Source organism: Ochotona princeps, chromosome 31 (assembly GCF_030435755.1).
Source record: "Ochotona princeps isolate mOchPri1 chromosome 31, mOchPri1.hap1, whole genome shotgun sequence".
NCBI lineage: Eukaryota > Metazoa > Chordata > Mammalia > Lagomorpha > Ochotonidae > Ochotona > Ochotona princeps.
Genome location: NC_080862.1, coordinates 6276640 through 6420818, shown reverse-complemented (window position 1 = coordinate 6420818; position 144179 = coordinate 6276640).

Genomic DNA, 144179 nt, shown 5'->3' with positions numbered 1-144179 from the left:
ATATATAGAGAGGAGGAGAGACAGGAAGATCTTCTGTTTTCTGATTCACTCCCCATGTGGAAGCAATGGCCGGAGCTGAGCCAATCTGAAGCCAGGAACCCGGAGCCTCTTCTGGGTCTCCCACTAGGGTTCCAGGGAACAAGGCTTTGGGCTGTCCTCAACAGCTTTTCCAGGCCACAAGCAGGGAGCTGGATGGAAAATGGGGCTGCCAGGATATGAACTGGAGCCCATATGGGATCCCAGGGCATGCAAGGTGAGGACTTTAGCCACTAGGCTATCATGCCAGGCCTGAGTTGTCAACAATTTTTGTGGCTTCTTTGTGAATTAGCATGTACTCTATGGCTGCTTGTGAGTCCTGCTGGCAAGCTTTCATCTTGCCAAATTTCCTTTATTTCCTTGAAATTTTTGTCCAGTGAGGCGCCATAGGGGTCTAGTCCCTTATTCTTGGGTGTGTGGCAGGATGGAGTTGTTGAATAAGAAGCTGTTTTGGCAAAGACAGCTGCAAACTATTTGGATCATCTTTGTAGTTACTGTTGCTCTGTCTCAGTCACAACCACACCTTTGCATGGTCAGAAGTTCATGACGTAACAGCTGGACTGCATGATATGTCTGAGACATGGAGGGACTGATAATGTGGTGGCCACTCACTGACCCTCCTTTCATGTGTAATAAAGGATTCCAGAAATTCTTCCCATCCGGTGAATTTATGAAGCAGATCATCAATGTCATTATTTACTTAAAAATGTTTTTAATAAAGCATATGGCAAAGTCTAGAAGACTACATTGACAACACCTGTATTCCTTCCACCCAGAATTAACTGTTAATGTCTCATTTAGCCACCAATTCTTGTGTATTTCTCTTCCCAGTCCCTCTAAAAGCACTATCAATACTTTGGTGCATGTCATTAAATTGCGTTGTAAGAATTCTATCCTGTTCTCTTTCTTCATGATCAATATGTAGTATTATTTTGTAAGTGCTTTTTGAAAAGTGCACGAGTGATCTTGAGCCACATCGTTGTGTTTGAGCCTATCTCCTTATTTTTCATATTACACTTTTAAGATCCAGCCACGTTGACAGACCCAGTTCATTTCTTTTTATTAGGGATCTAATCAATTTCACTTAACGGTGGTAGCATCTTCAGTCTTGGAAACAGACCACATTTTGTTCCTCTCCTTTTAGGATTTGAAGGTTTTGGCTAATATCTAGCTCTCATTAAGTGTACCAGCATTTCAGCTCCTGACCTAATGGGCTATTGATTTAATCAATGTCTACCGTCTTCATTAGAGATTAGTACATTAATTGAGACAGCACTATCCCTCCTGGTAAAGTGATGAATTTTTGATTATATTGTATTCTCTGGTACTTAGAGCTGAGAGGTGATGATGGTACCATCTTGTGAGATTAGAAACAAGAACATCTAACAGGTCTTGAATAAGAACACGGTAATCCACTGAAACATCCATCCTCTAATTTGTTAGCTATTCTTAGACACAGGCTAAGGAATACATGTCCTCCCTATTTGCTCAGAGCTAGGCTCTGGGTTTTACAGCTTGCTTCTCTCTGCAGGGCCTGAAGAAAGCATCTTCTGTGGCTTGTGTCCATCAAAGGTAACGTGTTTACCCTCATTAGCAAAGCCAACAGAGTAACGACATGAAGGTCTTTGAGTTCATCCTCATCCTACATGGAATGAAGCAGTTATTTCAGTGGGAATCTTAACCTTCATATGAATTGTATTTTGTCATTCCCTCAAGACTCCTCAATTTCTGGTACCCTTTTATTAGAAATCTGTTCCACATTGTCAAATACAAACGCAGTTTGTAAAATCTTTTATATTGGCATGGAATATACTATAAAGCAATTAATGGCCCTGGAAGTTGAATTAGGTTCTAACTTTGGAAGAAACAGAAGAGTAGGTGTGTGTTTGAGTGAGTAGGCCCTGCGTTTGGCTGACGGTGTCTACACATGCATTTTGAAGAAGCTATGGTCATTCATGTTTCAATTTTTATTTCAATAAAATTTTTCTACCTACTGCTAAAATACAGTTATCTGGTTAAAAAGTCCTTTGTGCATTGCAAATTCTATAGTTTATCCTCCTCATGTTACCTTTAGACTATTGGGCACACTGGATTCCTGCCTCTGAAAAATTTTCTTCATGTCGATTCTTGTGAAAGCATTTTCCTATTGATTTTCTACTTTTTCAATCTCTTCTATGATAAATCCTTCCCCTTTCCAGATCTCTTAGTATCAGTGCACCCAGATTCAGCCCTTCTGTTTCTTTACTTTTTTCTAACTAGATCATGCCCCATACGTTCCATGTATAAAGCAACCAGTTCCATGTTTGCATCTCTAATCCAGATCTTTTCCTTAACCCCCCAACATTTAAGCCCAACTTGGTTACTTGGCAGCTCCTTTTTAGAACGTAAATTGGCAGCTCAACTCTGATCTAAAAAGGGTAAGACTAAAACCTTGAATTCCATGCCCCGAAAGAGCAACTCCAGTGTTCTTCATTTCAACAAATGGAATCCCCGCTTATCTGATGACTCAGACTACAAATTCTGATTCCTTGTCCCTTTACAAGCTGTGCATTTTTGGATCAGCAATTTGTTCTGTTTTTTTTTCTTTCATGACATGTATTTATTGGAGAGAGAGAGAGAGAGAGAGAGAGAGAGAGAGAGAGAGAGAGAGGAGAGGAGGGAGAGAGATGACAGAGAAAGATTTCCCATCCATGTGAAGGGCAGGAACGCAAACACTTGAGTCACCACCACCTCTCAGGATGACATTAGCAGAAAGCTGGATTAGCAGTGTGACAGCTGGAACTTGAAGCAGGTACTCACAGATGAGGTGTGAGTGTCCCAACCTGCAGCCACTGTTCTCTTTGTCACCATTTTTCACCATCTTCTCTGCTAACACTCTCATCCAAACGCTGTCTCTAAAAGGAGCCCTCTGGGCTGCCAGAGTCGTCTTTCAAAAACAAAATCATGGGAAAGAAAGATGGCATAGTGAGAAATTAGACTAATTTGATGTTAAAAAAGAACCATAAAAAAACCCCTATCTGTACAGGCAAAGAAAGGAGGGGAAAATGCTAAATATCATCTTCATGTCAGCAAAAATATTAGTCCTCAAATCAGATAAACTCTGATGAGGCCTCTTGCAGGGACACCCCAAGAGACGGAGCAGTGGTTCTCAGTCATGACCCCGGGAGGGAATGACTGAAGTAGATTTGGGTACTTTTTTTGATTTTGGCTGAAGGTATACCCCCTGGACTTCCACCCTGGATTTCCCCCATATATTACAAATTCCTATTGTTTTTATCACTCCCCCAAACAGAGATAGCGAGTGGTGCAGATCTCAGGGCACTGCTTGGGATGCCTGCTTCCCAGCTCGGAGTCTGTGAGCATCCCATCCAATGGATCACTCAACAAAGGCTTCGGGTCACAACGGTTGGGGACCAAAGCTGGGAAACAGGAACTGAGTCTACATCTCCCAAGTGTGTGGCAGGCACTAAATTCTCGAGTCATCACTACTGCCTCCCTGGATCTGCATTAACAGACAGGTGGAATTAGTAACTGGTACCTGGTATTGAACTCTGATGTGCGAAGCTGGTCTTCTCATCAGAGCCTTAAGTGCTGGACCGAAGGCCTACACCTCTTTCTTATTGCATGCACATATTTTACCATGCTACTCAGGCGCCTCTGAATCTTGCTTTTAAACTTATCAGTATGTTTTAGGAATTGTTTTATGATAGTGCGCGCAGAGCTGCCTGAGCTTTTTCGATGGTGTCATAGTATTTCATGATCCTGATGTACTTATAATGCTTTAAAGCACAGTTCTCTTTTATTGACTCTTTGGATCATTTCCAGTATGCAAATATGGCCTTTCTGGGGGAGTGCTCCAAATAAATTTCTTGTATATATGTCTCCGTATGCATCTATAAATATATTTGTAGCACAATTTCCTGAAAGTGCAATTGCTGGGTCAAGGGTATGTGAATATTTTAATTTGGAAAGATACTGCCCCATCATTTTCTGCTAAGAACATGCCAGTTTATGCTTCCACTAACAATACCCAGTGGTGGCTGTGTCCTCATTTACTTTGCCAGTGTGGATGTACCATGTTTGTTGATCTTTGCCAATATGTTGCCTAAACTACAAACTCTTGCTATAGTTTTTTTAAAAAAATAATATTGATGGTTTTTGATGTCTTTTCAAATGTCTAAAGCTGTTACTTCTTTCTCTTTGAACTATCTTTCCATGTCTTGTGTTTGTGTGTTTTTTCCCTGAAATGATTAGGTGAATTAAAGGCTTATCTAGTTTATCTGTTCTTTCGAAGAACCAGAGAATTGTTAGTAGTGCCACTTTTCCTGATTTTCAAATCATTGCTTTTTGTTATTGTTCTTCATTTGATTTGGTTGATTTTAAACACTAAATGAAGTAACATACTATTCTCTGTCCATGTGAAGTTGGTAGCGAATCCTGATTGGGGGAAAGGAGAGTGAGCACGTGCTAGGCTAGAGGAAGCGAAAGCTGGCCGGTGGGGCAGAGCCAGGAGAGAGAGAGGCCTCGCACTTGCTGCTACCTTTCCAGAAAGCCTCTGTCACAGACTGGATTGCCTCAAGGATAAATCACCGCTTCTCTGGAGTGCAGGAAAATAAGACCATGAATAATAGCTAGACATGCCACGTGGCTTGTGGGATGGCTGGATATTGAAGCAAGAACAGAAGAGAATGTCCAGGCTGGGGGCAGGACAAGTTGAACAATGCTTGCTGAGAGTGGTGGAAAAAAAATTAAAGCAGAATTGTGTAGCTAATTCTTTTTTTTTAATACTCCTTCCTGACCTCTGACTACTCAGCCTGTACTCTCTATGACAAGCGGACAAAGACTAATACTCTTGAACTCCTGGTGGGTAGTACGTTCTAAATAGCTGTGGACTGGGGTGTTCATAGAAATCTGGAAGGCTAATATCCAGGGCCTGGGTGTACTTTCTAAACCTCTCCCCACGAACTGTCTTTCTTTGGGTTGGAACCCTAAGTACTACCATTCGAAAGCCTCTTTTGTAAGTTTTTACTTCATTATGTTGCAATTTTAACAGCTCATGTGTTTGGCACTTAAAGCATTTTTATAATGGTCTTGAGTTTATTTTTGGCTCCATTTTATAGCTCTCTGCCAGCCTCTAGCTTCTGCTATGTGGCTGACCCAAAACAGTTTCAAAGGCTCAGATGCAACTCGATATCAAAATCTCCACTTGTTTTAAAGTTAGCTCTGTAAATGCTGACGGCCTTGCAAGTTGCCCCGAGTAGTTCTTGGACTCACAGGACGTATTGTACCTTTGGTTTGTGAGACACGAAAATTAAATATCTGTGTCTCGGGCAGGCATGCCCCAAGGAAAGATAGCTCTGCAGTGAGGTGCTTTCCGCAAGGCCGTAAAAGTTCCAGATGTGTAAACATCGGCCTGGCATTTGGGAGTCCTGTGGGAGTCCTAAGCAGGCTCAGCGGCTAGCCCAGGGTATGGGACGTCCTTGTGATCTTCACTCCATTCCTCATGACTCTGCATGCAGAAACTTGAAAGACCTCATGGAAAATGACATGAAAATATATTTTGGAAAAGGCATATTTCTGAGATTTGTGCGTAGCTTTTTCTGAATGTGTTTTCTATGAACCTTTGAAGGACATTTTGTATCACGAATTCCACTTTCACCAGCGAAAGGCTGGGATTATTTTTCTCTCATCGCTAGTACCTGGTCGAGCCTTTTACGTTCTGTGATCTTGTCGCAGTACCACATTCACAGTACTTAACTGGTACTGGATATTAGGGAACCTGTGATTTAGAACCATGGTTCCCAAATATTTGCAGAATCTCCTGGTTGGGGGGTGCTTAAAAAATCCCAAAGCCTCAACAGCCACCCATACCCATTCTATCCAAATGCCTGGGTGTGAAAACAGGTATTAACACTTTAAAAAATTGCTTAAGGACAAAGGCAGGTGATACTAATACGCAGCCATGTTTGCTAGCTATTGGCTTAGAGGGTTATGAGATGGACTCAGGAGCACCCAGCCATCAGATGGCAAAACTAAGGGGCCCTTTGAGTCTGTGTCTAAACCTTGTACTTTTTCTATCATATTGGGCTGCCTTTCATTCTTCTTCTGGGGAAAAAAATACAAAGTAGAATCTATGGATCTTGCCTTCAAGGGATTTATATCCTGAGGATGAAATACGCTTAAGAAAATGCCAAGTCCATGTTAAACTATATGGCGTTGGTAACAGACTCAGTAAAGTTGGGGAGCTGTTGAGTTAGCTAAGCTCATGAATCTAGTTGCATTTGGTGTCTTCAGTTGAAGAGAAAACTGAAAAATAAAATCCAGCCTCACTCACAGAGGTTGAGGGGATAGATGGTAATCACAGAGACTGAAGAACCTGCTGCTGTTGACCTTGGCACCAGACAAACTGGATCTTATGATCTATGTATTCGTTGCCCAAATAATAACTTAAGAATTCTTACATGCAGGGTGCATTAGACATAGTGACTTTTCAGAGAGATCCAGAGAGGTGTCATCATCTTATTTTATAGTCTGAGAAACTGGAACAAAGTGAAGATAGCAACTTTATCTGACGACTGTCAGACCTGGTACCTCTCATCTGGATTTATCCAGGTCATATAAATAAACTCCTTATTATGTGCGAAGGAGAGAGATGGATGTTGGGGATATAGTGTTGATCAAGCTCATAGTTCTTGACCTCATTGACCTTCAAGTTAGGAAGACAGACATCATCCAGACTTTCATGCAAACACGCACAAGTACAAATATATTTGGTGTTCAGGGGAAGATGCGTAGTTGTTAAGTGTTGTTGAGGAAATTAAGGGAAGGATGCAGTAAAGGAACGGTTGATGAGATGAAAGGGGATCACGGCCATCAGATGGGGCTGAAAGAAATCCCAGGACACCAACACAGGTGAGGGTCAATGTCACCTTGACAGGCTGAGATTGGAGAAGTGGCCAACACTGGTTTTTACTAGTGGGTGACAGTATGACAAGTGATATTAATGTTGTGTATTGAAAGAAGCGCTCTGGTTGCATTGTAAAGAATCTCTTGTGGAGGAGCCGAAAGGAATTGTATCAGTGGCTATCAAATGTTTTGAATAGGCGAGGCCTTATAAAATCATGTTTTACATTGTGACCAAGCATTTACACATATACGCACCCGAAATCAACGTGTGAATAGATTTGCCTTTCTTATGGATGGTGCATGCTCTGTTCTCTGCTTGTTCTGTGTTGTATAGGGTCTTGTGTTTTCTGTGGGGGAGGGTAAGTCTGCATAGAAGGTCCGTTCTTCCTCTGGTCCGTTCTGTTTGGGGAAGTGGTTTTGTGCACATGGGCCATTTCCAACAAAGGGCTTTCTTTCTAAGCATTTACTCGCTTCACCTTGGCATTCCTTACCCACCCACAGCTTGCTGTCACTCACCAAATCTGTGGTCTTTTCCATCATGAGTAGATATTAATCTCAGCCACAGAAACTATAAAAAGTAACAAAGAGAATAAATCAATAGGAAATAATAACATAGAGATATTCATTAGGCACTAGGTCGTATGTTGACATAAAGGGAAATTTTGTTTTCTCATCCCTTCCCTATTCGTATGGCCAGGGTCTGTTCTTGGGAGTTTTAAAGATTACCTCATTCAAACTCTTAGAAAGGCTACGTCTTAGAATGCCAACTAAATATCAGATATTACACACTTACATTACCAAATCCTCACAAACAGACCTATCAAGTTGTGTTTTGTGTTTATTTCACAAACGAGGAAACACAGTGGGGCAGTTTCTCTGTTCCCTTGACACTGAGTTGGCCCTGGTGACTGAGCTGATCCACAGCACGTGCTGGGAGTGCCAGCGCAACTTCTGGGTCTAGTGTTTAACAGGCTTAGTACATTTTACTTTTGCTTCAGCAGCTGTGTGAAGAAGTTCAAGTAGCCGGAGACTTCCATGCTTTGAGGATACCCAAGACCACATGGAGTGGCTAGCTGGGGAGAACAGAATAAGGGAAGAGAGAGAGAGAGAGAGAGAGAGAGAGAAAGAGAGAAAGAGAGAGATGACCAGGACTATCTTGTCTTCCTGTATTAGCCCCTACATCATCTTGAACAGATTCCAGCTTTCCAGCTGCCAGCCAAAACCCGGGCCCCGAACACACCAGACTTGGGGCAGGCTTTTGTGCTGCCTTTGGGGAGCCACAGAGAATGTGGGGTGGAGACCATCTGTAGCTGCTCTGAGTTGCCCTCATTCCAAACCCACAAAACTGCGACTCTGGGAAGATGGTTGATGTTTAAACCACCGAGTTTTGGGCCATCTTGTTATGTAGCAATAAGCGACTTAAACAGTGTTTCATTAAGCAATTCTGCCTGATGAGAGAGAAAGGCGGAGAGTCTGGATTCAATCTTACATCTGTCTGATTATAGAACGGGCTACTTTGTGTGGTTTCTTCTCCTGGGACTTCCAGATTGGTGTTTAATTTTCCACTAGGTCACCTGCTAAATTTCTCTTACTTTAAATTCCAAACACATCAGGAGGGGAAAGAAGTGTTTATGCCCTTCAGCAACACAGGAAAAGGCAAATGACAGACCAACAAGTGCTGACGTCTGCCTGTGAAGCTGAAACTTGGTGAGAAAACCCAAAGAAGCTTCAGAAGGCCAACTGTACCTGATCTTAAAGTGTGATGGCATTTTTCCTACTTTTTGATTTTTTTAGGCTAAAAACATAAAACATGATGAAGATACTTCTGCTAGGGAGAGACTGGAACAGTAACTGTGCAAAACAAATGCATTGTCCCCTGTTACAAAAGACCCCCGTGTAAGACTCCATGAAGTCGTTGTGGGATCTCAGGGAAATGATAGAATTTCAGCTGCAGGGGACAATGCTGCAGAATCCACTGTGCGTTTCTGTGGGAGCAAATATAACATGTCATGAGAGCTCTGTGAATAGCTATGTTTATCAAATTCCAAAGTAAATACTCCAGTGAAGTGCCACATAAAAGGCCAGGCCACAGGAAGGAGGTTCCCCCATGGCAATGGCACGCTGGCCAGAAAGCCTGCGGTTTGGCAGGGTACACATGTGTGTGTGTGTTTTAGGACCGTACAGCGTGTGTGCACACACCCATTTCTACTAACGGCTGCATACAGCCAGCTTGCTGGCCTGCTCCTTAGCAAGTGTTCTAATTTCTCATTGGTGCCTTGTATTTTGTTATGCCGACAACTTCCCTCTTCATAGAAGTATTGTGTTAGCTAGAATCAATCTCTGGAATATTAGGCAAGGAAAGTTGAAATCCGGGAAATGCTGACTGCATAAGGAGTGGGGCTGGCATGTATATAGTTGTGATATCTTAGATCACCATTCAACTATTATTGGTCCCTTATGTTTCCCCTACTTCACTGTTGTGGACTTGACATTGTGATTTGTGGCTCATGGAATTTGAATACATGACAATGTGTGAATGCTAAGGTGCTTTGATAGTGTTCACATGACCCTGTGGAAACTCCTAATTCTTCTCTGAATAGAAGCCGTTGTCCACTTAGCCACAGACCTGAGATAGCACTTGTGGAATCGTATTGTGCCTTGATTTGTATCTAGGACTGATCACTGGATTCTGGGTTGATTTGTCACTCAGCAGGAAGTGGCAGGTGCTGTTTGATACAATACATGGATGAAGATTTTTCTGTAAGTTTTTACCTCCTGAGCATGTGCATGTGGTAACCAGTTGAAATTGCTTTTAAGGTGGAAAATTGGGCAAAACCCTTAGAACCTCATTAAAAAATGGGCCGTGGACATTTATATTCAGTGTGGTGGGGATGAATTTTGTTGAGAAAATATGGCTGTGTATTTAGAAAGACCAGGGCAACTGTGTGTAAAATTTCATCAGGGCTATAGATAACTGGGTAACTGGACACACAGTATAGAGAGGATGGGGCAGCAGTTTCATCACCGGTTTAGGGTTGCTGTTTGAACCAGGGAAGGGCCTGACCAAGCATGAGCTATTGACGATGAGCCCTGTGGTGGGCCTGGGGTACGAGAATGGAGTTGTTTACCTCCCTGTGAAGTTTCAGTCCTGCTGTTCTTGGTAGCTCGTGTGATTGAAGAGAGCTGGTTTTCCTTTGAAGGGGTTGGATTCACCCGCTTTATGAGGCACTGGATGACTCACTTGCCCTTCAAACTGGACCCAATAGAGTGCAGTGTCTTCTGGGACGCCAATATTTTTCCTGGATCACAAGAGACTATCAGAGAGGAAGAATGGTTTGGGTGGATATCCAACTGTGGCCACATCACAATTCTTTTATTTCCAGATCGGATCTTCTGCAGGGAAGCTGGCAAGCCTCCTTTTCTTCTAGTCTGGACACATCAGCGTCATAAGATACACACCCAGCATTCACTCACCAATTCATCCTCATAGCCTCTGGCTGTAACAGGTGCCCTTACTTGAGCTGAGTACACATGACAATGTGCATTGGTCTTGTAGCGCTTTCTTTTGGAAGTATAACCATGCTCCTAAATCTGTATAAATGAAGTACATACAGTTTGTTCACCTTATATAAGAAGAACAATTCAAATTAAAGAATGAAAAAAAATGAGCTGGTCTTTATAGAATGACCAAGTCTCCATCCAGGGTTGATGTCTGAAGGGGTTTCCTTCATGTTCGTTTCATGCAAACACTCCATGAAGTCAGAATTATTGCAGTCATTTCACAAATGAGGAGAATGAAGCAGGCAGAGCTTGTTAACTGCCTCCCGTTCACACAGCTTATTGGCAGAGCTCTCTCGCTCACATAGGTCATTTGGTTCTCAACCCAGTTCTCCTCCTATTACGTTTGGAAGAAATTGAACTTTTGCCTTTGAAGACAAACCTGGGTAGAGAGATGGTGGTGGTTGACTTTGTTACTAATAAACTGGAGGATGCCAGCAAAGCTGGAGTGAGCTGCCTTATGGATGGAGAACAAAACACCAATGGAGCCCTGCTTCAACCCTCAGCCTCAGCCTCGCTCCAGGGCTCCAGGGCCTGGACACTGAGTCAGAGTGCATGCTGTAGTGGGCAGAGAGTGGGCACAGGACTCCAGGAGCCTCTGGGGTTTTCTTGGTCACCACTTATGCAGACTGTTGGTTTGCAGCCCTTGGTGACTTCTCTGTGTTGCTAATTCTGCTATGAAGGCCAATGCTGAGTGTGGATTGTGTTTTCTGTAGGTATCCTTGCCGGTTTCTCAGTCGTGAATGATGAAACAGTGAAGCAGGAATCAGAATCGGCTGTATTATGAGTGTTGCTATTCGATCATGAGCAAATTATTAACATCATTTTTCAACTCTTTCTGTTATATGAAAGAATTGCATGATATCAGCTATTTTTATCCTTTTTTTTTTACAGTAAAAAAAGTTGTTATAATGTAATCTGACATGGACTCCTAACATATAGCATAGGTTAAAATCCTTTGGATAAAAGCAGGATTGAAATAGGGACTTCCTGGTGGCATTAGAATATGGGTGGGTCTTGGGGGAGTGGCATAAATGAAACCAATTCTGTGAGAGTTGAATACGATTCAGACATTGCAAGTAGTTAATGTCTTAATTCTCTTGTAACTTATAGACTTAGTGCCATACACATGTAATTTTTCATCGCAACTTACTTCTGAAAACCCTGAATCATTTGTGCTTTAAAGTATTCCACATTCTTTTACTTGCCTCCTCAAACTACTATTTAACGAGATCATTGTGCTCCTATATACTTATTAGAAACTAAAGGTTAGAACTATAAGATTCTACAAGATGCAGGTGGTAGTATCTAGTTTTAGTCAGAGACACATAACCGGTTATCTCTTTTGGTAATAGTAGAAATAAATAATGATCACTTATTTTGCCCTCATTGTTTTATCAGGACTTGTAAACTAGATGATGATGTAGCTGAATAATGTGTTCCTATTTTATAATTTTGAATATTTCTATGAAGAATTACTTTCTCCTATGAATGATTTTGCTTGCAAGAATGGTTAGTTTAGAGAAAGTAAAGTTGCTTTACCTTTCTGTTTGCTGCTTTGTTTATCAGTTTCCAGAATATTAAATTAAATCCTGCTTCAAAAATAGTCACTGAGCCATTACTATTTTAACAGCATAGCAATCTAGTGCATTCAACACACGTGATGTGTTTTAATTAATTACAGTTATTATATTAATGATTTGGTTGTTCACTATCGGGCAATGATTACTTTTCAAATTGGCTCCTGAAGCCTTTCAATTTTTTAGAATTTGATTTTATCTATTTAAAAGCAAAGGACATGGGAAAGAAGTGGAAGGGAGAGAGAGAGAGAGAGAGTAAGTGGTGTCTTCTATCTGTTGTTCAGTCTCCAAGTAACTGTCCTAACACACTATAATCAAAACTTTAGCTGGATCAACCATGTGGGCAGTAGAGACCAAGTACTTGAGTCATCAGCGTTGCCTTATAAGCTGTGTGGTAGCCATCAGCCAGATGACTAGGGTGGGGAGGGTTGAGATGTGGAGGAAGGTGGGTGGAACAAATGTTTCAGTTATTTTATATTTTCTGCTGTGGTGTCTTTTGAGGTGGAAGGGAAAGTGGCCACTCCTCACTGTCAAACTATGTCAGCATCTGGGGTTGGGGGACAATCATTTGATGACATCTTAGAGACCCTGATGTGGAGGAAGAATGTACTGAGTGGTTTTGATGGTTCTAAGAAAATCTTTCCAAGGAGTGTTGGCTGACCAAGTCCATTTTAGTGCATCCCCAGACCCAGACACTTGCTGCAAAGCTTGACCAGGAGAGTTGTCCAACCTACTCTGCTTTCCATCCTCTTACATGGCACTGGATGTCCTCTGTTGGTTTGGATAAGCTGGATGTCACATCCCTTGTGTGCCTCTGGGTATGCTGTTCATCATGTAGGCATCAGCAACTGAGGAGGCCCAGCCCTGATGCATGCACTCTAAGGTTGTACCACATATGTTGTGATTTCCCTGTGGCTAGGGTTTGAGTCCAGTAATCAGCTGGGGAGTCGCCCAAGAAATCTTGGCTGGGTTGGCTCAGTATTGACTGGGTTATTTCCTCCATTCCCCTCTGTGGTGGCATGTAGAGTTCCTGGCATAGCTTAAAAAAAATAGAATAGGTAACTATGCTGGCCGATTTAACACAGATTTGACATTAACCAGGCCTAGAGTGCTTGACAGCTATGGGCTACTTTTCTAATCCCTACGCTTATGGAACTATAATAAAATAAGTAAATAAATGCATTTCAAAAGCTCCCATAAAATTCTGAAAATCTGTTTTTATTGAATTTTGTCTTATTTTGCATACCGATGTTTTTCAGAATTAGATATTACTCTGTTGGTCTCAAAATTAGCCAGAGAAGGCTCTGGCAACTAACAAATATATAAAATGGGAAAACAGAATGGTAAGAACACAGCAGAGAGAAACAGATCGATAGGTGGGAGTCGATAGACATAAGGAGAGATTATAGGGAAAGAGAAGAGGAGAAAGAGCAACATATTGGAGTTTCCAAAGACATGTAATTTTACTTAGTATCAAGAATAACATTGTTGCATTGTTTTCTTATGACATTAAAACAATGACAAACACACGCTTCTTGCATAAAGCACAGAAACACATAAGAAGATAAAGTGGCCATATAAAATTTGTAAGTCTCTTATCCTAAAGCAATTTCTTCCAAGATGCTATCAAATGATATTCCACTCAACACTTACTCTCTTTTTAAAAAAAAGTTTTTTTTTAAATTAAAAAGAACATCTCTCGTGTGTTTTAAAGATACAATTCTAAGGAATGATCATACCTCCAGAACCCCCGCCCTCCTTGCTTGCTTTCTGTTTCATTTTTGTGGAAACATACTTTCAAGCTACTTTATAATCACAGGCATAATATAAATGTAGTGCTCAACAAAAAGTAGAAAGACCACTGGTACACAGGACTGTTGTCAAGAGTTATAAACAATAATCAAATCTCAAGACGTCCATTTCACTCATATGGGTATTTTGTACTCTGTAATATTAGCTGCTATAAATCAGAGAAAACATTTTATATTCCACTCAACACATTCTCCAAACAGATTTGCTGAACGTCTACCTACAGAATTCTCTAAATTTCCTTTTGCTTATCTCTGATTACATGCATACCATCAAAGAACTTCCAAGGCTGAATGTCATTTTTAATACTGGAGCTGACATTAGGGGATGTCAAGCAGTGGATTTAAACGTTTCTTTTTCCCTCTTTCAGTTTTTCTCATTGCTCCCCACATCCGGTTTCTACAGATCGTCTCCTGGACTCAGTGTTTTTTTCTGTACAAACCATTCTACTCTTTTTTTTTTTTCTGTCTTAACTACTACCTCAAAATTGAACTTAACTATTGCTTATCCCATTCTTCGTGGCTCTTGAGCAGTCAAATCCATCCTGTTGTGTTGGGATGCTTAATGAGGGATTGCCGCAGTGGATTTGAGGCTAGGATGAGTTTCAGGGTTACCTAGAAGGACTTATCCCTGGTGTCACCTCCCAAATCACACGTTCTGGACTGGGAGACTGAATATGTGCACTTGGTCGATTCTGTTGCACATTTCTATTTGAGAATTGATGGATAAATGCATGGCCGGTATTATGGAAAATTTAATTGGATATGCGGAGAATCGTCTTGTATTCTAAAAGTTAGGGTACTGAAGCAGTCAGCTAGGGCAAGTACTTTGGAATTTTGAGAGAGAGGACTGAGGTTTGAGATGCCTGAACGTTCACTGTATGAGGAGCTGGTGTCAACAGGACTGATTCATGTTGATTTCAGAGATACACGTTGTTGTTGAAAGTAAGCTGCTCCCACTTGAGAAGCAGGTCCTTGAACGCTGCAGAACTAGCAAAGGGACATAACACGTTAATTGGAAAATGCTTTGAGTAAACTAACTTAGAGTGCTGAAAAATAGTTCCTGAAGTATGCTTCAAGAAGAGGGAGCCAAGTGGAAATTGACAGCTTTAAGAAACAAGAAAAGCTGTGTATTCCAGACTCTTCCACTCGTATGCCAGTTGACATGGCTGGGGAGTGCAGGAATTGGCTGAGAGATGGATAAAGTGTTCGTTGCTAACTTTCAAAACATGAGACGAAAGTCTGCAGTCTGTTATTCAAAGACTTTTGATTATTTGACGTTACTTGGTTTCTGTATTTGTTGCACATAAGTACATTCATTATTATTTTTTCATTCTTTAATATTGAAAACCTTTACTCCAAGTGACTCTGTAATCAAGAAACAAAGACAGCAAACCATCAGTTAGTACTCAAAATGTATAATAGCAACAAGGTGGCAAGCAAAACACAAAATAAAAATTGGATGAACGACATGGTCTCAGAAATCGCCTGTGGTATCTCCTGAACATCCTGAGCATCACCTAGCTAGCACTTCTCAAACGGGAAGCCGCTCTAAAAGACATGCGTGCTATGGATCGAAACGGTCCATAGATACACAGGACAATGCTGTGCAGCACTTTGAGAAAAATAACGTGTGTACTAAAAACACAGAGACGCAACATAGACTATATTCTACTTCCAGGAGAGTAGTGGCTTGAGTGGAAGGAAGAAGTGGATGAGATGGAAAAGGTAACAAAAGCAAGCTCCAAATGTAACCAACACTTCCATTTAAACAGGTGAGGTAGCTCTGAAAAAACCATGGCCCAATGCTAATATGTGGGAGATCTGCAGAGTAGGGAGAAGATGGGTCTTCTTTGAACCATTCACCTTTCCTGTATTTTGGAAACATGTTTAAAACTAATAAATTCCATGACATGGAAATAAAATCTACTTGTGATAGGTTCTCTTTCGCACATGTCAAAACTTGCAATTTCTAGCATATATAAGAAAAATGTTTTTCTAATGCTGAAATAGGATTCACACCACATGTGTGATCTTTACATAAAAAACTGAATTAAGTATCAAGGCCTAAATAAGGTAAACAAAGTCTTTTCTTGACTTATTTATTCGTCTGCCTTCACAGCCCCATTGTGGAACTTCCGCATGCATATTTCCACATCACAACAAGTTAAAATGCCATGCCAAGGTACAGGAGTTATATATAGCAGGGACCTCTTTGATGTAGTAATATACAGAAAAACAAAATGCCTCACTAAGGCCCAATGATATAAATCACATCTTTTAAATCTCATGTATTGACAATAAATTAAGAATGACTACACCAACAACTTTGAAAGGAAGATTAGAGAAACATGAATTTTTTTGATAAGACACTTTAAAGGAAGTTGTGCCCACTAACTCACACACATACAGCATTTACATGAGTGAAATGTGCCTTTTTAGACAACTTTTCATGTTCTGAAGACTTTTGTTTACAAGAACCAAATTATTTATCATGTATTAAAAAAAACTTATCAACATTCAAATCCTCGTAAAACAGAATTTACAATTCATACTTTTTGAAAAGAGAAACAGTTATCACCTTCGTGCTACAAACAGGAAGGGGAGGGTGTTTGATTTAGTGAGTAACAGCCAATGAGAATGCAGTGTCCCACTCTTAGTCATTGAGTTCCACTCACAGCTTTGGCTCCCGAGGTCAGCTTCCTGCTAATTTGAACCCGAAGAGGTAGCAGGTGATGGCTCAAAATGACAAGTCCCTGCCACCCACATGAGAGACCTTGATTACCTTTCTGCCTCCTAACAATGGCCTTTGTGTAACCCTAGTATTGCACGCATGTGGGGAGTTACATGAGATCTCTCTCTGTCTGTAAACAGCAATTATGTTGTCAACTCTTAACAAACATCGACTGAGTGTTGTGCCATGTTGTTTTAGGTACCAGTGGGCAACTTGAGCTTTCAAAGGTTTAGGACCTTCTTTGAAGATGTCCTACCAAGTTTCAAGAAAATGTGCATTTCTTGTACATTTGAAAGCCGGCTCTTCCGCTGGAGCTGGTCCTGCAAATGCAGCCTCTGAAAGTATGCTTCATTGAGAATTGCGTTTCTGTGCTCTGCAGATGATCCCTCTGCCTGGGAAACAGTGGAAGAGGCTAAAGACCCTAGGAGGGAGCTGGCAGGGGTGCCCAGCAAAGCACCAAGACCTGGTGAGCCCTGGGGGCTGACCACTTGTGTTCCAAACCCACAGGCTCCACCTCCTTGTCCACTGTCTGCTTCACATCACTAAGGATGTGCAATAATTCTTTCTGTTTTTAATGCTTATCTGTGCAAACACATGGATGTAACATTTCCCCTTGTTTTTTTCCTACCCTAAAACTTGTCATTCTCAAGCTATCACACATCTCCCTGCCTGCTGGGAGCACTGATGGTGGGGCTCTGCCTTTGCAAGGAGAAAAACTTAATGATGGTGATAATCTGTAGTGTCTTAAAGCTTCAGGCACGACGTCCCGACCCTTGCTGCCTTTGAGTCCCCTTCTCCACAGTAACACCACTTACAAGATAATGGCTTGGATATCTCGCGGGGACATTTTGTGGTTGACTTAGCTAATATTTGCAAATCTTGGGGGAAATCATGTATTAGCTTGTTGCGATATGAGCAACAAGAGAAAAGTCTCAATTGTGCTTCCTGTGAACACGTGTCAGGAACAGTACTAAAGATAATGAATGTCATTCAGGGTATTGGTCAGTTGTTGCTCAGTTGATATCCTCAGTTGGGAAAACAGGTGTGTTAGGCTGACGCTCACGCCACACTTAAACATGACCTGAGAGATGAATAGCGGTGCTAACTACAGTTTGCAGAACTGGGAGCTGGTTGATGTTAGGGAGAATCCAGCTAAACTTTACTCCAGACTAGCTACGCTAAAAATAATATAATCCCAGTGGTGACTGATATGCTGTTTGCCTGCTGAGCAAATGCATGCTACTACATTCTTGGACTCAACTTTAATTAAAATTGGGGAACAATGAGAACAACTGAATACTATTGAAGAACTTTTCTCTGTAATGCACATTTTCAAAATCCACATTCAGTTGTTTTGCAGTCCAGAAATTAGTTCAACAAAAAGGTACCAAATAAAAAAAACCTGTCTAGTGAATAGATTAATTAGGAAGTTTATAGCTTGAAAAGTGAGCAGGCTGAACTTTTAGACTAAGAGGTACTGCGGTATCCTCTTTGCTTTGAGAGCTTAAGCATGCAGTCAACATATCCATGGAAGAAAGCCATCAAGCCCAAGCTGATGTTTGAGAGCCGTTTTGCAAGCAAGAGGAATAGATGAGCCCACGTCAATGAAAAAGACATCACTGATTCTCCTCCCCTTCCTCATCGAATTAGCTTCTAACATGTTAGGATAATGAGACTTAGGTTTATGCAAATATAACTGGGTATAAGCTTGTTGTGCTTTACAGGGAGTAAGTTATAAAATAAAACCAGATTTACTAATTAAATATCAAGAAAATCACTATAGTGATACAGCTCCAAATTCGACCTGATTTAAGAAAACTTAGATGTTGCTGGCAATGTGCCTCTGTGTATTTAGTTCTGTGTAGCTTTGGTATCATGAACTTAATCTCCCCTTTTCTTTGGTCAGTTCGTTAGGAAATTATTCCTGTAGCTCGCTAGATTTTATTTGACCTCCAGCTGGCACAAGAGCGCCATTTTTACCTAAGTTCCTCTCTGCTTTGGCCACCTAACCTGTTTAACAGTGGCCTTTGGTTCTAGGGCAATAGAGAAATGAAAGAAAAGTCAAAAACCAGAAAATTTTCAAATAGGAGGTGGCGATCTGTGTAGCCTGAAATATGCTTCTACATCTTTTTGAGATCATAGTTAAGAAGCAAGAGGAAGACTGAAAAATTCCATTCTAGGGAATTTGAGATTGCTCTCCACCTCTCTGCAATTTGAAGCAGTTCATCCTGTTTTCTTCATTTCACAAGTTGAGCCTAATACTTTGGCTTCAGCACCCACTTCTGGTCTGTTTGGTTAAGGAACTTTCTAAAATTTTCTTCTAGCAGTTGGACTGCTGAAACCTTTTGTGGATTTTTTTTCTTTATTCTGGGCAGAAAGGGATTAGAAAAGAGGCTGAGTGAGAAGTGGTGCTGAAACCCCTCACCAACGTTCAGCCTGCCCTTCATTCCCTGTGGTCTGTTAGGAGGTCATGCGTCATCCCTTAGGAGAAGTTCATCAACTGTGTATCTTCTGTCTTGCTTCTCTCTTCCATCCTCTGCCATATCATTTCCAACTGCCTGACCAAGTGTGCTTCGCTCACTCCTTCTCAATTGCCTTGCAAGAGTTTGCATTTGTTTTTAACTGTGCCTTCATGCTCTTAACAGTTTAACCACAGCTTACCTACTGCATCTCCCAAGCACCACCACCACCACCCCTCCTGTCCACTTTAGTGGACTTACGTCCAGTCAAACGGAGTCATTGCTTGTTCTGTGTGTTTTGACTTCTATTCTTGTGTATGCCATTCTGTCTGCTGGGAATGTTTCACTCTGCCCATCTGTGCCATCTGAAATCTGACTCAAGGCTCACTGGCATCTCAAATGCCTCTTCCTTTACACTGAAAGCATCATTTGACCCTCACCACTACCAGTGAGTCAGTCTCTCTCTCTCTCTCTCTCTCTCTCTCTCTCTCTCTCTCTCTCTCTCTTTCAGGACTGTGTCAGATTCCTGGGGGCTAGAACCAGGTCTAATTCACGTATTCACTTTCCTGACCATCTAGCCCCAGTGCTTTTGGCATAGAAGAAACAGAGTGGTATTTTCTGCATAAATAGAAAATGGAAAAAAAATCACAATTCTAGAACAGGTGTAAGTCCTTGAATATACCTCTAAGTGATAGATGGTATTTTACTTACAAAAACAGAAAGTCAATTACTAGAGTCTAATATGTGTTTTCCAGTTTTCAGGCCAGATAGTTATTTTCATGCATGATCAATAACCAATTCAGTAATTTTTTTCAAAGGTAAAAACTGGTCGTTATGGAGAATAGGCAGGCATCCAAGTCTCACTCACTAAAATGAGAAGAGACATTTTCTGCATATGCAGGAGACCTAATGGGAAGGCAGAGCAATGGCCCAAGACTCTGCTTCAAGGACATGTTATTAACCATCTATTGAAGGTTTGTTTTAGTAAACAGCTGACTTTGGGAATCTGTGAGTCCCCGCCCTTTCTGGCCCGTCAGTGTTGCTGCCAACTCTACAACCTGCATAAGTAATTCACATTAGTTCATTGAATTCCCTGACTTTATTTTTACTTATTCATTTTCTCTCAGCAGAGCATATATTCATGGGAAGACGAAAATACATAGAGATACCTTGTTTCACTCAATGCTAACACACAACTGACGTCAAACTCATCACCAGGAGTTCATGTTTTGGTTTTAAAATAAATAATCTTCTACCAGCACGGTTAGTATAAATACCTTTATGAATGGACACATTTTTCTTTACCATGACGTTCATTTTCAGTCTTGGGAAAATACGTCGCTTTCTCCACATTACATCACTATTGGGTGCCAAAGTTATAATAATAATACATTTATCAATAGGAGGTGCCTACCAAACAGACTTGCTTGGTTATAGGGATAGGAAAGTGGGGTCGCCATGAGGGCCACTGCATGGAGCTGGTGTGTGATAACCCTCTGACACCATGGATTCTGTGTCCGTGGAGATGGCCTGGTGTGTGATAAGCCTCCTGACACCGTGGATTCTGTGTCCGTGGAGACGGCCTGGTGTGTGATAAGCCTCCTGACACCAGGGATTCTGTGTCCGTGGAGATGGCTACTGTTGACCTGGAATCTGATCGTTGTCAGACACAGGTGGCAGCAGTCATGTGTATATGTGGCCAGACATGGGATGCTCAATTACCTAGGGATAACCAAGGAAGCAGACTGGCTGTTCTTCCTGAGAACTGCATGGGAAGAGGACATCCTTGTAGGACAGTTTGGTTCAGTATTCTGGGTCCTTTGGTACAGCCCAGGGTGGGCTTACTTCAGATATGGAGATAGATCCAAATGACCGCAGCTCAGGCACTTTAGATCCTGTGGGTAAGATCACGTTTACTTGGAGCCATAGGCATCCGCTGATGCCATTTGCTTTTAGAAGAGCTCTTTGGTTGAGAGAAAGTTCTGGTCCTCCTTTGAATACTCCTCATGTTTTGTCATGCACTGGTACGTGGTTGGCAGTTATTTTGGTTGCCTCTTTCTTTCAATGCTTAGCACTAGTCTAATAGATATTTCTTAATACTTTTCGTAGTTATCAGGTATCCAGTGGCAAGAGACACACAGAAATCATAAGCTAGAGCCAATTGTAGATTTATAGAGCCAATATAATCAATAAGATCTACTAGAGAGATGTGTTTATATAGCTGGTAGGCATTCAAGTGTGAAAAACTGGCTGTCAGATTTTCCACTGAAATGTTGAATATTCATGCATATTCTTGTCTATCCATCTGTTTAATGTTTGTATTTGCAAAATAATTACCAATATACATTTTATTTTGATCCTTAAGACAGTTCCATGAGCTAGGAAGGTAGTTTTAAAAATAATCTTTTTTTTTACTTTATACTTAGTAATTATTCATTTTTTAGGTGGTACAGTGAGACAATCAACGGTGTCAAAATTGTGCAATGATCAAGTCAGAATAATTAGAAGGTTGTTATTATTGTTATCCTGTTCAGGTGATCCGCATTTGATTTATGATAAAACTGAGTTTCTAAGAGGTTAAGTGGCTTGCCTAATATGAATAATGCTGCTGATGATAAGTGGAAAGCCCTTTCCATGGATTTGTAGACATACGTATTTAACTGTTTATTTGATATAGCTTCTTGGATGTCTCTTAAACTCCTTAATTTGTCCAAAATGAATTATTGGCTTGGTTCCAAAGCTTTTCCTGCTTATTTTCCAGTCTTTGGAAGCAAATGGCAGGGTTGGCATTTGGCGTAGTATTGGAAACACTATTTAGCATGCCTGGATCCAAGTCCCCATTCTTCTTCTAGTTCCAGCTTTCAGCCAGCGCACATCCTGGCAGGCAGCAGGTGACAGCCCACGGCCTTGGACCCCTGTTACCTAGGTTGGACATCCAGACTGAGTTCTGGGATCCTGGGCTGCAGCCTGTTGCAGCCCTGGGTATTGCAAGCATTTGGGGAACAAGGCAACGATTGGGAACTCGTCTATCTCTACCTGTCAGATAAATAAATGCACATAAGTAATAACCTGTATGACATCAACATCAAGTCGTGATCATATAGTCAACACATTAGATATGCTAACACTTAAAATAGAAAATTAAAAAAAAACCCTGGGCCTCTGCTGTTTCTTGCGGTGCTACATCATTGCCTCACTCTTGGCCTCCTTTAGTCAGTCCTTATACTGCAGCCAGGGTTATCCAAGATGTGGACTGGATTATGCTGAACACCGTGCAGCGCTTCTCCTGCTTCTTAGGGTAAAGGTCTGATCTTTACCTTCCCACCCAGTCCGGTTCTGTCCAGCCTTGTTTTGTGTCTCGGTGTCCCTCTCTGAGAAGGCTCCCTCTCCCTTCATTTTTCTTCCAGATTTTTCAACATGGCAAGTTCAATCCCCCTTCAGACACTTGGGGGGCACAGTCTATTTCTCATACCTCATCGCTTTTTTTTCCCTTCAGAGTGTTTATTATAAGACTTTCAAAATTTTGTGTGTTGTTTCTCTTCATTGCTTGATCATGACCTCCACTGGGCAGTGGCTATCTCCCTTGCTCTCTCTCTTTCTGCTCTTCTGCTGTGATGACACGGCCTTGCACACAGTAGGTGTTCTGCAGATGTTTGTTGACTCCATGAATTATTCAATTCAAGTCCCTTATAGCAACATTAGGTAATTAAGGGACTTCGTGGTGTCGTGTCTTGCCCAACGCAACATGAGGTCATAGTGGTTGTGTCCATGCTATGCCATTGGATTTAGATGGGCAGTGATATAAAGGTTTAAGAAATAGTTTTTTCTGTCTTTTTTTTTTTTTTTTTTTTTGCACCTTTCAGGAATGAGATGAGACCAGCTCCAGTTAAGGTAATGTTTGACTTAGGTTGTTACAATGTTATGACTCTGCAATTGGAATTTCATCAAGATCTTTTGGACTATTTCTGAATGCTGGGATTCTGGCATGCCTACAACCACACATTCCCAATGTCTTGACTTAAGAAAACAATATAAACCCAGAAAGAACTTAACTAATGACCATAAGTTTTTAAAGTACCACTCAAATATGGTTAATCACTGAAACACCATTTCTCAAACAAATCATCAAGTAGATACTATCTTTGCTTTTCTGTTTCCCCATCTGGATTCTCCCTTTTACGCCTGTAAAAAATCCCCATAAATGTTCTTATTGGCAGAAAGAGAGATTGTTCTGAAAGGATTTCCTATATTGGGATGAAATCTTGAACAGAGCTGGAAACAGAGGTGGTCGGTGAGAGAAACGCTGCTATAAACCAGCCTTGTACTTGCTTTGCTAACCTGGATAGCACTTTGTGTCATTGTTACTGCTGGTCCTGCTCCCAGATTCCTTTTATGGGGCCAGCGTGCCTGTGAGTGTTGGCAAGCAGTTCAGATCCGGACCTGAAGTTGGCATAGAAACCTTTGAAGTACCCCCTTCCCATCACCCTCACCCTCAACTAAGGGCATCCCACAGCCAGTGTTGACAGATATGTGGGTAAGGGTTTCGGGGGCTTCTTGTTTAGCATGGGATAACTGTAATGCTACTAAAGTTTCCCTTGGGAACCTGGCATAGGTGACAGACTTTGGATGAACCATATCTTTTCCTGGCTGTTTCTGTGGATCTGTCCTTTCATTACACTCTGTGGGGAAACCCTCAGTCAATCACTTGCGTAGTTTTGCCTGTCCTGACTTTGGAAACAGTTATCCTATTGAGTACTAACCCTACCTGTTAGCTGACGGCAGGTCAACCATCTTTGACATTCTAACTTAATGTATCACAAATAGATTCATTTTAGAAAATACGTTCATTGCTCATTTGCACACGATCTCTTGTACTCTTCACTTTATCGGGGGGACTAAACTCACTCATTCCCATTTTGTGTTACTTGAGCTCTGGACAGTTTTATTTCTGGAGACTGTGATCTTCACAAGGATTTGCAGAGACAGGTCTGCTCTCAGGAAGCGCTTGCTGCAATGATTAAACATAATCACGGACTGAGCTGCCAGTGAGCAGACCTTGAGTGGGAATGGCCATACAGGACATTTACTGGCGAATGGAAAGGGAATCTGCAGCTGTAGAAGGGAAGAGCAGGAAGCAGGGCTGCCAAGAGGGAGAAGAAGGTGGCAACAGGTCCACGATGTCTCACCTAACCCATATGGGGAGCTGTAACCCTGGATGTCCCTGTGGAAGGGGTTGGGCAAAGGAGCAGAGCCTGCCCGCCACCACATCAGTGGTTCATCAGATGTGTCTGCCCCAGGAAGGAGATAATCTTGTGCAAGGAGGGTTCAGGTTAAACGTCTGTAGGGGACTGGCAGCTGAGGTCTTTCTGCTTGCAGCACTCCCAGCAGCAGACAAAATGCCTCCTTTCTAAAGGGGAATATGAATGATATGGAAATCTCTGTAGTTATTTTCAATGCTGCTGTGCTTAGTAAATTGTGACTGGGGACCCTGAGCACTAGTCTAGTGGCCAAAGTCCTTGCCTTGCATGTGCCAGGATCCCATTCTTACATCCCAGCGTCTCCACTTCCCTTCCACCTCCCTGCTTGTGACCTGGGAAAGCAGTGGAGGACGGCCCAAAGACTTGGGACCCTACACCTCCATGTGGGAGACCTGGAAGAAGCTCCTGGCTCTTGGCTCCTGGCTTTGGATTGGCTCAGCTTCGGCTGTTGCAGCCACTTGGGGAGAATGAATCAGTGGAAGATCTTCCTCTCTCTCTCTCCTTTCTGTAAATCTGACTTTCCAATAAAAATAAGTGAATCTTAAAAAAAAAATCTGGGAGGAAAAGAACTAGAACAGAGAGTGTCTCTAAATCTCTAAGATTTGCAAAATGTGGCCTCACCTCAGGACATTTTTGACCTAAAGCCTGTCTCCAGGAAAGTTGTTGGAAAGCTCATGTGGATGGGCTCCCTGTTGTCTGATCTGGTTAATCATGGTTGGTTAGGGGTGGATCTGAGCACAAGCTTACTTCCACGGTGCCTTCCAGCTACCAGTCAAAGAAGAAAATAGAGTTGTGTTGAGTCCTGCATGTTCTATTAGGGGATGATGTTCTTGTAACATAAGATCATGAAATCTATTCCTGGCATCATATGTTGTAAATTTAGCTGGAAGCAGACTGGGAATGTGCCTCTGACCACATATCTATGAAAAGAAAAGCACTGTGCTAGGAGAGGGAGGTGTATCGCAGTTTCTCCCAGTGTTTTGGTGGTGTTGCAAGAAGGAGTGAGAAACTTCATGGAAATTAAAGTAGATGTGGGACGCAAGATTTGTGGAAGAGTTGATCCAGTTAAAAAGGGCAACTGATTGATTTGATCAAATGTGAGACTTCTAATACTTTACATTTCATTATGATTTACATAAACATACATATGAAGGAACACCAGAAAGTTCATGGAAATGGAATTTTCCAAAGGTTATTTTGATGCAAAATAGAAATAGAGAAGTTTTTCATGCTACTTATTTCCATGTTCTTTCTGAAGAATCCTTTCACTTTCTTATAAGTCTTTCAGATCTGGTGATTGAAGTGTATCTATAGTGAATACCTCTTTTCATAAAATAGAAACGATAGATGAGTAGTAAGACAATTTAAAATTATGAGTTACGAAGCACTTTAGGAAGTAGTACTTCCATACGGTGCTAAGGTAAATGGTACATTTCAGCAGCCTGTTAGCTTGTAACCGGTTTAATCTGTTCTACAGGACATATTTAACTCTATCAGTAAATGTCTGGGAAACCAGTAAAAATGCAAAAACGGTCCAATGTATTGACAAATCCCGACGAGGATATCAATTTCCTGTAATTGGACAGCACGTTTTGCATCGAGGGTTTACAAGCGTGTCAGGGATCTGTTTGGTGCGATGAAGCCTCTTCACTCTGATACAGGTGGTCCTTCTAGCACTAAGTAACAAAACAAACTTCAACCTTACCGTGGCATGCGGCCCTGTTGGGAAGCAAGTCCTCAGCCACAAGCACAGGGTTAGAAAAAGGACGTGGGAAATTTCACGATGCTCCAAGTCGCCTGGCAGAGGGGAAGAGCCTGTTGCTGGGATATGGATTCTCTTACCCCTTTTTTCCCTCTGCCGGGAAATATTATGGAGAAACTATCGCTTTTGTCCTTATGCATATCCACACTGGAAAACCAAATAAAATCCTGACGGCCTAATAAGATGTAGCTTTCCCGCAATATAAATAATTTAATCATAGTAATGACCTTCTACCTGAGGGGCTCCATAATTAGTGGATTATTGAAGCCGCGTGAAAGTTATCTGCCATTAGCACCTGGAGGAATTCCTGTTGTCTTACAGCATGGACTTGAGAGATATGAATATTCCTATCATGCTAACTGTAAAAAGAATAAGCCTCTGGCATTCTGTAAGCTCTATACATCCACAGATTTCACATGAAATATTTAAGGCACAGGAGGGGTTATTTGTTGGGATGTAGATAAAGGCAGTTCAATTGCTTTGCCCCTTATTTTTGCTTTCGAAAAGTTTCTTTGTTCAAGGTACTTTCAAGTCATTACGATTGTGGTGATTTTTATCCCCACTCAAGTTTGTGCATTGCTTCAGTTCCTCTGGAGATATTCTTTGGAGTTTGTATGAGAAACATTAAAAAAAATTTTTTTTACAGAAAGTTTGTACTCTTCATAGAAACAGAAATTCCTACCTGTGGTGCAGAGAGAGATATGGATCCAGCTGATTTGGTTGTAGCTAGACGGGAGTCTAAGACGTGCAGTCTCTGGAGCATGCTTGGGTAACATCAAATTCTATTCACAGAAAGTAACGGACCAGTCAGTTGGGTAGGATGGGCACAGCATACCCAAACGGGTGAGCTGAGTAAACATAGTGGACCGACTCTATAGACATGCTGGTGGAGTTAAGGGAACCAACAAGCAGTGGGGAAGCAACGGTGGACCCTTAGGGCATGGAAGGAGCAGGACTGGAGAGGGTGCCTAGCCCCTAACAGCTGCAAGCAAGCACTGCCCAGGCAGGATGAAAAGGATTATCTCTCTCAGCTGTAAACCAAACTGGTTGCCAATGAAGGTCTGGCAGGAAAGTGGCAGGTGGTAATAAACTTCCAAACCATCTTTCTCTCCTCCCTCTATCCTGTTACCTCCCGCTGACTGAGTCTCCTTGGACGAAGGAGTCGGGGGTTGCTCTACAAGGATATGAACTCCAAGGCTGCACAGCTAGGTAGGGAAGGGGTGGACAGGGTCTCTGAGGGGTGATCGGAACATTTAACACTATTTCAAACCAGTTGGCATAGTTCTGATATAAGGCTTTACAGAGGCGACAAAAACATTTATAAGAAAAGTGATTGCATTTAAATAAGGACATGTGTGGTAAGAATTCACACCACTGTTAAATGTCAATGTGTTTATACACATATACAGATACACACATACACAAAAGAGATCTTCAAAAAGTGAATGAGGGGCCCGGCATGGTAGCCTAGTGGCGAAAGTCCTTGCCTTGTATACGCCAGGATACCATGTGGACATCAGTTCATATCCCAGCTGCTCCACTTCCTTTCTCTTCCAATACCTTACTTATGGCCTAGGAAAGCAGTTGAGGACAGCCCAAAGCCTTGGGACCCTGCACCCATGTGGGAGACCTGGAAGAGCTCCTGGCTCCTGGCTTCGGATCGGCTCAGCTCTGGCTGTTGCAGCCACTTGGGGAGTGAACCAATAGATGGGAGATGTTTCTCTCTGTCTTTCCTCTCTGTAAATCTTACATTCCAGTAAAAATAAATAATATCTTTAAAAAGAAGAAAGTTAATGAAAATGTGTACCTTGAAAGAACTATGCATGGATTTCAAAGGTTTTTGTACCCAATTAAGCTTATTTTAAAATTCCATTTTCCATGAACTTTTTGAGGTACCAATGTATAATGGGTATGAAACATTTATTCTTTTAATATTTTAACAAGTATAATTTTTCACCTGTCCACTTTTGAGCTATATTATAAACATTTTTACCATTTATATCATTTTATTCAATTAAAATATTTAACTTCCATTGTGATCTTTTTTTGATCCACGAGTGATTTTATAACTTTAATTTCCAATTATGAACATATGCCACAGAACACCACTGCTGTGTTCCTAGAGGATTTTTGGAATCATTAGGCAGGTAGTGGTGGGAGAATGAGTCTTATAACTGGGTTCAAGTCCTTATTTTCTTGGATGGGTTCATCCTGCTGGTCTGATGTAGCATAGTGGGGCATAGTCCACAACAGGTTCTGTAGGGATAAATGTGACTGCATTAGATACTTATGTGTTATCCTTATTTTCTGCTGCTCTCCAGAAGAAATATTTCAAAAACAGCATCTTCGTAATTATTTCCATAGTCTTTGTTACTGCACAGATGGGTATGTTATTACGGTGTCCTACTATACACATTGGGATAGTGTCAACGTTCAAATGATCAAATTCTATTGGGCTTTTCGGCTTGTTGTTGTCTCCATCAGAAAACTCTCTTTTTAGAGATTTTAAATTCAGAGCAACTTGAGTAAGAAAACTTGGTTTTCAAGTTTTTGAGATAGAGAGTAATAGCTATTTATCGTCACTGCTTGTTCTCACTTTTCTCCTCGATTCCAGTCTGAACTATGGGAATGGAAAGACAAGCCTGAAGTAAGATCCGGGTGGCTGTTTTCACCAGTTGCTTGAATCTGGAGTTACATAACAAAAGGATGAAAAGTGAGAAAAATGAAACCAGCCTGTGGTAATTCCGAGGATGTTTTCTAATCCACTCCTGTTGTCACCAACCAAATCTCTGCCTGTTGTTTCTTTTTCACAATTATTTTTAAATGGCTCATGAGCACTGTGCATATTTAGGAGTTCCATGTCATGCTTTTTGTCTTTCTCTTTCACAAGAGCAGTGATTGTTTGACTTAAAACTTCACGTTCCTCTCCTATCTACATTTTTTGAACTCTTTTCTTGTGGATAAAGATTTAGATTTCTATTTAAAACATCTGAAATAATTTGTAGCAAGTGTTAATTTTGTATTAAACATCGAATGCTCTGAACACAACGATTTGGAAATCGTACATAAATATTTATCTCCTATTCTTCGGGCAGCATAGTAAAGGGGCAGGGATCATGCATCTGGGTGGCCTGTCCAATGGAACCAGGAAGAGTTGTGTTAGGGGCTAATTCTTATACACATGTGGGAAGTGAGGCGCTGGGGGAGGCACAATTCGAACTTCTTCCAAGGGAAGTTTGGATCCTGGGGTTGGTTGACAAACTAGTCAAAAAACTTGGCTCCCATGGGTAAAGGAGTAGCGAAGCCTGTCCGATTGTGTGTTGGAGAGGGGAGGCAGTGTCCGCGACTTCTTCAGGATGCTGGCAGCAGATGAGGCAGACAGATGGAGTCCTACATTTGGCCTGTGCCCTTTATACCTTCTCCCATAGTTAGAACACCAGCTTTGTTTTTTTCCCACAACTTCTTTTGACAATAAGTTGTTATGTTATAATGGGGGCTTGTCAGGACATGTTTTTTTTTTTAATCTGTCAACAATTTTTGGCTCAAGTCTATTGGGTTTATCTCAGGTTTGTGATAAGGTGACTAACATCTAGAGTATGATCTGGAGGGAGTCACACGTTCAAGGTCTTGGGAAAAGCTGATTTAAGGACCAGTTTCCAGCCAGAACAACCGGAAAAATCAGAATATTTTTAAAAAAATCTGTTTGTAGGCAAGGGGGAAATGCCAGAAGAATTAAGAATGGATTTGGGGTTGAGTGGTTGGTTGGTTTACTTGTGGGGGTATTTGCTCCATGTGGGAATGGTTGAACACCTTCAGAGTGTTTTGGTAGCATAAAATGAGGAGGACAGGAGTTGAATGCTGTGGCACAAAGAGGTGAGGGAAATGGTTGGCTCTCAACACGTTAGGAATCCGAAGAGCTGAGCCTTAATAATGAAGCCAGCTGGGAGAAGTCATGCCTTGTTGGGACTGCACCTAGCTGTTGATCATTTAAATTTCTGATACTGCACTGGTACTGTTCATCTGCCTAGCTGTATGCCGAAGTTGACCTTAAATTCAATCACAATCATGTTTTCAAATTCGTTTTACAATTTCAAAACTAAGACGGTTGACAAGCAACACAGAATAATCAAATAACTAGTAAGATAAGAAGATGCTAACAGAAAGAACAGAAGCAGCAGACAGTATTCCCAAAGCCACAACGGCTCCTGATACTAGGGTTGCTAAGCAGAGATTTTATAATAGTTATGTTTGCTAATTTTAACAAGCTGAAAAATAAGATTGAGCCTTTTGGCAAATGGCGGGGAGCTACTAAAAAAAAACTAAGCAGAAATTCTGGAATTTAAAATACTTAAACCAATTTATAGATTCAATGATAAATGTAATAGACCCAGAGAAAGAGAGATTTAAAAACTGAAAAGCAGGTCAGAAGAAAATTTCCAGAGGCAGGTATTGAATGATGAGAAGATATAAAATATATGAAACAAATAAAAAACATAGAAGATACGAAGACAGTGATCTATTTGCAATGAATGTTTAGAAAGCAATGTACCAGAAAACAGTAAAAAGCAATGATTACAGATACAATGTTTGATGAATTTCCAAGTTCAACTAAAGATATTAAGTCACATTCAAGAATAGCTATTTTAATCAGGATAATTATGGAGAAAAATTCTACAGTAAGCAAAGAAAAAGATCAAATAATCGAGATGAAGTAGTATTAATTGACTGACAATTGGTTTCTCAGAAAAATCAGGAAGCAAATGTAAAAATAAATGTAATATCCAGGGAACCAGAATGAATGAAGGACTAGATGAGGACAGACTGAAGCACTTTGGGAAAATGTTAGGAAAGCTGGTGTGAAAGAGGCTGTGGTTGGTACAGGCTAGGGAGAGTGTATGCAGGTGAACTTTTCCTAATATGAGTTTGCTGGTCACAGAGTCATGGAAATCAGGTTTTTTTTTTTTTTTTTTTTTTAAATCTTCGTCTCTAGTACTTTCTATTGTTTAGGGGAAGAAAGCCACCCCCATGAAAGGTTTGGGCAGGTGGAAGGCTGTGGTTAGTGAAAGGTGTGTATGACGGGACTTGGACATCACAGCTGACAAAAGTTGTATCTGAACTTTAAAGTGCACTGACATACAGGTGGACCCAGCATTTTCCAAATAAATCCAGTTCAGATGAGCTCAAATGAGTAGCACTTGTATCAGTTGCAGGAAAAGTCTAGCCTTGCTAGTACTATATGCCACTTCCTTCATCATGAGGCCAAGTGGTAATTATAACTGTAGATAAGGACAGATTCAAGACCTGGTGCCTTCCCGTGGGCTTTCTACCCAAGTTCTATTGTGACCTAGAGGAAGACAGCTTTGCTTGGAAATACTCGGCCAGAAATAAAGATGCACACCTTTGAGTGGATTAATTCTATGATGTAGTTGGTTAATTGATTAAGAACTGAGATGTTATTGAAGCAGATGACCATTTAATATGACATTCCATGACCGATGTTTCTTCCTCTAAATCCTGCATGCTAAAGGGATCCGTGTTAGAAAGTGTGCTTATGTTGATGGTTAAACTAAGTGATAATCTTTCTAATCCCTTAGAAAATAAATTCTGTGAAACCTGGGTGATGGGAAGCTGAGACAAAAAGAAATTCAAGTGCCCTTTGAAGGCCTTGGCTTTTTACCATTTGCTTGTTGATTCATCCCGTTTCTTACTCCTCTGTTTCTTCGCATAGCAGCACCAGCTGCCCCCTCCAATTTGAATTGCCTGACTTAATCAGACAGGCCCCTGATTGAGAACTGAGTTACAAATTGGCAGATGAATACCAAATTGTTTTTAATAAGACACAGAGTTCTGGGTGCTTTGTGCCCATGCTATGCCTGTTTGTTGGCAGCTGCAATAATCAGCAGTGTTCCTTTCATCTTGAAGAGAAAAGCAAAAGGCATTCAAAAGAAGCCTTTGAATCTTGTACTCAGAAATTCCACTCTTCTGCCTAGTGTTCTTTTTTTTTAATTAGAAGGATACACATATGACTTAATTAATCAAGCCTGTCCTAGGGAATTATGCATTTATTAATGGTTTCTGCACTCAAGTACATTATTAAGGGATTTGTGCTAAGCACCTGACATAAAACAGACTAATTTTGCTTGCTTTGCTTAATGTATTGAGAAACGGCATGTTGGTCAGATTTCAAAACATTCAAGCTATGAACTAATGTCCTATTTAGAGGGTTTAAAAATTCAGTGCTTTGGCAATCTAGGCTTACAATGTTTACAAGGCACTCCACAACTGGGAAGCAAGAATAAATCGATGGGGAAAAGGCACTAAAATGAGAAAGGAAAGAACTGAGGGTCAAAGACACCCATGGGCAGAGCGGGGCAGAGCGGGGCAGAGCCGGGCAGAGCCGGGCAGAGCCGGGCAGAGCGGGGCAGAGCCGGGCAGAGCCGGGCAGAGCCGGGCAGAGCGGGGCAGAGCAGGGCAGAGCCGGGCAGAGCGGGGCAGAGCCGGGCAGAGCGGGGCAGAGCGGGGCAGAGCCGGGCAGAGCCGGGCAGAGCCGGGCAGAGCGGGGCAGAGCCGGGCAGGTTGAAATTGTTGTTCTTCTTTTTTTTTTTAAATTGGTTTTTCACTTAGTTTTTGATGACCTGGGGAATGATGTCTTTAGCAACCCCAATGGATGTCTGAATACCTGAAGTGAGTAGATTGCACCTGCTTTATCCCAGAGACTTAATCAGAGGACCGGGAGTGAAACTCACCTCACAAGGTCAATCCCGTTGTGTTCTAGCCCCTTAGATTGCTAATCACTTTACAGCTTTTATTTATGGCAGTGATTATGAAGATATTATCCGGCATGGTCAAGGCCATTATGAAACAAAAATTACATGTTGGACCACGAATTCTTCTACCTACCTATAGATCACAAAGATGCAATGAGTCATGGCCACATTGATTAAAAAGCAACAGAGGAAACACATCTTTGATGTTCTCTCTGTCGGTCTACAGTGACAGGTAACCTGGTTTGACCCAGTGGGCTGGTCCCTTCGCTATCCTGAATACATACATCTTTCCTGGCCAACATATGCACCAAACTTTCTTCTGTGGGTTTTTTGTTTTTCTCTTCTCTCATGTGTGGAGAAAGGTAACACACTCTTAAAAAAAAAAGGATTTATTTATCTTTATTTGGAAAGTCAGATATACAGAGAGGAGAAAAGACAGAGAGGAAGATCTTCCGTCTAATGGTTCACTCCCCAAGCGACTGCAACGGCCGGAGCTGAGCCAATCCAAAGCCAGGAGCCAGGAGTTTCTTCCGGATCTCCCATGCAGGGGTGCAGGGTCCCAAGGCTTTGGGCCGTCCTTGACTGCTTTTCAAAGCCACAAGCAGGGAACTGGATGGGAAGCGGGACTGCCAGGATTAGAACTGGCACCCATATGGGATCCTGGTGCATTCAAGGCAAGGACTTTAGCCACTAGGCTATCGCACCGGGCCCTCTCCTAGCTTTAAAAAAATAGATAAATGTACAGTTGCTTAACATTACTATAGTCACCCTTCTGTCCAATAGAAGTACAGAATTTCTTCACTTTTTTTTGTTTGTTTGATACAGTAAAAAAGAACAATGGTTTGAAAGTTCAACGGGGAACAAAAACAGAAGCAAAAACACTATTAAATGTGGTCAGGGTGTATGGGTTATAAAAGTCAAACATTTGTACTTGAGAGCGATATCCTCAGGGAACAGTTAGGTTTCAGTTAACAAAACAACGGTAGCAACTAACAGTTATTGAGTATTTCTGGTGTGCCAGGCATTGCTCTAAATGTTTTCTAAGAGGGTTAAAGGGGTGTTCAGAGAGTTTTTTTTTAAAGGAATTTGTCAGTCTCAAATAAGGCATCACCAATGGCTCAGGGAAAGGGTTTGAGAGGGAGAGACGGATGATTTTAAAATGTTGGGTGTGTGTGCCTTCCCACGCGTGGCCATCAAAGCCTTAGGAACAGTGTTTGCCCCACGGAGTGGGGTTTATGTAACTGCAGCATCAGCAGGGAGATTACGCATCAGAAACACTCAGGCTGAACACATGAGAAGCTGCACCCATAAAACTGCTCCCGTGAGTGATGAATATACATATTAACGTTTGAGAGACATTGCTTCAGATCTTTCAATGGAGACGAAGAAATTAATCAGGATTAGGAACAGAGAGAATGGAATTTTAGGGAGAATTAAGAATGATATGTATCCAATTTTGAGCAACTCCCAACTCCATAAATCTTTGTGTACATGATGCCAATACGTGCAGGGCATGAAACAAAGGCATAATAAGAGCATCTTGCAATAAATCCAGTTGAACCTGTTCTGCCATGGAAGTGCTGACTCATGTAATTGGCATCATATGGATGACTTTCCAGTCACAGTATTGCTTTCCGGTTTGAGTAAGTGTTTGTATGGGAAATTTCAAGTTAATAAAACAGTCCATATGAAGCTCTTACAATAATTAAAGGGTTAAAGATATGAAAAGCATGATACTGGATATTAACCATCTTCTCTGCTTAGCTAGCCATTCAGGCTTATTTAAGAAAGATTTTCTGAATGCAGAACACAGGGCAGGTCTCACTTTAAGTTAACTTTTGCTTTGAGGGTACCTAACAGAATTTGGCAATTATAGGCACTTCTATAAGTGCTCAGAAGAACAAATAAAAATAAATCTTATGATTTTTTTCTACTTATATCAAAGCTTTGTATTCAATCTGATATTGTAAGTTGTGAAGATGAGATAATGCTGGCTTCATTTTAAGCTAAAGAGGTACAGAGAAGGTTTCAAGTTGGAATGAGATGACTCCACTATTGAAAGAAAATATTTAGGATAATGTCGTATTGACTTTTAATTACCTGGACAATAAATGGAAATGATCTAATCTCAGACGGTTTTGGGTTGTCGATAATCATGGTCAAGGCTTCCCAGGGAGAGGACTGTTTCACATTTGAAAGGTGTCATGCTTTGCAGAGATAACCCATTTTATGTAGGATTGAGTGTATATGTATAGACATCATCACTTAAGTTATTTGTGATTCAATAGCATGTGGACCCACCATCTCAAGAAACCTCTGGAGGGAGCAGTGTTGCGGTTCTGTGAGTTAAGCCACCGCTTGTGGTGCTGGCATCCCACATGGGATTACCGGGAAGTCTCAGCTAATCCACATTCACTCTAGCTCATCCTACTCCCTCTGACGCACCTGGGAAAGCACTGGCTTATGTTCCAAGTATGGGCCACTGACAGCAGGAAGTTCCTAACTCCTGGCTTCCACTTGGCTCAGACCTGGAGATGGCAGGCGTTTGTTAAGTGAAATCAGCAGATGGAAGTTCTCTGTCTCTCCCACAATCTTTATTGCCCTGCCTTTCCAATAAATGCATCTGGAAAAGTGAAGCAAATATTTGTGAAATATAAAACTCTAGTGATGGGGGGAAATGAAAGAGTAGTTTAGTTCAGTGAAATGAAGTGCTGAACTTTATGAACTGTAGCACAATGGTTTGGCTACATCAATGTGAATGGCTTCCGTGTAACACGCTGCTTGCCGGGCATCTTGGTGCTTCCCTTCTGCTCTGAGCGCTCGGCTTTGCTAACAGACTTGCTTTGGTCACTGGTTTGCCTAGCTGTACTTCCTCTGCCTTGCTCTTCTCTTATCTTTATTTACTACAAGAAGTTGGGTTTAATCTGCTGAATCATAACATATGCAGAATAGAGCTGAGTCAGCCCAGTTACCCTAGATGTGTCAGAAAGGCCAGATAAGTTTAGAAAGGATGCCTGGTTAACCTCAAACTAAGCACAGACTGTGGGTTAATCCTGTCAAGCAACAGCGCAGCTGAGCAGAACTCCAAGCCAGTAAGTCACAAGCAAATAAAAACAGTTCTTTTTGTATGTTCTGAGATTTTTGCATGTTGCACATTATTTGCAAGTGATTACAATTTTCCATTTGCTTGAATTTCTGTTTCTAAGTGATGTATACACATAACTATAAGCAAATATATTCAGGCTGAGTAAAGTTCCATTAGAGTAATTTTCAAATGTCTGAAGAAATAACGAATAACACCTAGAGAGGGCTACAGGAGATGAGTTAAGACCATTGTTTCCGCATTCTCTCTCTTTTTTCTTCCTGTATCTGGAGGAGGGAGGGGTGGAGATAGAGAGAAAACCCCACCCAGCCTCTCAACCATCCCAGGGTCTCCGATGTGGGGCATATTCCGAGGGCACTGCTCAAGTGGTTTTAAAGATCATATAAATAATAATAATAATAATAAAAATGGAAAAGTGACTTTGCTGCACATATAGAAGAGGCAACTATTTTCCATTGTTTTTCATCTTTGATATTACTTCTTGTTAGACAATACACTTCCTTTATGAGGAAACCTCAAAAGAAAGTTATTCTTATTTATTAATTTATTCTTTTTTTTAGTTATTCTTTAGCACACATGTATGCTAAAGGGGTTCATCCTTCAATCAGTCCAAGGTGTCTATAAACAGGTATCTAATCATTGATGTTCTTGATATTATCAAATTTGTTTTAATGCTGATAGAATGAAATTAGCAATGATTAGCATATATTTATTAGGTGTCAATTATCTATCCAATGATAGTTATTCTAATTTTTTACATGGATCAACTCATGTCATCCTGATTGGAACACAATCATTTGTGGATGAGGAAAATGGGGTACAGAGAGGTTGAATGAATTCTTCAAATTTTATTAACTATGAGAACTGAGATCTGAGTCCAGATGTGCGGTTACAGACCTCACATCCTAAACATTATATTTTCAAATTTATGGTATGCATGGACATTCTCTCATGTACACATTATCTTTTGCTAAGCCAAAGCAAAGAAAGAGTAGTATCAACCACATTTTCTCAAAATAGGACCTATTATTCTATTCCTTCTAAAGCAATCCAATGTAGCAAATGAGTTTTTAAATGCATCTTGTGGAAGAAGGTAGCAACCAGGTTTCTTCAGAATAAAAAGTTCTTTTTCTGTTCATCTTGTTGTAGTCAGATGTTCTGGGTCTTCTGATTAAGTCACTAATGTGTGACATGTTAGATTGGGTGAGAGCAATGTGCAGAAATAGAAAAGAAAATCATCAAAGGGTGTGAATGGTTCCAATAGGGGACATTTTATTCTCTGATCCAGCTGATCTCCGTGTTCAGTACATGCGTAACTCATCTGTATGGATGACTTTCACCTTTAGAGAGTTTAGTTCAACACGCTCAGCACAGTTCAGCAAAACTTGTTGGGAAAATGGCAGCGCTCCACGTGGTGGGCACATGTGCCATGCGTTCAAACAAGAAACTGAAGCTTCAATCTTACTTAATTGTAATTTCAATATCAGCGGTCACATGTGGCTAGTGGTTTTTGTATTGAATAGCAGTACAGTAGAAGTTAGCAAACCACGGTGCAACAGCAAAACTAGCCATGCCCATTTCTTTACATGGTTATTGTTTACGGCTACTTTGACTCTATTACAGCAATGTGAAATCCTTGGAATCAACACTGTACGACAGATGCAGTCAGAAAATTTTACTCCCTGGCTTGTTCTAGAAAAGGTTTACTGACCTTGGATCTCAAGATTTTCCTTGGAAAACAATGCCTTGTAGTTTTTATTTTTCTTTTGAAAGCATATTTGGGAAGCCAAAGCAATGTTTTTATGGTAGCCTGTGAATGATTTGGATAATGACAGCTAACTTACAGGACTACCATGGACATTTTGCCCACGGAGATTTCCCCAGAGTGGATATCTGTATTGATTTATATGTGTAAGGTTCTCAAGGAAGTACTGAGAGAGTGTCTTGAAGAGAAGGGAGTTGTAGAATGCCTTCTCTTCACATAAGAGTGCTACAGACTTTGTCTTTGGAACAGCAGAGGTGTTGATTCAGTGAAAAGAGAATCAACTAGGTTATCAAACAAGCTTGAGTGCATGTCCCCCTTTTTTTTTTGCCTCTTTTGCAGGGATTAACCTGAAGTTCTAATGAACATTTTCATGGCAATAATAGAGTAGGACATGTAACTGGATTGCACTGGGCATTGCTGGGCTGGAACTGCGTTCTGTTGAGCTGCTGTAGGTCATGGCATTTCTCAGTGGTGTTGACTGCAAACACTTGACATTCAGTCAGTATGCGTACTCTGTGTTTTTCTGGGAACTGTGTAGTCACACAGGGAGTTGGAGGTGCTCGGGAGAGAAGGAGTTGCAGCCAGGAACTAGGCACTTTGAGGTTAGACTACTCAAGACAAGTTTCTATTATTGATTAATTTTCCTTCATCCCAGATTCCTGATTTGAAGAACTTAATCTTTTGGCTGAAGAAAATCTATTGAACTTTCTCCGAAATAATGTCTACTTTTAGAAAACAGTTTTAATTGCTCTGACAAAGTCTATCTCAGCATCATTCTTACGAGACATTTAGTCTGTCCTTCTTGTCTACATCCAGCTGAAGCTGTTTCCTGTATCGGGTCACAGTAGAACAGGTTCCACTTGTAGAGACCAGGTGACAATTAAAAAAAATTATTTACTTATTGTAGATACATATTTGTTGATCAATAAGACTTTTTTTCTTAGTATTTTGAAGATGTTTTACCTGTTTCTGCTGACTTCAGTGCCGCTATTGAGGAGGCTAGTTCTGGGTCAGATTGTCACATTTTGAAAATAATCTTTTTTTTTCCTTTCAAGGCAAAGTTTTTGGGGATTACTTTTTGTGACAGTAATGTTCCACAAATTCACCGTGACAGATTTAGGAATGGTTTGTTTTCACTTATGCTGGCTGGATTTTACTCAACTTTAAAACTCTGTAGATTGGTATTTTTAAGCTGGCTCTGGAGTTTTCCCAGCAATCCAGCCTTTGTCTCAGCCCTGGCTTTTCTGTCATCTCCATTTGAGGTGCCAAAATGTCAACGATGCTAGAACTTGCAACTTTACTCTCACTGCTTATTTTTCATAGTTTCTATTTTTTTTAATTTTTGTATTGCCACATTCTGAATTTTTTTTTTTCAGAAATACTTAGCAGTTCATGAATGCTTTTTAGTTGTGTCTGACCTACAATTATTTTTTCCTTGTGTGTTTTTGGTTGACTATTTTTCATTTTTTTTAAACAGAGATTTGTTTTATTTTGATTTGAAAGGTGGAATTACAGAAAGGACAGCCAGAAAGAGAGAGAATTCCATTCGTAATGGCTAGAGCTGAGCCAATCTGAAGCCAGCAGCCAGGAGCCTCCTCTTGGTCTCCTTGGGCTATTATGCGCTGCTTTTAGGACTAGAACTAGCGCTCCTATTGGATGCTGGCACTAAAGATGAGGTGTCTGAATCATAGCCACATCACTGGCCCATCTAGTTTTCATTTTTAAAATTATTTTATTTGTTTAAATCTTAGCCACCCAACACAACTTCCTATTCATATTTTAGCCTCCTAATTTATGTATTTGAACATATTTGTGTTGGAAGTTTAATTCTTCTTGTTCAGTTGATGCAGGCAATTTCTTTTTTCTCATTCTTGCAGGAAGTGATTTTTAAGATTGTTACTGGAAGTTCAGTTTTAGGAAGCAGTTAACCGAAAGAGGTGAGCCAAGAATCTGGAAAGATAATTTTAATGAAATTATGGGGTTAGTAGCACTGCCTGTTTTTTAAGATTTACTTTTTGTTCTTCCTTTTTTGAAAGGAGGAGTGAGAGAGTGAGTGAGAGAGTGAGTGAGTGAGAGAAAGAAAGACGGGGGTGGGGGAGAGAGAGAGGTCTCTTTTCTATCTGCTGGTTCATTTCCCAAGTGGACGCTATAACCAGGTTTGGGTGAGTCAAAACAAGGAGCCAGGAATTACACTCAGGGCTGGCACTGGGACTTGGGCCATCACCTCCTGCCTTTCCAGGTGTGTTAGCAGGAGGTTGGATTGGAAGCAGAGCTGCTGAGACTGAAACCTTCAGTCTTAAAGGGGATGCTGACCCTGCACCTGATGTCTTAACTTGCTGCATAGTAGCATTAGCCCCAGGAATGTGTGTGCGCGTGTGCGAGCTTACTAAAATAGCTTAGTAAAAATATCTTCTGCTTGCTCTTAAAGACTTGAAAATCTTTTTGGGTATCCCGGTAAGATTTTTTTTTTTTAATAGAAGAGGCAACTGTGTTCGTAGCAATGATTTCAGAAGTTGTTCCTGTTTACAAATATTTAAAAATATATTAGAAACCCAAACCTGCTTAAATATTATTTGTGTCCATATCTCTTATATTTGCAAAACTGTAGATGAAGGGACATGATTCCATTTTTGTTTTATTTTTTAGGCAGAAGTTTTAGCTAGTTCCTCCCAGTTGAGTTAACCAGAAGGCCAAATAACTATTCCCCAAATATTTAATCTTTGTAACTTGAAATCTTAAACATTGGTCACTATCCACCCTACAGCAGCCTGAATGTCTTTCAAGAAGTCCTAAGATTTAAACTTTTTCTCCTAATTTTTTTTTTTTGTATTTTAAATGAAATCTTACCTTGTTCCTTTCATGTACTTTTGTAAAGTGCATCTTGTTTTATATTTCATTTCACTGTTCCAAGAGTACTGCTTCTCTCCTGACATTTGTATGCACTTGTATGTGAGGCTTTTGAATGTCTTGACATTGCTGCTCTTTCATAATGTTGATGAATTTAGCCTGGAGTGTGCTTTTTAGCAGAAAGGCATCTGCTAAAAATTATTTTCTCACTTAATTACTGAAATAGCTCTTCTGCTGAAATTCGATATAAAATTCCTATACCAAATTGCAGGCTTCACTTTTAAGAATACCAACACAATGGACAAATGTTTTCCATCAGATGTGTTTGATGACTGATATTTTGGTTCGGTTTGCCAGTATAATGAAATGAGATTAGTGCTACCAGAGCTGCACTCCTCGCCCCTCTTTTTATTTTTTATTTTTTGTATAAAGAAACAACTAGTGATATTATTGGGGTTGAGAAATGCAGTTACCTTCTTTATATGCTGCATAATTTTGTTCTCTGGATTTCCTGGTTAACTTGGCAAGCTTTCTAAATCAATGTTTAAATAGGAAAATGTCCCAGACAACCGAAAAACCTTTGTGGTTCTTAACTACATTTATAAAGCAACAGTTGATAATGTCCCAAATCAGAGAGTATTACAGTTGCTTAAAATGTATAATGTCCCTCTGGAGATTATGATACTTTAAAATTATAAAAGTTTGGTTTGTGGAGGCTAATTACTGGAGGTACTTTCCAAAATTTAAAGTCAAAATGGCACTAATGTAAGTTGGGGAAATGACAAAATTTAGTAGTTTTCTCAAAAAGGCTTTGTAATGATTTGTTAGCGAGGAAGAAATAAGGCTGAATGGAAGAAATTTTCCCCATTAGAATTAAAGCTGATGATCTTTGACAACGTGTATCATCAGGCTAACATTTGCGACAAATGTTCACTTCTGCTCCTCCGAATCCACAAAAGTAAACTTCCAACCGACACACTGATGAACACATTTCCATTTTGACAGCCAAACCAATTGTTTCCGCTGATAGAGTTTGTTTCTAAATGGAGGTGGGCCAAATTTTTCATTGTAATTCTTCAACCAGACAATTCTAACCAACTCAAAAAAAAAAAAAAAAAAAAAAAAAACCAAAAAACCCAGAAATGGATTTCACTGTAATCACTTGTTTGTTGCTGCTGATTCAACCATCACTTTGCTGGTTCGTTTCGCCCCTTTCCACGGTTGCTTTGGCAATGGGGTATTTGAGGTCTTACCTGCTCTTGGATCCCCCTGCTGTCACTGCCCCGATTAACTTGTGTCAAGGGGAAAACAGGAGCAGGGCATCTGACTTATCTGCTGGTTGGACAGAATCAGAAACAAGTGCAAATGTCTATTGCTGTGCCAGCAGCCGGTCCCAGATTGCCTTTACAGCGCTGGAAGGCTGTAAATAACCCTTGGCATGCGCCTGTGTTCTTTTAGGTCAGACTCTTGGCGGATGTGCAAGTCTTGCTGTCAACGCAGCATCATGATGCTGTCTGTAAACCTTTTGTGATGAGAGAAGCTCTGCCTGCTGGCCTTGGTTTTGCTGAAGGTGACATGGCTGTCTGCTTAGACTGCAGGATGTTCTGCAGGGATGAGAGACTGGGCTTGTTATGTGTGTCAGCTGTGGACTTAGATGGTGCTTAGCAATTAAATTCCAGGAGAGGATTCACTGTGGAAACTATGTTGAGCATGAATACTCTTGAAAACCCCTTAAGTCAGAGTTTCATTATAGGATAGTCTGTCCAAATGAAAGGCTTAATGGTAGACAGAGAGGAAACAGAAGTATATAGTCAAAGATGGTGTGTGTGTGTGTGTGTGTGTGTGTGGGGTGTTTGGTGAAAGTTTATTTCAAGATACAGGCATCTTGGGGAAAGAGAAATTTCTTCATTCAAAAATGTGCTTTTGCCACCTAGCAAGCCAGTAAAAAACATTTAAAAAATTTTATGATCGTTTTATTATTTATTTTGATGATCTTCACATTGTTGATTAGGGCGCAAGGGGCCAAGGATTATAGAAAAGTGGGTAGGACCATTGTTTCCACATTCTCTTTTCCTTCATGCATCTGGGTGAAGAGTTGAGATAAAGGGAGAAGCCATATCCAGCCTCCAAACCTTCCCAGGGTCCCCACTGTGGGGCATGCTAAGGGGGCACTGCTCAAGTGGTTTCGGTAGTTCAACAGTTCTGAATTACTGCCAATCTCGCCATCCCAAGCATGATGAAATCTTTCCAGAATGCACCGACTGACATAGTCCAACTTATAGTCTCCATTTGCCCAGATTTTCACTGTCAACACTTGGCTGGGGTAGTTTATTGATTTGTTCTGCCCTCTGTTATGGTACCAGGTGTCCTTTGCAGGCTCTATTATGCTGCCATATCCTCCATGTGCATCTGGATATACTGTCCACTGCTCCATCTGAGCCATTGAGGAGGCTCAGCTTTGAGACATGCACTCCACAATCAGACCATGGGACTTGCACTTCTCCTCACGGTTAGGGTCTTAGTTCAGCAGTTCAGTTGAGGGGATCCCCAAAGAAACGTCATCTGAGGTGATCCAAGACCTGATTCTTGTGTGTGCTTTCCAGTACAGGGTCTGGCACAGTCCGTCGCCCCAATCAGTTTATGCATGTGGTGGTGGCTGCAATTGCTGTGTCAGTTTTGCCTCCAGCCTTATCTTCTACACAAAGCAATGGCTGTTTGAGCCCAACCCAATCCTGCCAACTTCACACTCAGCCCTCACACAAACCTGTGGGAGCTGCAGCCTAGTTGGAGTGACCCGCAATAACCCCCACCAGACCTGGCCCCTGCCCTGGTTCCCGTGCTTGCCAGTATGTACAGCAGACTGGTCCAGCCTGTCCCACATCTCATTCAGCTTTCGTACATGGCAATGGGCATCAAAACCTAGTTCAACCCAACCAGCCCCTCTATCCAGTCCACACACATGCCGGTGGGTGCCACTCTATGTCTATCCATGCCTGTCCCAGTCCTGGTTATTGGTGCACCAGATGGAGTGGCAACCCAAGAAGGAGATGCCCATTGTTTCCCTACTGGACCCACTCCCACTCCTGGATCATGCATTCTGCAGGCGATTCTGCAATTTAATTTGACAGAATTAGCTCCCAGAGCCATCATCTGCCAGCTGATGCTGTGGCAAAGCCTAACAAACCCACATTCACTGTGACTTACGTAAAAAGCATTTTTAAAGGGACAGAGGTAGCTGCATGATGAGATTAGAAATAAAGCAATGAGGGTCTGCCGTTATGGCTCAGTGGCTAAATTCTCACCGTGCACACACAGTGATCCCATATGAGCTCTGCTTCATGCCTGGCTACTCTAGTTCCCCTGCTCGTGGCCTGGGAATGCAGTAGAGGATGATGCAAAGCTTTGGGACCCTACACTCACGGGGGAGACCCAGAAGCTCCTAGCTCCTGACTTTGGATAAGCTGAGCTCTGTCTGCTGCTGCCATTGGATGAGTGAATCAGAAGATGGAAGATCTTTCTCTCTGTAAGTCTTCCTTCCCAGTGAAAAGTAAATGAATATATATATAAAAAAAGACAAAACAATGAGTCTATTCAATTTAAAATCTGGCAGATGTTTAGGCTTTGTTCTGATGAGGGTCCTTCCAGTTTCAGGGACGAGTTCAGTCAACCAGGAAGAGGCCTCTTGAGAATGGGACTCAGCATCAGCTGAGTGGAAGCTTCTTTGGGTGAGAGTCTTCCGTTCCAAACCACCTCCCCTCAGGGGGCTCCTGAATGTGTTTTTTAAAATATAAAATAAGTTCTGATGTAGCCCTGTCTCTCAACTGGATTTGGAAGCTTTTACAAGTTTTGTGGATGGAGGTAGATTTCAGACCACAGACTTTGCCTTGTGTTTTAACCAATGCAGCTGAATAAGCATGGGATACAGGGCGGCTTGTGGTAATGATAATTGGAGACTTTGTTTTTATGTGCAAGGGGAAAATATTTGGACCCGATGGAATGCCTGAAGTATCCAATAAGTTTCAGGACAATAAAAGTGACTTCCAAAGATAACTATTAAAAGTTGGTCCAGGCTATAAAACAGGCTAAAAAATAAAGAGTTCACATCCAAAAAATTTGGTCTCACATCCTCTTTCTATGTTTAACTCTAATTAGCAGTTGGGATTTTAAATGTGAGAAATGAGTGTTGGAAGACAGGCCAGTGCGATTGACAGATGATATTTAAATTTCATGTTCTCATATAAATCACATTTAAACAGACAGAGAAACATTAGCCAGGGTGAAGCAGAAAGGGTACATTCCAGGTAATAGGAGAGTACACGCTGACGGTAAAAGGGCACCTGGACACTGAAGGATGAAGGGAAGCATGGAAATAGTGGTTTGGTGTTACAGTGACCAGATAGCCCAGCGACATTCGGTGAGCAGCGAGCTGAACTGCGATGGTGGCTGGAACTCCACCAGCAACCAGGTGGGAAGGGACATTCACCAAGCGCTCAGGAGATGAACTCAAAGAACCGGCCATCTTGCTGATTTGTTTGATTTGACTATGAGCAGAGACAGAGCAGAAGATCCCAAACAGGCAGTGTGGGAACAGGGTGGATCTCAGAGCCTAAACCCCCAGTAGAGCTGAATAGGGTGCCGTCTTCTGCAGGGAGGTGAAGACTACGGGACAGGACTGCACATGCACTAAGCTGGGAGCAAACTCATTTTGGGCTCAGTGAATTGCAAACATTGGCATCCTTTTAGGTTCCACCCAAAATAAGTCCAGGTAGCTCCCAGAAGTAATGGCCAGCAGATCAAGAACTCCATGAGTGGCACATCAGGTACTTATTTTGTACAGTGTGGCAAAGGCTTTGAGACTGCAGGGACAACAGTGAGCTGTGTATGTGCTGAGCTGCAAACAAGCTCACTGAGCTCAATGCATTGCTCTGGTCCCACATTGAAAATAATACAAAACAATTGGCATTTTACAATTGCCTCAATGGGGGCTACACCACTCTTTGTCAGGATCGGCATTAGTAGGAACTCGGGAGATGAGCTGGGACTGATACAAGTGGGTGTGTGCGCATAGTACCGGTGTTCCGGCTGCTGTGCAAGTTTTCTGCTGGTTTCCGGTAGAAAGCAGTATTACTTGGTGTACTGTCATCGAATTCTCATTGTACTTCAAATTTTTGTAAGAATGATAGCTGATTTTAGAAAATCTTTTAAAATTTCCTTGTTTTTCCTCTTTAACAAACAGGGCAATTAATCCTGTTGCTCCATTAGGTGAAACCCTTTGTGGATATAGTGGTTTTTAAATTTCTTGGTAATGTTTTGTTTAGAAATTGTGCATGTACATCCAGAACTTCATTTCAGTGTGGAGTTTCATGAATTTTAATGCATGTAATTTATGTAACTAAACTAACAAAATAAAGAAAAAAAAAGACACAGCTCCCAAACTCTCCTCAACATCCTGTCACTAGCTCCTGGCAAACGCTGACTTATTCTCCTTCACTCTAGGAGTCTTTTCAAGGATGTCCTATAAATGGAACCAGAGTATACAAGCCTTTGAGAATGGTTTCTCTGAGACCATCTTCTTTTACTTGCATAATGCCTTTGAAATTTATCCACCTTGTTGGATGAATCAATAATTTGCTTGTTTATTTATTCAGCTGCTGAAGGACTTTTGGGTTATTTCCAGTTGTTGGTGATTATGAAGAGAACTGCTGTAAACTTTTGTGTACAGATTCTTATGCGAGCTCAATTTTTAATTACGCTCAGGTAAATACTGAAGTGTTGGGATGGCAGGGTTGTAGGGTAAGGGTATATTCAACTCTAGGACACACTACCAAACAGCTTTCCATAGAGCCTGTATCATCTAGCAATTTCATTAGCAATGTTGCAGTTGTCTAGTGTCCTTGCTGGCTCAAACAGTGCTTAAAGGTCTTGCCGTTCCAGTAGGTGTGCGATGATAACAGCTCATGGGTTTAATTTGCATTTTCCTGATGGATGATGATGTTGAACATCTTTTCATGGCTTATTTGTCATCACATGTCCTCTTGGAGAAATGTTTGTTTCGGTCTTTTGCACATTTCAAAAATATTTTTGAGAGATAGAAAGCTCCTATCCACTGATTCAATGCCTTAATGCCCGCATAGCTGGAGCTTGGCGGGGGTTGAAACCAAAAGCCAGAAATTCAGTCCAAGTCTCCTCTGTGGGATTCAGAGGCCCAACTGCTTTGGTTGTTCACTGCTGCCTCCCTACACGAGCAGGGAGTTGGAGTCAGGAACCAGACTGAGCCATTGAATTCAGACACTGCTATTGGATGCATGAATCTTAACTGATATTATTAGCCACCAGGCTAAACATTTTGCCCCCGCTTATTTTTAAATTGAGTTGCTCACTTAGTTTTCAGTTTTTGTGTCTTCATTAATATATTTTTTGACATTGACATAAAATTAACATTTTGAGAGATTAAAAGATTTTTTTGATGATATTTGTGCAATTGAGAAGGGTGTGTGCCCATGTGAAACACTGATCAGGGTGGAAGAGTCAAGGAATGAGAAAAAGGGGATGGGACAATTGCTTCCACCTTTTTTTTTTCATTAACATGCTTTAAGAATGCATTTTAAAATGTGATAGTATGATTTTTTGCAACTTTGCACTTTTTCAGATACGCTTGAATCTTCTAACTCCCTGGCCTTTTTATGTAAAATCACGATCACTCAATGTCTAAATAAAACAATACATAAACAAAATTAGAGATTTTGAATTAATTTGAATCTATAGATGAATTTGAGAATGGACATTTTGAAAGACTTATTTTTATCAGAAAGGCAGATTTACAAAGAGAAGAAGACACAGAGAAAGAAAGGGAGAGAGATGTTTCATGCACTGGTTCACTCCCTAAGCTACCTCAACAACTGATGCTGAGCCAATTCAAAGCCAGGAGCCAGGAGCTCTTCCAGGTCTCCCACACAGGTGCAGGGTCCCAAGGTTTTGGGCAATCCTCTCCTGCTTTCCCAGGCCAGAAGCAGGGAGCTGGATGGGAAGTGGATCAGCCAGGGCACAAGCTGGTGCCCATGTGGAATTTTAGCGCATGTAAGACAAGGATTTTAGCCACTAGGCTACTGCACTGGGCCCTAGACTTTTTTTAAAAAACTGTTTTAAACCTTCTGATTCATGAACATGGTATGTCTTTCCATGTATTTAAGTTTTCTGCTATATCTTTATTAGCATTTTACAATTTTCACTGAAGTAAATCTTATACACATTTTGCTATTTTTACAAATCTATATACTTAATTGTAAAATCAAATGTGTGTGTGTGCGCGCGTGTGTGTGTGTGTATGTGTGTGTGTTTGACTTGAAAGTTGACTAAACTCATTGTTAGTTCTTGGAGTTCTGGTTATATGTTTCTTAGCATTTTGGCTTTAGATAATTATGGTATGTAGAAATGAGGAGATTGCAGCCATTGATGGGTTTTCAAACAGACTTGCATTTTTGGGCTAACCCACTGTGCAAGAAACAACTGATTTTCCATAATTCTTTCAACATTTCTTTTGACCAAAATTTGGGTGGTTTACCCCACACCAAGCAATCCTCTGGGAACAAATTTCTGGGAATGTCTACTGGGTATCCTACAATTTGGTTCCATTCTGATACTAACTGGAGTTAGCAGAGGTTCCAAAAGATGCTCCAATCTGTAAGTAGTAGGCCCTAGGTGTTTACAGCTTTTTCTCAGATAGCCCACAGAACTAGAGAGTCTCAGAACCCCCTCCTGTATCCAGGGAGGAGGGGAGAGGGAGAGGTGGGGGGATTTCCAGAGCCTATGAAACTGTCACATAATGCAAAATAATTAATAAAAAAAACTCTGTTCTATGATTACAATTTTTTTTCTGTTCCTTATTTTATGTGTTGTGTTCTCTTACTCTCCCTTATTTAGATTCATGAAAGATTTATTTTTTTCCCCTATTAGTTCCCTTGAAGAACCAGGCTTTGGATTTATTTGTAATGCCAACAGGTTTTTCTTTTTCCTTAATTAGACTTGTCTAACTTCCTTGCTTCTTTTAGTTTGTTCTTGCGGCATTGCTTTCCAGTCAGTTCAGAATCTCTTTTGATTTCTTCTCATGGTAAGGTTTAGTTAGAAGTTTTTCTAAGATTTTCAGATATAAAACATTTTTGTACTCTTTAAAATCTGTTTCTACTGTTATAAATAATAGGCTCTGTACAAAAGTAGCTTAATGAAAAGTGTAGCTATCATATATGTGTGTGTATATACACGTATATGCATGTATATATGTGTGTGCAGAGTGAACCTAATAAACACATTTTTGTCCTTCATTCTTTTTTGTCCTTTCCAAGTTTCCCAGTAGGTCTATTCCATTATTGAAATGTGCCAACTGGTACGCTCCTTCGTCATGTCCACTGTTTTATATTCTAACTTCCAAGTTACTAGCATTTTAAAAATAGTTACTTATTTTTATTGGAAAGGCAGATTTACCTAGGGAAGGACAGACAGAGAGGTCTTCCATCTCCTGGTTCACTCCCCAGATGGCTGTAACAACCAGAGCTGAGCCGATCTGAAGCTAGGAGCCAGGAGCTTCTTCCGGTCCCCCAGGCAGGTGCAGGGTCTCAAGGCTTTGGGCTGTCCTCGACTGCTTTCCCAGGCCACAAGCACGGAGCTAGATGGGTAGTAGAGCAGTAGGGACACAAACTGGAATCAATATGGGATCCCAATGAGTGCAAGGCAAGGATTTTAGCCACTGAGCCATTGTGCTAGGCCCATAAAATCAGATTTTTACAAAAGAAACACCACCCTCAGTATCTGTTCCTTCTCAACTGGCTTTATTAGGTCCCCTACCTTCACTGCCTCCCTGGCGATGTCTGATCAGTGAGAATCATGTTAGGTTATTTTAGTCTGAATTCCTCTTACAAATTTTCCATTCATGTCTCCAGTTTGTTGGTTATACATTCCTGTTTGCTCATGCTGTATTTGGATTTGGAGCCTCGCTCCCTCTTTGCAAGAGCCCGTCACAGTGGTCCCTATACATTTTGCCATAGTCCTGAAAAAAGTCTTCCTGAATGGCAAATCTTTGAACCCATCATTGAACAATTTTAATCTTGTTTAGTGTGAGAGAGAAGGAGAAGAAAAGAGAGGGAGAGAGAGAGAGATAATGCGTGAGGGATGCAAAGGCTGTGTTAGAATTCCCTTCTCCCATAGTAAGTCAACAGTCTTGGCTTGTACAGAACAAATTGAAGACTAAATAGGGAAGAACCAGAACTCCTTCTTATCCCTTTTAATGTGTTTGGATGCCAACTCTAGCTAAAGAATATGCTGAAAGCTGAAGAGAGAAATTCCTCAGGGAGGACTTTCCTGCTATGTTTTTGTTAAGTGCATAACATCACTGAATTCTCAAGACATCCATCATTTGATGACACAGGACACATGCGGTAAAATGCAGGTGTATTTCTTTAACTGCAAGTATGTATTTAACAAATTTCCTCTCGACTCTTCTGGTGTCAGACACAGCATGACAGTAGTTAAGGATCTGTCACCATTACCATTAAAAAGCTTATTGTTTAGGCTTTGCTTCCTTGACTGTTTCAAATGACATCTAGCTGAATCTTGCCAAAGAAGTTGTCAGCTTAGATATGACTTTGACTTTGAAAAACTGTTGAAAATAGGAAAGCCATTTATAGTGACAGAAGAAAGAGAATTTGGCTGGCATCAAATGTCGTTTCTGGCTGAAATATACTTGTTCATGAAGTTTTCCAAACAATTGCCGTATGGATTGGTACATTTTGACACTTCAAAAATAAGCATGCCTGAACTCAGGACAGATAATTAACTGGAAAAATATATGTCTGCATGTATATTAGAAGTGTTTCCTGGCTTCATTTCACCAAGGGTGTCCAATATGTCACAGAGTAGGACGGAAATGGCAAGATTCTATTTATACAGAAAAATGAATCAGGAACCTTCCCAGAAGCATCGACCACAAAAGAACATTTGCATAAGAATACATGTTTTCATCTCTTTGGCATATTTAGTGAATTATATTCAACCTATCGGTGTTTCCATTTTTTTAAAAAAAAGGTTTTTTTGGACAAGGGTGAGGAGTGGCTAATGCTTAGATTCCGAATAAAGAAAAACTTGCTAAGTTAATCAGTAATTATCCCCCTAAACAACAAGGAGATGGGTAAGCTGGAAAAGAATTTAGGAGGGGCTGACGCTGTGGCATAGCATGCTAATCCTTAGTCTGTAATTCCAGCATCTTACATAGGTGCTGGTTCATGTCCTGGCTGTTCCAGTTCTAATCCAACTGTCTGCTTATGGACTAGGAAAGTAAAGGATGGCTTAAGTTTGTCTCTCTGCTTTGCAATTCTGCTTTTTCAAATAAGTCCCTTTCTTTAAAAAAGTACAGACAAACGTAGCTTTACAAAGACTGAATGTTTATTATTTCTAGTTTAACATTCATTGATTATTTGTTTCTACTGAGAGACCTACTGACATTTAGTTCAGTTAAGCAGCACATAGAATCCAAAAGGAACAGCGGGTTGCCAGGCGCAAACTGTTACTGCACCTGCGCACTCGACGCCCTTCCATAGCATGGCGTAGCGGGTGGGGAGGAAGCTGTTTGGTTCTATTCAGGGTAAGAAAGCCTTTTTCTTTTTATTAAAAATAGAGTTTGTTGAAAACACGTTAAAAATAAAGGGCAACCATAGAAACAGTAGAAGTAGAGCTAGTGAAGCCAAATTACCCTCTGACGTCGCGACGGTTCTCAGGGCTGGAGAAGACTTTTGAGTCTTGCTTTCCAGGTCAGTATGTACACAAGGGTTGGACTCCAGGTCCCTCATTAAGATGGAGGCTTACCTGATTGGGTTTTTTTTTGTTTTTTTGTTTTGTTTGTTTTTTAAAGGCATCCTCTTCTCAGGCGGAAGAAACGAGTGTCCTTCAGGGAACTGAGTGGAGCATGTGTGCTTCTCAGCTTTTAACCATGCATGACAAGGGTTAGGTTGTTACTGTGTTCAGGTCTGTGAGTGAAGACATGAGGAATGGCTTTGGAGAAGGAACAAGACAGCGTCAAAAAGACTGCTGTCTACCCTGACAGTGGAGTTATTAGCTCATAGCTACTTTCTACATGGGTCAGGCACATTATATTAACCCATCTCATTTAACTGCAAAGAATGGCCTTATCCTTCTGGTGTTATCAATCCCCTTTTACAGACTTGACTATGTAGCAGTTTAGAAGTGGGGATCCTGAATTTGAACTCACTTCCTTTTTTCTCTGTAGTGCATGATCCTGAATGTTACTTCATCGACTCAAATATAAATATATTGTCTTGACGTTTGATACATTTCCATCTTTCAAAATGAAAGAGGCCAGTCGACAAGTAGGATAAAATCTGGTGCTAGCTTTCACAGCCTTTTTCACTCTAGGTCTTCAAAAGATCCACTGAATGTCATGTCGGATGAAAAGGGTAAGATCTGCCCATAGTGGGTTGTTTTAATCTCTTTGAAGATGATTAATGGAATTTAAAAAAATATGATTTGAGATTTTTGGGGATAGTGGCTATTCTAATTTTGCCTAGCTATGTGTCTGAAAGCAGAGACAGACAGTAGAGGTCTTCTGTCTGTTGGCTTCCCTCCCCAGATGTCCCAGTAGTTGGGGGGTGGCTAGGCACTAGCCAGGATCTGGGAACTTAATCTCTATCTCCCAAGTAGTTAAGGCAACATCTCCAGCTTCCAGAATGCACCTTAGCAGGAAGCTGGAATAAGAAGTGGGGTTTGAAGTCAAGCTCAGCCCTCTGAGATGAAATGTTGGTGTCCTGAATAGCAGCTTAACAACCCTGTGACAAGTACACTCTTTACAAGAAAGCCCTCTCACTTCCATTTTTTGGTGAACATCCTGATGTACAATTTCTACAAAGATTTTTTTTATGCACTTGAAAGTGAGAGTTACAGAAAAAGAGGGAGAGACAAAGAGATTTTCCATCTGCTGGTTCACTCCCCAGCTGTATTATGCAATGAGCAGGGCTGAACCAGGCCAAAGTCAGAAGCTACATCCAGTTCTCCCATGGGGAAGTGAGTGGATGGGATTTTCCCCCTAACTGATTAATTTGTTTTAAAGGCTGAGTTACAGAGGGGGAGAAACAGAGGCAGAGAGAGAGAGAAAGTCTTCCATCTATTAGTTCATTTCTTGAGTAGCCGTGGAGGCCAGGATTGGGTCAGGCTGAAGTCAGGAACCATGGGCCAGGAGCCAGGGGCCAGGGGCGAGGAGCCAGGAGCCAGGGACCAGGAGCCAGGATCCAGGGGCCAGGATCCAGGGACCAGGAGCCAGGACCCAGGACCTTTTTCCTGGCCTTCACATAGGTGCAGGGTCTCAAGGACTTGAACCATCTTCTGCTGCCCTTCCAGCCATAAGCAGGGAGCTGGATTGGAAATGGAGCTGCTGGGACATTAGTCAGTGCCTGTATGGAATACGGCATCTCTGGAAGAGGCTTAGATTACTACACATCAGTGCCTACTCCAACTGGGATGAGATTTTTAAAGGCATTCTATACCATTGTTTGATCCGTACATTCTTTTATTTTGTTTGTTGTTGTTATGGGGGGTGTATGGTTGGTAGCTGGTAAGTGTTTTAGGCAAAGGAGGCAACGTTAAAGTGATTTGTAAAAAAGAATCATGCAGGCCAGTGTTGTGGTGTGCCAGATAAGCTCCTGCCTGTGACGCTGGCATCTCATATGGGTGCCAGTTCATGTCCGAGCTGTACTGCTCTGGATCCAGCTCCATGCTAGTGGATTTGGAAAGGAACTTGAGATTCTCTAGGTTCTTGATCCTCTGCCAGCCTTGTGGGAGAGCCAGATAAAACTTCTAGTTTTTGGTTTCTGCTTGACCCAGCCCCTGCCTTTGAGACCAGCTAAGGAGTGAATCAGCAGGTGGAAGATTCTCTCGCTTTCTCTCTCTCTCTTACTCTCACTCTCTCAGTGTAACTCTTCGAAATAAAGAAATTCCAAGAGAATAGAAAACATTGGTTAACTGATTCATAAGTAGCCAATATTTTCTTCTTTTAATAAGAATATTAATTGTGGTGTTCACTGGTTCACTGGCTGTACCAATGCTGTCAGTCTAAGTAACGTGTCTCTATTAACATGCTGTAAGTCCTTGTTGGAAGAATACAGAAAGCTGAGGGAAACTGTTCATTCCATTCTGCCTCAACAGGGAGGCTCCATGGGCTCTCCCCAAAGCATCAGCTGTCTGTTGTTGCCTAAATGCGTGGGAACTGTCCAGCCTTTTCCAGCAACTTCACGTATTCCATGGTGACTTCATTCCAGCATTTGGTGTCACACATTCATTTCATCACAAGGATGTTTATGCCGAACGTGATTCTGGCTGATCCATGCGTGTCTCATGAGCCAGAATTACACTTTTTTATTCTTGAGAACTCAGTCTCTAACCAGGAAATGCACAGACTCCAGTTTCTGAGAGTTTCACACGGAAGAGCCCTTTCAGGGCTGGGTGGCATCCTTGGTGGTTTCCTGGCATCAGGCCCTGCCAGTTCCCTGAAGAGTTGCCTGTTACCTGCACACATTTGTTGGACTCACCTGGGTTTTACGGCTGCCTCTGAGCTGCCTCCGTGTTCACATTCTCCCCAGTACCAAGCCTGTAATTTTTAACCTCACTTTCTCTGATTTTGTTGGTGTTTTCTGAAGTAAAATTTATGGATGCGTTAAAAAAAATATGACCTATGTTGAGAACAAAAGAACACAAACCTAACAAATCTAAAACAAAACAAAATGCATTTAAACTCTAGTACATGGAGCTAACCTTTACAGTTCCAATGAGCGTGACAGTGTACATTTCTTATCTTCCTGCGAGGGTTGCTTTTTCCTTTCTCTGTGAAGTTGTTTGCAACAGACCCATTGGTTGCGTTCCCCATACATCCTAGCCCCTGGGGTGATAAGTATTAGGATGGGGAAGTTCAGGCGAGATAATTAGAATGAAGCCCTCACCATGAGATCAGTGTTGTGATAAGAAGAGTTGCAAGAAAGCTGTCTGGTTGCCACATGACCATGCAGAAAAATGGCAGCCACCTGTAACGAGGAAGGGGACGCTCACCAGGCAGTGTATTTGTGGGCACCTTGATGTGAAACTTTCCAGCTCCTTGAACTATGAAGAATAAGTGTTTGCTGACTAAGCCACCTAGTTTATGGGTTGCTGTTATAGCTGTTTGAACTGACTACTATGATAGCATCTCCTGCAGAATCCTCAGAGTTATAAAAATTCAGTATCGAACCTTTGGATTTATGTGTGAGAAAAGGATAAACTCTTTCTTGCTCAACCACCAGTCACTTGGAACTGGCTGATGATAATAATGCTGGAAGAATAAAGTATCGGAGTCATGTGGCATTTAGTTCAGTGATAGCAAGGTGTGAAAAAGCAATGAAGAAACACAGGGCATGAAAAGTGACATCCCAGCTCCCTACAACTTTGGTATATTCTTTGGAGGGTGATTACTGCTAAAAGAGTCCACTTTAAATCTTTAACATAGAGATCACAAACAAGATCTAGGAGTTAGAGGAATAAATAGATGAGTGGTATAATTCAAGGTATACAGTTAGGCTATATGGTGTCTTAGAAATCTCTCTCGTTCTCCATTTTGTGGGATGTGGTGCTGCCATGTTGAGAGGTGGGAGAACTCTGAAAAAATAGCTAGGTTGCTGGGGGTGCTGCTCTCGGTTAGGATGAAGGTAACTCTTATGGGACACCAGTGAGTTCCTTTGAGTGTGGATTGTTTCAGAAGACTGTGCCTGGCTCCTGAAACCCCATGTCTCATGAGAACTTAACCATGCCTTCAGCATGATGCCATTGTCATAGGCCCTCACCAGGGAAGAAAACAAAAAAGAAGGGGGTCACCCTATCTTGGTCTTTCACCTTTCGTATTTTGAGTTGAGCAAATATTGTTCTTTATGTATTACCCAAGCCCAAGTACTTTATTATGTCAAGAAAATTGTATGAATGTAGGAGCTCTTGAGGGGACAAATTTTCACCCCTGTTTTATTGGGGGGACAGTCACATGATAATGAGTCATGAACTCCCTGAGCGACATCTGTCCTTACATTGTTGCTTAGGCTCTCAGTTCCTTCTACATGCCTACTGAAGGTACTATGTAAGTTATGCTCCTTCCTGCATCAGAGGAAGCGGTTTCAACTTGCTAATCAAATTCCTAGCATCCCACACGACCCAGGTCAGGCTTTTTTTAAAGCCAACTCCCACTCACACTCAGAGTGTTAATCATTCCCACCTTTATTCAACTTCAGTGCTACATACTTCAATTATAACACCTGTCAACTTCCCTAGTTCTGTCATTTTCATTTTGCATATTTTAAAAGCTACTAAAAAGGAATTACATAAACTTCAGATCCCACCAAATACAGATCCATCAAAGTCTATAAAAATGAGGCACGAGATTGAATGACAATATTGTAAACCTGCAAATGGACTGAATATGCAGCCCTAATGTGGCTCTGCTAAGATCAAGTCCCTGCTTGGGAAGAAGCAATGAATATCATGTGGAGTCTAATTATTTCTTCACACGTCTATTTCCTTTTCTAAGATATAGAACCCTCAAAAGCAAGAACTGTTCATTTTGAACATTTTTTTGTTTTCTATATCAATCACAGAGTATGATGTTTTGAACCTCAGTAATGGTTTTCAGGCTCAATGAAAACATGCTACATGTGTGAAGTGTGATAGAGAACTATTCGATAAGTAGAGACATACTGTCCAATAGTAACTCAATGGCGGCCATAAAACTGTTGTGTGTGTGTTTACACTTAAGACACAGCCCAGTGTGGACCCGACCATTTTCATTTCAAATGTTTAACCGTCCTTCACTGCCAGTGGCTCTCCTATTGGATATGCAGATGCCAAAAGCATGACTTAATAAAAGCAAAACAATAAAAAAAGCAGAAAGACAAACATGCTTCAGTCCAGCTGTGTAATGATGGTGACTTTTAAGTTCTAATCGTCTTTTCTGCTGTATAAAGTCACATTTGTTTTATATCAAAATTCCCTCCTCCCCAAAATGTTGCTGCAAGTGGGAGCGAAAAGCACATAGGTGTTAGCATTTAGGTGTAAGTGTGGAGGCCATGGTATTTTTAAAGTCGCAGAAGAAATAAATGCAGCCTCCCAGGGTCAGACGTTTTTAACATACAAATGGCCTTGTGGAGAGATAGTGTTCTCATTTATGAAGCGTTATAATAACTCCAAGACCCTTCATTTCACAGTAGCATTTCCTGAGCTCATTATGTGCAAAGGACTGTGTATTCGGGTATGCTCAGTCTTGGGAAATTCAGCTACTTCGACTCCAGCAGATGCAAATGTTATATGTACATACGAAAAGAAATTCATTAGACATCCCTGATGGTAAATTTCATAGGCAGCCAGCTTCACGTAGATCACCAGTGTAGCTTTGCTGACTCCCTAGCCCGACTCAGGCAGTGTATCATTGCATGCAGCAAATTAGATTTCGATGAGCTTGGGAAAGTAATTGGGCCGTGAATGTAACCCGTTACTCAGAGAATTGTAAATGTCCGGAAATGAAACCAAATGATGTAAAATCCAATTAATGTTTTGGGGGCAACCAGGACCATAGAGATACGGAGTAGGCAGGAACCTCTGTCTAACCCCTAATTTTTCAAATTAAAAAACTCAAGACCCTGAGGGGTTTGAGTGCCTCATCCAAGGTTAGATGAGTCAGCTTGATACAATGGGGACTTGCACCCTGTTCTATCAACTCCTTCGCTCCTCATTTATTTCTCTTCATCACCCCAGCGTCCGTGTTTGCCTCTATTCCTTCCTTTCTGCTGGGTTGGCTGTTTTATTCTGAATTTTGTTATCTTCAGAGAGAAGAAGGAGAGAAAGGAAAGCCCCAAGTTGTAAGCAAGAGTAACTTTCATTAGGATGTAACATAATAATTGCTTCTATTTGTTGCTACGCCAGAAGAGAAACACATGGCCTTATGTGTACGCCTTATAACAGATAAATAGAGACACGCTGTCCAATAGTTTTAGGGGGAAAGTATCTATTTTCTGAGCCTGGAATTGATGAGGGTGCAATATTAAAAAGTGAGTTAGACAAATTCAGACAGGTTAGAATTCAACTGCAAAGAGAGGAAGATTGGTACTTGATAAATATTGATTTGACTGAACCATCAATTGAAAGATGGCAGAGGAAGGAAAGGAATATTTTTTCTTCTTTTTATGTCTTTCTTTTTAAAAAATTAAAGCTTTTAGCCTTTTAAATGTGGAGTTGCTTGGGGTTATGGAGGGCAGAATCCAGGGTGTCTTGTTGGGGGCAGTGGGCCTCGACTGGGATTATTTTCGTCTCTTACCTCCGTGTGTGAAAAAGTAAGGTGCAGACATGAAAGTGTATAGGAAAGCCTGTTTCATTTAAAGCAAAGGAAATGTGTATACTCAAAAAATAACTGTTTGCAATCGAGAGAGAGAGAGAGAGAGAGAGAGAGAGAGAAAGAATCAATTAAAACAGAAAAAAAACACCTCAATAAGGTTTGGCCTGTTGTTTTATTCTGTAGGGATGCCTGGGGTGAAGGTTGGTTGAGTGTTCAGAGGAGGCGGAGTTTGTGGGAAGGACTTGAGTGCTGCCCATTTTTGTGGTTCCCTCTTTTGGAAATTTTGGGCATGTCAGAGGATCAGGTGCTCCACAGGAGTGCGAGTGTTGGCCATTATTACTTTATTTTAAAGATTTACTTGCTTATTTGAAAAATAATTGCAGAGAGAAATTGAAAGAGATCTTCCACTGCTGGTTCACTACTCAGGCTTGACACCAGGATCCTGAAATTCCATCTGAGTTTCCCGCATGGGAGGTAGGGATCCAAGTCTTGGACTACTATCCTCTGCTCTACCAAGCACATTAACAGACAGATGAAACTAAGTGGAGCAGCCGGGACTCCAGCTGGGGCTCAAATGGGATCCTGGGATCACAGGCTGTGGCTTAACTTGCTGAGCAACTACCTTAACGATGAAAGAATGGTGTCATGATTACTGTGGGAACACACCCAGCAGCTGGTATTGGATATTTCCAGCTGGTACTGGTTCTGATTTTGCACATAGGGAAATTTGAGGATTGACGACTGGGCTACCACACAGGCCAGGCTGGGCTGTCATGCAGGGGCTGGCCACAGCTGCTGTCTGGTGGCTTGGAGCTGCTCTGTTGAGGGGGTGTCTTAAGCTGCTCAACCTCAGCTTGTCTCTTTAGGTATCTATCTTCCCTCATCACCTTCCAAAGGTTGACATCTTGGAAAATTGCAAGAATTGAAGAACTGAGTTGGTGTTTGGGAAGCAGGCACCTGATGCTATATTTCCCTTTGATGGGAAGAAACTAGACCTTTGCCACCCTTCTTGGTGACTTGGGGTAATGGGCTGAGGAGACCACCAAGTGAGATTCTTTTTGCCTTTTTGAGGGTCTAACATGGGCTCTCCTCTTGTTCCTCTTCTGCTCAAGAAACGAAACGACAAGCATGTCTGTGCATAGCTTCTGGAGCTGGCGTGCAGGAGTTACGTTTATTTTAAGTGTCGCTTGGCACTGAGGAGAGATTGAGCAGTGCCAGCCTCAGGTGCTCTTGCTCTGTGGTTCCGTGTGAATGCGGCATTCATCACTTACATGTAATAGGTTTGTAATAAGGGCCCAGGCAGTACAACCTTGCATCTAAATAGATCATGGGCAGCTCTATGCAGGAGCTTCCGGCTTGCCATCAGATGCAGGAGGAGCTAGCTGCCACAGACCCGCTTAGACTTCAGTTGATCTCTTTGGATTTGATCTGTTTCTTTATTCGCTATTTGTATAAAAAGAAAACAGAGAGGAGGTGTGGGTGTAAGGGATGTGGCAGAGGTTTGCTCTGAAACCAAACTTGAGGGCCAAAGGTTGTTGAGCACGCTTTCCATTTGATAGGCTGTAGGAGGGGGAAGGAAGACATGTCTGAGACCTAGATCTTCCAGCCCAAGGTAATTAATTCCTAAGCCATCACTTTTCCCTTTTCTGGAAACATTAATCATGCAAATAAAAAAAAAACTAGAGGAAAAAATAACAGAGCCCGTTGTTATTTATTGCTTCTGTGTGCAGTGAAGCTTAAAGAGAGCTCACACCAGAAACATTAAGTTATTTTTTTTTTTCCTTCCTGGACAGTCTGGGGCTAGTCCTGTTCATAAATATCTTTTTAGGGCCACTACTCCAACCTTTTTCAGTCTCATCTTGCCCTCTTTTCTGCCTCCCTCTGCCTCAACCATTTTTACAAGATAAAAATGCAATCCCTTCTGATAAGTTGAATTGTCCTTAAAAGTCAGGATGGTTGGAGTGAAGCAAGCACTGCTTATTTTATTGATTGTGCCAACTGGGAATCTGTGGCGGCACTGTGGCTTGAAGGCATCTGATTATTTATCTGCCTCCAGCTGGTTCCTCCACTCTCCCAGTCCACCCACCTTCCCATCCACCCACCCGCCCACCTACCCACTGTTTCCCCTTATTGCAAGTTATATTCTGTCTCTGAGATAAAGCAAGTGAGAGCTAAACTAATTAACTAACCAGCAGTGATCTATCTACAGCTTCAGCACCTTGCATTCCTGAAGATTTATCCCATTTCGAATTCATTGCCATTTTCCTCCAGGGAAATAAAGATTGCTGCCTATTAAAGCTGGGGACAGAAAAAGGCACCTTCACTGGAGACAGCCTGTACAAGAAAATAATACTGTAATCATTCCCTCCAATCAGCTGAAAAGGATTAAATTTTCTGCTTCCAAAGTAATGTTCCAATTGAGCCTTGGGGAAGAATAATTCATGATTAGGGAGAAGGCTGGTCTAGCAAATGTGAACATTATGTCCATTACTTAAACACACTTCCTGGGCTGACTGCTAATGTACCCAAGGGACTCACAGGCCCAGCAACTGATAGGCACAATGAAACAGGCGGACAAGGACAAGAAGTATTATCATCTGCATTCAACAGCACTACACAGACTTTACCACTGCTAAATCACTGCCTTTGGTAAATAGCCCAGATAACTCATTTTAATAGAAGAATTCTTCTCTTCTTTATGTGTATTAAACAACAGACTCTTATGAACGGTGGCAGTGTATTGATTCCTGGGAAAGGCCGTGTGAATACCAATTCTGTAATTTATGCTGTTTTGTGGCTCTGGCTGTATTTGTTATGCATAGTGTATTAAACATTCAATAGCTCAATTTAATCTTTGCAGCCAAATTGCACAGCACATCATGCCAGATAGTACTTGTTTCATATACACAGCCCATCTGCTTCCTGTTCTATAATTCATTCAGCAGGCAAAGTTTCTGGCAGCCTCAGGCTACCAAAATATATATATATCCTTGGGGTACCAGAAGTGCTTGGCACTCAATTAGTGTTCCGGATTCCTAGCGCTGTGTGCATGAGCGGTGGTCTGTGTTTCTACTTTGATGTGAATTAGAGATGGGAATATTTTTGCTAAGTTCTCTGTCCTCATCTGGACCACTTTTCATAAACGTGCAGGCTTTCACAGAACCAAAAGAGAAAAACAAAGTTAGAAATGAGACAGCATGATCCTGCTGCCCTGGGAAATTATCCACAGCCGTAAAATGTGTTCTCTCGACCATCCCTATATACAGATTGATTTATATCTTGTTGGGAGAGGAAATAAATAAAACAAACCCCAAAGTACTAGAAGCCTTTGGCTCTTCTGCCCAGATGCACCACCAGGGGTCAGCTCTGTTAGTACTGTGTTGATTTTCTCTACAGTTGCCTCCTTTTTTGGAGCTCTGCTCCTATCTTAACGTGCTTGGCAGCTTCGTCCTTTCCCTATCTCCACTTTCAATTTGGTTTTAAAGAAGTCCATGGATAAGCATTGTTCTGTAGAGAACTACACTTTATTGAAGTCTTTCTGTAACTCCCAGTTACAAACGCCCAAGTTTCCGAGCATTTTAACCACCTTTATGCCATACTCTGGATACACAGACCACCCCAGGTTGTGGGGGCAATTAATCCATACTTTTTTTGGGGATAAGTGACCAAGTAACTCACCTTACGGACTGGAATAGAGCCTTGTGGAGTGGAAGTAGATCATCTCTTCCAGTGACCTCATTTTACAGGTAGTCACAGCCAACACTTGTGTAATGCTTTAGAACAGGATCAAACACAAGGGCACAATCAGGGCTCAGCCAGGCTCTCCAAACCACTGGAGGCTGGCTGCCGGGCCCTGTGAGCAACGGCAGCACCCAGGTCGACACTGAAGGAGAGCAGCTGATGCAGAACCACCCACTGTGCAGGCCCTGCCAGGTCCACTGAGTTTTCAAGAGAAACTGGGTGTCTGGATTTCTCTAAAAAGTGAGAGATCGGTTTCATTTTTCCCTGTTGGCATTGCATGGTATTATATTTTTAAAAACACTGCATGGGCCAAATAAAACACATCTGCAGGTTCACCAGAGCATTTGAGACGGTGGTTACTGCGTTCTGCTTCAGGGTTTATGCCATCCTTTTCATGCATTCTTGCTACGAGAAGATTTTCGTCTATTTTTGTATCTTTGTAGATTTATGTTTATTTTTTTGTGTATTTTCCTGGTAGGAAATTGAAGTGTGGGAAGTTGAAGGTACCACACTTCTAGGGCACAGAGCTGGATCCAGAATTAAAATCTGGCACAAACTTCTGGACTTTTTCTTCCTGCTTTTCCGTGGTTCCCCCACTCCAACACGAGGGCACATTAGGATTTCCAAACATTTTTTTTCCCTAGTAACGAAGTCTTCTCTTTGTCCCAGGGGTTTCTACTTTATTTCTGCTCTTACTAACCCACTCTGGAATCACTGTGATTAGAACATATTATTTTGTTTTGATTCATTTCTGCTTTTTTTCTAGGGTTATGCTTCCTGGATAAGCCACATGCCCAACAACTACAAATCAGGATACAAACCAAATATTCAGTTTGTCCTCGTGCTTCTGTGTCTTTGACATTCGTTCATCAGTTGTAGTCTTTCCAGTCTCTGCCCCTCTAGATGACAACTGTAAAAACCTTTCTGCTTCTTCTTTAAAGGAAAAAGATACATAACCCAGAGGAGAGAGAGAGAGAGAGAGATTCCACCACCTGCTGCCTCACTTCCCAAGGACTACAGGCTGCAGCCAGATCTCAGGAACTCCATCTGAATCTTCCACGTGAGTGGCAGGTGTTCAAGTACTTAGGCCATTTTCTCCTGCTTTCCAGGTGTATAGACTGGAGCTGAAGAAGAAACAGAGCAGCTGGAACTCCAACAGACACTCTTATTTGAGATGGCAGTGTTACAAGCAGCAGAATGATGTACTGTGCTACAGCACTGGGCCCTGTCCTTATTCTTGACTAACGTACAATTTCCATCGTGTTACAGTTAGGTAGCTGATTTATTAGCATGAATGTTTGGACCTGAGGAGTGGTCAAAACATGCAGCTGGACTCAGGGTTTGTGGTCGAACAGAATTCTTCATTTTTACATTTATTTATTTTTATTGGAAAGGCAGATATGGAGAGAGGAGAGACAGAGAGAGATATCGTCCATTTAGTGGTTATTCACCAAGCGGTCAAAATGGGTGAAGATGAGTCGATCCAAAGCCAGGAGCCGGGAGCTTCCTCTGGGCCTCTCACATGGGAGTAGGGTCTCAAGGCTTTGAGCCATCCTTGTCTGTTTTCCCAGTCCATAAGCAGGGAGCTTGACGGGAATTGGAGCAGCCAGGACATGAAGTAATTCCCATATAGGATGCCAGTGTTTGGAGATAGAGAATTAGCTGGTAGTGCCATTGCACTGGCCCATCGTAGGACAAATTTTAAGAGTGATGCTCAGTTTTGTGCACTTCCGTTCCCATGGAGGGCAGATAAAACCAGCAAATATGATGAGATTTCACTCTGATAATTATAATACTTTGTAGGACAAAATGCAAATGATCTGGGTGTGTCCACTGGGTCTCATGCACCCTTTGAATGCAGAGTTTTCTCTGACAAATGGCAAAAGGAGGCCTAGAGATTCTGTGCTTGGGAGGGAGTTAAGCTGCGAGATATGGCCATGCACAAGGACGTGAGTCACAGATAGCCACACGTGGCTAGTGAGTAGCAGCCCAGAAAGGGAGACCTTACCCCTACAGCCACAAAGACTGGATGTGTGACACATCCTTTTGAAGTTGGGCACAGATTCATTTCTAGGGCTCCATGATTAGCACTTAGTTGGCCAGTCTCTTGATTTTGGCTTTGTGGGATCATAAGCAATGAACCCAGCAGAACCATGTGGTACTAATGACCTACAGACATGTGCTAAAGCAGATATTGCTTTGAGCTGCCAGGATGGGAGTAAGTTGTCATGTAGCAGTAATAATGCATACAGATTGAAACTTTCCTTGCCTGGAGTGGGCACTTAGAGCAATGGTTAAGGTGCAGCTTAGAATGCCTGCTTTTCCTCTCACAGGATCTGAGTTTGAGTTTTGGTTCTGCTCCAGATGTTAGCTTCCTGCAAAGGCACAGAAGGCGGCAGATCACGGCTCAACGTGCTGGGCTCATTCCAGCCACGTGAAAGACCCAGCCTGAGCTCTGAGCTCCTGGCTTCAGTTTGGCCCAACTCCAGGGTAGCAGATATTTGCAGAGCAAATCAGCACGTGGGAAACTCCCTATGCTATTCAGATAAAAATAGGTAAAATCAAATAGAAAGTCTCCCCTCTTCAGTTGAACCTCCAGTGATGAAGTTGTGAGCTGGACTTCTTGATTTCTCTCCCTGTCTAGTATCTGTTTTGTTGTTTCACTTGAGGTAGTGGTGCTGAGCGGATTGGGAGGAACTGTTTGTTTCTGGGTCTGCAAGTGACTACAACGGCTGGTGCTGAGCCAATCTAAAGCCAGGAACCAGGAACTTCCTTCAGGTCTCCTGCTTGGGTGCAGGGTCCCAAGGCTTTGGGCCATCCTTGACTGCTTTCCCCGGCCACAAGCTGGATGGGAAGTGGGGCCATCGGAATTAGAACTGGCACCCATATGGGATCCCGGCGCACTCAAGGCAAGGACTTTAGCCACTAGTCCCACTGCGCCGAGCCCTGATGTTTCTTTATTCTTACTGATCACTTAGTGACCTCAAAATGTTCGTCTGTAGCTTCTTCTCCTGCGTTACTCACTTTTGGCTTCCAAGAAATTCCTTGCTGTCCTGCCCACTGCCTTGCTGTGACTGCCACTGTGATTGAAGGTGGACTTGATGCTGCAATGTGGTTTTAGCTTTGCTGCCAGAATAATAAACTCTTCCCTCACCTTCTCGTCTAGCGGGCTGGTCAGGCCCCAGTGTACAGTCTGCTTTTTAAGTAAAGAATCCTCAGAGTGTCCCAAAGATAGGAGTGTTCCTGTGGTGAGTTTATAGAGGAAACAAATGTTTAAGTCTCAGGAGGCAAAAGCAAAAATTGTTTCACCTGCTTAAGGCTGGTTTCCTGTTGTACTTCTTTCTTTTCAATCTGGCCTGCAAATGAGTTACCTAGGCTGCCAGTTGTCTTGCAGAGGTGGACAAACTTTGGCTTGTGTTCTCCATCCCAGGGCACAGGGAGAGCGGCTTCTTCACTGATGTCTGAATGATAAGAGACTGGCTCCCCTGTGATTCTCCTTGCAAGCACAATATGATAGTTCCAAATAGAGAGGAATTAAAAAGGCAAATCTAAAACAAAATGTCATGCAAAGCAATCGTAACGTCAGGGTTAATTGTTCTCTACATGGAGGCCTGAACTTTTTGTACTGCACTCCTCAAGGGGAATACAGAGTTTTGACAAATAGCATTGGCAGAAACCAGACATCTCGACAGTACACACTTGGATAAAGACGGTACTCAGGAAAGGCGTAAACTCTGAATGCATCATAAGGCCAATGGCTTTGAGAAATAGCCCAATAAGATGGGGAAAAAAAGAGTTTGTTCAATGAAAGTGCTTTATACATGAATATATATTCACTCTGGCTGGGATATCTTAAACAAACTTCAGCAGAGACACTATTCAGGTGATGACAAATGGTAACAGTGCACCTCTGTCTTCCCTCAAAGAGGAGCCAGGACGGGAGGTGGTGCAGTGTATGGGAAATGATCAGCATTTCATTCCTCCTTTAACTCAAGTTTCTTGTTCTGTAAACATGTGGGCATTTGCCATTTCCATCACTCTGGGAGGAATGCATGGACTCTCGCTCTTCAGCCATTTGCTTGCTTGACAAGAACGATCCCCATTGCCCTGCTCAGCCCATTTAGCACCTCTGAAAGTCACTGCATGGATTTAGTGATTAATGATGATTGATTGTTTTCTTGCCAACCCAATCGTCACACTTGAACAGGGCTGATGTAGACCCAGCTGCGCTTAATTAGCCCGGAGGACTTAGAAACCATATTTTAAAGACAAACTTGTATTTGAAGAAGCCTTCCTGGTGGTGCAGCCTGCTGAGGGGAACTCAGTCATTTGGCAGAGACAGTTTTTCATGAGATCCAAGGAGCATTTTGGAAAACGGATGTTGTAGAAAAGAGACACATAGTCTCATCTTAGACTTGACAAAGCTCTTGTTGTCTTCAAGAACATGGGTTATAAATATGAATTTATTTCTCTGTGCATATTATTGGATAATTAGGATAAAAGTCTTGCCTCAGTTTAGAAGATGGGAGTGTTATAACACGCCATCAGTTTTATACTTTTGGTGAATTTAGCTTTCTTTAATGTCCACTTACAATACGAAATCATCTTAATCCTTAAAATGGTTTCATGTCCATAAGGATGTTTCATGTAGAATTCAAGATAAAACTCCTTCCTTCTCTTCCTTACTCATCATTCTTAGATATAATCTCTTTGGTCAATAGAAAAATCGTTTCTAAACTCATTCTGTGTCCTAACCATTGGAAGTTTTAATACTGACTTGTGCACAAATAAGCGTAGGCTTACAAGGAATAATCACAACCATTTTCACACACACAGAAAATCGTTTAAGTGTTGTCAAAGATTCAATTCTAGGTAGCTTCTCTCTTGAGTCAAGTTTGAGTCAATAACGCAGGAATGTCATGATTCTTACAGGACTTCTCTTACTGTAGAAGGTCCAGATAAATGTTGTGAAAGTGGTGAATGAATTTCCACAAAGTTTTTAAAATAGACTGTGAATGTCTGTTGGAATTGTGGAAATGTTCATATGTAGAAGTCAGAAGAAGATAATAAAATAATTTTTGAGGTTTGGTACCATATAATTGGATAGTTGGACACGAAGGGAGACTATTAAGCGCATGGGAGAATGGAAGTAGCCAGTGAGGGGATTCCAGGTGAACCCTAGAGTATTGGAAATTGATCCTTACAAAGTTGCCTTTTGTTTGTAGGAAGCATAATATTTTGCTACATAACAGTTTTATCTGTAGACTACATGCTACGTTGTTCAGAAGTTTTTGGACTATGAGTGTCAGTAAGTTTAAGCCAAATGGTAATTGGTTCTTATAACCTGGAAGGAAATAGATTCAACACATAGAACTGAAGTTTTAGAGTAGGACACAGGATCTCAAGAAACAGGATACAGTGTTTGACTCCAACTGTCATTTTCTGTCTCTTGCTGCCACCAATATCCATCCATCTATCCATCCATCCATCCATCCATCCATCCAGCCATCCAGCCACCTAGCTAGCCAGCCATCCAGCCACCTAGCTAGCCACCCATCCATCCAGTCAGCTAGATGACCAACCAGCCACTCAGCCATCCAGTTATCCAGCCATCCAGCCATCCAGCACCTAGAGAGCCATCCACCTAACCAGTCAACAGCCAGCCAGCTAGCCAGCCAGCCATCTCTCTTACTTTACCTATGCTTGACAAGTCTGAAGCTAGAATTTCCCTAAGTGGAAAGGTCCAGTCAATTCAACGGAAAGAATTTCTTTACCCTTGCATTTGTATAATAATCCAGTGCAGGGACATTGTCTGGCTTGTCTTCCTTTAATCTGGTCTAGGAAAAGACATTATTTGACTAGCCAGGGATCATGTGTCCATTCTGGTGGGTAACATTTGAAGGTGAGAAAAATGTGAGAAGGAAGGTTAGATTTATACAGTAAAGAGCAGAAGAGTTTGCTGGACACAGGGAGGTAACGGTTATCCTAGTTTCCTGTAAACTCACTGTAATATCAACACTAATCAACCTAGAAAAGTACTTTTCTTTCCTTAAGAATAAGCAAAGCAGTTTTACTTAGAATTACTTACAGTGTTCCTTTCAGTGATGGGAGACAGACAGACACTTGGTTTCTCTTCATTGAAAAAATCCTAGGTCCAGGTTAAGCAGTAGTACATGCATACAAAGATAGAAGTAATTGAAACGCACACACACACACACACACAGTGGGTCTTCAAGCAATGTGTAAAAAATGGACCTAAGGGATAGTGCAATAAAGGGGCGTCTATACTCTAGGAGCTTGCTGTCCATGAACACAGTTACAGCTTTGTTGTGAAGTGTCTTGAGGTAGAAAGCTTGGGTGCTATCTCTTCTCAAGGTTAAGATCATCTCATGGTTTGTCTCAAGTTTGTACTGTGGCTTCAGGTTATCCGCTTTTGCCATTCTTGAAGAGTGAAAAGTTTTCCCAGCATTTACTAAATGCAAGCAAGAAGGTGAGAAAGCAGCAAATGCTATGTAAGGCAGCAACAAGCTTCATTCAATTTCTATCCTCTGGGCTTAAGTCAGTTATTGGTGACAAGGCTTCAGGTCAAGTCTTGTAAGAACGACTGGGGGTTGCTATGGGAACTGATTTTTTTCCCTCTGCTTTTCTTGTTTTTTTCCTTCATCATTCTGAGCCTGAGCAAATTTCTGTCTGATAGCATCTCATATGCATATCTTGGATCCTGGGCAGGAATAAAAAAATTCTCACTTTTTCCCCCCTCACTCTCCTCACTCTCCTTACTATTGTTACTTCCTGGCATTCAAACCTACGTTAAATCTAAACTTATATTTCCAAAGAAACCCATTCCTCACATGGCAATATGTATTAAAAAGCTTGATTTCATTTAGAAGTCTGACGCTTTGAGAGAATCTGAATAAGTAGAACCCTCCTTTTGGCAAAGGCATTCTGTGGTCATTCTGTTTTTAGTATCCCTGTCATCAGAGAATCATGATGGCGGAATTGGGTGAGGACATGTTTAAATAGATAGAGAAACATTAGCCAGGGTAAAGCAAAGAGGGCACAGTCCGAGAAATAGGAGAGGACAGACCAACAGCAGAGGGACACCTGGAGACTGATGGACACAAGAAAGCAGCGGAGACAATGGTGTGGTGCTGCATGACCCGATATGCCAGCAGCATTCAGCAAGTGGTGATCTGAACTGCACTGGTGGCCAGAACTCCACCAGCAACCAGGTGGGAAGGAGAGTTCACTAGGAACTCAGGAGGTGAACACAGACAAAGAATTGTCCATCTTGCTGGTTTGTTTGACTTGACCAGGAGCAAAGACAGAATAGCAGATCGCAAATAGGCAGTGTGCAAACGGGGTGGATTTCACAAACCAGATGCCCAGTAGAGCTGAATTGGGTGCCATCTTCTGCAAGGAGGCAAAGACTATGGGATAAAACTGCACATGCACTAAGCTGGGAGCAAACTCATTTCAGACTCAGTGAATTGCAAATGTAGCATCATTCAGGTTCCACTCAAAATAGGTCCGGATATTCCCCCAGACATAATGGCCAGCAGATGAAGAACTCCACGAGTGGCACATCAGGTACCTATTTGTATAGTGTGGCAAAGGCTTTGAGACTGCAGGGACAACAGTGAGCCGTGTATGTGCTGAGCTGGAAACAAACTCACTGAGCTCAATGCATTGTACTGGTCCCACATTGAAAATAATACAAAACAATTGGCATCTTGCAGCTCAAAATAGATCCAAATCTAATGGACAGAAGGTTCCAACAGGTGACAAAATAGAACATGTCCTTTTCTTTTTTGTGAGGTCTGACCAAGCAGCTAATACATGCTGACCTGCCACTCAGAGCTTTGCTTGTGCTACTGGCATAAATACATGTATCTACATATGCTTGTGTTTGAGAGCAGTGTTTCAGTTTTAATAAGGCATACCTAATTTCCACATAAAAATTGAAAGTTAACCACGCTAGGGTGCGGTGGGCAATTTTCATTTTTCGTGCAAATTTGCTCTCCACAGACATTGCCTTCCAACAGGTTTATGAGAACCCACATGACTATATTGTGTGAGGCAGTTAGTGAACAATCCTCCGATTAATAGATTAACAGAGGTTTTGTAGTGGCCCAAACAGTGCCTCATAACAAGAATGTGCTAGAATACATTCTGACTGTCAGATTTTTATTTTCCTGGGACCAAAGTTAGACTTTGTACTGCAAAAGGCAGTATGACCCGGTTCCCTGTAGTAATTTGTATATAGTAAATCAAGCCTTGGATTCTCTTGGATGATTTGAGTATTGTGATGCCTCTTATGATAGCATGTTTGAGTTAGTGTGTTGTATAAATGCCCAGGCATGGCTACAAGATGAATCACTTCATCTTCTGGCAAAGGGTGAGTTTTCTACGTTTTCTCCATGCTCCTTGCCTCTTTCTCCTTGGCTGCACTCAAGGAGTGCACTTTCTCCTTAGCCCTAGGCACAAGTGATTATTCACATCACCAACAGGGAAGAACTACGAGCTAAGGTTCAAGACCAAAATGATACCGGTGAGCCTCCTTTAGCTTGTCTTTTGGAGTCCTTTCAAGTTTGTTTCTCTCTTGACTGCCGCTGTCCAGCATATGTGGTTTCACCAGGCCACATGGCATTTCCTCTTCAACAGGGTCATTGCGGTCAGGCTGGAGGTCTCTCAGCACATCCTCCCCTCCCCAACGTCTCCTGCCTTCCTATCTTCCTTCTCTGTTCTGTTCTCTTGCTGTTCCTTTGCTGCTTCTTCCTCTTCCAATGGAGGCTGGAGCCTGACTCCTCCAGGGTCAAACACATCATGGAACGGTTTTTCTTCTGTTTGATTTCAGCTGTAGTCCCCCGGGGGAATCCTGGGTTATTGTTGTGACCCAGCCTTCTAGCACCACAGGCTAATGGATCGATTCAACCTTCAAAGCATCCTATGTCCTGTTGATATGAAATTCTAGCAATTGCTGAAGTGGAAAGGCTGGGAAGCAGCTGAAAAACATTCCCTATTGATTGGCTCGTTGCTCTAGAGTATGATGAACTTGTTTAAGAAAAATTGATCTGACAAATTGATTTTTTTTTAATCAGAGAATCTCATGAATGCAATTTAAGTCACAATATTTCTTGCTTAGCAGAGTGAGAAGGTTTTTTTTTCCTTTGTAAGGAGAGTCTCTGAGACAAGCCAGCCAATGAGAGCTACTGGGGAGAGTTCTCGAGTTGCCCATCCCTTGCTTGTCCCATCATTTAGAAAATCACTTTGTGTTGACCCAGCTTTTAGATGTAAGTTCTCTGTTGTGCGTTTTATGGACTCCAACTGCGTCATAGACTTTCACTCATTATTTTCCTTTTCTTCAGCCCCCCGGGTCTCCGTCCTCAGCTCTGAAGTTGAGGTTTCAGTAGAGGGATGGGCCAAGATAAGCTGCTCCGCTTCAGTGATGGTGCCAGGCCAGAGCCGTTTGGCGTCTGAACAGTTACATCTACAGCACATACTGGGCAGCTGTTGGGACCGAAAGTGACAAAAATTGTTATCTACTTCTAAATGCCTCTGCAGCATGTATGGGGCAACTCTTTCTCTTCTCATGATTTACCTGGCGTCCAGTTACAGACTAGATCAGTGCTTTCCAAATGTGCTGAGTGGATGTGTACATGTGTAAACTTGATAGAGCTGCACATAAGGACAGGAGGATAAATTTGTCCAAAAAAATGGAAACAATCACTTTAGAGTTCTTTGTTCATATGGCAGGGAAAGGGAACAAAACCTTTATTCTTTATCCTACAAGGTTTTGTGTTTTGGGGCCAAAAATTTACTTTGAGAAAAGACAGCATAACAAGAGAAAAAGGCTCAATAGGAGTGCGGACATGTGCAAGGTACATACATACACATGGGGAAACGGAGCGGCAAGTAACTGAAAGAGTGGTTAGATCCTGAAGGTTCTCTGGCATCTGAGCAAAGAATTACAGATTGTATGGAAACCACAAGATAGAGAGGGTAGTTTAGATCTTAGGGATTGCTAAGGAGTGCGAAGGTGGATATGAGGACTGTAAAAATGGGATGAAAACATAACTTTATTTTGGTACAAAAGCATCTTAAAATTCATGCAGCTTCTTCCCATTACATATATATTTTTTTCCAAGACCGTTTTGGGGAATTCTTGCATATGGGGGAGGGGAAGCTAATAGAAGAAGATGAAAATTATTATAGTAAGCCTTCTGTGGTGTCATGTCTGGATGCTAAAAGTCTTTGAGGAATAAGCATCTATGAGTTGTCCTGCTCTTAATTTGGGAAAAGGAGACACCTGTATAAACGAGAACTTATGATCTGCTTCTAGGCAAACAGGAGTTCAGAAAGTTTTTCTGGCATCTGTTGTTTCTCATCTTCAGCTCAAAATGATCCTTCTGCCCAAGTGACACGTCTTGGGTAGCATACTCTGATGCCACACAGCACTTTATATGTGAATATGCTTGTTCAGAAAAGTGGGTGTTAAGATGAAGTTGGATGAACCTTGATTTTGACAGAGTAAGAAATAAAGGGGGCAGAGTAATATCCAGAGGCATGTACTGAGATTGGAAGACAGAACAGAAAACACGTTTAGCTCATTTGGGAACTGAGTCCAGGAGTAACAGTTCTAGCAGTGTGTCAAGCCTCCTGCTCAAAGGAATAAAAAGTACCGGGACCCCCGAGTTCCGGAGCCTCACTGGTACTCCCACCAGCCACACCTACCTTCTCTGACACCCACGAGCACCACTGTTTTGATTATGTGCAAGCCTTCAGGAACTGTCTGTGGTAACTTTTCCAAGTCTCACAGATAATGTTCATAGCTCTCAGGAGCTATGAAGGATGCCTATTCCAGGCTGTGTTTCAGAAATTTATTCCCCAGTGATTTTTCATTTCATTAGTTCAAACATTTGCACTTGAAGGCGATATTTCTCAGCAACTTTGCTGCATTTCTTGGTGAGTTTGACAGCTGAGTATGGGGTAAAAAGAATATTTTGATTGGAGATGTTGCACGGAAAAATGAATTTTAGTGAAAACTAGGAAATGGAACTTCTAACCACTTCATTCTTCCCTGGTGTGTTTTCTCCTGTGCCCTGGAGATGGTAGTCTGTCAGAGAAGTGAGCTCTCAGTCTTGAGGGTACTTTGTAATTTCCTGGGGACCTTTCTTGAGCTCTCAAGTATAGGTATTCCCCCAGAGATTTTGTTTTATTGGTCTGGGATTAAACTCAGGCATTCCTAATGTAAAAACAGTCTAGATAATTCTAAGTTGTGACCAAACTTGGCAGCCCTTGGCTTGCTTAGGTTCTAATGCAGTAAATTGAATTTCTTGCTTAAGCGTCAAAGCTTTCTTTCCATTTTCTGCCACTGTACTTCCGGACTTTTGAAGAGGAGGATGCAGAGAAAGGAGGTGTCTCTGTCTGCCAAATTTGTGATGGAAACAAAGGCCTCCTGTTTCAAGTAGTTCTCAAATAGCATGTGGGCTCTCTTCAATACGCAGCTCTGCTTTCAGCAAAATTGTTAATTATAGATCATAATAAGCCGTTAGGAGCAAAACACACACATAATTTGAAAGTGAAATGAGGCACAGTACATAGATAAAGCAATTGTTTGTTTAAGAGGTGATTAGCAGCAGCAAAACAAGCAAACTGATACTTGAACCTGAAGGAAATTACAGCCATTTGGAATTGTTATCTTATTCAGTTATTTGTGCGTTGCAGCCCAATGCAAAGGGAAGACCGTGTCTCTTGGTTTCCTTTTCTTGTGTGTGTGCCACAGAAAAGGTGTCATCTGTGCCATCTTAGAGCTAAGATGATATTCAAAGAATAGGCTGTCAGAAGGAATAAAGAAAGGGAAGTGTCTCCATTTCTCCAAAGAGCACAACTGAGATTTAAGTTGTTCTGAGCTATGATAAATTATAAGGCTTTAAAACCAGTGTACTCACTGAATGAACAAAGCAGTTTGCCTTGGGTAATTATGCCTTTTTGGTTTCCTTCACTTTCAAGTTATTTTTTTCCCTTGTAAATGTTACACGCTGGCACTGTGTGCTGTGTTGAAGAGCCTGGATTTCAGTGTGAAAGGTTGAGGTTGTCTTGAAGAGTAAGTGAGCCCAGAAATATTCGCAGCTCCCACCCAGTCAGACAAAAACACCATTAACACTTCTATGTATGATGTTAGGTAATAATAGTTTCACAATTCAATCTGCGGTGGTATGGGTCGGAGTCGGGTGTGGCTGGGGTATTGGCCACGGATTTTGATGGGTTTTATGTGAGTAGCTCAGCCTCCACACTGGAAATTCCCAGGATGGAAACTTCACGTGGAGTAGATGCCAGTTAATGAACATGGCATACGGGCTCAGAATAAATAACATGTTATTAGGGTCGATTGCGGCACTCAAGATGGGAGGTTTAATAAGCAACTAAGGTTAACAGGAAATTCTTAGCTCTTTGTTGCAGCCTGCCACAGGCTAGAGTTGAGGAAGGGTCTAATTGGTACTTATCAAAAGGCAACGCGGCGAAGAGACCAGATTCCGGCCTTAAGCATCCTATCTATTTCAAAGCTTGGCAGTAGAACCTGAAGTTGCTCGGTCTGGCTCATGAGGGTGTTGATGCTGTCTTTGAAACGTTCCAATATCAGAGTGTTTGTTTAGTGTCTGGAATACAAGATGAAAAAATTGGAAACAGCAGATTTCCAATGTCGGTGCCACCACAAGATTTTTCAGGTTTTCTGAACTCTCTGGGTTAGTGCTTCGCTCTATTTACAGAAAGAACCTGTGACTTACAGTGTTCTGGAAGATAACAAATTCAGTGAGCGTTGGTGCACCACCAGGAGGTCATATTAATGATAACAGTTGATACTCACTGAGCACTGTTTCGTGTCAGGCATCACTCTATATGGGTCATGTGTATTTATTCCTTTAACGCAGGGCACGCTAGGAGACAGGCACCTTCACTCCAACTATTTTCAGAAGAAGAAAAGTCCAGGAGACAGGCAGTGGTAGGCTACCTGCCTGATAATATAAATTGTAGCATTGGAGTGGAACAATATTTCACTCCTTTAGGGGTGGGAGAGGCAGAGGAATAACAGATTTCACGGCAGAAAACTCACAATGAACTGTTAACTTCTACTGCTTCAAGGAGAGCAATGGGTGGGAGTAGGGTTGCACTCCTGAACCCATGCAGGGCTGTAAACTCCATACGCTAATGGTGCTAATGGTGTCTGCTTTCTGACCTACCTTGGGTTTCTTGATCTATATGCTCTGTTCTGCCATTGCTATCCTTTGCCACATTAGACACCAAACTGATGGTGCTGCTTGAAATTGGACTTGAACTGCCACAGCTGTAAGCTCAACTAAGTATTGGTTAGTTTCATTGCTCTCGGTCTGCTATTGCAGTGGTGTAAGCTGACCAATCGTGAGACTCAGACGTCTCCTCGCCCTCTCTGCTTCCCAAACTCCCTTGTGCTTTGTTCAGGCCTGGTCCTCGTAGTCCCAGGACCAGGGATAGAAGACTATCACCACTGAGCTGCTCTCTCCTCTTGCTCCTGAACCTTGCTTCACAACGTTTATCTTTCTGAGATCATGGATCTTTCTAGAGTTTTGGTGCATAAACTTTTAAGATTTATGAACCTGTTCTGGAAGCAGAGGACTTAGGGAGAGCCCGTAGCATTCTCTGATGATGTCATAATGCAACCTTTCCAAAGGCCTCCAGATGAAGCTCTTGTTGGTTATAAACAATATGAGAGACTGGGGGATTTTAAAGTCCAAGTGACACTGCAGCTGGAGTCACGCATGTACAACTGTAATGGCAGGGGGATGAAGTGAAGTCTGATAGTGTTGCATGGAGCTATTAGAGAGGCCAACAATCCTATAAACATAATTAGAGATCTGTTGAGGTGACGCACACATCATCCTACACAGTTTATGTGGCCTAACTGGCCAGAGGCAGAACTGCGTGCATAATGGGCTTCTGGGAGCACAGAGAGTCTGGGCCAATTCTTTTGAAAGGATCCTTCCAAGACTTGCTTCCTGATGCGGGTTGCAGAGTGTACTCCGTGCTCTCTGCTACCTTCGCATGGGAACTGGTCTTGCTCCTGAATGTGCAATGACCTGGTTTGCGTACAAGATCAGATTCTGCTTCATTCCCTTGGCTCAGCCTCCTTCTGTAGCTTATTTTGCATCCATGCTTGCCTCCTTCTGCTGTTTCCTGTTACTAATGAGCCACTCTGGGTGAGAGCTGGTGACATCTAAAGGCCACTGGGAGCAGCAGGAAAAGCTGTCGTATGTCCACAGAGGCTTCCCATGGCACTGACCATTTATCTAGTGACCACGTGGGCCCGATAAAAAAGCCAATGTGTCTGGCTCTCCCTCCCTCTGTGGCTATCGGGCCTGTGTGTGTGCATTTCCCAGGACATTTGGAAGAGACACCAAAACTTGTCTTCATTATGACTCTGGCTCATAACCCAATTAATGGTGTCAAGGAGTGAAACATGGTCCCCAGGCACAGTGGCCTTTGGAAAGCAAGTCCCAGCCTGTTCAGAGCTATAGCATATGCTGCACCTGCAGGCTCACCCTCTTGTGGAGGGAGCTTAGAAGCTGTGTTGCAGCAGCTCCAGGTTTTTAGGGTACTCACTTGCTTATCAAAACTGATGGGGGTGGAGAGGGAAGAGATATCTTCTTCTCCCAGTTCCTGTACCTGGGTCCATCACTCTGCGCTCTACCTTACCACACTGCCCCTGGTGTGTGGGTGGAAAGGTTGGTGGAAACACATGTCTGTTTTCCACTATCTATTCTGGAAATGACTGTTTTTGCAAATTCAGACATGCCAGTTTTGGGAAAGGGCTTTCTGTGAGATGGGAGCCCACTGAGCCTTCCAACACTTGACTAAATGCATAGAAATTTCAAAACGAGCTCGAAGGGACTGATTAGCAGCCATTCCTTGCTGAGAGCTCTTTGCTGCTCCCAGGAAATAAGAATCAGATCTCTTCACTGAACAAATGCAGAGCTTCTTAGATAGCAGTCGCGAGAGCTCCCATTTGTGGCACATGAGTGTCGGACAGTGTAGAGTGCTGCATTTCTATTGTCCCTAACCCCACAGCAGCTCTTCCTAAGCAAAATTGTGTTCCCCCATTCTTCTAGTGAACACTAGTTTTGGTTTTAAAGGAAGCCAAGATGGGAGAGGAATGTGGGTGAGCTTTGTGTCAGAGGGAGACGGGAGCTCCAAGGTTTATTTGGGTAACACTAATTTCTTGGGATTTTCTCACTTCCTACAAATTGCTATGCAATTTTAATATCCCAAGTGTTCGGAATCCCCATTTCATGTCCCCAACGAAGAAGGCAGGGTCTGTAGAAGGGAGATCTCCTTGAGAGAGGGTCAGGAATGGAGACAGACCCATACAGCAGCTCTTGGGTCCCCATGACAACTGAAGTGTCCCTCATGGCTTCTCCCCTTGGCATGCATGAACAGAGCTTTGTCTGTCTTTTGGTCTCTTGACAAGATGACAAGCTGTGGTGATGCGAGAAGCAGTTGGATCCCCACCCCTGCTGATCCCCAGGGATCTCTGGGTTCTGTTGCAGCCAAATGTTGCTCCATTGAGAGCTCAAGAAACAAAGCAGTTTTTGTTGCTTAAGCTGAAATCATTCCCATGGCTGATTGTCCCAGTAGTCTCCTTGTTATCAATATGTTCTGCTTTTTTTCCTCCTTCTCCTCTTCCTGTTCCTCCTTCTGCCTTTTTTTGCCCACTCATCCTCCACATTCTTTTCTTTCTATGATTCTTCATTATTGTACTTTTGAAGCATGACAAACCTAACAGAGAATTGCCAAAGTGAGAGGCTCTAGCTCTAGTACAAAAACTCCAACAAGAGCCAGACCCAACGGGATAACTTTGCGTTTCGTGGGAACAGTTTGGAGCCAGGCAGGAGGAGGAGGGAAAGAGGGGGGAGCCTATCCAGATGATTGTCTCCCGGGATGGGTGCCATAAAACTGGCTTAGGGGTTCTTAATGTATTTAACTCATGAATGCCTTTGAGAATGTGAGAATCACACGTTGGCAGAAATTTTGGGTCAAAGTCAGGTTGTTCTGTGAGCTCAGTCCAAGGCCTAATGCTCTGGACACCCCCTACTTCATACTGGCTGTATCCCTTAGTTATAAGCCCAGCTATGCCATTTGTTGTTTTCACTTGGACCCTTTTGAAGGTTACACAGGCACGATCAGTAAGTAGTCAGGGCAACCTACACCAGTGACAATGGTCCCAAGTAAATTGGAGAGTAGTGTTTCTTTGCTGTGGTCAAGGAATTTGGTGGCAACACCCAAGAAGTTCTACCAGCAGCCAAGTGAATCTCTTTTGACTCCCCAGCTTATCAAAATGTAGGAAGAAATGAACTAAATCTGCATTGTTGTTAGGGGTTCTGAGGCTTTTAATCCTTGTATTGATTCCATGCATGGGAGAAAAAGTATATTGGTGGACATTTTGCCTCCTTCTGGTTAATTGAACTAATGCATGCGCTCACTTATCTGAGACGACAGTAGTACTCGGACTCACAGGAATAATGTAGTGTGTAGGCTCTGGGACCATACTCTTCTGAAAGATCAAGACAAGACTCTGATGAAAGGTCTCCTCCCTACTCTAAATAATTGATCTTGACATTGAAAATGACTTATTCAGGAAGTAGCCACTATTACTTCAGTGAGAGCGTCTATGAGGGAAGGTATTCATTGTCTCAAAGACCCAACTTAACACTGGGGGACAAAGGGACAAGCGTTTATTTTAAAATTTAAGATTGGAAGATCCTGACATCTCAGAACTCTTTGGGGTCCTTGGGAGTAAATGCTGGCAACAGGATGGCCCTAGCCACCTTGAGTGAGGAGGCTCCTCAGGGGTTCACAGCAGGTGCCGCGGTCCCCCGGGTTACTGAGTCTGGAGGCAGCGTTTACCAGCTTTCTGGCTCAGCACTGATTTCCAACTTGGCCACAGGCAGATCATTTCTCTTGTTTCTTTCGGAAGTTTCATTTTCTCCCGCTGTTCACACGGAATGAGATGTGAGACTAGGACACAGTAAATGACATAGCCACAGTGCATTTTGGAGTTAAAGGGAGCAAGTAGGAACTGCGCTGTGGGATGGAGAGAGCAGTGGATGGAATATTAGAGGAACATGATCTTTCATCACTCTGGTTTCCTGCTTCATGTATACATTCACTTGTTATTTTATTTTGAAAGTCTCTGTATTACCCCTAGAAAAGTTTCTAGCATTTCTTTCCCTTTGCTATTTGAAATTCTTTGACAGAATTGTACGTAGACTCTGCATGTGTGTGTGTGTGTGTGTGTGTGTGTGTGTGTGTGCGCGCGTGCATATCCACTTTTGATTGACTGGGACTTAGTTTAGTTTTCTGGCTGCAACCTTCCCAATACTAATAAGACTTTTGCTGTGTTGGGCCTCTACCAGAATATGTGTGATTTTGCTAAATTCTGAAAAAGTACTGTGCTCCAGTCTGATAAAGCAGAGGCTGCAGCTCTGGGTAGAGTCTCCTTTTCTCCCACTGGGTCATCACAAATTGCTTTATCCCTAGTTCTTGAAAACCTTAGAACTTGGTTTCTCCAATGAATGAGCTCTTTGTAGATCTTTTGTGTAATGGATATGGCTTTTCTGAATTGAGCACTGGGGCCTACAGTGTAGATAGATAATGATGAGGAAGAGTTGGAAGAAAAACACTTGCCAATGAAGCAGCTGGTTTGGAGTTCCAGCCCTCTTCTGGAGACCCCCAATCCAGTGCAGAGCAATCTTGGTTCTCCATTGGATTGTTTACCTAGGCCAGTTATCCAGGATTGTGAAATAGGATTCTTGAAGAGTAGAGTGAAGTGAATCGCCCTTGGGGATCTGGTACCTTGGGTTGTAAATCAGTCATCCCCCCTACAGAAATTCCAGCCATTAAACATTACAAGGTGAAGAGCAGCCCCCTTGTGGGACACCCTGCAGTGATTGCTGTGTTAGCTGAAAAGATTGTATTTCTGGAAATGTTCTGATGGGGCATGCAGAATCCCTTTGGGGACCATGTTGTCACACATGGGAGTATCGTTAACAGGGGATGTCTGGAGCTAGGCATGGGGAATGATTTGGGGAGTTCTGTCTCTTTCTCTTTTCTATGTAAAGGGACAAGATGCTTGCGTAAAATGTATTTCTGATAATTCTGTTAAATATTTCAAAGAAGCAAACAACCTGCTTCTTACCCAACAGAGAATATTTTGAATATCCTCAGGTTCCTTGACCATTGAATACGTATTTCTTTGACAATTTCTAAGTGACCAGTGAAATGATTTTCTATATATTAGCATTATCTTTGTTTGTTCATATATATATTTTTTTACTTTTTGCTGATGTTTACATAGTTGATTAGGGTGCAAAGGGTCAAAGGCTAGAGGAAAGAAGGTGAGATCATTGTTTCCATATTCTTTTCTTTCCTTCTTGTATCTGGGAGAAGGGGAGAGATAAGGGGAGAAGCCACACCCAGCCTCCCACCCATCCCAGGGTCCCCGTTGGGGGGCATGCTCTGAGGGTCCTGCTCAAGTGGTTTTGATAGTTCAACAGTTGTGTATTGTTGCCGATCTTGCCACTCCAATCATGATCAAATCTCTCCAAACTCCACTGATTGACATAGTCCACCTTAGAGTCTCCATTTGCCCAGATTTTTACTGCCAACGTTTGACAGGGGTAGTTGATCAATTTGTTCTGTCCTCTGCCATTGTCCCAGGTGTCCTCTGCAGTCTCCAATGTATTGCCATATCCTCCATGTGCACCTGAATATGCTGTCCACTGCTCTAAGCCACTGAGGAGGCTCAGCTTTGACACATGCATTCCACGGTTAGACCATGGAATCTGCAATTCTCTTCATAGTTGGGGTTCTAAGTCCAGCAGTTCAGTTGGAAGGGAATCACCAAAGAAACCTCATCTGAGGTGATCCCAGATCTTATTCTTATGTGTATTTGCCAACACAGGGTCCGGCACAGCCCATCCCTAAAATGAGCCAACGCACACACTGGTAGTTTGCAATTGCTGGGTCAGTTCTGTCTCCAACCCTGTCTTCTATAGAAAACAATGCGTTTTGGAGTCCAGCCGAACTTGCCCACCACACCCTCTGCCCTCACGCAAACCTGTGGGAATTGCAGCCTAGTGGGAGTGACCCACAATAACCCCCACCACACCTGCCCTCTGCCCTGGTTCTTGTGGTTGCCAGTATGTACAACAGACTGGTCCAATCTGTCCCACACCCCATTCAGCTGGCAATAGGCAGTGAAGTCTAGTTCATCCCAACCAGCCCCACTATCAAGTCCAAACTGGTGCCAGCAGATGCTACCATCTGTCTGGCCATGCCTGCCTCTAGTCCTGGTTCTCACGCTTACCAGGGCAATGGAAACTGAACAGGGAGATGCCTACAGGCAGCATTTCTATGTCAGAGATCCATATAAAAATTAATGTTCTAAGAGTCCTGCAAAGATTTTTAAATCTATGTTTTGTTTGGACAAGCATCCAAAATTGGAATGGTAGAAGTACATAATCAATTTTGCTATTGCAGGATGAAAACAAGTGGTAGTGTATACTTAAATACCTGGCTGGAGCCAGGCTCACAATAAAACTTCACTGAAAAAGAGAGTTTGGGGTTGGTGGAATGGTACAGTTAGCTAAATATCTGCCTGAGGTGCTGGCATTTCATATGGGTGCTGGTTCAAGTCTAATTACTCCACTTCCAGTCCAGCTCATTGCTTGCAGCCTGTAAAAACAGTGAAGGATGGCCCAAGTCCTTAAGTCCCTGCACGCACATGGGGGATCCAGAAGAAGCTCCCAGCTTTGCATGAACCCAGCTCTGGCCATTGTGGCCATTTGGGGAGTGAACCAGCAGAGGGGAGTTCTCTTTCTTTCTCTGTCTCTTTCATTCTCTCTCTGTAACTATGACTTTCAAGTGAAATAAGAGTGAGAGAGAGTTCCATTTGACCACTGGCTTCGATCTGTGGATTCCTGGGCTAGATGCTGGTGTAAGGGTGGGAAGTACCTGAGTCTGCTCAGGATGGCACCTGCTCACTAATGTGCATAAGAGTGAGAAAACACATGCATCTTTGAGAAAATAAATGTCATAACTAGAGACTTCCTTAAATGATATATTTCTCAAAGGACCACTCACTAATCTCCTTCAAAATTACTTCTGGGGCTTTTCCCTGGATAGTGTTCTTCATCCACTGTTATATCTGTAAATTCCTAGAATATTAGAAGTAACTTCTTCCACATCTAATTATTTTATAAGTCATTAAATAAGGATAGACGAGTTGATGGGAAGTTTCTTTCAAATCTTTCATTGTGAAAGAATGAGATGGATGGGAGAGTGTGAGAGTCAGCCAAGTGCCTTCCTTCCTACCCAACTCCCTGCTTGTGGCCTGGGAAAGCAGTCAAGGACGGCCTAAAGCGTTGGGACCCTGCACCCGTGTGGAAGACCCAGAGGAGGCTCTGGGCTTCTGGTTTGGATTGGCTCAACTCTGGCCATTGCAGCTGCTTGGGGGAGTGAATCATCGGATATAGGATCTTCCTCTCTGTTTCTCCTCTTCTCTGTATATCTGACTGTCCGATAAAAATATATATATACAAAGAAAGCCCAGCTTGTACCCACTTGGGTGTCTAGGACTAACTGCATGTTTTTAGCAAACACAAGGGGTAAGAAAACATGTTAAACAATACTATCAACATGTCATCATCAGTACTCAGAATCTAAGGTACTTTGTGCAACAGTGTCTTTGTCCTATGGTTAGATTGGAAGGAAAATAAAAGAATTTGAAGATTGTAAGTGATGAAACACACATTACAATTAAATGTCACATGAGGCCTTGTTTGCATTGCATTTCAAATGTGATCTAATCAACAAATATTGTAAGCCTACTCGGGGATGTACAAACATTGATTATTTGATGATATTAAGGAATCATTACTATTATTAAACATGATGGTAGATTTTAAGAAAGAATTCTTACTTTTTAGGGAAACATACTGAAGTAATTATGGACAACATGATATGATCTCTGGGATTTGTTTTGGAATAATTAAGTGTGAGATAGACTAGGGACATAAATCAGACTGGCTAAAGACTAATAAATCTTGAAGATGAGTCTATGGGGGCATATTTTACTATCCTCTTTTTAAGTAAAATGATTTTATTAGGGGCCCGGCGGCGTGGCCTAGCGGCTAAAGTCCTCGCCTTGAACGCCCCGGGATCCCATATGGGTGCCGGTTCTAATCCCGGCAGCTCCGCTTCCCATCCAGCTCCCTGCTTGTGGCCTGGGAAAGCAGTCGAGGACGGCCCAATGCATGGGGACCCTGCACCCTTATGGGGGTCCCGGAAGAGGTTCCTGGTTCCCGGCATCGGATCAGCGCGTACCGGCCCGTTGCGGCTCACTTGGGGAGTGAAACATCGGATGGAAGATCTTCCTCTCTGTCTCTCCTCCTCTCTGTATATCCGGCTTTCCAATAATAATAAATCTTTAAAAAAATTATTTTATTAGATTAGCCTCACATAATACATAACCACTTGCAATTTGAAAGTATATAAACAATTCAATGGTAAGAAACAATTTGAACAATGTCGCATAAAAATTATTACTGTCTAATTCAGAACTGTTCATCAGTCTAAAAAATAAGTGAAGTTTTTGTAATAAAATCAAGAGCAATTAAAGGCAAACCCGCGAAGAGGAATGGCTAAGCATTTCTCTGATTTCATCACATGTATATGTATATTTAAATAAGCATGTCTTAAGTTTATTTTTATTTGAAAGGCAAAATTATAACAGAGAGAAGGAAATGTACACACACACTGAGAGAGCGAAAGAAAGACGGAGAGAGAGAGGAAATTCATCTTCCAGCCACTGATTTGCTCCCCAAATGGTCACAACCACCGGAACTATCATTAGATAAGAATAACCATTTTAATGGGCAGGAAGTAGTATCTTATGTTTTGGATTGGCATCTTCGTGTGTTTATTGACCCTTTGCATATATTCTTTGGAAAAATGGCAATGCAAGTCCTCGACCAATTTAAATAAGTTGGTTATTTCTTTCCTTCTTTAATTTTTTTACATTAAAAAAAGATTTCCTTATTTATTCATTTATTTATTTATTTATTTATTTATTTATTTACTTCACTTGAAAGGCAAATTTACAGAGAAGGAGAGACAAGGTGAGAAAATCTGCCATCCACTGGTTCACTCCCCCAGTGGCCACGATGGCCAGACTTGAGCTGGTCTGACGCCAGGAGCCAGAAGCTTTTTCTAGGTCTCACATGTGGTTGCACGATCCCCAAGAGTTGGGCCATCTTCTGCTGCTTTTCCTGCCCTAAGCAGGGAGCTGGATGGGAAGTAGAGCAGCCAGGACATACACCTGCAGCCACAGGGAATGACAGCACCACAAGTGGAGTGTTGGTTTGTCACGCCACCGTGCCAGTCTTGTGCTCATTTAGTTTGTTGTTGTGTTGTAGCTGTTCAAATGCTTTCCGGACAGTCGTCACCTACCTTAAACAAGGTGTAGAACTATTTTCTCACGCACCTTAGGTTGTCTTTTTCACCCTGCTGATAGTATCCTTTGGTGCACAGAAATGTTAAGCTTGATAAAGTTCAATCTTTCTATTTTCACCTTTGTTGCCTACACCTTGGGGGATCATATTAAAGAAACTGTTACCAACGGTCATGCGATGACGCTCTCCCTCTGTTTTTCTCAGGGCAAGTTTATGGTTTTATATCTTTTGCTGAGTTGGACTCATCTTGTGTTCCTTTGTGGAAGGTCAGTGTTAAACTTGACTCTCCTGCCTGCGCAAGGGCAGGTTTCCCTACAGTACTAATCAAGGCGAAGTTACTTTACTGAGCAGTGTAGGAATATTTTTGAAAATCATTTGACTATAGATATAACAATTTAGTCCTGGGGTTTCAATTGTATTCCAAGTTAATGATTTTTTTTACACAAGATTTTAGTACTCAAATATTGAAGTGACATTCTTTTCAGTATTTTTTTTCCCCTTGGGGAACCATTTCCTCTTCAGCTGTCGCTAACAAAACGTAGCAGAATAAACCATTTCAAAATATGTTATGTGGACATACCATTTTTAGATTATTTTTATTTGAAAGCCAGAACTACAGAAAGGTGAGACAGAAAACATGTTCGTGTGCATGTGACAGAGGATTTTTCATCTGCTGGGTCCATCCTAACATGGTTGCAGTGGCTGGAGCTGAGTCCATCAAAACCCTGGAGCGTGGAGTCTTCTCTGGGTCTTCCACGTAGTTGCAGACCCCTAAGATCTGTGCCATCCTCTGCTGCTTTCTCAGGCCATAAGCATAGAGCTGGATCAGCAGGGGAAAAGCCAGGACAGGAGCTGGCATTGGGCATGCTTACTATTTTCAACTAAAAACGATTGAGAAGAAGCAGATATAAGAAAAGCTACCTGCCTTGCTCCTATCTGCTTGAAATAAAAATAAAATCAGGATATGAATGTTTAAGGTATGTGCCCTCCTCTCTTAACTTAGAAGAACAGAAGCTAATCACTGGGGAAAACTTTAGACCCTATCAGCTCAGAGTGAACCAGAGAAACACACCTGACAAACTTTGCTCACTTATGGTTCATTAACTCCCTTATCTATTGGCTGCTCTAGCTTGAATATGTTCTCTTGAAAACCCATGTATTGGCAATGTAATTCCCACATTCACAATGTTATTTGGAGATACTTGGGAGATAATTAGGATTAAGTAAGGTAGTAAGGATGGGGGCTTTCCCCCCATAATATTAAGTTTAGAACAAGAGGAAAGGAGGGGATCGGTACTGCGGCTTAGAATGTAAAACCAGTGGTTACAGTACTGGCATCCATTTGAGTTCTGCCTGCCCCTCTTTGCACCCAGCTCCCTGCTAATGCACCTGGGAAAGAAGCAGAGATTGGCTCGAGCACTTTGGCCCCTGACCTCAGGAGGGAGACCTGGAAGAGGCACCTGCTCCTGGTCTTCGTGGCCGTTTAGGGAGTGAAGCAGCAATTGGAAGATCTCTCTTTCTCTCTCAACTCTGCCTTTCAAACTAAGTATAAGTATTTAGAAGATGGAGGGAGACCTTTCTTTCTCTTTCTTTGCTGTTCAAGTACTTTTTTTTTTTAAATAAAAAGAAGAGGGGGGACATACCTGAGTGAGCCTGCTTGCTGGGTCCCACTGTGTGATGCCGTCCCACTTGGTTGACCCAGCAAGAGGGCCCCCTTCAGATGCTGTGCCCAAGGACTCACAGACTCCACTCGGGGACTCACAGGCTCGAGACCACTAAGCAATGAACTTACTTATAAATTACCCAGGATCAAGTATTTAGTTACAGCAACAGAGAACAGGATAGAACATTTGTCTTCCTAAAATTTGCTACCCTTAAAAGTTCAAAACTCGTTCCCTACAACCTGCCATTTCTCTAAAATTCATTATATATATATATATTTTTTTGCTAAGATGCTGTATAACTTCAAGTTTCAAGCAGCCTTTGGAGTGACTCTTTACTGAATGTTCCCTTGTATATGTATGATACATCAAAAGACCTTTGTTTATTTTGCTCTGACTAATCTGTTTTTTGTCACTTTGATTTGCAGGGCCCTAGGTGATGTGCCTGGGACAGTTAAGAGGAAAACTCGTTTTTCTCTTATTCTTTTCAATTTCTTATGGTGTATTTTTCTGACCTTTTATTGCTGTGGCTGAAGACTGAAAATACTATTTAATGCATTTTATCCTTCAGTGATAGTCTGATTGGGGGAATAATAAAAAGATTATTTGTGGTCAACTTGTGATTTAACTGATCTTGGTTAAGCCATCCCTGCCGGAAATGATGAAAAAAAGTTTTAAAGTGGTACAGTAAAGTTTTGCATATGCCGTATACATTTGAAGATAATATAATCTTTGAAAACAATCCCTTTAAAGAGAAAGGTTACCTTGATGATAACTACTGATGTCATTTAAAAATAAAGCAAAAGACAACCCAACAACACAGAAGATCCAGCCATTACTTTGCTATCACAACCTTTGACTTAATTAATTCCTCTTTGACATATCTGTGCTGCCTATGTCAAAGTGATATAGAAATGGTAGTTACCTGTAGTGAGTTACCTGTAGGGACTATGGAGCAGGCAAGCTGCAGAGACCAGTGGGAGAAGGGCTGCCTGGTGCTGGGAGAGCTGGAGAAGTTGTGATCCTGACTCCCTACTGGCTGACTGAGGGGTGGCCTTCTCTGACCCAGACCTGGCTTCTCTGGCTCTGGCTCAGAGCTCTTTACTTCTGTCGCATGGAGATGGGCTGTGGAGCGCCTCTTGTTATAGACAAAGACATGCTTACTTCCTGTCTGCAAAAGATTAAGACACATGTCACCTCTAAGAGACAGGTAACTTCTCTAAGCCAATGATTCTGTGCAAATTCACTGAATTTTCTGCAAAACATGTTATAACCCTACACTGTAGGGAGTGTGTGAAGACCTGGGAAATGGGTTTTCAGAATTATTTTGAAGTATTTTCCTAATTATCATATTTTATGATAATCTCCATCTGATCTTTATGAAAAGAGAAAATAAAGAAATATAATGTTGATCATTTTGGGTTATGCACTTGCCACAGTGTCACCTGGTGGGAACTCCAGATAACTCGTGTGTGTGTGTGTGTGTGTGTGTGTGTGTGTGTGTGTGTAGCATCCCTCGGACTAGTGGAAAGAAGCTCTGTAAGCCCAGCAGCATTTGGTCACCAATTAACCAGGTGACTGGAAACACATCTAACCGTTTGGATTTGTTTCAAAAGTTTGAAGACGGACACACAGTCTTAAAACTGACCTTTTACTGAGAAAGTTCTTTAAACCTAAGAAAGAATTTTGGATTTGGACTAACTGTAATATCACGAGCTCACGGCACAAGGCAGCATTTTGTCTTACAAACTATACATGCGTCTGGACTCCAATCACACTTGTCGGAAAATGAGGAATGTCACGTTGGCAGGGTATCTACTCCATGTGAGTTTATCCATGATGGTAGCAATGAATGCCCTCACCCTCAGAATACATTCAGGCATTGAAATAGCTCCCAACAGTAGGTAAAATCATATGGAGAGAGAGAGAGAGAGAGAGAGAGAGAGAGAGAGTGAGCGAGCAATGGTGGAGGTGATGGTGGAACGTTAAGGTTTATATTTCACAGTGTCAGTCAAAGGTGGGAGAGCTTGGGTTTGGTTACAGATCTCCTCTTTTCCATGGGCCACCTGGAACATTTCCATCCACTCTTCCTTTGTTTCCCATCAGACAGAAGGAACCCCACAGTTTCGCAGTGCTGCGAGTTCTCTAGATTATTCATCGATACCAGGACAGGACAAGATGAAAAAGGAACACCGGAGTTCCTCAAGCGAGACGACTCGGAAAGATACTTTCACTTTTTAAATATTTTTTTAAAAAATATTTGAATATTGAATTTGGCCCAGCAAGTTGTTTGCCTCAGTCTCCTGTAGGACTGACTGGTCCTTCCTCAGATGGAAACAGCCACAAAGTCGGCCTCAGAGCCTGTGGTCTGGGGGCAGGCTGCTGCTCCAAGGACGGTTAGTTCTAGTGCATGCCAGCACTGTGCTGTTCCCGCTATTTTTTGTCTGAAAATGACCCAAGGTCTTTAAATGACACTCCTTCTTGCTGTGCCCTTTGTGGACTGGCTCTAACGGAAGCTTTCGCTTGAAATGCAGCAGCCAATAAGGTGTGAAATGGAACCAGGCATCCCGAGGAACAGCACAAACTGCATGGTGCCAGGAATCCTGGGGGACAGGTTGAATCCTTCGTTAGCCCAGAATCTTTAGCCACAATGAACTGAAAATTACTGATGGTTCATACACAATAGCTCCGTAATTGACCCGATTTGAAGATGCAGGGCAGCTGAGTGCTCCCCCCTGGGGCCCCCAGCTCTCCCTTGTGAACAGAGCAGATGGCCATCTGAGGGATGACAATAACGAGGGTATCTGAATAGTCAAGTGACCAGTCAGGGTAACCAAGGGGACAAGGCAGTCAGATCGCTTCTGGATGGATGGGCAGCCGGTGCTAACTGGGCTTGGCCATATGTCCCTGTTTGTGGCACCCTTCTGCTACCTCCCCAGGAGAGTTCCTCCCATGGCAAAACGTGAGGATGAGAGATGTGTTGTCTTAACACTTTCCTATCTGTTGGCTCTGCGATAAAGGCTGGTAACACAAAAATAAGAAGGTGCTAGAAATGACCTTGGGAGTATATGGATTTTCTGCAGCGGAGCACTAGAAGTGACCTCGGGGTGTATGGTTTTTTTTGGGGGGGTGGTGGAGCAGATGTGCACACAGGTGACTACATACAAAGTCACCTTTCTAACAGTGACCTCAGCACACACCATTCAATGAAGCCCAGAAAGAGAGGGAAGTCATTTGTTAATAAAGAACATCGATAAGGGGCCACTCTTTCCACTAAACATGGCTCTGTGACTGAGCATGCTGCCAAAACAACGTACGGACTTAGAAAATACGTATGATATGTGCTAAAGCTTATTTTCTCCAAGCAGCAAATGAATGAGTCTGATTCCAAACCTAAAATAGTCTACCTGTATTGCCCCCCCCACACACACCGTCTTCCTGATGACACTAGCCACTGGTATAATCTTGTGAACATGCTTCCTGTTTGTGCATATAGAAACATACGTGTGTACATGATGTTTCTCTTTTACACGGATGCTTGATTTTTATTGTCCCTGAAAAGATTCTGGAAATTTCTCATCAGTCAAGGTAAAGCAAAACAATTTCAACATGACTGCATACTTCCATGCCTTTGGGAGGATTTTTTCATTATTTGCTTCATTCATTCACTTAAACAACACTTTACCTATTACAAACAATATTCAGTTAATATTCTCATTAATACTTAGCTTCAAATATGTGCAAGTCTGTTTATAGGAGCAATTTCTAGGAGCACCTTGGCTGGGTAGATGGGTGTGTTAATTATTTTTTAATTTGGGGAAAGATGTCCAAATTGTTTTTTATTGAACTTATTCATGACCACCAATGACATACCTGCTTCCCAGTTTCTAATTTGTGTGTTTTTAAAATTTTTTTATTTTAGTGTGTGTGATAAGTAAAAGTGATGTCTATGTTTTAAGTTTTGTAGTTCTGTTTTTTCTCATTGTTAACAGTAGCAGTAGAAAAACTTTTTGAATTGGCATTTACACACACACACACACACACGTCCACAACCCTTGGCTCTGGCCCCATTCTTCTCCTTCTAGACTTTTTATTTTATTTTCAAGATTTTATTTTCATGTTTATTTGAAAGGGAGAAGAGAGGGAGAAGGAAGAGAGAGAGAGAAATTAATTAATTCAGTGTCAGATTCACTCTTTAAATGGCAATGACAGGCAGAACTGGGACAACAGAACTCAGTTTGGAATAAAGTCGCATGGCAGAACAAATCCTTGAACTCACTGCCTGTTCTGAGTGTGCATTAGCAGGAAGCTAGAATAGAAAACAGGGCACTCTGATGTTGGACGCAGGTGTCCCCAGGGCATCTTAAAGCACTGTGGCAAGAGCCTACCTCGTAGAGAACTTGGGAGTGATTTCAGCGTGGTGGTTCACAAGTAGGTCTTCATCATGTTGTGGCTCTTGCTTCTAAGTTGGAGAATTCACAGATCTGGTTGCCGAGCCAGTGGACAGCTTGATTTACGTGACGGTTGAGCAACTCTGTGTTTCCTGATGTCTTCAGGCTTCTAAGAGATGAACAGTGTATTTATAAACTGACGTTCCTCACAATTGCATTGTGCCACGCGAGAGTCCATGTTGATGTTTCCAATGAGGAAGTTGTCATGGTGGCTTTTTTGGGGGATGTAAGGTGCAGTCTTTTATAGAATCTCCTGCCTCTATACTCCAAGTCAGAGCAGAAGCTCATCCTCCCTGGTTCTGATGAACAGAATGTCTCCAGACAGCTCCAAATGTCCTTTGTGGTTGGGTGGGATTAGTAGTTCATGTTGAAAACTGTTGTAGAAAAGAAGTGGGAGTGCTCTTCATTTGTTTTTTTTTTCTCCAAAAAAGAGAGTTCTTCTGAAGCCTCTGATGAAAGTGTTAGCATTCTATTGGCATGAAAATTATCCGAATGTAGACTCTTCCTGCAATATCGTTCAGAGAAAAGAAAAGCTCTGTTTCTAAGGGTTACAATATGTTTTAAACATCAGCGATTGGTAGATATGACACCAAACAAAGTAGGTAGTTGAATGAGCTCATGAAAAATACTATAATAGATCATGACCCGGTGAATGTTCTTTCCCCTTTTGGTTCTGTTCCCATATGTATACTTACAGACAGGCCCACACACGCATTTAGTGGCAATGGATAAAGACCAGCTAAAGAAGAACTTTTTTTTTCTTCAAAAATGTTCTCTTGGGCCCAGCATGATAGCCTAGCAGCTAAATCCTTTCCTTGTATGTGCTGGGACCCCATATGGGTGACAGTTTATATCCTGGCTGCTCTACTTCCCTTCCAATTTCTTTATACTGTAGTACTATAAAATTGAAACTGAAAATGATCTTTAATGTTTCTCAAGCTATAATCTGAGTATCCATTGATCATAGAATATTTTGGTGAGATAGTTAAGATATCTCATTTAAACTTTATCTTTCTAACAAGAAAATTTCTTTTTAAAAGTGAAACTTGGGACCAAGTTTTCAGTAAGGCAGGAGAAATCAGTTCAAGATATCTGTTGTTAACAATAATGTATTCATACTAAAAGTTGCTAAGAATAAATTTCTGAGTCTTCTCACCACAAACTCATGGAGTTGCTACTTAGGTTAATCAGAATGATTTAGCCATTTCACAATGTGCATATATTTCAAGACATTTTACAATATTTAATTTTTTGTTTCTGAATCAAGGGAAGATAATTTTTCCCCCCACACTGAAGTATGTACTGGATTTGATGCCTGACCTTGGTTGTTGATTGTAGTTCCTGTCAATGCAAACCCTGAAGGCGTTATCCATGGCTCAGGTAACTGGGTTCCTGCTATCTATGTGGAAGATCTGGAATGCTTTGCTGTCTTCTGACTCATGTTTTCCTAAGATCTTTCTAAGCTTTCTTCACTTGTGATGATTTGTTCTTTTTGAAGCATAAATTTTCAAACAATGTATTTCATCTTCACTGATTCTTTCTTCAGCTTGATCTATTCTTCTCTCAGTGCATTCTATCATGTGTGTGGCTTTCTGCTTCAAGAATTTCTGTTTGATTTAACTTAGAAGTAAATTCAGCTCTCAAGTATTTCTTAGCGCTAAGAGTATTTATCGACTGGTTTGTCTGTATTCTCTTGAGGTTCACTAAGTTTCCTTAAGACGTTTATTTTAAATTTGTTATCATAGCCTTTTATGATGTTAGATCAGGGGTGATTTGTTTCTGGCACCTTTTTTTTGTGGGGAGGGGAAATAATGTGAATTCATGTTTCCATGAGAATTATTGACACTTGTGAGCACGCAGTATCATCATCAATACTTTCCCAGTCTTTTATTTTTAAGATTTATTTATTTATTTACTGGAAAGTCAGATTTGCAGAGAGGAGGAGAGACAGAGGAAAGATCTTTCATCCACTGGTTCACTCCCTAAGCAGCCGCAACAGCCAGAGCTGAGCTGATCTGAAGTCAGGAGCTTCTTCCAGGTCTCCCATGCGGGTTCAGGGTCCCGAGGCTTTGGGTCATCCTGGACTGTTTTTCCAGGCCATAAGCAGGGAGCTGGATGGGAAGTGGAGCAGCCCAGGTTAGAACTAGGATCCACATGGGGTCACTGGTGTGCAAGGCAGGAACTTGCAGATTTTAGTTTTTGTCTGAAATTGTAGACGCTTCTGTGACTTCAACACTAGGTGGTGCCCTAAGCTGATACTTGCTGCAAGTCTCGCTGTTGTGTTGTCTGTCATTGCCTCAGTGACACCCTGAGTTCACAATTGTTGCAGATCTACAGTTGGCAAGGCATTCAGAGTGAGGTGGGAAGGCATTACAAAGGGGTAATTCATCACTACAACCCAACCCTTAGCGCCAGGACAGACCTAAATGTACAGTCCAGTGGCTGCCAACAGGGCTAGATCATACCTAAAGCCCACAGCCCACCCAGACCAAGGAAGCACAAATTTAAGGCTAAAGAACATATTTGCTGCCAAGACATTCACAGTGCAAGGCCATTGTAACTAGTCGCAATGATGCTGGGTGTGAGGTAGTTTCATACACCGTAGGGGCCGCCGTGTTGCTCTTGGCACTGGGCAGCTCCGGCATCCTGGACACATTGGTATCAGCTCAAGGACTGGGACAAAGCTAGTAAAGGCAGTACCTTGAAGACTAAGGCTGTCAAAAGGGTGGGACCCCTTCCCCCCAACCGCAGGTCCCCCAAGTCACCAAGCCCTGTGTAGTCTTGGGCTTTACAACAGGTTAATGCAAGGTTGGTGGTGACGTACACAAGGCAGGTTGATCCCAGCAGGATACAGGCTATGATGCTGGGCCACCTAGAGGTTGTATCTGTGAGCCTCTGCTGGATGCCTCGCCAGGTGCTGGGGCTCAGCTTCAGGACGCACATCACATCAGTCTGGACGACACTCTGTCCTGTGGAACTGTGCACCTTTGGAATCTTTCACTGCTGACGCAGCATAATTAATGTTTCAATATACCTGGTGTTCTTGCCCTGGAATTTCAACATGTTTTCCCATTCTAATAGGTAGAAATGCCAACAGGGAAAAAAGCGTCTTATATCTCTCATTTTTTTTCCCATTTATCCTTTGTTTTCTACCAAAACTCTTACCACAGGAACACACTCGTGTTCAATGCCATTCATTTTCTTTAAAAAAAATCACTTTGAAATTCTTCATCATTTCTATGAATACAGCTACTATTAATAACAACAATAAATCATGTTGTGTCCGTCTATGGTGCTTCTCATCCAGGGATCTCAGAATGCTTTTCAAACATTAATTAAGAATCCTCTCATCATCCCTGAGTCCCTAGGATGAGAAGAGAGAAGGAAATCGTGTCAACTCTGACATTAATTAAGCCTCCCTTGGCTTGCAAACTAGGTAAACAGCTTTTCTGCCTCCCATTGACAAACAAGCCAGTTCTCTGAGATGATTGTCACAGCTTTTTGTCAGCACGAGGGGAGATGGCTTCTACTGGGCACCAAGGAAAGGGGCACAGTGCCTGCCAGAACTGGCTGTTGGGCCTCTGCTTTCCAGACCTGGCCAATCAGGGGTCCCTCGCCCTAGGGGCTTTGTAAATGCCCTGTGGTCTGTCCCCCGCGACACGCCCTTCCCAGGCTGTCTGATTTAGTAGACGGGGGAGGAAGGCTCAGAATCTGTGTTCTCTAAGAAGTTCTCTCTAGGACTGGGGAATAATCACTTTACAATGACATTCCCATTGTTGGTATACGTATTGCTTACAAAATCAATTAGGTGCATATCTATTAGTAAGCACTTACAAGTAAATGGAGCAAATTATTCAAAGTCTTTTTTTTTCCTGGAGACTTCTGTCATGCTGGCTAGTAGTTTCTCAAAATGTGGACCTCGGGTCTTTATCAAAAATACCCAGGAAGCTTTCTAACGATACAGATGTGTTGCCATACAGAGCTCCTACGCACCTTCGGACTTCTCTCAGGAAAATGAATTGTCTTCTTCCTGCACAGAAAAAAAAATAACACCATAGGAGAGGCTATGAAATAGGGGTAAGTCTTTGGGCCGATGGGCTTCAGATGATGTGTAGATTCGGTGTGTTAGGTTCTGTAGATGTGATGTAAACTTGTATGGGTGAATTATCTCCTCCTCTTACAAAGGTGAGTCACGGAGTCTCAGAGAGCGCACCTGCTCACGGGGGAGCATCGCTGAATGCATAGCTCAGTGTGAAGTTGTCTCCTCTTTCAGCGCTAAGTCCCTTCTTTGTAAACATGTAGAGAAAACATTGATACAGGAGCCTGTTACTCTCCCTGTCTCCGAGGAGGAAGGGAAAGGAAGCAAGCTGAGACTTGCTGGACTCGCTTCCTTCCCGACCTGGGAGCTCTGCACCCTCATCATCTGCAACCTGCAGATGCTGCTGCTGGAAGGGCAAGGCCCAACCTGCTGGACGAGCAGGCTGAAATGACCTAAGGTGCATTACAACAAACGACAAAGCCTAGTTCGTCTCCCTGATGTCCAAGAATTCGTATGTCTTTCACATACCCTTCTTTAACTGTGTTCAGAATAGTCCCTGGGTTAGCGCCTACAAGGTACTGCAGATCCTTAGCAAGGCTGCAGTTGTACGTTCCAGCAATATCGTATTCTGCCCCGGGAGCCTGTCATGGAGGTTGTCAGAGGACTTTGGGTGGAAATGTAAAATGAATGGCTAGTGAGCACAGGGTTTTGATTTTCTAAGAGAGAATGAGAAGGAAACGGTGCTAATTAACTAAGCAGCCTCAATGAAGGGAACTGCCTTTTCTCATCTTGTATCATCCAGGCAAGACTATACGGGCAAGTTGTACCAATCACATTGGTTGGATCGATGAAAAAACAAAGACTCAGAGAACTAACCAGCTTGCTGATCGATGTCTTAGCTATGAAATCCAAGAGTCCTACACATATCTTTTTGTGCTTTCTTAACATCCAGCGAAATGTTTACTTTCAAAACAGACTCTTGTCTTTTCCTTTAAAGTTCACGTTTTGCTTGTCTATTGTTCTTCATGAAGACACAGATTTTTCTTAGGATGTTTATTGAAGCAAATAGAACTTCCTCTCTCCCATCCAATTGCACTAGCACTTACTAGCAGACTGTAAGTTCTGCAGAAAGGACAATGTGGTCATGGCTGCTTTGATCTGTTTCTAAGCCAAATTCAGTCCTAGTGGGCTCTTGCAGAGCCCCATGGCCCAGTGTAGTCAGCACAGGGCTGGAGCTCAGAAGCCCAGGGATCTCTGGTGTCTGCCCACACAACTGCTTCTTGTAAAGCGGCAGCGAGCCATTTACCCATGCTGTGCTTTCCTCAATCCTCTTGCAAAGCAGGCTGTTTGTTGGTGTTTTTCACCCATCTATGTCAAATCCACAAGTTTTCTGGTCAGAGAAACCTTATAATTACACATTTCTGAGCAAACAAACAAACAAAACTCCCAGGAAGCAGTAACATAGCCACCCTTCCGAAGCTGGGGATTAGTTGATTGGGCTGGAGAATTTGCAAGTCTGCAAATGCTTAGCACTTGGTGGCTTACACATTTGGAATGTCAGCGCTGGAAGGAATTCCTAGAGATGACCTCGTCTGAACCCTAGAGTTAACAGCTGGGAAAAGAGAAGCCCAGAGGGAGACACGGCTCTGATGCAGTCACACAGTGAGTTAAGGACTCAGGAAGATTAGAAACCAGGTTTCCTGTCTGTCGTCTTTCTTGGGATCCCCTTTGCTCCTGTGTTCCGAGGCATTGCTGCTCTTTGGGAGGGCTCTTAACTCCTGTCTGGAGAGAGTGGCTGGACACACACCATTCAATCTGAGCTCAGCAACCTCATTCAGACGCAGCCGGGTGAGCCAGGCCAACCGGATGGGTAATTGCCTGGAGTGTGTAGGGAGATGGTGGAGAGTGTGGTTCAGTGAGTACCCAAGGAGGTTTGGCACATTATCCTTGTCAACCAGCCAGAACGTCAATGACCAAAGGCCAGTGGCCTGATCCTGTCAGATTCGTTTTATTTAACGGAGACAGGCCTCTGAGTGAAGCTGTGCTCTGTACTTGGTTCTGCGTAAACTTGTAGCGATGAAATTTCATTAGAAAGTGGAAAAGAGCACTAGATTTAAGTAGTTGAATAATGACTTTTAAGAGAAGATCATTAAGCTCCACTTCCCTTTTTCTCTTGTTCTCCCCCCTGCCTTTCCTCTCTTCTGCACAAATTGACGCAGTGCCTGCTGTGCTGTGGATCAGCGAGGCTCGTGATGGAGAGTTGAAACAGATACACACGTTTCTGGTCCTTGAGGGAGGTAGTGCACAAGGAAGCCAAACAACAAAAAATTGGCAAGAAAGTTCCCTGGCGGAATAGCGCTAGGACAAAACAGAAGCAGTGTGACACACGGAGGGTGCTGTGGCTGCTGTGAAATGGAGTCTGAGCAGGGACCAGAATACCAAAACAGACCCTTTCTCTACCCTTCCAAGGCCATGGCAAGTGCAGAGGCTATAAGGAAGAGATTGTGTGGTGGGTGCCTTCATGTACTTGACCTGCTTTAACAAAATGCCGTAGATGGAAAGGCACCAATAAACATGTTTCTCACCATTCTGGAGGTACATGTTCAAGGTCAGAGTGCCAGCATGTAAGATTTGGGTCTCTTTTGTGATTTTGAGGTAGATATTTTCTCATTGTGTCCTCACCTAGAAGACGGGATCATCTCTGTATCTCTTACTATAAGGACACGCAACCCATTCATGATTCATGAGGTCTGCACCATCATGTTGCCTGTATTTGAAGCAAAGGCAAATGATGGGACTATCTAAGTTGATGTCTGAAAAGTTAACGCAGAAGCAGAGCATCTGAGCCCTGAGCCCTGAAGTTTAGGCAGTTTAAGCAACCTGGTGAGTCAGCTCTCCCAGAATGGCAAAGGGAATACAGTACCAAAAAAAAAAAAATTAGTTGGTGACATTTTCAATTAATAGTGTAGAAAGGCCAGGATGTTGGTAGGAGACAGCAAGCAAACTAACAAAAGCAGGAACAACAATACAACAACAGCAAACTAGTGGACAGTCAAGGCTGAGGACACAGATGCTAAAGAAACAATGGTAGGAAAACAAATTGTTGTGCGTAGTATTAGCATATGATCTTGGGAAAGAGGCTCTGGTCATTTCTAGCATATGCAAATAACTTGGAGCATGTTGTTGCTAATCAGGATTCCCCACATTAGCAATTTTAGGAGCTATCATTTTAAGGAGATACTCTTGAATCATTTTAATTTGCCATAACATGACATAGAAAGACATTCTAATTTTCTAAATTATACATGCCTTTAATACAGTCAATGACTATCTTAAGGCATTGGTGCAATTATTTTAGGCAGTGGACCTATCTTCTGTGGGCACAAGGCAGCGTTTTCCCCATTTTTGAACATATTTAATATCATTCTCTGTGTTACACGCACTATATTTCTTCTACTACCAGTGTTGACCTATCTCTGATTAAAGTTGATATCTCAGAAACAGGTCAGTGATTAAAAGTAATGAATGCTGTCTTCCATTTTATATAGTCAATATATCTTACTCCTCACTAAAGTAAGAAAGTGAATTCTGTTTAATGCAGTATTTTACCTGACTAGAAAGCTGCTTAGCATGTCAGTCTCATAAAAATCCAATCTCTTTACAATAAGGAGCAGCCTTCCAATATTCTAGCAGCTACAGGGGGACAGTGCAGGAGGACACAATTATATTTTCATACCGGGGGTGACCTCTAGTGTGAAATGATGGCATTTTAGCATTGCTTGGGTCTGAACTAACAGCAAGTTACAAATTATGACAATTTTGGGCTTTCTTCTAGATTATAGGTAATTTTTGTGGCGTTTTAAGGAGCTACTGAAACAGTGAAGATTTCTGCAAAGAAATGTATACTTATCTTTTTTCTTTTATTGTGGCTACCCTTATTTTTGGTTTCAATTGCTGTGTTTAAATGACCTGTGATCTGAATAATGCTTTGACAAGGAGACAGACACCCTGTTCTTATAATTTCTGTTATAGAATAATACTAGAATCGTTCCACTTTGATCTGAATTCCTTGGTGTGTCTACTTTGTTAGCAAACAGATGCCGAACAGAGACCTGGTAGGAATTCACAGCCAAACCGGATTTATTGTCCAAGATGGGATTTATTGTCCTCTTGGACAATAAATCCCCAGGGAGCAGTGGATTGCCATGTGCCAATGAAGCGAATAAGTGGCAGGTGCTCTGTCTTTCAGCAGGCTGGACCTTTAATAATCTGAGAACGGCGAAGTGTGTGGGGGCGGGAATAGCTGTTCAACCTTGACAGGTCATGCTCCCTGGACAGTTGGATGGAACCGTAAAAGGCGAGGCTGGTCTCTTAAAACGCGGTACAAAACGTCTCTGAGGAGACTAACGGCTGCAAAGCTACGCTTGTGTCCTTGCCCCATCTTACAATGGGTATGTTAAACTTTATCACAGATGCGTAGGTGTAGGAAAAAAAACCAGAATGGACAGAGCTTAGTGCTATCCGTGGTTGAGTTATCCTCTGGGAGTATTGAGATGTGTTAGCTGTGGAATAGGGCGGGATTCTTGCCTAGAAGTCTTTACGGTTTTATTTCCGTAGTGCAGTATCTCTCCGACATTGCTTATCTTGGCCTGTTTGTTTCCATTTGCTAGCTCACAAGCGTCACATTTCAATAGATTTTTTCTTCATGTGTATCTTTCACAAGCTTCTATTTCAGTTGTTGCCGCTCACTCCCAAACCCACTTTCTTGCACTTTTCTCTTGGTGGTGCAGGGGGGGCAGGCGCTCCGAGGACACTACTTGGTTTATCAGGTTTATCAGATGGTGGGCAAAGGTGGCACTGGAGGGGCTGAACAAGGAATAAAGAAAGGATTTGGTTCTGTCTGCTTCCTGTTCCTATGGGCCTCTTTTCCCAACACCACTCTTGTTTGGCTGCAACATTTTGTTTTTCCTGTTGGAAGAACTGAATACCCTTTGGGGTGTTATTCAGCACTGGCTAAGCAGGGAAACACACCCCTTTCAAAACCTGAGTTACAATTTCAAGGAGTCCTTTCTTTCTAGCCAATCCTTCCTTTACATTTCTAAATTGTAATACTTGTCAATCCCTTCCTGTTTTACTCACTCATCTCATTCTTGGCCTCAGGGCTACAAGATGCCACTTGGAATTGCCGCCTGCTTTGTGGCTTTTGTCTTTGTTAATAACAATTCTTGTCTAGTTAACATTCTACTTCTAAATTGTTTCTGTTTACTTGAACAGCATGGTTCTCAGGGGTTGGCCTGTGCCGGACCTGTACTCTGCTTGGCTTGTCCAATAACAGTTCAAGAACACGTTATCAAGATAAACTCCCATGCAAGTTGTCCTGGATACAATGAAAACCACACGGATGCTGAGTCTGAAATCCTTACTCTCAGATTAGTAGTTATCGATAACCAGGAGTCGGCAACTCTGAAAAGATAAGAATACATGCTGTTGAAGTGGATCTGGGTTGAAGTGTGAATCTACAATCTGTAAACTGCCGGGGGAAATGTCTCCACTTCTGAGAACTGTTAAAAACGATTCCAGGAGGTCACTCAGGAGGCCTGCTTCACACAGCGTGTGGCACAGGAGACATCATTAGTAAATACAGCTTAAAAGCTTCCTCCATCTCTGTACAGTCTTAAAAGGCCTATGTTTCTTGAGCCAAATAAACCAAGACAAACATGCAAACGAGAAGGACATAATATCGGTTTTCATGAATGAATCTAAGGTTTACTGATTTGAATTTAGCATCATGTTTGTTTTATATCCCATATTCTTCTTATGAAATGAGAAGAAGAAAGGTAGTATCTGGGTAAAATACAAAATGGACCAAAGGAGATGGTGGGGGTGATGAGGAAGTAGGAGAGGGGAAGACAACAGGAAGTTGGAAAAGGGAAGTAGAATAAAAATGAGATTAGAAAGGCAGCCAGTAAGAGAGCTAACTGTGTGTCTGAAGGAGCTAGACGTTGAAGATACATTGCAGTAAGCATCTCTACACCGGAATCAAAGACGGACTCTGATGAAACAATGAAAGTGTTAAATATATCTTGACAATGGCATGCTGGACTCTGCCAATGTCTATACCTGCAATGTCAGGATACACTTAACTAGCAGGATGATTGACTTATGACTGTTTTTAAAAGACTACACTATCGTAATAATATAGGGGAAATTGGGGGAGGGTGGAGGAAGAGGAGAATCGGGCAGGGGGAGCAGGGGAAATCCCTGAGTCTATGGAAATAAATAAATAATAAATAGATAAACAAACAAATAAAATCAGCAGTGATTTACAAAATGTATCTCAAAGGCAGAGTTATGGAGAGAGAGAGGGACAGAGAGAGAGAGAGAGAGAGAGAGAGAGACAGAGAGAGAGAGACAGAGAGAGAGAGAGAGGACTTTCAACCCCTGGTTTATTCAAAGGACCCCAATAGCTGGGGCCGGGCCTGACTGAATCCAGGAGCTTCCTCTGGTCTCCCACGTGGGTGCAGGGGTCTAAGTTCTTAGAGAATTTTCTATTGCTTTTTCAGATGCGTTAGCAGAGAGGTGGATTGTAAAAGAAACAGCTGGGACACAAATGGGTGCTTGTATGGCTCTGTCTGGTGCTGCCATAGGTGGCTTAACACTCTATGCCATAGCCCTGGTCCCTGTAACTACATTTTTTTAAAGTGCTTTTTAATTTTATTCCAAAGAATTAGACATACACTGAGATGGAGATTGTGGGCAGAGTATTTATATTAGGAAGGCCCTTGTGGAAAGGATGTACTGAAGTCATTGTATTCTGTGAAGCCCGCATTGCCTCTCCTGCCTGGTACATCACCTAGCATTTCATCGTTGTTCTTGCTGGCTCATTAGACTTGGTTGGACACTTATACCTCTGCCTTGATTGGTTGTTAGATATGAGTTACTTAGGGACAGATATGAATTTGGCAAGGCCAAGGAATCTCTGATGGAGCTGCCACTGAGAGCTAGAGTTGTCTAAACCTCACTGGGAGTGACACATCTCCTGCTCAGCACAATTACTATACGTAAATTTCTTTTGTATTGTCAAGTTATTGGATATAAGGAAAATAGAATGAATGTTTTCACCATGCTAATGCATACTGTACAAATAAAGTTATTTCATGGGAAAACATATTTATAAGAAGAACTCAAAAACTCATGGAAATACATAGTATTTAATTGCATATTTTCTTCACAAAGTTTTTTTTAAGTATTTATTTTAATTGCAAAGTCAGATATACAGAGAGAAGGAGAGACAGAGAAGATCTTCCATTCGCTGATTCACTCCCAAAGTGGCTGCAACAGTCAGAGCTAAGCTGACCTGAAGCCAGAAGCCAGGAGCCTCTTCCAGGTTTCCCACTCAAATGCAGGGTCCCAAGTCTTTGGGCCATCCTCAACTGCTTTCCCAGGCCACAAGCAGGGAGCTGGATGGGAAGTGGGGGCTCCAGGATACAAATCGGAGCCCATATAGGATCCCTGGCATTCAAAGCGAGGACTTTAGCTGTTAGGTTATTGTGCCAGGTTCCACAAAGTTTTGGAACCCCCTTGTGTGTGTATGTATGTATATATATGTGCATATATGTTCTCCCTAAAGAGGTTCATATGGAAAGGTCTTGAATCATCTTCATTCCTGTTCTTTTACTGTCTCATAGAAGGTGCAGCATTGCTTGGAGTACAAAAACTTGATACCTCAGAAATGTGTATGCCAAAGGTCTCCTAATGTTTATTTTGGTGATATTATGATACTTAAAAGCCACTAGTGACATGTCTATTTGTGGCTTCCTGTTAACAGGGTGGTTCTTGGCAGTAACAACGTTTGCTTAAACTGTTGAGGTTCTAATGAAAGCAACAGGTGTCCAGCCCTATTCTTACTTGGCTGCAACTTTTACTGGGTTTGTGTAACTAGGACTTGATGTTATTCAAAGCATTTTTTTCTCATCACTTTAGGTTTTGAATCTGGCACCTGAAATGGAAAAAAGTATCAGCTGTTTTATTATTACAAACTGTTATTTCTAAACTTGGATAGCTTAAACGTACTTGGCAGGAGGCAGCCTGTTTGTGTTGGAAATCATTGTAAGAAGGTCAGTCACATATACCTACATCTTTTTCAGACCCATTAAAATAAAAAAGAAACTTTATTATTTCAAAAATTTATTTCATTATTTATCTAAGAGAGAGAGGGAGAAAGAGAGAGGTACAGACAGATATACCTCACATTTGCTGGCTTATGTTTCGAATTTTTACAACAGGTTGAATCACAATCTTGCAATTCAATTTATGCAGAGTTACAACCTAACTTTTTCTTATCACTGGCTGCACATTCGCAGGAAACAGGAGCACTTTGGGTTTTGAACCTATGCGCTCTGATATGGAAGGCAAGAGTCCCAAGCTACACTCCCAAACTGTTGTGGGAGCATGTGTTTTCAACAGATGCTCAGGAGGGAATCACGCTGGTCTACGGGGCAATTTAGACTTCTGCTTTCTTTCTTGTTCTCTGTCTCCAGCCTGACTGCCTACTGTTCACCTTCAAGTTTTCTTGTGCGCTAGCAAATCAAGCTGCCATTGCTAATAATATGGATGATTTGAGGGCTTGCTGGGGACCCCTGGAGGATGTCTCACTCTGAAAACGGAAGAGGAAAGGACATCTCATTCTGATCTTACCCTTCACCTTATAGGACCCAGTTGACATTTCTATTTTATTGTGAAGTGCTACAACTTATATATTTCCTGGAAGTTCTTTTGGGAATGTTATTGATTGTTTTGAATGATTTTTAATAATCTTTTCTTTAAGGACTATTAAAACTTTGGTGTATTCCGTTCTAGTGACTGTTAACTTTTTAAGTTGATTGCATCTTACAAATTTTCTATATTTTTGAAAATTGTGTTTATTTTTGTATTCTAGTTTTTGTCTATAATAGTTCATGCCATTATTATTAGCTTCTTGGTTTTATATTTGGCCAGGTTTGCCTGTTACTTTTCTTATGAATAGCTTTTCTCATTCTTCATACTTTGAAACTTTTATTCTTAATTTTTTTATGTTGAAGTCTAGGTTTATTTTCACCCATTATATTATTTTAGTTTCACTCTCTTATTTCACATTCTATTAAGCATTTATTTGTAATTACTTCTTATAGCTACATTCTACATTTAAAGTATCTATGATCCCTTTGTGTGATGTTTTAGTCCGTGTGTGTGTGTGTGTGTGTGTGTGTGTGTGTAATGGCAAGGACAGTGCAATGAGAATGAGCTCTCATTACTGATCGGAGGGGTGTTCTCTGATTTTCACAAGTCTTCAAATATATTTCACCATTTAAAGTTAGACTTTCCAACGCATTTAATTCCAAATAATGAAAAACTATTGATGAGAAGGCTTCTAGCCGCAATAATAATTTTTACATGGAGAAAAAGCATGGTTATCCTAAGAGACTAGGATTGTGATAACTCTGTGGCATCACGCACCATTCAGTTCTGATACACTTGTTGGAAAACCCATATTATGACAGTTATATGGTCATTCTCCTTCACCCTATCTTCCTTGGAGCAAATCCTATGATGACTCGTTTGGTTAAACCGCGAGTACATTTAACTTGAAGCCTCAAATTAGTGGCACCTGATATATTATGTCATACTTTTGGCTCTAGCCAAAAGTAATTTTCCAGATATGGGGAAGAGATATTGCAAACTGCTGATGGTTAAGAGTTTAGTTCATGTTTATAATGTTCGAGAGCTGGAGAATGCCTTAAGAAAGACCTAAAACTCCTCTCTTGTATTGTTCCTGGAATGGGAAAGCCAGAACTCTTCTCAGGAGGTTATTTTCAAGTCTGCAGAAGGAATATTTACTTTAACATTCAAGAGGTTTTGGTCTGCTTATTTCCCCGGATGGTGAGAGGAGGATTTGTGCCTTTGAGTTCGACTTCAGTAAGCTCCAGGGTGGATGGATTATTTTCCTGTCTGTTTTGAGAACCTGCTAGATCCATAATTCCACAGGGCAATGTTTTCTTCCAGTCTACATATACGAGGTGTTCAATTAACTTTTTTTTTTAAAAAATGAATGAATCTTATACTTTCTGTTTTCATTAATTTCATACATAGTTGTTTTTACTTGCTTTAACGTTTTTTTGGCCCCAGCTCAGTATGTGAGCACACTGAAGCTCAAGGGCATGCTTCCTTCCTCTTCCCAAGACCCGGGGGAAGCCAGGCTGTCCAATTCAGACCTGAAATAACATAGCTGACCATAACCCCCTGCAAAACTAGGTAGAAACAAACAGCTAATAAAGAGGAAATTGGAAATTAAAAAAAAATGAATTCAAGGCTCACTGTGGAGAGGGTCTAGCCATACGGTGTGAAGATAAACTATTTATTTATTTGCTTAGAAACAGGACTCACTATACTCCATGTAATCATTTAGCTTTCTTAGTATTCATGGTCCAGCACAGAAGAGATTGTCCTAATTGATCAAATCGTGATTTAGAAAATTCAGTTGTGAGACCTATTGTCTCTCAGTTATTCATAAAAATGAAGTGGTGTGGTTTGTAGCCTTGTGTCGAAGTCTGACTGAGCACTAACGAACAATGCTGTCTGGAGAAGAGATGACATGTTTTGCTGCTTTTCCCCCTTAGATGGAAAAGAAAGAGATGGATGAGATAGGAAGACCAGGTAACTAATATCTTGCTTGCAGAAATAATAAGCGTTGTGATCTCTTTGGAGATTTTCAAGATCCTCAATCATAGCGTGGAGCCCTGTTTCAAGTTTTGAAGTCAGGGCTTAGTGAAGCGGTAGAGGAGAGCTTGGGTTTCCTTTAGTTTGATGTGGACTGCATTTGGGTCACTGTCAGAACACCTTGGAATTCCCCAAGGATCTGGTGGACTCTTTACCATGTGGCCATGCAATAACAACACAAGGTGTCTTTATTTCTTTAGCTTGTGGCCTGAGTCCCATGGAAATCTTGATAGAAAAATAGAAATTGGAAAAGATGTTGGACTAGGATTCTCTTTCTGGTCTCAGTGAGTTCATACATTGGAAAAGTAGCTCCTTTCCCCACCTGCTTAACTTTGCTTAGTATGTTTCTGCTTCCCTGTGACCTTGCACTAGAAAGGAAATGAAGCTCTGATCTCTAATGGAATAATATGAGGCAAAGTGGGGTCATGCGGAAGAAGCAGTCTGCACTCCCCATGCTGAGGTCACCTGCTAATACTTCATGTCTCCACGTGTTTTCCTATATATATGCCTTACTGTATCCACTTTTTATCTTGTTTCTCTAATATAACTTTTTTCTTCCTGCTTCTCTTTTAAAAGGTAAGAGTCTGAGCTTTTCTCTGGAGGTACACATACGGTCAAAGTTACAAAATCATAAAAACAACAAAAAAGCATTATTTGGGGGCCCTTATGCCTAAAGTGACCATGGAGATGCCTGCCTTTAAAAATTAATAAGAGAATGATAGGGATGGAAACTCAAGCCAAAACTTAGGGTCAACGTTAGTGTAAGCATCGTGTTTTTAAAGAAATGCCTAGCTGTTGATGGCTGAGCTCCTGGAGATGTTGGACTCCCCTGGAGATTGCCTCTTGATCTTCTGGATTTTCAGTTATTATGTTTTTTATATTACTCTGTAGTTATCTCAGAGATGGTGGTTGAGGGGAATTTTTTCTAGAAAGCTTGATGTAAAAGTTTGACCAAATATAATAGCAGAACCTAAAATGAGGCTAAAAACGGACTCTTATGGACAGAGCTTTATCCATGCCAGATTAAAAAAAATAAGTTCTGAAACACAGAAATCTCTTCTTGACCCTGAACACAATTTATTACATTTTATGCAATAAAATTTATTCCTTTTCATACGCAGTTCTTTGAGCTTTGACAAGCACACTGAGTTTTGAAGTGATCACCATGATCTTCCCATGGAATAACTGGTTCACCAGCAAGGTGAGGAGGACTTGACCCACTAGGCTACCGCGCTGGGCCCTACAATACATTTCTCATGTTGGGTTGAAGAATTTGTTTGCATGTGCTGTTGTTTCAATTTAAAATATTATGTGCACTGACAGATTTAGTATTTTTGTAACATTAAGGGTAATTCTTGTGTTTATAATAGTATGCATATATATATTCCTTATTTTTCATTGTTTCAATTATTGAGTTATGGATTTGCAGTGTTACCAATCAATGTGGTCACAGTGTTATCCATTGTGGTCTTGGATATTTAAAAAGATGCTTTGTGTTGGGAAATCATCTGCTATCTTTTCCACTTTCACCAGTGAAAGAAGGTGTGAAAAGTTTGTTTTGGAAATAGCCGGGAAGGAAAAAAACAATCACTTTCAAATTGTGAAGAAATTCACCAAAGGCATGTGAGCTCCATGGCCTTGCGAGCAATGCGAACTGAAGTGATGAATTTGGGTTATCGCTCGATAACCCAAGCACTGGGGTGCTTTTGAACTTCGGGGTGGAGATGACACTACAGAAAACAGGGCTGAGATTACTGCAAACCTACCCCAAGAGATGTGAATGGCAACTGCAAGCCTGTCTCTCAACCTTGGGGAAGTCTGATGCCCTGTTGGTTCCTGTTATTATTTTGGCTACATGGAAAGATAGAGCAACTGAGTTTTATATCCCGTTCTGCTCTCCACGTTGCCTAGGGAAGCCGTGATGTGGGGAGCCAAGAAAGGAATGACAGAGCTAGGTGCAGGACAGCATCATGAATGTGGTGTGGCTGGAGGAGCACACGGCTGGGGGCAGTTTCAGGCTCAGTTTTTCCACTGCTTCCTCTTTTCCCCCTCACACCCCTACTCCCCCTCACACCGCTTCTCCCCCTTACATCCTCTGTGGTTGTTTTTTGGTGACTGTAAGGCCAGCCCTCCAGTCATTCCTCAGCAGCGAGGAGTAGGACATGGCAGTCCAGCTGGAGCAGGGCTGCTAAAGGTTATAGTTAAACCATGTTTACTTCTCAACCTTTCCATGTAGGAGGCCAAGGGATGCGCTTTGAGAGATTGTTTTCCTCCAGAGATAAATGTCTTGTAGGCACTCATTCCCATCCTGCCACTGGGTTAAAGAGGCTTTTATAAAGGATGCTCTCTCACTTTCCTTTGTTTGACTTCTAACAGCAGGAAGCCAAGAAAAGGCCGGCTCTGGTTTTGAAGGCCCTGGGGGAAGAGTTGCAAACATAACACCTGCAGGTGAGGAAGGCTGTTCAGTGACCCCCTGGTGTGCGGAAGGCCATGAAGAAATGATGAGATTAGAGGGTCCTGGGAGTGACAGCAACTGCCTTCCAGCAGCTTTCTCCTGTGGCTCTGAGGATAAGTCAACTCTAGCAGGCTTTTCCTGTGAGAGAAAATAGGTACAAAGCCAAGAAAAGGGGTAGAAACAGTGGCTGTCTACGTTAGGGTGAGAGGAGGTATTGGAGTTTTCGCCCAGATATTGAGAAGCAAAATTGTTGCACAAATCAATTTCCTAGGAGAAATAAATGGGTCTACTGAAATGTCCAGGGCGTCTTGGGTCATGAATGAGCAGCATTAGTAAAGACAGGAAACCTTCGAAACCAAATCGAGCACCTCAAAATTTTAAGAGTATGCAGAGAATACAACAATACAGAAATAATAAATAAAGACTAATGGCTTTCTTAAAAAGAATGAGAGTAACTTTCAATTTAAAATTGCAGCTGGCAGGCAGCCCCTTCCACAGTCTCTCTATGAACCACTGGCAAAGGCATGGAATACCTCCATAATTGCCAATTACAGACTATTTCTAGAACCTTGGCAATTATGTCTGTTGGAGATGGGTTTATATGTTTTGCTTGGTGAACTTTCAAAAGTGAGAAATATCAAATCTTTATACCAAACAGAAAACGCAGTGAAAGAAATATTACTTTAGATTCACTGCTGTTGGAAATAAACAGAGGTTTGTTTTTATTTATTTGTCATCTACTGATACCCTGTCTCCTAAAACACCGTATGGGTCACAACTGTGAATACAACACAATAAAACAAAATCAAAATAAACATATTAGCAAGACGACGAAGAAGAAATAAGTAACCCAGGGATATATAACTGTATCCTTGGAGGAGCAGCTGCGTCAATGCCATGGTGAGGGATGTGGGGGGTGGGGATCTCTATTAACATTTCATCTCAAGGTAGGCATATAGGATCCTCTGGGAGACTTGCAGAAGATCTCAACCTGCATGTTGTTCTTTTCCTGATATCTTCCTTTCACTGAGGGTTAGTAGTTAGAAAACAAGTTTTGGGCCCTATCTTTGCTTATTGCTATTGAATTCTTCTAGAGGGCAGAGCTGGGAATTGCATAATGGCAGTGATACAATCTTAGCTACTTCTGCTGCCTGTGTAATACTTTTGCTCACCTGCGTTTCCACAGGGTTGAAAAACATGACAACAATAGTGTGAAGTTCAGTACATTTATTCAGACATAAAACTTTTGGGAGTAACTATTATCTGCAAGATACTAGAGGATCCTAGGAAGTATTTTTTTCCGGGGGTTACCAAGATCACCCTCAGAACAGATGACTTAGAAGTTATTACATAAACTGTGAGTGTTTATGAGAGTGGAAAGACAGAGCTAAATCAGCAAAGAGAAAAAGCACATCAGGAATCCAGGCATTGTGGGTGATCTGTATTTATAGAAAGTGCATGAGCACACGGAGTCACTATGTTCTGGTCACCAGGTTTTGTACAACAATTGGCTCTGCTCATCCGTCCCTGTGACCAGAATGCATCCTATGGGAACACCAATCAGGTGTGCAGGATCGCAGTCCACAGTGTCAGGTTCCACTAGAGGAGGCGGTCTTGGAAAACACACACCTTCCCTTTTCCAGGTATTTGGTCTAATGGTGCCAAGAGATAACGTGAGTCTCTTGATCTGAGCCTCTTTGGATGTGAACCTGAGGAATTCTGGCGTTCATCTCATGTTGGCCTTGGATGTATCCAGAGTTTCAGTCTCTGCGACCAGAATCTGTTGGTGCAGGATGTGGTTTCAGTGCACACACTGCATGATTAGACCACACATATGTGCTGCTGACACCTGTGCGAAGAAGCCAACGCTTCTTAGAATAGTAAGGATGTGAGGAATGGAGCTATTCACACTCAATGGAGGTTCTCCAGCTTGTGAGAGGAATCCATTATAGAGTTCTACACCTGGAGTAGGGAAACTCTATGCCCCTAATTAGCAAGAAGTAACTACAGAAAATGAGATAAAATTGCACCCCTCAGGAATCCTTAGATGAAAGGATGGGAATCAAAGTGGTGGATGAAATGGGATAGGTAGGCAGCTAGCTTCAGGTCACAGCTGGAAGCTATACTTCCCCTACTTTTGGTAAATCCAACCTGTTCCCTGTCCCCCCACCCGCCGCCTCAAAAAAAAAAAAAAAAAAAACCACAATAAAATGACTCCTCCTCCAGGGGCCCTCCTACTCACTGGGGACCAGACAGGATCATTAAACCATCCCCTTCCCTCCATAGCATGAAATATGGCGATACAGAGGGTGATCACTCTTTTTCTACAGATACAAGACAGAAGGGAGAAACATTTCTTTCCCTCCCGCGTTTTTTTCTCTTGACCCACTGCATGCCTGAACGTGCCCCCACATGAATCAGCAACCTCATCACCTTTTAAACAAACTTCTTAGAAAAGAGGGAAAAATGCGGAGAGATGTATGTTTGTGTTTGTCAACTGATATTCCCCCAAGTAGTTCACACATGATAGCTTATAATTTTTTACTGCCTGCTATGTTTCAGATAACAATTTTAAGAGACTTTCTGGGTTATGGAATGCAAGTGTATTGGGATTTCTCTGGAGAATGTTAAGTTTTGTTTTTGTCAATGTTACCAGCATTCCAATGGGCTTGGACAAAGCATGAATTTACTGTTACAGCTTGTGTTTTATGGATCCAAAGAGTATTGTAAATCCAAACCCCATTCTCAAGATTGGTATCGGTTCTGGATTTTGATTAGTCCCTGATGCTATTTTCCCATTCCATTCCTAAAATAGACGGCAACTTTCCTTGCTGCGTGTTCAAGCCAATGGCCAGGAAGGATTTTTGTAACTTTCTCCTTAAATTACATTGAAAGGTTGGATATAATTTATATATTTAACTCTGCAGAGTGAGAGATAGGAGTTAAGACAATCAAGATACTATTAAATGTTCGTTATGCTTCCCCTTTCAAAGGTTTTCAAACCTTGAAAATGCAATTATGCATTCCCATCTAGATCAATTCTTCTTGCTGCATTTATGAACATAGCTAAGATATTCATTATCTGCTTTCTTCTGCAATTCACCTCTTGGGATCATCAGTTCTTATTCTTTGTCCTTCTGTAGCCATGCTGGTAACATGCACTTACATTTCTACCTTCAAACGCTCACATCTCCCTCTCTGTTTTTCTAACCCCGTCATCACTGCTGAGGGTTGCATCCTTATTATTCATTTCCTGGACTATTGCAATGTAATACTAAATGGTTTTTCTGCACTCAAAGTTGTCCTCAGACTCTCCTCCAGTCTAATACAGAGGTTTGACTACGTCATCAACTTAAAGCAGACACACGTTTTAGTTTCTTCAACTCCTTCCCTTCCCTTTCCCTTACAGTTCTGATTTCATAGCCAAACATATATTGGATTTCCTCCTGGACATTCCATATGTAATTGCACACTCTTAAAATTTATTTCTCTGACATACAAAAATTGATATATGTTTATGGAGCATCATTTTCAATATAAGTATGCATTGAATAATATTCAAGTCTGAGCAATCACATCCTTAGTGTTTCATCTGCCAGTATTACCTCCTGCAGTCCATGGGTTATTTCTGTTAATTGTTATCATGAGAAGTAGACACACACACACACACACACACACATACACAGTTAAGTGAGACAGTCAGAGTTCCACATTGCTTGTTGACTTTTCAAGAGCCTGCAAAGCTGGGGTCGCGAGATGGAAGCACAATGCAGTTCTCCCATGTGTTTGGCAGGAGCTCAGCCACGTGAGACATTGTCTGCTGTGTCCCAGGGTGGTTTTTAGAGGTTGGAATGGAGGAGGGAGATGTGGCTTGAGTCCAAGCTCTCCAGTTTGGAATGTGGGAGTCCCCAAATGGCTGCTTAACAGCTACACCATATGCCTACCTTGAGATCTTACTAATTATTGGAAACCCAAATCCTATGCCATTTATTCTATCCTATCCTATCCTGTGTCATTTATTTTCCTTTTCATATATTTGAAACTATTCACGACTGGTTTTATGTTACCATTTACTTTTTGCATATCTCTATTTCAGCAGTATCCTACTATAAAATAAACTCTTACATTCCTAATTATTAAAGACCCAAAGCCTGTGCTATTGCTCTATAGATCTTCCTTCTCATATAGTTAAATTTGCTCACTTTCTTTTTTATGTTACCATTTGCTTTTTGAGTATCTCTGTTTCAGTATTATCCTACTGTAATACAAACCCTGACATTCCTGCTTTATGCTTCAGACTGTGTGTTCCTGTAGGGTAGGGGCCATTTTTCATTATCTTTGTTATTTCTCTCTGCCTAGCCAGCATGTTGCCTACAAAACAACAGATGCTCAATAGATGCTTTTGCTTTAACAAATTAATAAAATAATGAAGCTGTATTATTATGCCAAAATAGAAGCATAATGATGAAGATGTTTTGTTTTTAGGCAGCATGAATCTTCTCATCTAGTATATGCTGCACACAGTAAGAATTCAGTGAGGAATGTAATTTTAAATGATACCTGCCGATACAGAAGCAAAATTAATCTTACGAAGCTTATTATCCTCTTCCTTAGAATATAACTAGGAGTTCCTATCTTTCTGTTGCTATAGCCTAGACAAGCAGATATAAGCAAGGACTTACGTTAACCAAGACTGGCAGGGACTTAACAATACTTTTGCTATGTCCTTATTTTAATTGTGATACAGATTTGCAACAGTAAATTTATAGCACATGGACACAAAGAATAATGAACAACATTGACGTCAAGCTGGCAGATACCAAATATTTTGGAATATGTTTAAATGACATTTGGAGTCAGATGCAAAGTCACAGAGCACATTCTGTTTTATAATTTCACTTGAAAAGGAAACACGATAATCTGTTATTTTGGATGCATTCAACTCTTCGAAAAAAAGTTTCAAACACGCCTCACAAAGAAAACCGCTCTACTTGGTCTGAGTGGAGGGTCTTTTTGGTATGTCAGTGGATTCAATATCAGCAAAACACTACCTTTTGAATGTTTACCAGGGATATTGGTCTACAGTCTCTTTGTTGTGTCTTTTGCTGGTTTTGAAATTAAAGTGATTCTTGCCTAGAAGATTAATATGATTCTCCATTTCCAATTTATTTTATAACCTTTAAAAAATTGGAATTAGCTCTTTAAAAAGTTGGTGGAGTTCAGCAGTGAAGCCATCTGATCCAGGACTGACTTCTTCCTTTATTACTGTGTTCATAGCATGAGTTTTTTTTTTAATTGGAAAGTCAGAGATACCGAGAGGAGGAGAGACAGAGAGGAAGATCTTCTGTCTGATGATTCACTCCCCAGTGGCCACCATGGTAAGAGCTGAACTGATCCAAAGCCAGGAGCTCCTTCCAGGTCTCTGATTTGGGTGCAGGGTCCCAAGGCTTTAGTCTGTCCTCAACTGCTTTCCCAGAAGCAGGGAACTGGATGGGAAGTGGGGCCACCGGGATTAGAACTGGTGCCCATGTGGGATCTCGGCATGTGCAAGTTGAGGACTTTAGCCACTAGGCTACAGCACTGGGCTCCAGGGGTTTATATATGTATCCTGGGTTGTTAGAGTTAAGCACAAAATGAGTGTTTGTGTGTGTTAAAATGTATGTTTAATGTGCATTTATTGTGACTTTTTCCTTCAGTTTAAAAAAAAAAATCTCTCGGTAATTTCATCATCTCTAAGCTGTTGGTGATTCCTAGGCCAGGTAGAGCTCATATGAACCCAGGGGCATTTCAGTTTTTTCAAAAGTTCAAAAAAATTTTAGGTGTCACAGGGTGGATATTTTACATTGTTCTTCCAAAGTATTTCCTCTGTTTTAGTAACGGATGGCTGGGGTTGTAGGCATTCTGTCCCTTGTCCGGGCAATATTCTGGGTTTACATGAATTTAAGAGCTTTTGTCAGCTTTCCTGCCAAGAGTATGATATCATTAACTATAAGAGTTCTACACACTTGTGAGTTTTCCATTTTGGTTTCAGTATATGCGTAAGCCATAGCATGCAACACTCTTCTCGGAAATCACGCCCTTAACTGGAATGTGTTTAAAATAATGTATGACGTTCCTTTGTTAGGTGGCTGCCACATGCATGACTTCAGCTAGAGAAAAAAAAAATACAAGCAGAATTTAACTTCCAAATTTTCTTTGTTAAAGGATTTTAAGTCTTCCTGTTTTTCTTCCTTTCTTTCTTGTCCCAACTCTCAGTCAGACCTCTGGAATCCATTTAGCATCTGCCCTACTAAGTCCAATTGGCCGATAGACTGGAAGGCCCATGGACGTTGTAGGTAAATTAATAGCAGAATTGGTGCTTGCAAACCATGCCTGGCTGCTCTTGAAATCCTTCTGAAGCCTGAATTATTTGTATGAAGATAGGCCAGCACTCAGGCCCTTGTGAGTCAATTCTTTGCAACAGTTGCCGATATTTTTATACCTGAGAGAGCGGCTTCATTCTTTATTATTGCTCAGGAATCAATACCCCCATTGCCCTCACAAAATGCTATACAAGCATTATTGGCATTTCACTTGGCCGTGAAGGGTATCAGCATCAATCTCGCGGACTGCACACTTCGCTAACCCTGCTGTACTTCTCCTGCATCTTTTTGTATTCCATCCGGACTGTTTTGGGCTGCTTGATTTGAATGGGAATCCTTAGGGCTGCCTTGACACGTTCTGTGATAAGGAAATGGAAAAGCATCATTTAGTTGCTCACAGAAATAGCCTCTCTCTCTCTTCTTCCCTGTCCATTTTTTTTCTTGGAGGTTTTGCAGCTTTTAATCAAATGCTGCTTGCCACCATCCTGTGGTTTTCTACGATTGCCATTTCAGAGCTCACCATTAATAACTAAATAACAGTATCTAATTCCATGCATTGGAAGCGGCTGTGAATATTAAAGTCATTTTGGGGGTTTGGGATTGTTTCTTAAAGCCACACATGTTTTTAAAAATGGAAACTCAAACACTTGGAGGTACAGTTTGCACAGGGAGACATGGTAAGAACCATAGTTTTGTTTCTTGTAAGTACTAGATATGTATTCTGCCTAGTTGTTTACTAAACTCATTCACGAGTATATTTCATCTCCACCATGGAATTTTTGGCAATGCCCCAATGGATATTCTGTCAAATTTGAATTTCATATTGGGCATCATCAATGTATAAGACAGATACAACATAACAATGCATGGTCAGAAATGATACCCAGAATGGGCAAAGAACTCTTGAAACTCAATAACATAAGTGTCCCCAGTAAAAACGAGCATGGCCATAATGAGACAGCACTTCACACATTCAAATGGTTATTCTTAAAAAAAAAAGTACAGATGTTAGAGAGCATGTGAGGAATTTGGATTCATAGTACATTACTAATGGGTACAAAATGGAGCAGCGGTTGTGAAAATAATTGGGGCAGTTCTTCACGTTTAAACAGAGTTGCTATATAATCCACCAACTCCACTGGTGCATATGTGGTCAATATTATTGACATAAGTGACTCAAAATACTCACATGCCACTGTTCACAAAAGCATTACTATGATAACCGAAAGGTGAGAATGATCCGTGTGTCTGTCAACAAGGAATGGTTAAGCAAAATGTGAAATAGGCATACAGTGGAATGTTATTCAGCCATACAAAGAAATGAAATTGATACATAGCTGAACCTTGAAGGAATGATCATAAACGAAATAAACCAAACTCAAAGGGTGAGTAGTGTGTGATTCTTCTAATGTGACAAACCTAGAATAGGCAAATTTATAGACACAGAAAGTAAAGCAGCTACTGTTAGGAGACTTGTGGAGGGAGGGTTGGGAATAGTTGGTTAGAAGTTTCTGTTTGAGATGATGACAAGGTTCTTTAAATAGACTTTTGGTTAAACTCATTGAGAATATACTTAGTTCACTAAATTGTACATTGAAAAATGGTTGACAAGCTAAATTTTCTATTATGAATATTGTACTGCAACTAACAACTGAGCAATGGATCCAAATGGAGATTTTTAGTAAAAGATGTAGATGTGGGTAATAGGTGCATGAAAATACACTCTTCGTTAGTGCTCACTAGGAAACAGAAATGAAAACCACATGGAGATATTACTTAAACCCATAATTGTAAAGAAAACATATGCTTGTATTGATGAAGATTTTCAGTAATTGGAACCTTTGAAACACTGTAGTTGGGAAAATAAAATTATGCAATTACCTTAGACAACAGCCTGGCAGTTCTTCAAAATATTGAACATGAAGTTACCACTAATTCAGGTTTTGTATATTCGTAATGGAGAAAAACTATATTCACCTTTGCAATTTTTACATGGAGGTTTCTGGGAATATTTATTCATAATTATCAAAAACAAAATAATCCTAATACAACCAACAGATGGAGAAATAAAATGTACTGTATTCATCTAATGTATTTATGCTCCTAGAAAGAATAATGAGACACAGACTCTCCACTCACCCATATTGCAAGAACAGAAACACACCTGAGAAGGTACCATGAAAAATACCGGTCACACCAAGGCGCAACATACTGAGTGATGTCTTTCCCGAATATGCTGATTCAAGGAGAAGGTAGTTTGGTGGTTGTAGTGGTCAGGCAGTAGGGTGAGACTGGGATATGAAAACTAAGGAGGGATATTTCCCTTTGGGTTGATAAAAATATTCTAACAGCAGATAGTAGTGGGGCTTTCACAGCTCTATCACCACAGTAAAAACCACTTGTGCTTTAATTATGTGAATATTAGAAAGTGGAATATGGGAATTACATCTGAGTGATGAGAGTTAAAACAAGAGTAAAAAATGACCAGAGGTAGCCATAGCAATAGAAAGTCAATGGCTGAGAAGCATGGCTTTCATTCAGGTAGCAGCTAGGTGAATATCTTTTTTGTTTTCTTTTTCAACAACTTAAAACTCTAGTTTGTTGCGATTGTTTCTTTATGCTTCCTTTTATTGCTCCTCACTCTTTTTCTCTCGCCCTTATTTTTTTCCTTTTCTCTCTTCCTTCTGCCTCTCTTTCCCCTTTTTAGAGAGCTCCCCCTAGGGAGAGAGGAGATCATTTCATTTGGTGGAATTCCTAGCAAGGTACTTGTTGAAGATAGGAATCTTCAGCAATGATTTGACTTAATTAGAGACTTGGTTTAAAATGTAGTTTTCCTGGGTCAAGTCCTGGAAAGAATGATTGAATATGTCCTAGGCTGGAACTTAAAGGTGCAAAACTGCATACCATTCAGTCATGAAAGTCCTAAAATCAGATACTTAGGAAAACCATAATAGGAGAAATTTGAGACCAATTGAATATGATATCTAGCTATTTGTATAATTGAAAGAAATATTACTTCCACCTTTGTACAAGAACCAACATAGCTGTCTCCTTTTGGAATAGAGTAGTTTATTAGATCAGGTTACTCTCCAGTTACACAACTTGTGGCATGGGCCACAAAGATATCGGAAGGGATCATTTTGACAACTCTTCTTTGCATTCCTTGCCATATTCTAGATAGAACACTTCTCTATCCACCGAGCCCCAGAGTAGCAGTAAGGATCATTATAAATCCAAACCCAAATATGTATCAAGTCCAACAAATCTTGAGGCTCTAAGAAAAGCTGGATTCAGGACTTGCTCTGAACCAAATGATAGTGGTCTGAGTGGCTCCCTCCCTCTTAGTAATATGTTTCTGGTAGTATTTATTTGTAACTATCAAATAAATTGCATCAGTATTGTATGTACTAGCAATATCACAGTTTGTGACAGTTGCCTGTGGCTAAATGATGCTCCTGATTTGATGCTAGAGGAGAGAGTTTCTTGTTGTGCATCTATCATTTGTTGTTGAAGTGACTTTGGGCAAGATACATGCTAGCTCAGATTCCTGGTCTCTTTTTTTGTCAAATGTGATGCTGACAATGACGATAACAATGGGTGAGCCACGACTGCCGGTGATGGAGATGACGAATATCGTGATATTCTGGCTACTGATGCTCAAGATGATGACGATGGTGATCTTGCCATGGCTTGTTGTCAAGACTAAGATGCACCATGAGTAAAAGATGTAGGAAGATTCTTGAGAATATGTAAAATCATACAATACTGTAGTTTCAATGGTCACACCACTGGTATGCTTTGTATCAAGGGAATATATGAAATGGCCTGATGTTTGCAACAAAGGAGAGATATTTGAAGATTATAAGTTATAATTGTGTATGTATGAGAATAGTTTCTGAGATCTTGTTAAAACTATTCAGTTTCAGAATATCATCAGTTTTAGCAACATTAACATGAGCAAGTTATTAATTCTTTCACAGGAGAAAATGAGTGGTTTTGTGTTACCTGCAACCATGTTGTGGAGACATTTATTTTTGTAGTACCTCCTTTCATCAATTTGAATGAATACGACTTTGAAAAGATAATTATTCACTTAGTTTGTCTTTTGGATATTAAACAGGCAAAGCTTTTAAATTATGTTTTTGCTAGATCTCAAACAATACTCGTGAATTTAGAATTTTCAATTAGGTTGTCACTTTTTAAAAATTTGTTTAAGACTTTTTTTCATTAATACAAAGTGAACAGATCGGATGTGTTTTAAAGAAACAGTTTAAGACGATAACCCTGCTTCCCTACATAGCCCCTCACTCAATTCCCATTCTCTCTCTCTCTCTCTCTCTCTCTCTCTCTCTCTCTCTCTTTAAAACGTTACAATAACCTGATTTTCAGTGAAAAGTAGAAAGTTCACTGTTCACTGGAACATAGACAAAGGTAATAAACAATGATCAAATCTTATATGTTACAAATGTTCTCACTAAATTTTAAGTTTAGTGTTTCTAAAAAAGGAATTGCAGGAGTTTTGACACATATTAAACACTGTACTTTGAGCATAGTAGTTATTACGCATTGATTTTCTTCCTTAAAATATGTTAAGTAGACCTATTTTGGGGGCTCCTATGTACTATTGGAGTCAGTTTAAAAGATCCTTGTCAAAATGCTATGTAAAAAAATGCTATGTAAAATATAAATTTCTATGTAAATAGAAACTGCTGTATTTTTTAATCTAAACATACTAATGTAAGATGTTCCAATAATTAGATTCCACTAAGAACAAAAATGTTATCAGGTAAACTGTGATGCATGACTCAGTTACATTTTTTGATACCTGAATGAGCCACATTTGCCTCTTCAAATTTTGAACATTATTTTACTTATTGCAACAAGTATAATAATACTTCTTGCTTTGAACTGTGTTGCTTTGCAGCAAATAGCAAATGTTTTGTGATTTTGTGTGTGTGTGTGTAAATGAGAAACAGAACAGAATTGGGCTTGAGCACCTTACCTGCACGGGCAGGCTCATGGGGGTCTGGGTGTGCGGGCTTGCAGGGGACCTAGGGGATGGCATTGGTGGTGGCAGGTAGGGACCTGGGGCCTCATGTCCAGGCAGGGAGAAAGATTTTACTGTTTTCCTGATTTTTCTGATTTTATTACCTACCGTTACTATCTCTCTGTGCTCTTTCTTCTTTTCTTCTGTGGTCTTCTTCAGTAAAGCGTATTATTATCTTGAGCATTTTAATTATGTGGTTTTCTTTCCCATCAAACCAGAACCTTAAGTAGGACAGAGAACCACATTGAGTATTCACTAGACATACTCAAAATATTTATAAGTAGTGTGGTATAGACACCAGTAATCACAGTGGAGACTGGCCATAAACAGTTTGATTGGTCTTACAGGCATATGGAATTTTGACTGATTTCATGTTTCTTTGACTTTTTTCCCACAAAAAAAGAGGCTCCACAAATACCTGTTGATGATTAAAGGTTACAGGTTTCTAGAATGTGACAACAGAAAGATACAGTTAAGGGACTGTCCAAGATGATAACCATCGTGAAAATCTCAATACACTTAGGCTGTCAACAGTGAGAGCTCAGACACCAGATTAACTGAACTTGCAACATTTCATATGTGCTGGGATCCCATCTAACTTATCTAGCACTCACGTCCATACTGGCTGGCGTCAGAATGCTTTCCATAAAGACCAATGAATGCAGGGAGATTCTATGAAAGGATATTATGCTTTAAATTACATAGAAAGAAAAAAGCCAATGGCTTGTAAACTTGAGCATTTTTTTTTGTCATATGTCTGTTGGCCATTTGTACCAGAGATGCCCATCAATGGCAGTGAATGTTCCCACTTCTAGAAGCCACCCTGTCTCTGCTGCACCATGAGGTTTCTGCTGCACCATGCCATTTCTGAGTCTTCTGCAATATTTCCTTGCTGAATTCTCCAGAACTCTCTCCTGGGAGCGTGCCTCACTTATCTCTCCCGAGCCAGCCCTGTCTACCCCAGATCTTTATGCTATCCCACCTTTTTGGATTCTCCAGGACTTACATGATTAAAGTCTCTTACACTTTACTGGTAAGTGTGTAAAATGGCACTGTCACTTGGGAAAGTAGTTTTACATCCTATGAAGTTTAACAAATACTTACAGCTCACCATGAAATCCCATTCTTAACTATCTTCTAAGGGAAATGAAAACATACTTGTGAACAAAGACTTGCTCACGCCATGTTATGGCAGCTTACTTACTCAAACCACTAGTCCCACACTGAGGAGTAGGAGAGGAAGATGTAGAAGCACACAACGAATTCTACTCCATGATCTCAAAAAATAAGTCTACTGGCACCTAGAAAATGATTATACTTCTCATGAATTATGCTAAGCAAATGAAGTATAGCACAAATACTACATATTTTATGAAATTTCCATAAAAAGAAATATCGATGTGTTGAAGCTCAGGTCCAGAAAGAGAGTGTGTGATAGCTTGCTTGGATTTGAGAGCTGAGTTGAGACTGATTGTAAATGGCACAAGGGAAACTGGGAGATGAGAATGTTCTAGATTTGGATTTTAGTCATAATTATGCAACTGTACAGTTTGTTAAAAATATTTCAACTGCATACTTATGACTATTATAATTTATTATAGTTTGTTATAATTTTAAAACAGTAAAAATTCAAGGACAAAACAATAGGCTACTGAATAAAAATTCGAACTCATCCAAATCTTCAGACTTTGCAAATTCTTGTAATAGAAGTATTCATATCTCATCATTTACTTGGCTCAGATTTCCTGGCTACAGCCAAGCTGAATAATGAATCAAGGACTTAAAAATATATCTCTGTGTTTCTATGTATTTAGAATTGTGCACCGACTAAATTTTATTGATATGGGTACAATAATGTTTTTTTTATTTTTAATAAAAATGATATTGTTATGGTCTAAGATAATTTTATCTTTGGCATGACATAGAGGTGTTGTGCTCTCATTTTTTGTCCATTTTATGAAACAATGAGAGGATAGTCTTAATTCTTGCAGTGTAATTCACATCCAAAGGTACTAACTCATTTTAAGTTAACTTGTATAAAGTTGTTGGGGGTATTTAACTGGCCCCTTGTACAACTGTGCACACACATGCACACAAATTAACACTTCATTAATAATCTCGAGTCTCTTTTTCCTAAAAGTACATTACTTGGCTTTCTGACAAGCCTACAAATAAATTCTTAGCATGGCTGAATTTTGTAGACATGGAAAATACTACTTACGTGGGGAACTATAAACCACACATATTCCTTAAGGGTACTCATAAATTTCTCTAGGTAGGGGTGGAACACTGTAATTTTTCTTTGAAACAAGGAAGGGTGGGAAGAAGTGGAAAATATGAATACATTATGTAAGGTAGGACGTTTAGGTCTTCAAAATGTAGATAAACATTTTGTGGGAAAGGACATAAAGAATAAATGCGTGTAAAAGCAGTTGTCGGTAGGTCTCTTTTCCAAGTCCGCAAGGTGCATCCAAACAACGTGACTCTGCCATAGGTGCAGAATGTGGTGGCTGCACTGCAGTCCCTCCTCAGCTGGCTTCTCTCGGACAGCACAGAGGAGATAGTGGGCTTCTTTCTAAGCTGCCATCCATCACACCCACAGTACTTCTGTGAAAATCATGAGTCAACCCAAGCAGGCCTGGTTAGAAGAGGGTGACATTGATAAAGAGATTAGATTCAAACACACCATAAATATCTCATAGTGCCTCTCACAACAGGCCAAGGTAAAGCCTAGTGAACAAACACATCATTCTAAGGAGAGTACATCTGGGGGCTGTTGGCAGATGCTGACGACTACCACTGTCCAAGCAAAACTTCATCAGTTTTCCCAGGAACGATGAGGCTCAAGTCCCAATTATGCCTTCCTCCTTCTCTTTGTTCATTACTTTGGGCCCATGTGCTTCATGAACACATTTAAGGGGCTGACTTACACAACTATTTACTCAGTATGGAATTCTTGCAAGACATATGTCTTATATACATAATTCTTGCAAGACATATATATGTGTAATATATGCATATATGACATATATGTGTGTTTATACCTATATTCCAGTAAAACTACTTGTATCCTTCCACAAATGAAACAGTTTTAATGCTATCTTGTGTACTACTATAATAAGGAATTTATGTCTGTGGTTTCCAATTTTTGACTTGGGGGAGTACCGTTAATGTACTGCGTATGATGATACATCACAGTGTGGGAAGAAAATTCTAGAAATATCAATTATATTTTCATCAGAAAATACAAAGTAACTTGAGCTACAATAATATTCGATGTTTGGATTTCAAATCCAAATATTTAACTCTGCAGGTAAGTTTTTTGATGGCAGCATTTCATCTTTACAAAGAGTTTGATTTTAATGTGAGTAGCAGAGAGAGAAAGTGATTTACCACCTACTGTTGTTGTTTTTTTTCTACAAATGCTTCAATGGTTAGGGGTGGGCAAAATCTGGAAGCTCAACTCAGATCTCCCACATTGGTGGCAGCAAATCAATTGTTTGAGCCATAAGCAGTTCCTCCCAGCATATGCAGTAGAAAGATTGGGGCAACAAGTTTTCAAAATTGATTTTATAAAAACAATTGGAGAAATAAGTAGGTTGAGGCACAAAGAAGAAAGACAGTAGACCCAAACACTACACAGAAGTTCCTGAAACAACTTGTTCTTTGGTCCCAGTTAGTCCCCTAGTATCTACAGTAGTACAATAGTCTCAGAAATATTCATCATAATGTACCATGTTCCTCTTTATGGGCATCCAATATATTTCTGATTTTTCACTCTTACCAGCTATATTTCAGTGGACTGTGTATCTCTCCTTAGTTACTAGCAATTTCCCCTTTAATTGTAATGAAACTGTTTAACCAATGCTTTTGTTAATTGATATGATGTCTTGTTTAAAAGTATTTCTTACAAGCGTTTGACTTCTAATACATTCTGTCCCACACAATAACATTTTAGTGAATGATGGGACACATATGCTTCTATGGTCCCACAACATTGTACTGAATAACGATATTGTATCCATCTCAGCTTGTGTAAGCACACCGTATGATGGTTATATAACAGTGAAACTTTCTAAAGACATTCAAGAATGTGTTTCCATTTTTTTCAAACAACACAGTAGTATACATTAGTCCTTTGCTACACTTTGCATTTTAAGAAACCCTCTTAGTAGCTAACTTTATTTTGCAATTATTGCTAGATTCAGAAACTAGGAGGAATTGGTGAATCTGAGGCTATATGGCAGTAGATAGTCCCTGCACACTCAGAAATTCTGCTTTCCATCTTAATCTTCCACATCACAGAAATCCTTAAGATGTCAGTATTCCAAAGTGGTTAAGCTATTTTCTAAACCACATTCAGCTTCTTTTCTTACCTGTACATAGTAAGTGGCAGATATAATTGCCATGTAACTTTTTGACATAGGAATTTTATTTGCAATTATGATAGCCACAGAATATATACATTTTCATGATAAATGGTATTTCTTCTGCAGACCAGTTAACCATGCTTATCAGTGGTTGCCCTTTAAATGGAGCTGGTGGAGTGGAGGTCTCAAAGTATTATACAGCAGGAATCTAAGAATATCTCAAGCTGTGACAACTGCAAGTCTTGATTTATTGAAATCCTTAGCTGTATTCAGTTTCTGCCCACTGAACTAACTGTAGCTGAACTGAGCAGTCTTTTTTTAACTTTATGAGTGTGTGACTCTCCACCGATCCTGGTATATGGCACAGGCATTGTCTTAGAATAGGTAATATTGGGCCCAACTTCACAAAAAACTACAGGTTCCCATGAAGAGCAGTTTTGAAGAATACTGGCCATGGAATAGCTGGTTCTTATTCTAATGCAGTCTTGCTAAAATCACACACATTATTGTAAGTGGGAATAAAAACAATATCGATCTTATTCTGCGAAGTGGTGGTGATCACAGGTTCTAAATTAGCATCATTTTGCCAAGTGTATTTATATAAGAAGAGTTTTAAAACACTAACTTATATGGTTACCTGATATTTAAGAATGTATGAAGAAAATTTAGTATAATCTGGACATAGTGAGGTTTTTTGTTCCTAGAGTTGTGGGAAGAAAAATGGCTTGTTATCTGTGTGGTATTATATGCAAGGAGTCGGACTACATGGTAAGCCTTCTATTTGATATAGTATTTTTCAAGGGTTGACAAGTTGCTACAAATGAGAATAACACATATTCATTAATTCTATATTAAAAGTATTTAGTTAGTTAGTTATTGTTACAATGATTCTCCATGATATTTTCTGGTATAGGGACCCCTCCTACTCCCCACTCCTGCTACCTTTCCACTTTGACCTCCATATGGTAGTATAATCCTGTAGGACTGGTTACATGTTTAACATTCTACTATTTTAGTATATCATGGCATTGTAGGTAAAAGCAACGGTAGAAAATCCAATATCATACTGACAATAGATATTAAACTGCTTCATGGGGGCCTTGTTTATTATTTGGGGTGGAGATACATACTACAGCGTATCTTCACTTCTTGTTTTACTAGTCTTCATTATATACTCATTATATACTTTGTTTATGGGAATATATGCATAAACTTGTTCATATATGTATCTATGTGCTGTTTTGCACAAAAGTTGTCTTACTTCAGAGAGAATTTATGGTATTTGTCCTTTAATGACTAATTTATTTCACTGAGCATAATGGTCCCCAATTGTGCCATTTAGTTGTAAACAGTAGTTTCATTCTTTTTAATGGTTGAGCAATATTCCATAGATTAGATGTGTCCCAATTTCTTTATTCATTCCACTTTCAATGGTCATCTGCATTGTTTCCATGAGTTTGCCATTATGGATTGTGCTGTTATAAACATAGGGTTATAGCTCATTTTCTCATATGCAAATTTTACTTCATTTCTGTATATTCCCAGTAGTGGGAGAGCTGGGTCAGATGGTAGATCAATCCTGAATAGTTTCTGTGCTCTGCATACACTCTGCATACTGGCTCCATTAGTTTATACTGTCATCAACAGTGGAGTAGGGTACCTTTCCCACAACATCCTTGCCAAAGATTATTAGTGGCTTCTGAATGTAGGCTGTTCTCACTTCAGTTAACCTGAACCTCAATGTGATTTTTATTGTACTTGCTAGGGAACCTGAGCATTTTTTCATATACCTATTCGCTATTTGAATTTGTTCTTTTGAAAAATGCTTGTTTATTTCATTCATCCATTTCTTAGTTGGGTTGTTTTGTTGATGTTGGGTTTCTTAAACTTTGCTGGGTATGTCATTCATGGTTGAGTTTTTCTCTTTTAGGTTCTAGAATATGACATTGCATTCTCTTCTGGCTTATAGGGTTTTCCTCTGAAAAGTCAGCTGTGAGTCTGATGTTTCTCTGTAAGCTATCAGACATTTCTCTGGACTGTCTTAAGGCATAGCATGTTTCAATCTTAGAATCCAGCATTCTCAGAAGAATCCAAGAACAACAGTTTCATGAAATGAATATATCTAGCCTTTCCCTTATCTTATGCTTATAAAATAGTTCTACAAGAAAAGATGTTATATCATATTTAGGATAGTATAGATTGTATAGAATAGTAGTCATCTTATCTTCCATGATTTTCTCTCCCATGAGACTAAGCGTGCCCAAGTTGCCTTCTTAACTTCCATCCAAATTAGTGAATAAGGATCATCAGAAACTGCAGAATTACTGAACCAATCAATGTCTTTAGATGGAAATGGAGAAATGGGCCGGATAATTATGACAAGGCTGAAATAGAAAATTCTAGGCTGCAGCATGCATATTTATGTTGAGTATGATAAGGACATGTGAGTCGACTGTGAGCGTTAAGCTTTTGGTAAACATTGCCCTCTGCTAGGTGCCACCACCTGGGCAAGCGAAGTAAAAGAATGTGGAGGAAAAGAGGAAGATACTGAGACATTGTCAGTTACAACATGTCGGAAGTTGTGCAATGAATATCCCCCAGGAGACCCCACCCAAGAGCCTATAAATACCTCCCACGAGGAAGTCCATCTGTTACGGATATTCCAAAGGGTGGCCGGAGAGTGAGAGTGTAGCCTACAAGGCAGGATGATTTACCATGAACGGTTTCCTGTGGACTGTGTTCTTTCCTCGCCATCATCATTCTAATCCAAAAGCAAAGAAGGGTGGCAAAAACAGAATATTTCATTTTGCTGCAAGTCACAAAGCCACCTGTCAAACCTTTCAAGAATTGTAGAGGAGGAGATATATCTGAATGAAACATGAGACTTACAGTTTCTCAGAATTTTTATGTATGTATGTATGTATGTATGTATGTATGTATTTATTTATTTCAGAGAGAGAGAAACAGAGACAGAGACAGAATTCCCATCCACTGGTCCATTCCTCAAATAAGAAGTGATGCCTGCCAAGCCAAAACTGGAGGCTCTGACGCTATCCAGGTTTTCATGTGGAGTGACAGAGAATGAACTCCTCGAGCCATCAGTGGTGCCATCCAGGGTACACACAGGTGGGATGCAGGAGTCAGGAACAGGCTGTATCTTAAACCCAGGCACTGTGATACTGAATGCAGGCAGCCCAACAAGCCTATTAACAGCTATGCCACATGCCTGCAGCATCTTAACAGCTATGCCAGATGCCTGTCCTGAGATGGAAGTTTTTAAGATTTATAAATTTGGCTTGAACTCTGATTAGGAGCCTGAATCCAATGGGAATAGAAGCTTTGACAAATAATTTTGTATGATAAAATAATTTTCACAGTGACACCATGAATTGATTAACATTGTTGAAATCAGACCAATGAGTTATTAATTATTCATTATAAATATTTCTCCTTTCACAGGACAAAATGTCCCAAGCAGTCATTCCTCCAGATGGATCTTATAAGCTTTTCACTCAGCCTTGGCAGACATAAAACTTGGCTTGCTTTCTATATGGCTAATCTTAAATTGTTCATGCATTTGTTCATTGATTCAATCTACATTTATTGCACGTTGAGTGTGCCAGACACTGAGCTACTGAACCAGGCTCTTGGGATAATTAAGCTGGCCAAATACTCAGTTCACATGATTTTACATGGAATAAAAGAACTTGTTTCTGCCATGTTTAAGGCACTGGCAGACACTTCACAAATTGTGGGTTTTGCAAGTAAGTGGAATTCTGAACTGTCTGGTAGAAATCATGCTGATCATGTCTCTTTGGTTTTCCAGCATAGTCTTGGTTTCTTATAATTTTATTTTATTCTTCAATGAAGTCAATGCGTTCAATATGTGGCTAAATGTAACATGTTTTATGAGCTTATACTACTTTTCTTTTAAATTTATTAATGAGGAGACCTTCTTTGTTAGGCTACCTGACCTAGTCTTATATGAAATGTGTAGATGCTTAATGATGTAGGCTTTTTTTTTTTTTTACACAAGTGAGATGATGACAAAAGTATGAAAATTATGGTTTCCTGGAAACCCAGTTTTTCTGGCAGCGATATCTCTTGAAACCTTGGCATGTTTTGAGGAATAACGTATTGCAGCCATAGAAGTGTGCTTAATGTCAACTTTAACCCATATCTATCAGAATTCTTCCTATGATGTGTATGTGCTTTATTTACTTAAAAATTTAAATTTATTTTCATTTTATTTGAAAGAGAAACAGAGAAACAAAGAATGGAGGTCCTGATTCATTTCATCAAATGGTCATTGCAGCCAGGGCTGCTCCAGGGTTAAAGCCAAGTGCTAGAAACTCAATATGAATCTTGACTGGCAGAAGCCCAAGTGCTAAAGCCAGCACTTTCTGCCTAGAGAACCACACAGTACCGAAAAGCTAGAGTTGGAAGTGAAGCCAGAATGAGAAGCCAGGCTGTTCCATGCGAGATGTGGGTGTCCAGGTCCTTGTTCCAAACTACAGCTCAAATAACCACCCCTTTGTGTGCTTTAGGAGGTAATAAATGGACTCACCTGAATCCTCACTCAGATCACATTTATTCCAGACAAGATGAAAGGACAGAGTAGAGAGAGAGAGAGAGAGACAAAGAACGGAAGAGAGAAATGTCAGGAAGGAAATGAGAGAGAGAGCTAGTGAGGGAGCATCAGGCAGAGCACAGGAGAGCGAGAACTACTGAGGAAGAGTCAGGGTGGGTTTGTAACCATCTCAGCTCTCATCTGAAAGTAATTTTTTTTGCAGAGGTTATTGAAGAAGCATAATGTGGATAATAACCATTGTTTTTAGATTCCTTTTAGTTTTATTGTAGAATAATTTAATTAAAATACACTCTCATGATCCTTTGATGGCCTCTGTCTGCTCTCACTCCCGCTATAATTTCCTGAAAAGGAGACGTAGAACGTCCTGTGGGCATCCCTGGTAGCTCTTCAATCACTCCTCCATATCTTCTGAGTTAATTTCACTTTACGGAAAGAATCCCTTTTTTCGTCACTGTCTGTCTGGTTATCTGATGCACTGTATAGTTTTGGGAAAATATCCTTGGTTTTTTTTTTCTTCCAATCTCATGTTTCAATGCAGTCTGCTTAGAAAACTGAAACCTCTCAGTAATAAATTTCTTTCAGAAGCATATCCTTTTATGTTCACCAACATACTAGACAAAATAACGTCTTGCTTTACAAGTTTCTACATGTGCTCCTACCCATCGCCTGGTCACATAGAGCCTTACACAGCAAAAGATACTTTGCCTAAGAGATGAATTCAAGGACCTTCAGACAGGAGATTATCCTGGAGAAGATGGGGAGGACTTTGTACTCACAGGCCTCCTTGAAAGTTGAGAAGAGAGGCAGAAGTGAGTCGTAGTATGAGACGAGATAATGGAAGCAGACTCCAAGGGATGCTACACTGTTGGGTTTGAAAATGGAGAAAGGCGTCGGGAGCAGAGGAATATGGTCCACATTCAAAAACAAACCAGCAAAGAGACAAATGCAGGGTTTGGAGCCTGCGGGAAATACCTCCCCGATACTGCCTCCATTTAGTTCAGAAGTGTCTTTTTCATACTTAGAAACTCTAGAATTGTAGCTAAAGCCACGGTTACAGCAACAACAAGGTGCTGACACATCACCTCTTCTACATGTGTATTGAATCCCGCATCTAGCGGCTCTCAATTCCATGATTGAAATCTTAACCTTCTTAACTTCACTTCCTTTTAATTGCAGTATTTTATACAACTGAAGTTGTAGTACTAGCAGCAGATGTCTCACTTTTTCATGCTTCCTTTCTAACCATTGCCCTTCCTAGAAGCTGAATTTTAATGCCCAGTGCCCCTTATAATTGTGTGGTTCCATTATCACTGATTCTCAAGTCTAATTGTGTTTCATTGATCAGTGAATGTGAGACTCAACCTAGACAGATATTCCTGGATTCTATGACAGTATAATAATTATATTTATATGTCTAGTATAAATATTTCTAGTATATATATATATACATATCTATCTAGATAGATATCTTGTATGTTTAGTATAAATCTTTTAGTATCACTCACATGTTACACCATTATAGTGAGTATTCTGTGCTCAGTGATATTATCTATAAAGGGAATCAGTTTGCTGGAGCAACTATTAATGACTGAGTCTGGAAAAATCTTGGGTCATTCAGTTGGCAAATTCACTAACTGCCAGATCCATAAGAAACCAAGATTTGCTCAAATAAGCATTAATTCTTGAATCACTTTGTCGTGCCTTTTCAGGCAATTTTTATTACTCTTTAACACATTAAAATCTTAAAATCCCTTAGATTTTCCAGAACCTCCTAACAAACATATGGAAAAGTACGAAAAGGAGCATTAATTTATAATTGCCCTTTTCCCTCCTCTCCCACTTTTTATAGAGGCTTTGTAAAGGCTGTACAGGCTGTCCGTGAAGGCAAACGCCTCTGAACAACTTCAACTGTGATGGATGGAGACCGTGGCACTCTAGGGAGGCCCTTTGTATAGGTCTCCCAAATGCCAGGCAGCGGTTTTTTTGGATCACTTGTTAGTGAGGACCTAAGCTCCACTGAGATTTTCAACTGTGAAATCTCTGGCAGTAGATTGATCTAAAACAACAACATTCACATGATGTCAAGGTTTTCAAAGATTTGAACGCTGGGTGTGGACAGGGAAAGAGAGAGAGGTAAGGATTTAAAGCAAAAACTTTGCTAAAGAGCCTAACACTAATTCAAGCAAACACTTTTAAAATTTCAATTTAGGGTATACTAATAGAGGCAAGTTATCACGAGTCAGCAGCATGTGTGTCTCCACAGACTCACGCAGATGTTTAACCCTATTGTACTGCTAAGGATGATTGAGGAACAGCAGAGACATGATTTAATCATAGTTTCTATCAGTGGGAATCTAAAGCTGGGGAAGTTGATTATCTCAGAACGGTGGACTTGTGACTATTACGGGTGATTGTACTACCGGTATATTATAGGGGAAAACAGTTGAGGTGGAGAGGGCATCTGGGGAAGGTGGAGGGGAAATCCTTGAACCTAAGGATCTGTATCATGAAAAATTAAAAAAAAAAAAGAAGAAGAAATTTGCCCTATTTTTTCCTCTCTTTCTATCTTGGCTCACAGTGTGATCATGCCATGTCCGGCGTTGCAGATGCTGGACTTTTCAGCCACCTGATCCTGTATCCTTCCCGTGTGAGCGAAACTTACCCTTTTCTTTCCCCAAAACCTTTTGGGTGTTTTAATTAATACAGAAGTGAAAGAACATGCTCATTGAAAATGTGGGTTGCAAATCCCTGGCCTTTTTTTACTCCTGTTTCATGTTTTCCAGCCCTTAAATTCCCACCCTCCCCTCCCCACCCACCTGTCTTCTCTCTGTCTCTGGAAATAGGACCTGAAATTTCTAGATAAAAGTCTTCAAAGGTCAGCTTCATTTTTTTCCCCTCTAATAACAAAATAGTATCTTGCAAATCACAAACAACAGTAACTGCGTCCACCCCATCCTGCTTTCTCTGGACAGTGAGCTGCTTCTATGTTTTGATTCTACTCCTTGTGCTTTCCTCCGGAATTTGGCCCTGTGTCTTACTACTTTTCACAATTTTGCGATAAAATTTTGCTCTTAATTGAGTTCTTCTTGTTATGGCATGACGATGTGCTCCCAGATACAAGTGTTGGAAACGTAATCCTGACCATGGCCGTGTTGGGAGGTGGGTCCTTTCGGGATGGGCTTAGCTTAGAAGGGTTTTGCCTTCACGACTGATGTTGCTATGAAAACAACAGGCGGAATTGGCTAATGTCTTTCTTACCTTTCTGCCTTTTGTCGTTTGAGGACATGGCATTCGATGCTAGTGACTTGATGTTGGATTTCCCAGTCTTGAGAGTTGTCAGAAACATAAATTTCTTTTCTAGGTTACTCATTCTTAGACATTGTTCTAAGAACACCACATTAAGAGGAACTGGCATGGTGGTTCAATGAGTAAAGTAATTCCTTCTAACACTCGAGTACTGATTGGAGTTCTGAGTCTTCTGCATTCAATTCAGCTCCCCACTGTTACCCTGAGAAAGTAGCATGTGGTAACCAGTGTGCTTGAGTGGGTTCCTGGTGCTAGCCTGATCCAGCCCTGTTGTTGTCGTCATGGGGGTTAGGGTTAGATAAAAGCTCTCTCTGTCTCTCTGCCTCTTTGTCACTGCACCCTTTGAGAAATACATAAATCTTTATTTAAAAAGACTAAGATAGTTCCCATTACTTTTATGTGTATGTGTCTCTTTTATTTTTTAAGAGCAGCAAAGAATCCTCTTTATTTTTAGATATTACATTTCTTTTCCCCCCTCTTCCATGGTCATTTTCTTTGGATTGCTTCTGAGCTCAGCTCAATTTGTCATTTGATCTCCCGAGTCCAACAAAATTGCTTTCATTTGTGTCATCAATAATGATCACGGGAGGGACCCTTTCGTATCTTCTCTTCTTGCTCTCAGCTTTTGACGCATCCTCCTTTTCAAATTCTCTGTCCTTGAATTTTGTGACAATTTCTTGGTAGTCTTTCCTGCCTTTTTAAAAATTCTTTTGCTATTTCATGGTGTAATCTATTCCTAGTCACTCGCCGATAGTGTTACAATTCTTTTATCTTTCTTCTTCTACCTGTGTGCTCTCTATATTTCTGGTCATTCTGATTCCTGTTCACACCCTCTCTAAACTTACAAATCCCAAACGTTTATTTTAGTCCAGACTATTCCTTTGTTGAACACCTGAATACCCATCTCTGACTTGGTATTTTCTCTTAAATAGCCACCTGCTATTCAGACCAAATATGTCCAGGATGTTAACTCAAAGTCACTCCGTTCCCTAGTCCAACCTGCTGTTTTTCAAGTGAATGTCATCAGTCAACTGAAAGTTAGCAATCACCTTTGATATATCCTTTCAATTCAATGCCTCAATCTCATTGAACACTAATTTCTGCCATATTTCATTTTTAAATATCAAAAAGAGGCACTGTTTATCAACTTCAACATAATCTGAGTTCACGAGAACTAGTTCCTTCCAATGTATAGCCTGTAATATAACTGGAGTGATGGTTCTCATTCTGTAAGAACGAACATGTTACTTTCCAAGCTAACATCATTCGACACTCCCTAATGTTCTGCTGGAAACAATTACAGAATCTATAGATATTTGTAGTCTAATCCTTTCCTGCCTCTTCAGCATTAATTCACCATACACCCACCATCTTTATTGACTCTGAGAATATTGTCTTCCATAAAGTAACATATACATTTTCTACGGCTATAGGCCCTTTGTGCACGTGTGAACATATTTTTCTAATCTCTTTCCCTACTCTGACTGCTACAGATCGAGGACAACTCTTTATGAATGACCTGGCTCAGTAGACTAAATAACATTGACAAGTCCTTCTTCACACTTAGAAAAGTTTACTATAGAGCCATTCCTTAGTATCCATAGGGTTTGATTCCAGCATCCCTGCAAATACCAGTATCTGTAAACATGCCAGTGTCTTACGTAAAAGAGCATAACAATGCATATCCTCCCAGATATTTAAAACCGTCTCTGGGTTACATTTGCTAGCCAAAGCAATATAAATACTATGTAAATAGTAGTTGTATGATGCTTCTTAGGGAATAATGAGCTAGAAAATGTGCCTGTTGGGCAAGTCGTGATTGACTCAGTGACTAAATCCTCACCTTGCGAGTGCCGGGATCCCACTGGTTCATGTCTCATTTCCTCATTTCCCATCCAGCTCACTGCTTGGTAAAGCAGTGGAAGATGGCCCAAAGCATTAGGACGCTGAACCCACATAGGAAACCCAGAGGAAGCTCCTGGCTCCTGGCTTCGACTCAGCTCAGCTCTGCCCATTGTTGTCACTTGGAGAGTGAACCAGTGGATGGTTCTGTCTCTCCTTCCTTTAGTAAATCTTCCTTTCCAATAAAAACAGATCTAAGAAAAAAATATTCATGTTCAGTAAAGATGCAATTATTTTGTGTAACTATTTTGAATCTGAAGTTGGGTAAACATCACATATGGAAATGCAATGGTTACAAACACCTTCTGCATATTTGTCTAACTGCTTGATTAATAACCACAGTACCTAACTTCATGAAACACAGAGAACACAATGCTAAGTTCTTTTATCCTTTGTGCCTAGGAGAAATATTTGTTGGGAAAATATGTGGAAATGACTCACAAATTTTTGAAAACTGTTTCAGAATGCGGTAGACTGACACAAACAGGTCAATCATCCGTACTGAAGCTCTTCTAGTACTGGGGTGAATTGTGGAATATATTTAAACCTTTAAATATGTTCTATGAACTCTTTATACTATGCTACAAACCTGAGTATGATCAATATCACCTTTTAAAAAAATTATTTATTTTTATTGCAATGTCAGATATATAGAGAGAGGAGACAGAGGGAGAAAGATCTTCCATCTGATGATTCACTCCCCAAGTGAGTGCAATGGCCAGAGCTGCACCAATCTGAAGACAGGAGCCAGGAGTTTCTTCCAGGTCTCCCATGTGGGTGTAGGATCCCAAGGCCTTGGACCATCCTCGATTCCTTTTCCAGGCCACAAGCAGGGAACTGGATGGGAAACAGGGCTGCCAGTATTAGAATCAGTGCCCATATAGGATCCTGATGCATGCAAGGTGAGAACTTTAGCTGCTAGGCTACCACGCTGGGCCCCACTATCATCTTTTTAAAGATTTGTTTTATTTTTATTTGTAAGGCAGATTTACAGAGAAAAGGAGAGACTCCCTGAGAAACATCTTCCATCTACCGGTTTAATTTGCAAAGGGTTGCAATGGCTGGAGCTGAGCCAATCCAAAACCAGGAGCCAGGGGCCTCTTCTGGGCCTCCTGTGAGGGTGCAAGAGTCCAAGGTTTGTCTTGGGCCATCTCCCACTGCTTTCCCAGGACATAAGCAGACAGCTGGACTGGAAAAGGAGTAGCTGGGACATGAACCAGTGTCTATTTGGGATGCTGGTGCTTGGAGGTAGATTAGCTGACTGAGCCATAGGGCCAGTCCTATGTATCAACTATTTTAATAGTAGTAGAATCAGAGTTCTAGTAAAATCCGCATTTAATGTCTACTATAGATAGCTAACTAATACAGACTGTCACCCCCAAAATATCTTGTCTAAGTCTCTAAGTCTCTTTAGATTACTCAACTTCTGTAGGTTCACATTTTCTGCTGTGTATCGAGCAAGAAATCTGTGTATAACGCAGAAGCAGCACTATAGGAAGCTGGTACCAGGATCCTAGTCTCACCCAAGTTGGGTTGGCTAAACCATAAGCTGGATTATAGCAAGTACTCCTTTCAAAACAAATTGGCTTTTTGTTTGTTTTCAGTTCAGTCATTGCATATTTCTTCTTCCAGTCCGTTGCAAGAAACCACTAGGCAAGGTCAAACCTTTTCAAGATGATTATTCAAGGGAAACGGAGAGTGTGTGGTTATTCCTCTCTGTCCCAAGCTGACTTAGAAGCAACTGTGTGTTCCTTGTGTGTCTTTGTTAACTCCAGATAACCACTTGGCAGATAGCCACTTGGCAGATAACTCTCTGTCCCAAATCCCACAGGCAGCCCCTCTTGTGACTCCTGACCCTATCACTTTTCTCTGGCTTAAGTAAAATCAACATTTTCTGTTTTCTAGTCCTGCAGGGTAGTATGACTCACCTAAGATTGCTAATATGCAACTTGCTCCGTGTTCTCCTGGGTCAGATTTTCAGCTTTATGAACCTTATTGTAAAATAATTTACCTGCATGAAATGTATTTCATTTGAAATGGTTAAATTAGTTTATATCTTCTTGGTTAGTCCTTGACTGGTGCACTTGGTAATTAGAATCAGTCTCTGTAAGTAGATTCTCAATAAAGAATGCTGGGTTTAGATTGCTTGCCACTTTTATCTTGAGCACAGTGAAGAACTTCTTTGAGGTGAAAATGGGATCCTGTAATTAATCTGTCTCATCAAGTGACATGAGGATGATTTAAATTATTACCTAGGTTGTCTGGGAAGATGTGCCAATTGAAAGCAAGTCTTCGGGAAAACAAGTAGCTGTTGCATCTTGATACATAAATGGTGATACTTGCTTCTGATTGGTGGACTGCCCACAGAAAGATAATGACAAGGCTAGAGCTTTACAGCTCAGCTCAGGGTACAGCAGATACTCCGACAGCTGCTGTGGCAGTCTTAGACTGTGTTCATAAAGGGAGCTACATGCAGTGTATAGACTTCCTACACAAGTTGAAAACACAGGCTCACCAACCTATCAGGTGAACATCCAATAACTGATTTTAAGGAGTGGAAATTTGAAGAGATAAGGCTGGATTCAAGAGCCCTAAATGCAATGTAACTGGAAGTTACCAGTAAATGAAGCCCAGTTGCATAATGCTCGTCATCTTTTTGCTTCATGGGTCTGTGCTTTGTCCATCTCAAGAGTTGCCTTGAAAGAAGGCTGCTATCTCCAAGAAGCATCACAAGTATCTCAAGGCTTCTAGATTCATGCTGGCAATAGATGTCAGGAAGACTGCTCAGAAAGAGACTTGTGAGGTCTATGGCAGAAAGATGACTTCTACACCACGGAATTACAAATATTAATTAGACTCATCAATCTGTTGGGAAACATGTGGAGATGGAATCAGCATGAACAAGAATAAAAACAGACTACAGTGTGGTATTCATCAGTACTTATCGATGCAGTTGTATTTACTGAGCATCTAAAATAAATGAACTAGTTCAAGAAACTGCGATTTTACCTAAGACTCTGCCTAAGGTGTCAGGGGACGGTTCAAGAAGTTGAATCCATTCTGTCTGTGAGAAATTCAGATTGAGTTCCAAGCTCCTAGCATTTGGGAAGCGAATGGGTGGATAATATGTATTATAATATAATAAAATAATATAAAATAAATATCTATTATGTGTATATTATGTATCTACTTGTAATATAAATAGATATATAATATATAACATATAATATATATTACATGTGATGTATTACTACATATTAATCAACATCTCAAACTTAATTGATATTAATTATATATTATATTACACATAATATACAATATTAATATATTCAATATTTATCATACCAAAATATAGCAATGATACATTATGCATATATTGATATATCAATAATATTATAATATAATATGTTTAATAACATGTATAATAGATGATATTATTACATAATATGTAATATCATATATTATAAATTATAATATATAAATATAAATATAATTATATAATAAATTATATTACTTATAATCTATTCTAATATAATCTTTGGCTTCTAATATAATCTTTGGCTCCTTATAGCAACACACAGTAGTGCTTTTCTGCTGCTAATCCTGGGTTGCTTCACCGTCTGAATTTGATTTCTTAATCTTTCAATAGCTTGTATCAACAATGTCCTGTATTAGATTCTCTTTGAAAAACCATCTCTTCTCTTTGAAGTACTTGAAGTTGAAATACCTGGGCATGACTGATTGAAACAAGATGTGAGAAAACCTGGGTAAACAGAGAACACAGGGTATTTCCATTTCAGTTCAGCCCGTTGTTATCTCAAAGGAACTGGGTCAACGGGTGCATTCTCTCTGATGCAACCTAATGTTGGAGCCCCTTCACACAACACTGTGCCTTCTGAGATTTGCTCCTGACTCTCTCCTCAACCTTAGGATGCTCCCTGCCTCACCCCTCAACTCCACCATCCACAGCCACTGGCCCTCGGTGGTTGTGCGGTATGGCTGGCGCATGCCTCTTCCAAGTCTGAAAAACCTCTATCTTTGGATTCTGGTAATATTGTATCTCAGTTCCATTGCCTCTTGCCATTCGATGTCTTTAGTTGATAGAAAAACATAATGATACTTCTCTTTATGTACTCTTAAACTAGAGGCCTTATAAAAGTTCATGGAAATATTTGTTGAGAAAATTCTCTAGATTTTAACAAATGTTTGAACCAAAAATATCTATTAATTCTACTTTTGTATGAACGTTATGAATTCCTCTTAATTTATATGAATATATGTGCAAACACTTGGAGGTTTCCTGCCATAAGGAGTTGATCATCTTTACTCTTGCACATAGGAAAACTGAATATTTAGAGAACGCATCATTGAAAAGAGAGTGCTGGTCAGTGATGTTTGTACAAGATGTTTCTTAAAGTTTGACATATTATCTTCCCAGTAGCAACATAAACACCTTCACTTATCCAGTGTGATTTAACAACTGACAGTACTGAATCACAGCCCATGGACAGTGCTGCCTTCTGCACAGAGAAGCAGTGCTCATTTGGAAAATATCTTTATGTCACGTTGGCTCTCCAACTGGATAAAGAAAATGCAACGACCTGCTAGCAGCTTGCTTGTTTCGTGGCCACTTGTTCTCAGCCCATAGGAATATTGGCTATAATCCCGTTGAACAAATGGTGGCCAGACTCAAGTAGGGCAGGCTGTGAAAATGGAATAAGCACCCGCCTTCTGACAGGTTGGAAAAAGCATATTAACGTCTCTGGAACTCACACTAGCAATCATTCTAGGTTATTGTGCAGGATCTCGTTTTCTGTTTACTGGAGTGTTGCAGTTGCCTTCAGGGGACTGAAGCTCCCGTCCTGGCTACACAACTCAATCATGCCAACCCAGCTTCCATAGTGACATAGCCAGAATTCTGTTCACCAACAATTGTTTCTCCTTTCTTCCAATCTAATGGTTCCTAGGAGGTCCTCCTGGGTAAGAAGCGAAACATGATTTATAGAAACCTGTGGAGGCTGGGGGCCCGGTTTTGTACTATTTTAGTCATGAATGATGTTTTTTATGGCCCTGAAATACTGCACTTACAAGTCTGGCACTGTGGTGGCAATGCTATGCAAACCAACCAGCATAAAGGCTGTTGTGTCCATGGGTAGATTTTTCACGGCTAGGAAGAGGCAGGGGTGAGGTGTGCGGGGATCTGCCCTCCTTCTTTTTTTTTCATTGGGAATCCATCTTTTGTTTGGAAGTAGAAATGCATGTTGCGTTGTACCCCTCACATCTGGATATGGCAGACTTTGTCTCCTCCAGCCATTCCAAGTTAGACACAGGTAAGGAAAAAAAATACTGCACTAAGGGTTGCCTTCAGAAGCGTCTGATCCTTCCCAGCAGTGCTGAGAGCCAATTGAAAAGCATTGTTGGGCTTTGCCAGAGGGAGAATGGGTGAAAGTCTGCGCTGAAAGTGTGCTGTCTGCAAAGATCCAGCCATGTGCCCGAGGCTAGGGCCATTCAAAAGAAGCACTCGGCTGTCACCTGCTCCAAATTGTTTTTGCCTGCAGCACAGGAAGGAAGATTTGGTTAGAGACAGAGGCGGCTGGGAAAGGGAGAAAGCTGCCTTTTCACTCCAGGCAGCGGAGACAGACAGGAACATCGACTATTGAGGAGGTAAATCCTTTGCGACCAAAACCAACAAGTGTAGAAATGCGTTATTTCCTCCAAGTTTCAAGTGTGGGTTTCTGCTCACTCCTGTTTATCAAGATTTCTTTTCACCCTGACCAAGTGTCTAACATCAGTAGCAAGCAATTATGCACAACTCAAAAGAACTGCAGGCTTTGGATGATGTCAGTGTCCCCCAGACTGTATTTCTAGAGGTAGGTCTTTGCAAATGAATGTGAAAGCAGATAGAAGAACTCAAAACATTAGTGGGAAAATGGAAATAAAAGATCATATAAATTTTCCATATGTGTTTTAAAACCCCTTCTATTAGTTTCCTGTATGACTGTATCAAATTTCCAAAACTGAATGATACATAACAACACATTTTTCTTCTCATCTCTTGCGTAATTGTGGATGTTGGAAGTTGAAATGCAGGTGCCCTGGGATCAGATGCTGGGGTTGACATGGCTATGTGACTTCCAGGGAATCGGGATGAGAATATCTTTGCTTCTCCAGCTTCTGAAACCTGAACCTGTTCTTAAGCTTAATGACTTGAAAGTCCTCTGAGCTCAGCTTCTGTTATCTCAAAATCACGTTGCCTTTGATTGGGACACACCTGTCCTTCTCTTAAAGGACTCTTGGCTCTGTATTACGTGCACCGAGACAAGACACGGTCATCTGCTGACTTCTCCAGGGGCAGAGCCTTCATTTAATCACAGGCTCGAGACCTCTGTTGTCATGTCTGGTAATGGAGTTATAGGTTTGGAGACAAGACTGGGTCTGTCTTCGGGGCCATTATTTTTGCCCAGTGGATCATCATTTTTTGAAAGTCACAATACTTCTTGTAGAACTCACAAAGCAAGACCTGCAAGGGGTTATATTTCTGTTGCGTTTCACTCAGGAGGGTCTCTATGTATTTCCTTGTTTCTTTTCAAGTCCAAAAATATCTGTTCTTTTTATTCACATGAAATGTAAGCTTAGGAAATAAAAATGGAGCGAATACAGCCTTCAGAATTTAATGTATGTGATCTTGTTGTCACATTTCAACCCATGCTCAAGTATGTAGTAATGGGATAAGAATAAGTTCAGGGCCTGACGCAGTAGCCTAGCAGCTAAAGTTCTTGCCTTGTACACACTGAGATCCCATATGAGTGCCATTCTAATCCCGGCGGCCCTGCTTCCCATTCAGCAACCTGTTTGTGGGCTGGGAAATCAGTCGAGGATGGCCCAAAGCCTTGGGACCCTGCACCCACGTGGGAGACGTGGAAGAGTCTCCTGATTCCTGGCTTTGAATCGACTCAGTTCTGGCCGTTGCAGCCACTAAGGGGAGTGAATCAACAGACATAAGATCTTCCTATCTGTCTCTCCTCCTCTCTGTTTATCTAACTTTCCAATAAAAATAAAATATATCTTAAAAAAAATGAGTTCAAAAAAATTTTTTTTTCTCATGAAGATCTCGTGAAAATCCTATGAAAATACCAAGGTTCAGTCTTCTTGTCTGTGAAATGGAGATAAAGATAAAAATGACTGGTCTTGCAGGGTTGTGATGTGCAAGAAGTTACCACGTACATTGTAGAGAATGAAATCAGTTAAGTCTTTGAAAACCTAGGGTAAATAAAAAGTGAGATTTCAGACACAGTTTTACCACCATCTCCCTATCCCCTCTTCCTGAGTTGATCAGATAGAAAATGGAATAGTTTAGAAAACTCGAATATAACATCAGTGTTTTCAGTTGTTGGTTTTAATTATACTATTCTTTTAATCTAGCAGGGATTAGTTTGAAGTGTTTCGAAAGTGTCTTTCATTCTCATCTAGTTCCACTTCCGAAGCATACTCCCTTGTAGGCATTCTCTTATTTCTGCTGGATATCTAATCAAACAACAAATGAGTTTACATGAATTACTTATAACTGAGTGCTTTTTTCCTGTTTTGTATGCCTGGTGGTAATTTTGATTAATGATGTTCCTTCTCTTTTCTTTCTAGAGAGATTACAGAATAGCCTCTCTCATTCCTTATGAACAGAGACATATTCTTGCAACGTGCTTTGCATCTTAAAAATATGAATAGCAAAGACCAGTGTCACTTCCAGCTGGAAGCTTCAAAAGCCTGTGTGTGCAACTCAGTATTTCCCTTTTTAAAAATAATTTTTAAAATATTGATCTGTATTTGGAAGGTAGGCTTTACCAAGAGAGGAGAGACAGAGAGAGATCTTCCATCCACTGGTTCACTCCCCACCTGGCTGCAATGATTGGAGCTGAACTGATCCAAAGCCAGGAGCCAGGAGCTTCTTCTTGGTCTACCACATGAGTGCATGGTCCCAAGGAAGCTGGGTCAGAAGTAGAGCAGTCAGGACCTGAATCAGCCCCCATTTGGGATGCCAGTCCTTCAGGTGGGTGGTTAGCTTGTACACGACAGAGCAGGCCCCACTTTTAATTATGTTAGAACTTGTCAACAGGAGTACGGAATGGAAGTCTTTCAATCTCTTCTCACAGGATTGGACAAAGGGCTTGTGTTTTGAATGACTTTATTTTTGAATATGTGTGGGAAAATGACTTCATAGGGTAATAACACAAGATTTTGTTGTTTTCTTTTCTGCAATTTATTTTGGCCTTACTTGAGCAAAACAAAATAGGATCCTTTAACTGATTCCCAATATCTTTAGGCACTTGGAAATATGTTTTTAAAGGATTTGCTAATCCATAAAGAGGCTTGGAGTACTTAATCCCACTAATATAACTGAGAGCTGAAGTGATAGAAAAATCTTCAAAAAAGTAGAAAGATCATGGGCTTCGCAAACAGATGACCTTGGTCCTGTCTCATCTTCCTTCTTGTTAATAGTTTCCTGTGAGGTAAATTGAATGCATTATGTATCACTTATTTACTTTTATTCTTCAAATGATTTTACTTAGAAGTCAGAATTAGAGAAAAAGAGAGAAAGAAAGAGATATTTCATCTTTTGGTTCACTCCCCAAATGGCTACGATGGCAAGAGGTTGGCCAGTTCAAAGCTAAGAGCTAGGAGCTGCTTTTGGATATCCCATGTGGGTGCAGGGCCCAAGGCCTTGGACCTTCCAGGTCAAGATCAAGGAACTGGGTGAGAAGTAGAACATCCCATGTAGGAAACCAGTGTTGCAGGCAGAAGATTAGTCCGCTACTCCAGTATGCCAGTTCCCATTACTTCATTTTCTAAAACGATCATTTCTTCCTAGAGAAGCGACTTTTGTACATGGAAATAGCCTTATGATTAGTTGCTGTCCACTTACAAGAATAGACTGCAATCTTACTTGCTCTCAGACACTACTCACCAGCCAATGTGTGATGAATTTTGTGTTGCTTCCCTTTTACTCTCTCTCTTTGGTTCTTTTCATTTAAATGCGTTCAATCACTTGGCATTGAGTTGTGAGCAAACTGTTGCTGCCACCATTAGCTGATTTGGGTGATGCCAGTAAGAGGAAAAAGAAGGAAGATGAAAATTCAGATTCTCCTGCATGGCAATGCTGCACCTGTAAACTCTGGTAAGCAGTGCAGGTCTTCCGGTCCCTCCTCAGAGGCACTCTCTATGGAGATGAGGAAAATGCCAGGGATGTGTAGGTGTCAAACAAAGGAACACATTGCATCTGTATATTCAAGAAACTGTGATATACTGCCTGCCCCCCAAATTAAAGAAATTCATGTGAATTCTTTTTGTTATGCATGTTCCATGAATTACTTAAATACTCCTTAGGGGCATGGATTTCAAAAATTTTGAGGGAATATGAAACTGTACTATAAAATAATAAGAATAATAATAAAATGAATAAAAAAATAAAAAAAAACCAAAAAACCCCCCAAAATTTTGATCTGATATAAACTTTGAATTATATATGTATGTATTACTAATTGTGGTCACTGTAAAAATATAATCATTAAAACTTGTTCTAGTCATTGCCTCCTTCCATAACTGTATGCTTTTCCACATCTTCTCTATCTCTATTCCTCAACTTTAGCTGTGTCCTCTGACTTTCCATAAGATGGACTTTTTGTTAAGATTCTGTATGTAGATGACTGCATATTTGTTTCTCTGTGCTTGATTTATTAATAAAGCATAAGTCCCTGCAGTCTTTTATGAATGATCAAAAAAAAAGTTGAGGCGTAAATATGGAAATGAACTGAATGTTTTTTGCAAAAAGATTTATGTACGCATTTTAAAGTGTTAAAGAGAGTGAGAGAAAGAGACACAGATCTCTTCCATATTCTGCTTTACTCCTCGAATGGCTTCAAAGGCCAGGGCTGGGCCAGGCCAAAGCCAGAAGCCAGGAAGTTCACTGGGTCTCCTGCATGGATGTAGGAACTCAATTACCTGGGTCACCTTCGTTGAAAGGTACAAGACGATGACTTAACTATGCGAGTGTCTGCCCCCAATGTAAGATTCTGTTTGGTACACCACTGGTTATTCCAGGTATGAATCAGTGGGTGGAATATATTTGTTTCTCTTTCAAACAAACAAAAAATAAATATGACCACAGGTTCCTGGATATTCTTTCCATTGTTTGGAGATTCCTATAGCTTATCTCCTTGAATCTATCATGTCTTGCAATGGTTTTGACTAATAGTGTATGAAAATGTGCTGACATTCAAGCTGCTACTGTTTAAAAAGAGGGTTGGGAGGCCGGTGCAATGGCTCATTTGACTAATCCTCCACCTCCTCCAAGTGCCAGCATCCAGTAAGAACACTGGCTTGTGTCCCAGCTGCTCCACTTTAAATGCAGCACCCTGCTTGTGGTCTTGGAAAGCAGTGGAGGACGGCCCAAGTCCTTGGACCCATGTGCCCATGTAGGAGATGCAGAAGAATCTCCTGGCTCCTGACTTCCGATCACCTGATCCTCAGCCATTGCAGCCATTTGGGAAGTAAACCAGTGGATGGAAGATCTTTCTCTGTGTCTCCTCTTGGTAAGTCTGTCTTTCTAATGAAAATAAATAATCTTCAGAAAAAAATAAAAAAACAAAAAGGAGGGACCGGCTCAGGTCTGGCTGTTGCAGCCACTCGGGGAGTGACTCAGCAGATGAAAGATCTTCCTCTGTCTCCCCTCCTCTCTGTATATCTGACTTTCCAATAAACACTCTTAAATACCAGACATTTATAAGCTACTGATATGAACAAGTTGCAAGTGTTCTTTCCTGGTGGAACTTTCAGTGTAAGCCAACATAAGAAAGGTGTCTAGAAACAATGTGTACATAAAGTACCATTGGTTTAAGTAGAGTATACATGTGAAACCTTTCTTTGAAATTATTGAACTTAAATAAAGTGAACCAACTTCATATAGTTCACTATACAAATTCAGGAGTA